The sequence below is a fragment of the Phyllobates terribilis genome, unplaced genomic scaffold (genome assembly GCF_046119375.1).
Source record: "Phyllobates terribilis strain yellow unplaced genomic scaffold, ASM4611937v1 Scaffold_9__5_contigs__length_417890890, whole genome shotgun sequence".
In the NCBI taxonomy this organism is placed as follows: domain Eukaryota; kingdom Metazoa; phylum Chordata; class Amphibia; order Anura; family Dendrobatidae; genus Phyllobates; species Phyllobates terribilis.
Genome location: NW_027362769.1, coordinates 168,884,924 through 169,029,102, shown reverse-complemented (window position 1 = coordinate 169,029,102; position 144,179 = coordinate 168,884,924). Strand labels below are relative to the sequence as shown.

Here is a 144,179-nt window from a genome sequence, read left to right as displayed (position 1 = left end):
ATATTAATAGCCCAGGAAGGGTGCCATGAATATTGGCCCCCTCCCAGGCTAGAAACACCAGCCGTCAGCCGCCCCAGAAATGGCGCATCTGATGCGCCCCCTGGGCCTGTGCTGTGGTGCAGCGTTGCGCACGCGGGGAATACCCGGAGCCGGATCTGTTGGGGGTAGTAGTCCTCGTGGCGGTGACCCGGTCCGTGCCCAGAGTGTCAAACTAAATGGCAGTCTTTAGCAGTAGATGTTAGAGTGTTCGACTACGCCACCCGTTGAATGCGGCTATGAAGCCGCCGCTGCAGGGCAGACCACTGAGGCCGGTGGTACGGATGTGCAGCGTGGATGGTATAACCCCCAACGGGAGGGGTATGGCCTCAGGGCAGCCGACGTGAATGATGGGGTTAGCAGAGTTGCACGCAGGCACCAGGAACCACTCAGAGACGGTGCGGTGTAGTTCAGGGTCTTTACTGGTGGCAAAGGTAGACCCTCCCGGAGTACTGGCTAGCGATCGGGGCCTGGTCAGTCTGTGAGCAGATAGGATCTCCCCTGGCCAGGCGGAGTTGTAGGCCTCCCCAACTAATTGTACTCTTCTGGCTACCTTGCTAGAGGCGGGTAAAAGTAGCCCACGTCCCTGAGTGTACAGTGTGGTGCTCACCCGTATGGCCGGTGACTCGGGGCCTTCTGGTAGCTTCCGCTCCACGACGGCGGTGCTGGTCCCTTGCGTGTGACCGTGCCTTCGGGTTTCTGGGCCAGAGGACCTGAAATCCCCTGCCGGTCGGTTTCTGCTGCTGGGTAAGGATTAGTCCCCACAGCCTCGGACTCCGGGTCCGGTGAGAACTCTTCAATCAGGGCGAGCTCTACAGCTTCCAGCCCCTGACTCCTTTTAGCACTGCTCCCACTGAGCTCCTGATCTTTCTTTCCTTGCTTTTGCTACACTCCAGACCAGACTGTGTCTCTGTCTGGGACTCCTCTTCTTCTCCCTAACCCTGCCTCAGCCCTAGTTTTATATAGGGGAAGTTCTTCCCCTCCCAGGACTGGGCAGGAGGTGTGGCATGCATAGGATTCCTGACCAGGAGACCTCCCACCTGCTCTCAGACGTAATATTGCTATTACTGTGGAAACCAGACCCCTGGGGTGCCACATTCCCCCCTAGTAAAATTTAGTACTCCGGGACTAAACATATTTTTGTAAACATAACAAGTTATAAACAGAAACAGTACAATAAAGAAAAACACATTAGGATGGTCACGGCGTGTCCGCAACCGGGTGCAGTTTTTGAAGAAAACAAGGGTGTCCATTTCACCAAGAAACAGGGAGCCGTAACCAGGTAGGGGTCTGTCCTACCCCGAGTCTTTAACAGTCTTAGTCCTTTCCTGGGTTACGCTCCAAACATATATACAAAGGATTCCGGATAATCCATAACTGACACCTATAAAATAACTGGAAATACATAATTATTTACAAGCAACAATAAACAGGTAAATACAAATAAAACAGTCTAAACACTTTAGATCCTCCAACGTACGGGCAACTGGCCTCTAGTGGCTCTAGTGGACCTACGGAGCTTACTGACTGGTCCTGAGCTACAAGATGTAGGAGCTGTCAAAGGTAAACTGGGCAGCTGTCTACGGGCTCTTTGGCTCACTAGGGGTACGGCAGGCTCACTATAAGCAGAGGGTTGATTCTCCTGGTCTGCTTGTGTGGGGTCTTCTGCCTCCTGGACCGGCTGCTCTTCCAGCTCTACCTGTTTCTCCGTAGGCACTCGGGATGCTGGTTGGAGGAAGGTGAGGACGGGTACCACAACGGCGCCATTTACTTGAGTCCAAGACCGAGGGAAGTCTCCGAGTACAGTACTAACCATCTCCTCCCTTTCCTCTACGGGTTGAGGGTTTTCTTGATCTTCTTCAGGGTTTCGTAGCTGCTCGGGACACTTTTTCAGGTGATCTCGGGAGACAATGGCTGTGGTTTCTCCTCCGTCCTTACTGATTGTGCAGACTTTTGGGTTCTCATGGCTTGAGGGCAGTACGGTGTACGGGTCCTTCTCCCACTGGTCGTCCAACTTGTGGAGCCGTCTCTTCCTCTTCAAGACCTGCTCTCCAGGTACCAGGGGAACAGCGGGAGCATACTGGTTGTAAGTCTTCTCCTGTCTTTCTCTAGCTTGACAGAGACTTCGCTCAATGCTCTCCTGTACTTTCCGGTACTGCTGCTGCCTCTCTGTGTCCCAGTCTGCTTCTGGTGAAGTGTCCTCGGGTGTCAGGACTCCCATATCCAGATCAACAGGCAGCTTACCAGGTCTTGCTCTCATCAGGTAAGCCGGGGTACAGTTGGTAGAACCTACCGGGATGTGGTTGTATAGGTCCACCAGATCAGGCAGTTTCTCAGGCCACAGACTGCGTTCTTCCAGGGGCAATGTTTTCAGAAGGTCTATCACCACCTGGTTCATTTTCTCACAGAGTCCATTGGTTTGCGGATGATAGGGTGTTGTTCTTATCTTACGGCAGCCATACAGAGTGCAGAACTCCTGGAAGACTTCCGCTTCAAAGGCAGGTCCTTGGTCCGTCAGCACCTGTTCTGGGTATCCGTGTGGATGGCAGAAGTGCTGCTGGAAGGCTCTAGCTGCTGTTTGAGCCGTTAAGTCCTTGACCGGGACCACCACCAGGAACCGGGAGTAATGATCTACGATTGTGAGGGCGTAGACATACCCAGATCTGCTTGGAGCCAGTTTCACATGGTCCAGGGCTACCAGTTCCAGTGGCTGTCGGGTGATGATGGGCTGCAAGGGAGTCTTCTGGCTGGCACGGTCCTTCCTTCTTAGGTGGCACGGTCCACAGTCTCTGCACCACCTCTCAATGGTTCCTCTCATGCCTACCCAGTGGAACCGCCCGCGCAGCAGGAACTCCAGCTTCTTCCATCCGAAGTGCCCAGCTCCGTCGTGGTATGCCTCCAGTACCATAGCCGCGTCTCTTCTTGGCACCACTACTTGCCAGATCAGTTCATGCGTCCGGGAGTTATCCATTCTGCGGCACAACTTCCCCTTGTAAAGGAACAGTCGACTCTTCTCAGCCCACAGTTGCTTGGTCTCCTCCGGAGCGTCTGGGTCAAGGCGGGCATCTGGCTGAGTCAGCATCTCCTTCACCAGTCGGACGGCGGGGTCACTGTCTTGCGTTTCCGCCCAGTTGTAATGAGGTAAGGGGTTGAACGTAGCGGATTGCTTACCCCTTACACGGTGGGAATACTGGATAGTCCCATGACGGTGGAACGCGGGGAGTTCAACTTCTTCCAATTCCTCTGGATCTTCCCCTACGTCCGGTAGGTTTGGCATTCTGGACAGGGCATCTGCGTTGGTATTGGAGCGTCCTGCCCGGTATTTGATCGTGAACTCATAGTTGGACAGGCGGGCCATCCATCTCTGCTCCAGGGCACCGAGTCTTGCCGTATCCAGGTGTGTCAACGGGTTGTTATCCGTGTACACAGTGAACCGGGAAGAGGCGAGGTAGTGCTTAAAGCGTTCGGTGACTGCCCACACCACTGCCAGGAATTCTAGCTTGAATGAGCTGTAATTCTCAGGGTTTCTTTCGGTGGGTCGCAGTTTTCGGCTGGCGTAAGCAATTACCCGTTCCTTCCCCTGCTGGATCTGGGACAGTACGGCTCCTAGCCCGATGTTACTTGCATCGGTGTAGAGGATAAAGGGCTGGCTGTAATCAGGGTACGCCAGGATTTCATCCCCCGTGAGGGCCATCTTCAGCTGGCGGAAGGACTCTTCTTCCAACTTCTCCCATCTGAAGAGCGGCTTCTGGTTCTTGGCCTTCCTGGACTGGCCTATCAGGAGGTCCTGCATAGGAGCTGCCTTTTTGGTGAAACCGGGAATGAACCTTCGGTAGTAGCCTACCAACCCGAGGAACTGCCGCACTTCCTTTACGCTGGAGGGTCTTGGCCATTCCTTAATCGCGGTGATCTTATCAGGGTCGGGAGCCACTCCGTCAGCACTCACCACGTGTCCCAGGTACTGCACCCTTGGTTTCAGGAGGTGACACTTGGAGGGTTTCACCTTTAGGCCGTAGTTTGCCAGGGCTTCGAACACTTCTGCCAGGTGTTTCAGGTGGTCCTCGTAGGTCTTGGAGTAGACGATGACATCGTCCAGGTATAACAGGACCATCTCGAAGTTTCGGTGTCCCAGACAGCATTCCATCAACCGTTGGAAGGTTCCTGGTGCGTTGCAGAGTCCGAACGGCATGCAGGTAAACTCGCTAAGTCCCATCGGGGTGGTGAATGCGGTCTTCTCCCGGTCCGCCTCTGCTACAGGAACCTGCCAGTACCCGCTAGTGAGATCCAAAGTAGAGAAGAAGTTAGCAGATTTTAAAGCGGCCAAAGACTCCTCTATCCTTGGTAAGGGGTACGCATCTTTGTGTGTGATACGGTTGATTTTCCGGTAATCTACACACATTCTCATGGTGTTGTCTTTTTTTTTAACCAAGACCAGTGGAGCTGCCCAGGGGCTACAGCTATCCCTGATTACCCCAGCCTCCTTCATGTCTCTAAGCATTCCCTTGGCGTGTTGGTAGTGTGCAGGGGGTACGGGTCGGTATCTCTCCTTTATGGGAGGATGGTCTCCCGTGGGGATATGATGTTCTACCCCCTTTACTCGCCCGAAGTCTAACGGGTGTTTACTAAACACTCTCTCGTACTCTTGAACCACCCGATAGACTCCCTGTTTCTGGTGTGAGGGAGTGGAGTCAGTACCCAAATGTAGTTGCTGACACCAGTCCTCTATTGTTTTCTTAGAGCCGTTACCTTCCTCTGGATGAGATGGAGGCAAGGGTTCCACGGACTGTACAGAATTTTGATTGATGGTATACAATTTGGCTAGCGTAGCATACCGGGGCAGGTACACTTCCCTTTTCCCGATGTTTATTATGCGAACGGGCACCCTCCTATGGCGTACATCAACCACCCCCCGTGCTGTCAAAATGGTGGGCCTACTGTCTGAGTAGACGGGTTCTACCATTGCTTGGTAGTCTCTACCTCTTAGACCAATAGCTGCCCGGCACCAAATCATCATTTCACTTTTTGGGGGCATGGCAATAGGGAAAGGGTCACACATTCTCACGCTTCCAATCTCACCACCGGAGAGTTCCACCTGTTGCCGCCGCATCAGTGCCCGGATCTCTTTTTGGAGCACTCGCTGTTGGCCGGAGCTGGCGTTCTTGGCAACCTGCTGTAAAATGAAAATCACCTCTGCAAGACAATTTTCAATCACATTAGTTCCTAGAGTTATCTTTGGGTGACTCTCGCGCTTGTCAATGTCTACAATGATCAGTCCCTGTGCTGCCAGTTCGACTCTACCGACTTTAATGGTCATCTCTTTGAATCCGATCTGTGGCACGGGTTGACCATTGCTGGCGATGATACTCAAGTCGTCGTCAGGGTAGCGGGTTATATCCGAGTCATTCCAGTACTGCTTAAAGAGCACGTACGGGATGGTGGTGACCTGTGACCCGGTGTCAAGTAGGGCACTCATAGGAATGCCATCCAGTACTACAGGCAAGACTGGACGTCCTCCCACGTATTTGTCACGCCAGTTCGATGGGCCTGGTGATCTTATTCCTAGGGGTTGGCCCTCTACCCTAGGTTGTGCCAGTTTAAAGGACAGTACCTTGCCATATGTCTGGGTTGATTGCAGCGGCGGCAGATGGGTTGTCCGTCCTCGTTGTATCGGTCGCTGGGTCTTCCTCTGGCCGGTGGGGTCCTCCTTGGTCGACGCCACGGGATGTCCTCCGGTCCGGATGCCAGCTGGATCTTCCCTGGAGCAGCAACCTGTAAAGACTGCACAGTTCGGGTTAGCGCAGCTACGCTTTTAGCTAGCTCTTGGACCTGATGGTGCAGGTCTGGAGCCGGGTCATTGTTCAAAGCCTGCGCATCAGCTCCCACAGGCCCTGCCGACAAGGGCGCCGCCTCCTGGTGGTAAGCGGTAGTAGGGCGCCTGTGGGCCACAACGCCACCCGGTGCCGGTTCTCGGAGCACCCGGATGGCTCTGTCCTTGAACTGTGCAAAGTCCAGATGAGGATCCTGTAAGGCCATTGCCCGCAACTGGGTTCGGTGGGCATTGCAATATAGTCCCTCTATAAATTGTTCGGTCAACAGCCTGTCCTCGTTTCCCACGCCGTCAGGGTCGGCCTGCTTAATGGCTCTCAGGGCCTCTTGTAGGTTTAGTGCATAGTCCCTTATATTCTCATGTGCTCGCTGTTTGCACCCGTAGAATCTAAGCTTAATCTCAGCTGAGGTGCGGGTATCAAAGGTGTCCTTCAGCCGGGTTAATATCCCTGCTACAGTCCTCCTCCCAGGTGGCCAGGACTTTACCTCCCTTTGGGCTGCCCCGGTTAGTTGGGCCACCAGGATGCTCACTTTTTGCTCTTCTGTGAGGGGGTACACCTGGAAGAGGCTATCCAGCTTTTCTCTAAAGTCATTCAGGGTATGTGACTCCCCTGAGTACTGGGGTAGCCAGGCTGCCCCCGGGATATAGGGCATCGTGAAAGGCATGACCGCTGCAGCGGTGGCGCTGGCGGTGGCTGTGGCAGTGAAGCTCTCCTCCGTATCCGACATCCTCCTTCCCCCTAGTGGACCGTGGCCTACCTTGCGATGATCCTCTTCCGTAGGCCGCGGCTCCGCAGTGGATCGTCAGGGTCGAGGACCTTCCGTCGCGCTCCTGTGACGTTGGCGTCTGCTGGGCTCCTTCCAGGACCTTACGCAACGTCCGGACGTGAGGCGGAGCTCCAGTTCTCGCGCGCTTTCGGAGTCCACGCCCCTCTTCTTCCCGCGCGGCGTCTTCAAGATGGCGTCCAACGGCGGGAAAACTCCACGGATGGCGGGAAGAAGGCAGAAGATGGCGTCGGATGGCGGGAATCTTCACCACAGGTAAGTTTAAAAGTCTCTTTTTCAGGCACGCAGTACCCGGTGGTTGCGGGCACGTAATCCTGCCGACTACGCCAAAAGTTGACGCGCCCCCTGGGCCTGTGCTGTGGTGCAGCGTTGCGCACGCGGGGAATACCCGGAGCCGGATCTGTTGGGGGTAGTAGTCCTCGTGGCGGTGACCCGGTCCGTGCCCAGGGTGTCAAACTAAATGGCAGTCTTTAGCAGTAGATGTTAGAGTGTTCGACTACGCCACCCGTTGAATGCGGCTATGAAGCCGCCGCTGCAGGGCAGACCGCTGAGGCCGGTGGTACGGATGTGCAGCGTGGATGGTATAACCCCCAACGGGAGGGGTATGGCCTCAGGGCAGCCGACGTGAATGATGGGGTTAGCAGAGTTGCACGCAGGCACCAGGAACCACTCAGAGACGGTGCGGTGTAGTTCAGGGTCTTTACTGGTGGCAAAGGTAGACCCTCCCGGAGTACTGGCTAGCGATCGGGGCCTGGTCAGTCTGTGAGCAGATAGGATCTCCCCTGGCCAGGCGGAGTTGTAGGCCTCCCCAACTAATTGTACTCTTCTGGCTACCTTGCTAGAGGCGGGTAAAAGTAGCCCACGTCCCTGAGTGTACCGTGTGCTGCTCACCCGTATGGCCGGTGACTCGGGGCCTTCTGGTAGCTTCCGCTCCACGACGGCGGTGCTGGTCCCTTGCGTGTGACCGTGCCTTCGGGTTTCTGGGCCAGAGGACCTGAAATCCCCTGCCGGTCGGTTTCTGCTGCTGGGTAAGGATTAGTCCCCACAGCCTCGGACTCCGGGTCCGGTGAGAACTCTTCAATCAGGGCGAGCTCTACAGCTTCCAGCCCCTGACTCCTTTTAGCACTGCTCCCACTGAGCTCCTGATCTTTCTTTCCTTGCTTTTGCTACACTCCAGACCAGACTGTGTCTCTGTCTGGGACTCCTCTTCTTCTCCCTAACCCTGCCTCAGCCCTAGTTTTATATAGGGGAAGTTCTTCCCCTCCCAGGACTGGGCAGGAGGTGTGGCATGCATAGGATTCCTGACCAGGAGACCTCCCACCTGCTCTCAGACGTAATATTGCTATTACTGTGGAAACCAGACCCCTGGGGTGCCACACATCCATAGGATGCGCCAACTCTGGCACTTAGCCTCGCTCTTCCACGCTGCCCTGGTGCGGTGGCAGGGGGTAATAGGGCTGGGGTTCATGTCAGCGCCAGCTGCCATGAAGCCCAGGTTAGTAATGATGGGCGTCTATAAGACACCCCCATTACTAACCTACAAAGTGTTAAAAAGAAAAAACACACTACACCCAGAAAAAAATAATTTATTTGAAATAAAACACACCATTTTATTTAATTCTTAGTTTACTAAAAAAAAAAAATAGTTACCTGTCCACGTTCCAGCGCTGATCTCCCATGCACAGCTGTCACATCTGGAGATGGTGACAGCTGTGCATGGCTGCTGTAAGCTCACGCTGCCGGGAACACGTCCGCTCCCGGCAGCGGGAGCCACTGACTGAGGTCACCGGAGTGCATTCAGTCAGCGCAGCTCCGGAGACCTCCTTTACGGCACTGCTGTACCGTGGGAATTTCTCACGATACAGCAGGGCCGTAAAGGAGCTAACCGGAGCAGCGCTGCCTGAACTCCGGTGAACCCGCTTATGCAATGACGGGGCTGCTTTACGGCCCCGTCATTCTAGCGGCGGCAGCGGTTCAGAGCGGTCACATTCTATGTGGCTGCTCTAAACTGGAGATCATCGTGGGACACTCGTGGACTACTACGGAGGGGTAAGGATAAGGTTGTGGTTTATTATTTTATATTTTATTACAGGAGATCGATGGCTTCGGGGAATTAGGTGTCTAGGTGAGTATAGGTGTAGTTTTTTATTTTTTACTTTATTTTAGGTGGCGATCGGCGGGGACAGGTAATGTATGAACTAATTTATTGTAGGCAACCACTGGCCACCAATGACATGTATTTAAAATTGATTGGGGACACAGTAGGGCAATTTAAATAGGATCAGGCTGATGGGAACTACTGCTCCCATCGAGCTGATCCTGCTGGCACGAGTGGACCGGGGACAGACATAGGCCGATGGGAGTAGTAGTGTCACATCGGCCTATGTCTGCCTGCACGCACACACCCGCACACACTCGCAGACATCGCACAGACACCGCGCACACCCGCAAACATCGCACAGACATCGCGCACACCCGCACACACCAATCATGACGGGCTGATGGTCTGGGAGGTGAGGCTGACCTGTGTGGCCGTGGGAAAGTTCATGTGAGTTCATGCAATGCAGTCAAGCATGAACTCACATGAACCCTCTGAGGGCACCGCGGTTACTTCAAATGAACAGCTGATCAGCATCACCTGATACCTCAGCTGTTCATTTGAAATAACCGGCGGGAAAGCGCAGCACAGAACGGGAAAGCCGGCGGTGAAGTCTTTTCACTGCCGGCTTCCCCGCCCGGGTCCTTCGCTCCCCGCTCCTTGGTGCTGTGCTCCCCGCCCGGTCCTAACTTACGATTGGGATTGGAGGTGGCGAGGGGAGCGGAGGATCGGGGTGGGAGGCTGCGGGGAAGCAGTATGGGGCCGTGTGATTGTTTAAAAGCCGGCGGCTTTTTACCGCCCGCCGGCTTTTAAACAATCAGGAGAATTCTCCCACGCTGGGATGGCATTCTGATGACAGGCTGGATCTCAGCTGAGCGCTGCCATCCAGCTTGTCATCGTTCAGAGACACTGCAGAGCGCAGGCATTATGGGAACTTCCGATTCTTGTATTCGATATTGTAAAAGTATCGGAATTAAGTATCGGAATTCCGATACCGCGAATATCGGCCGATACCCGATATTTCAGTATCGGAATGCTCAACACTACTCACGACAGATCTGGTGATGGAGATGATTTACGAACTAGAGAAAGTGTCGCTTGCAAAAAACTTTAGAAATGATACCAGCATCATAACTTATATCCAGTATATCACAAAATGAGTACATCACTTACATTTTTGTAAATATTTTGGTATATCTTCGGTGTTGTCCCTTGAAAAGATCTGACAGTTTGATACAATGTAAAGTAGTCAGTGCACGGCTTGTATAACAGTGTAAACTTGGTGTGCCCTCTAAATAACTCAACACACACCCATTAATGTCTAAACAGCTTGCAACAAAACTGAGTACACCCCTAAGTGAAAATGGCCAAATTGTGCCCAAAGTGTCAATATTTTGTGTTCCCACCATTTTTTTCTACCTTAACTATCTTGGGCAGAGAGGTCACTGGAGCGTCACCAGTGGCCACTGAAATCCTCTTCTCTCCTCCATGCCAACGTCACGGAGCTGGTGGACGTTAGAGACCTTGCCCTCATCCACCTTCCCATTCTTGGTTATAGTGATCTGGATTTCAGCTCAATCATCTCATGTTGGATCTTATTTCACCTGGGAGAGCTGTGTCCTGTCTTATATATTAATTAAAATAAAATGTAAAATATAATAAATTGTAATAAAAACATAACAAAATAAAAAAAAATATATAAAAATCTAAAAAAAGATGTGTAGCAATAAACAGGGGTTCTTGTTATAGCAATGTTATGGGTAATGCTCAGTGCTCATATTTGGCATTAGCAATCTGGATAGAGCTTTGGGGAAAAAAAAATCCCCATTAGAATGGAGCATTGAAAAGTTAAAAATTTCCCTCTGGACTTGAAGGCGCAAAATACCCCTAAGTATGAAAGGATTAACCTGTGTGACTATTCTGCTGAATGGGAAAATCTGTGGACTTTTTTATTTACATGACGTAATAAAAAAAATAATTGCTAAAGAAAAAACACGCGGGGACTTTCTGCTCCATTATCTACATAGAAAATAGATGAGACGCCAGAATAGGTAACAACTCCTGTAGACTGGACATTGTTCTTACGACTTCTGGGGCTCTTCATGATAAATGAGGATGAAAAAAGTAATGACAAAGAGGATAAAGAGAAGGAACACGAATAATCCATGTTTGTTGAGTGAAGATGAGAGAAAGCAAGCTGAGGAAGCTAAAGAACGAACCCAACGACTTTTATCTGATGCTCTGAAGAAAAAGGAAAGTCTTCTGGTGGAAGATCTCAGGGTCTTCGGAGGATTGAAGTCCATTAATCACCACAGATCTGGTGGCGGAGCTGAGCTGGGAACTAGAGAAAGTGACTTTTGCAAAAAATAAAGATCCTGACCAAGATACTGGAACTATTGCGTATGTATACCCCCGCTCAGAAGACAGAACCATCCATCTATGTGCACCATTTTTTAAAATGGATCCAGGATCGAAATCCCAAGAAGCAACAATTATCCACGAGGTTTCCCACTTTCTTGAATATGGTCATACAGTCCAGAAGAACAGTGACAGAGTGCAGAAGTCTCCACAGTCTATGTTGTGTCCTCAGACTGCTGAATCAATGGCTTTAGCCCTAACATCATCCATGGACCATCCTGGAACCTTCACAGACGGCTCCTACTCCTGCTGTGGTGAGACCTCCCGGGACACCGTGTGCCAGAAATCCTGGGTTTCAAAGTATATCAGGTAGGTGCTGCACATATTTTCAAGCTTTATAAAAAATATCTAGTAGTGACTGTAGATGTTAGAATCCTCCTGTTAGTTTTTGCTATCTTGTGTTTTGCGGTCACGTGACCAGCTGCCTATATATTCCAGCTCCGCCCTTCTGGCTTTACTGGACTTCAGTGTTTTTTGCCTGTCTCTCTAGCCAGGTGCTTCGGTGCCTATCTCTGTCTAGTTTGCTTGGTCCTCTGGGACCTCTAGTACTTTTTGTTCAGTTTGTCTTTTGCTCTGCAACAACTTCTGTTAGGAGGTGTCCCATTTTTTGTCCCAGTCCTTAGTTCTTTTAGGGACCCTTCCCTTTATTCTATAGGTCTCCGTCCAGACTAGCCGAGGACTAAGGCGGGTCTGTTCACAAGGAACAGGCTGCCCGCTACATCATAGGGATTCAGCTTAGTCTTATTGTAGGGACAGCTTTTCCCATTCTTTCCTTAGTTTATGTTGCAGATCATAACAGTAAGTCCAGCCAAAAAAAAAAACTAAAAGGAAAGAAATTTGGGGATCAGTATGGTTTCCGTTCTGGAGTTGGCTCAACGCCTGCAGGGATTGTTTCTGGAGGTGGCGGAGCTTCAGCAACACGTGAGTAGCTGTCCGGGAGCGCATTTTGTGGAACTGAAGGTAGGACTGCCTGATATTTTTTATGGTAAACAGCAAGATTTTTTTTCCTTTAAAAATGCTTGTTTGTTATATTTTCGTTTGAGACCAAAGTCCTCTGGGAATGAATCACAGCGCATTGGTTTTATTATGTCACATTTGCGCAAAGAACCACAGGGTTGGGCCTTTTCTCTCCAACCTAATGATCCGTGTTTAAGTTCTGTTGAGGAATTTTTTCTGCTATGGGGCTATTATATGACGATCCTGATCAAATCTCATCTGCTGAATCAGAACTCAGACATTTGAATCAGGGGTCAGAATGATGTTGAAATTTATTGCACACACTTTAGAAGGTGGGCTTCAGAAGTTAAGTGGAATGATTCGGCGCTGAAAAGTTTATTTCTTGCTGGTCTGAGTGAAAGGGTTAAGGATTTGCTAATTGCATTCCCTGCACCTGAAACTCTGCAGGAAGCTATGCAGTTAGCTGTTCGTGTAGACAGGAGAATAAGGTTCAGGGTCAATGATGTAAAAACTCCTGTAACTTCAGGCCCTAGTTTCCAGAAAATCTGCTCTGAGAGCGGAGAACCAATGGAGGTTGGGGCGATGTCACTCCGCTCTCAAGAAAGAGATCGGAGATTTGCCGAAGGCTTATGTCTTTATTGTGGTAAAGCTGATCATTTGATTAAGTATTGTGACCGTCGTTTAAGTAAAGAAAAAAAAAAGGTCAGTTACGCCCGTATAGCTTGTTTACGCTCTGCTCTGCAGGAGTGTTCCTTTCTGGGTGTACTACTCTGCGGGGAGATTTGATTGAATTTCAGGTATTTGTGGATTGTGGTTCAACACTTAATGTGATTGATAAAGGGTTTTTGGAAAAACTTAAATTGAAATCCAAACCTTTGTCATCTCCTATTTCTGTGGTTGCAATTGATAACACTCCTTTGAAATGTATTACTCACAAAACTGCTGCATTTTCTCTCACTATCAATGGTGTTCACCAAGAAATTTTGGATTTGGTTGTTTTGGATAATTTGCCCTCTCCAGTTGTTCTAGGATTGCCTTGGTTAAAACTGCACAATCCTTTGTTGGACTGGTCTACTAATGTGATTAAGTCTTGGAGTCCGAAGTGCTATGATAAATGTTGTAATAGTCGCATTGCGGCTGTGGAAAAAGGGGAATTACCTGTACCTATTCAAGATTTTTGGAGGGTTTTTTCGGAGGAGGAGTCGCAAGTTTTACCTCCTCATAGGGATTATGATTGCGCCATTGAGTTTGTTCCAGGTGCTACTGACTCGCCCCCTGGGCCGTGGGGCACTCGGATCCGGGCAATAGGGGAACGATGGGAGTAGTAGTGGCAACCCGGTTCTGTGCTTCAGGGTGGTCAGGCCAGTGGTAGTCCGTTATGTGCTGATGTTTATGTCCGACTACGCCACCCGTGGATTGCGGTTATTAGGAACAGCTGCTGCATGCAGACCGCTGGGGCTGATAAGGTGTGCAGCTAGGGTAGTGTGATTCCCCACAGGAAGAGTGCGGCCCCAGGGCAGTATAATGGATGGTGGGAGTGATGGTGGTGAGAGTCCCAGTACCGGTAGTGCTGGAGGCGCGAAGGAGCACACAGACAACAGGTTGCAGTCCAGGGTCTTTACTAGAACAGGTAAACTGACCCATAAACAGTCCCGGCTAGGAGGGGACCTGGATGTCTGAGAGCAATTGGGAGATTGGCCCTGGTCAGGGTGAGGGTGTAGGCCTACCGTGCTTCCTGCGCTCCTTCTGGCTATCTCCTTCTTATAGGGTAACAGCCCACGTTTCCGAGCTCTCCTTGTATTCTCGACTGTATGGCCTGCGACGTGGGTTCCTTTCTGCTCCCAGCCTTGTACGGCTTTGCTGGTCCCTTCTGTTGTGGCAGGGCCTCCAGGCTTCTTAGGCCAAGGAATATACAGTCCCCTGTGGACTGGTTATCTGCTGGGGGATGTGGAATCCTCCCAGCCTCAGACACCAAAGTCTGGTAGATTAAGTCCTCTATCTGCCAAGACAGGCTCACTTCGCCTCTTGTCTCTGGCTTGTGGCTCTCCTCTTGCCACACTTCCTCTTAGGTGCAATTCAACTTTCTGTCCCTGGTCTGCTCCGGGACACGTCTCAGTGCTGAGACAGGCCATCCAGTTCTCCCTAACCCTGCCCCCAGCACCAGCTTTTATAGGGGCAGCCTGCTCCCCCTACTGGCCTGAGACAGGAGGTACTGCATGCTAATGTTCCCCTGACTAGAGAACCTCCCCCCTGCTCTCAGACACAGCTTTATTACATTTTGTGGCATCCAGGCCAGGGTGACACATTCCCCCCTAGTAAAATTTAGTACTTCGGGACTAAACAATAAACAAAGGCAATATGCATAACCATAAAACATTAACAGACAGATGACGCACAGATTGAGTTCTTAAGGTCACAGTGTGGTCTGTGACCGGGTGTCCATATCACCAATACAACAGGGAGCCTTAACCAGGTGGGGGTCTGTCCTACCCCAAGTCCTTCACAGTTTTAGTTCATTCCTTGGTCAGGCTCCGAACGCAGTCCATACAAGGTCCCGGTTATAAAAAGTCCATAACCTTTGAGTCCTTACGGTAGCTGCAAGAAACTGAAACACAGAATTACCAAACAAGCATGTAACTTTGCAAACAATTCAACATTTGGCAACAGGGTCATTTACAATTTTAGTACACTCTATATTCTCCAGCGAGCGGGTATCTGCCCCTTTGTGCTCCTGGTTGACCTACGTAGCCCACTGTCTGGTGGTGGACCAACCTGGCTTTCCCCACTAGCGTTAGGGGTACAGCTACCAGCTGGGTGTACAGGTAGGGCAGGCAGCTGTCTGCGGGTCCTTTGGCTTACCGCAGGCATGGCAGGCTCACTGTCAGCAGAGGGTTGACTCTCCTGGGCTGCTGGTACAGGCTCTTCTGCCTCTGGAACCGCTTGCTCCTCTTCACCTTCCGGCTCTGGTGTTGGTTGTTGCTGTGCCGGTTGCAGGAAATGCAGGACAGGTACCACTATGGCATCATTTATGCGAGTCCAGGACTGAGGGAACTCTCCGAGAACGGTGCTGATCATTTCTTCCTTGTCCTCTGCGGGTTCAAGGTCACTCTGATCCTCTTCTGCACTACGGAGTTGCTCGGGGCATCTTTTGAGGTGGTCTCTGGAGACGGTGCTAGTGGTTTCTCCTCCGTCCTTGGTGATCACGCACACCTTCGGGTTGTCGTGATCAGACTGCAGTACGGTGTAGGATTCCCTTTCCCACTGGTCGTCCAACTTATGTAGCCTTCTCTTCCGCTTCAGGACTTGCTCACCAGGTTCTAGGGGACCAGCAGGGGCGTGTTGGTTGAAGAGTTTTTCTTGCCTCTCTCTCACCTTGGCCAGGCTCTTCTCCATACTCTCCTGTACCTTCTTGTACTGCAGTTGCCTTTCCGTATCCCAGTCTGCATCCGGGGAGGTGTCCTCAGGTGTTAGGACTCCCATCTCCAGGTCTACGGGCAGCTTACCTGGTCTGGCTCGCATCAGGTAAGCCGGGGTACAGTTGGTAGCATTCACCGGGATATGATTGTATAAGTCTATCAGGTCCGGCAGTTTTTCTGGCCACAGGCTGCGTTCCTCCAGGGGCAACGTCTTCAGGAGATCAATAACTATATTGTTCATCTTCTCACACATCCCGTTGGTTTGTGGGTGGTAAGGCGTTGTCCGAATCTTCTTACAGCCATAGAGGTTGCAGAACTCCTGGAAGATTTCAGCCTCGAACACTGGACCCTGGTCTGTCAGGACCTGTTCCGGATACCCGTGTGGACGGCAGAAGTATTGCTGGAAGGCTCTGGCCGCTGTTTGGGCTGTCAAGTCCTTTACCGGGACCACCACTAGAAAACGGGAATAGTGGTCCACGATTCTCAGGGCATAGATGTATCCTGACCGGCTGGGAGCCAATTTGACATGGTTCAGAGCTACCAGCTCAAGAGGCTGCGTGGTGACGATGGGCCTCAAGGGTGTCTTCTGGCTGGCACGGTCCTTCCTCCTTAGGTGACAAGGGCCACAGTCTCTGCACCATTTTTCTACAGCTCCTCTTATGCCGACCCAAAAGAACCTTCCTCTTAGCAGGAACTCCAGTTTCTTCCAACCGAAGTGTCCCGCTCTGTCATGGTAAGCCCCCAGGACCATGGCTGCATCCCGCCTTGGGACCACGACTTGCCAGGTCAGCTCGTGCGTCCGGTGGTTGACAATCCTTCTGCACAACTTGCCTTCGTAGAGGAACAGCTTGCCCTTCTCTTTCCTTAGCTGCTTGGCTTCCTCTGGAGCATCCGGATCTATGCGGGCATCTTCCTGGGTCAGCAGATATTTCACCAGGCGGATGGCAGGGTCACTATCTTGGGTCTCGGCCCAGCTGTGGTGAGGTAGGGGATTTATCATCACGGTTGTTAGATCCTCCTCCTTCACGTGGTGGGAGTATTGAGCGGCTCCATATCGGTGAAACGCGGGGAGTTCTACCTCCTCCAGCTCTTCTGGGTCTTCGTCACGTTCAGGTAAGTGAGGCATCCTCGATAGGGCGTCAGCGTTGGCATTGGTTTTGCCGGCCCGGTACTTGATCACGAAGTCATAGTTGGAGAGACGGGCCATCCACCGCTGTTCTAGGGCACCCAGTCTAGCATTGTCCAGGTGTGTCAACGGGTTGTTGTCCGTGTACACGGTGAACTTTGCGGAGGCCAGGTAATGCTTGAAGCGTTCCGTCACGGCCCACACCACCGCCAAGAATTCTAGCTTGAAGGAGCTGTAATTCTCCGGGTTCCTCTCGGTGGGCCTCAGCTTCCGGCTGGCGTACGCGATCACCCTTTCTCTGCCCTGTTGGTTTTGGGACAGCACGGCTCCCAGTCCCACATTACTGGCGTCTGTGTGGAGAATAAAAGGCCGGCCATAGTCAGGGTAGGCCAGGATCTCATCCCCCGTGAGGGCCATCTTCAACTGGCGGAAGGACTCCTCTTCCGGTTTATCCCACTTGAAGGGTGGCTTTTGACTTCGGGACTTAGACTGTCCAATCAGGAGGTCCTGCATAGGAGCTGCCATCTTAGAGAACCCGGGGATGAACCTTCGGTAGTAGCCTACCAACCCGAGGAACTGTCTCACCTCTTTGATGTTCGAGGGGCTTGGCCAGCTCTTGATTGCTGTGACCTTGTCAGGGTCGGGGGCTACTCCTTCCGCACTTACCACATGCCCTAGGTACTGGACCTTCGGTTTCAGCAGGTGACACTTCGATGGTTTCACCTTCAGGCCGTAGCCTGCCAGGGCTTCGAACACCTCGGCCAGGTGCTTTAGATGGTCCTCGTAGGTCTTTGAATAGACGATCACGTCGTCCAGGTAAAGGAGGACCGTCTCGAAGTTTTGGTGCCCTAGACAGCATTCCATCAGCCGCTGGAAGGTCCCTGGGGCATTGCAGAGCCCGAAAGGCATACAGTTGAATTCACTCAGTCCCATCGGGGTGGTGAAGGCGGTCTTCTCCTTGTCAGCCTCTGCCACAGGAACCTGCCAGTACCCGCTAGTAAGGTCCAAAGTAGAAAAGAAGTTAGCTGATTTTAGTGCGGCTAAAGACTCCTCTATTCAAGGCAGCGGATATGCGTCTTTGTGGGTGAAACGGTTGATTTGTCTATAGTCGACGCACATTCTCATGGTGCCATCTTTCTTTTTCACCAGAACCAAGGGGGCTGCCCAGGGGCTACAGCTATCTCTAATGACCCGAGCTTCCTTCATTTCTTTTAGCATGCCCTTTGCGTTCTTATAATGTGCAGGGGGTACAGGTCGGTGTCTTTCTTTTATCGGTGGGTGGCTCCCTGTGGGGATGTGGTGTTCTATCCCTTTTACTCTGCCGAAATCTAGCGGGTGCTTACTAAAGACTCTCTCGTACTCCTGTACCACCCGGTAGACTCCTTGTTTTTGGTGCAGGGGAGTGGAGTCAGCACCCACATGGAGTTTCTGGCACCAGTCCTCCTTTTGTTTCTGGGAGCCATTACCCTCCGCTTGAGGAGATGGAGGCAAGGGTTCCACGGCCCTGATAGCTTTGTGTTCGACATCAAACAGTTTGGCGAGTGTAGCGTACCTGGGTAAATGTACTTCCCTCTCCCCAATGTTTAGGATGCGGACGAGCACCCTCCCATGACGGACATCAACCACCCCCCGGGCTGTCAAAATGGTGGGCCTGCTGTCTGAGTACACGGGTTCTACCATGGCTTGGTAGTCTCTACCTCTCAACCCGAGTGCAGTCCGACACCAGATCACCATTTCACTTTTGGGAGGCATGGAAATGGGGAATGGGTCACTCAGTCTTACGCTACCGATCTCACCACCAGACAGTTCTACCTGCTGCCGTCTCATCAGGGCTTTTATCTCCTTGTTGAGGACTCTCTGTTGGCTGGAACTAGCATTCACCGCCACCTGTTGTAGAATTACAATTACCTCTGAAAGACAATTTTCAATTACGTTAGTACCCACAGTTATTTTAGGGTGACTTTCACGACGGTCAATGTCCACAATAATTACTCCCTGTGCCGGCAGTTCAACTTTACCAATCTTAATGGTCATCTCCTTGAACCCCATCTGCGGCACGGGTAAGCCATTACTGGCGATGATGCTCAAGTTACTGTCTGGATACCGTGTGATATCAGCATCAGTCCAATACTGCTTAAAAAGTACATAAGGGATAGTGGTTACTTGCGGCCCAGTATCCAGCAAGGCGCTCATGGGGATACCGTCCAGCACCACGGGTAAAACCGGGCGCCCCCCAACGTACTTATTACGCCAATTGTAAGGGCCTGGTGATCTTATGCCTGGGGGTTGGCCCTCTGCCCCAGGTTGGACCCGTTTAAATTACAGTACCTGGAAATGTGTCCGGGCTGGTTGCATCGGCGGCAAATGGGCTGTCCATCCTCTGCGTAGCGGTCTGTGAGCCTCCCTCGGAACGACGGGATCCTCCTCTGTCGACGCCACGGGACATCCTCCGGACTTGAAGCCAGCTCGATGGGTCTTGACGGGTCCACTTGTAACGCCTGGACAGTCCTGGTCAACGCCGCGACGCTCCTGGTCAGCTCCTGGACTTGGTGGTGCAGATCTTTCAACGGGGCTTGGTTCAGGGCCTGTGCATCAGCCCCCACGGAGTCCATAGAGGAGGGCGCCGCCTCCTGGTGGTAGGTGAGAGCAGGGCGCCGGGGGTTTTTAGCGCCACTTGTTGCGGGTTCACGGAGCACCCTTATGGCCCTGTCCTTGAATTGGGCAAAGGTCAGATCAGGGTTCTGAAAGAACATGAGGCGCAGCTGGGCCCTGTGGGCGCTAGACAGCAGACCTTCTATGAACTGTTCTGTTAGGAGCTTATCCGTATCCTGCATGCTGCCAGGGTCAGCTTGTTGGATGGCCCTTAGGGCTTCCTGCAAATTTAGGGCATAGTCTCTGATGCTGTCCTGTGCCCGCTGCTTACATCCATAGAACCTCATTTTAATTTCAGCGGAGGTACGTGTGTCAAAGGTACCCCGCAGCCGGGCCAGAATACCCTTCACGGTCCTTTTCTCCTCAGTGGGCCATGATTTTACCTCCCTTTGGGCTGCACCAGTTAACTGCCCTGTTAATATGCTGACCTTCTGTTCCTCTGTCAGGGGGTAGACTTAGAACAAACTGTACAGCCTTTCCTTAAAGTCAGTTAGGGCATGGGGCTCCCCTGAGTACTTGGGCAGCCAGGCCGCTCCAGGGATGTAGGGCAGGGAAAAGGGCATCACCGCTGCTGCAGCTGCGTTGGTGGTAGTGGGCGCCTCTGTGTCCGCCATCTTCCTCCCCCCTAGTTAAGCGTGGCCTACCTTCCGACGATCCTCTTCTGTAGGCCGCGGCTCCGCTGCTGCTGCTCTGGACGAGGACCTTGCGTCGCGTCCTGGTGACGTCAGCGTCGCTCTCTCTCCCTTCCAGGACCTTGCGCAGCGTCGGTGCGTGGAGCGGAGCTTCGGGTCTCGCGCGGTTTGGACGTCCACGCCCCTCTTCTTCCCGCGCGGCGTAACTCAGGATCAGTACAGGATCAGTACTATAATGTATGTACACAGTGACACCAGCAGAATAGTGAGTGCAGCTCTGGAGTATAATACAGGATGTAACTCAGGATCAGTAATGTAATGTATGTACACAGTGACTACACCAACAGAATAGTGAGTGCAGCTCTGGAGTATAATACAGGATGTAACTCAGGATCAGTAATGTAATGTGTGTACACAGTGACTATGCCAACAGAATAGTGAGTGCAGCTCTGGAGTATAATACAGGATGTAACTCAGGATCAGTGTATTATCAGTAATGTAATGTCTGTACACAGTGACTGCACCAGCAGAACAGTGAGTGCAGCTCTGGAGTATAATACAGGATGTAACTCAGGATCAGTACAGGATCAGTAATATAATGTATGTACACAGTGACACCAGCAGAATAGTGAGTGCAGCTCTGGAGTATAATACAGGATGTAACTCAGGATCAGTAATGTAATGTATGTACACAGTGACTACACCAACAGAATAGTGAGTGCAGCTCTGGAGTATAATATAGGATGTAACTCAGGATCAGTAATGTAATGTATGTACACAGTGACTGCACCAGCAGAATAGTGAGTGCAGCTCTGGGGTATAATACAGGATGTAACTCAGGATCAGTACATTATCAGTAATGTAATGTCTGTACACAGTGACTGCACCAGCAGAATAGTGAGTGCAGCTCTGGAGTATAATACAGGATGTAACTCAGGATCAGTACAGGATCAGTAATATAATGTATGTACACAGTGACACAAGCAGAATAGTGAGTGCAGCTCTGGAGTATAATACATGATGTAACTCAGGATCAGTAATGGTGTAGTCACTGTGTACATACATTACATTACTGATCCTGAGTTATATCCTGTATTATACTGCAGAGCTGCACTCACTATTCTGTTGGTGTAGTCACTGTGTACATACATTACAACAGAATAGTGAGTGCAGCTCTGCAGTATAATACAGGATATAACTCAGGGTCAGTACATTATCAGTAATGTAATGTCTGTACACAGTGACTGCACCAGCAGAATAGTGAGTGCAGCTCTGGAGTATAATACAGGATGTAACTCAGGATCAGTAATGAAATGTATGTACACAGTGACTGCACCAGCAGAATAGTGAGTGCAGCTCTGGAGTATAATACAGGATGTAACTCAGGATCAGTACAGGATCAGTAATGTAATGTATGTACACAGTGACTGCACCAGCAGAATAGTGAGTGCAGCTCTGGAGTATAATACAGGATGTAACTCAGGATCAGTACAGGATCAGTAATATAATGTATGTACACAGTGACTGCACCAGCAGAATACTGAGTGCAGCTCAGGAGTATAATGCAGGATGTAACTCAGGATCAGTAATGTAATGTCTGTACACAGTGACTGCACAAGCAGACTAGTGAGTGCAGCTCTGGAGTATAATACAGGATGTAACTCAGGATCAGTACAGGATCAGTAATATAATGTATGTACACAGTGACTAAACCAACAGAATAGTGAGTGCAGCTGTGGAGTATAATACAGGATGTAACTCAGGATCAGTAATGTAATGTATGTACACAGTGACTGCACCAGCAGAACAGTGAGTGCAGCTCTGGAGTATAATACAGGATGTAACTCAGGATCAGTAATGTAATGTATGTACACAGCGACTACACCAACAGAATAGTGAGTGCAGCTCTGGAGTATAATACAGGATGTAACTCAGGATCAGTAATGTAATGTATGTACACAGTGACTGCACCAGCAGAATAGTGAGTGCAGCTCTGGAGTATAATACAGGATGTAACTCAGGATCAGTAATGTAATGTCTGTACACAGTGACTGCACAAGCAGACTAGTGAGTGCAGCTCTGGAGTATAATACAGGATGTAACTCAGGATCAGTACAGGATCAGTAATATAATGTATGTACACAGTGACTAAACCAACAGAATAGTGAGTGCAGCTGTGGAGTATAATACAGGATGTAACTCAGGATCAGTAATGTAATGTATGTACACAGTGACTGCACCAGCAGAACAGTGAGTGCAGCTCTGGAGTATCATACAGGATGTAATTCAGGATCAGTAATGTAATGTATGTACACAGTGACTGCACCAGCAGAATAGTCAGTGCAGCTCTGGAGCATAATACAGGATGTAACTCAGGATCAGTATTGTAATGTATGTACACAGTGACTGCACCAGCAGAATACGGAGTGCAGCTCTGGAGTATAATACAGGATGTGACTCAGGATCAGTAATGTATGTACACAGTGAATGCACAAGCAGAACAGTGAGTGCAGCTCTGGAGTATAATACAGGATGTAACTCAGGATCAGTATAGTAATGTATGTACACAGTGACTGCACCAGAAGAATAGTGAGTGCAGCTCTGGAGTATAATACAGCATGTAACTCAGGATCAGTAATGTATGTACACAGTGACTGCACCAGCAGAATAGTGAGTGCAGCTCTGGAGTATAATACAGGATGTAACTCAGGATCAGTAATGTATGTACACAGTGACTGCACCAGCAGAATAGTGAGTGCAGCTCTGGGGTATAATACAGGATGTAACTCAGGATCAGTATTGTAATGTATGTACACAGTGACTGCACCAGCAGAACAGTGAGTGCAGCTCTGGAGTATCATACAGGATGTAACACAGGATCAGTAATGTAATGTATGTACACAGTGACTGCACCAGCAGAATAGTCAGTGCAGCTCTGGAGCATAATACAGGATGTAACTCAGGATCAGTATTGTAATGTATGTACACAGTGACTGCACCAGCAGAATACTGAGTGCAGCTCTGGAGTATAATACAGGATGTGACTCAGGATCAGTAATGTATGTACACAGTGAATGCACAAATAGAACAGTGAGTGCAGCTCTGGAGTATAATACAGGATGTAACTCAGGATCAGTATTGTAATGTATGTACACAGTGACTGCACCAGCAGAATAGTGAGTGCAGCTCTGGAGTATAATACAGGATGTAACTCAGGATCAGTATAGTAATGTATGTACACAGTGACTGCACCAGAAGAATAGTGAGTGCAGCTCTGGAGTATAATACAGGATGTAACTCAGGATCAGTAATGTATGTACACAGTGACTGCACCAGCAGAATAGTGAGTGCAGCTCTGGAGTATAATACAGGATGTAACTCAGGATCAGTATTGTAATGTATGTATGTGTCACCCTGGCCTGGATGCCACAAAATGTAATAAAGCTGTGTCTGAGAGCAAGGGGGAGGTTCTCTAGTCAGGGGAACATTAGCATGCAGTACCTCCTGTCTCAGGCCAGTAGGGGGAGCAGGCTGCCCCTATAAAAGCTGATGCTGGGGGCAGGGTTAGGGAGAACTGAACAACCTGTCTCAGGATTCAGGTCCCAGAGCAGAGAGGGACAGTTGTATTGCACCTAAGAGGAAGTGTGGCAGGAGGAGAGCCACAAGCCAGAGACAAGAGGCGAAGAGAGCCTGTCTTGGCAGATAAAGGACTTAATTTCCCAGACTTTGGTGTCTGAGGCTGGGAGGATTCCACATTCTCCGGCAGATAACCAGTCCGCAAGGGACTGTATATTCCTTGGCCTAAGAAGCCTGGAGGCCCTGCCACAACCGAAGGGACCAGCAAAGCCGTACAAGGCTGGGAGCAGAAAGGAACCCACGTCGCAGGCCATACAGGCGAGAATACACGGAAAGCTCGGAAACGTGGGCTGTTACCCTATAACGAGGAGATAGCCAGAAGGAGCACAGAAAGCACGGTAGGCCTACACCCTCACCCTGACCAGGGCCAATTTCCCCGTTGCTCTCAGACATCCAGGTCCCCTCCTAGCTGGGACAGTTTGTGGGTCAATTTACCTGTTCTAGTAAAGACCCTGGACTGCAACCTGTTGTCTGCGTGCTCCTTGCTCCTCCAGCACTATCAGCACTGGGACTCTCACTACCATCACTCCCAACATCCACTACACTGCCCTGGGGCCGCGCTCTTCCCGTGGGGAGTCACGCCATCCCAGCTGCATACATCATCGGCCCCAGCGGTCTGCCTTGCAGCGGCGGTTCCTAATGACCGCAAATCCACGGGTGGCGTAGTCGGACATAATCATCAGCACATAACGGACTACCACTGGCCTGACCACCCTGACCACGGAACCGGGTTGCCACTACTACTCCCATCGTTCCCCTATTGCCCGGATCTGAGTATCCCACGGCCCAGGGGGCGAGTCAGCTTTGGCGTAGTCGGCAGGATTGCAACCAACCCGCCACAAACGGGTATTGCGCGCCTGAAAAAGACTTTGCACTTACCTGAAAAGAGGTTTCCCGCCATCCGGAGCCGTTTCCCGCCATTTCGAGCCGTTTCCCGCCATCTTCAGTCGGTTCCCGCCATCTTCAGCTGTTTTCCCGCCATCCGAAGTAATTTTCCCGCCGTCGGACGCCATCTTCAGGACGCCACGTGGGAAGAAGAGGGGCGTGGACGCCGAAAGCACGCGAGACCTGAAGCTCCGCCCCACGCACCGACGCTGCGCAAGGTCCTGGAAGGGAGAGAGAGCGACGCTGACGTCATCAGAGCGCGACACCAGGTCCTCTACCCCGACGATTGACTGCGGAGCCGCGGCCTACGGAAGAAGAGCATCGCAAGGTAGGCCACGGTCCACTAGGGGGGTAGAAAGATGTCGGACACAGAGGCGCCCACTACCACCAACGCAGCTGCAGCAGCGGTGATGCCATTTTCCCTGCCCTACATCCCTGGAGCGGCCTGGCTGCCCAAGTACTCAGGGGAGCCCCATGCCCTAACTGACTTTAAGGAAAGGCTATACAGTTTGTTCCAGGTTTACCCCCTGACAGAGGAGCAGAAGGTCAGCATATTGACAGGGCAGTTAACTGGCGCTGCCCAAAGGGAGGTAAAATCATGGCCCACTGAGGAGAAAAGGACTGTGAAGGGTATTCTGGCCCGGCTGCGGGGTACCTTTGACACACGTACCTCCGCTGAGATTAAAATGAGGTTCTATGGATGTAAGCAGCGGGCACAGGACAGCATCAGAGACTATGCCCTAAATCTGCAGGAAGCCTTGAGGGCTATTCAACAAACTGACCCTGGCAGTGTGCAGGAAACCGATAAGCTGCTAACAGAGCAATTCATAGAAGGTCTGCTGTCTAGCGCCCACAGAGCCCAACTGCGCCTCATGTTCTTTCAGAACCCCGACCTGACCTTTGCCCAAATTAAGGACAGGGCCATAAGGGTGCTCCGTGAACCCGCAACAAGTTACATACATAGTTTATAAGGCCGAAAAAAGACAAGCGTCCATCCAGTTCAGCCTATTTCTTGTGCACTGCAGCTATTCCGCAGCGTTGATCCAGGGGAAGGCAACAAAAAACCATGCGGTATAGGCCAATTTACATCATTGAAGAAAAACTCACTTCCCGACACCAATCTGGCAGTCAGATTAAATCCCTGGATTAATTAACTAAGCATAAGATGTAATTTTATTGTTCTCAAGAAAGGCGTCCAGGCCTCTCTTGAACTCTTTAAGTGAGTTGGACATCACCACTTCCTCTCCCAGAGAGTTCCAGAGTCTCACGGCTCTGACCGTAAAGAATCCCCTTCTATGCTGGTGCAGGAACCTCCTTTCCTCCAGACGCATAGTGTGCCCCCTCGTCTTTGTCACCATCCTTGGTATAAACAGGTCATGGGAGAGATCTCTGTACTGCCCCCTGATGTATTTATACATGTTTATGAGGTCTCCCCTAAGCCTTCTCTTTTCCAACGTAAATAGGCCTAATTTTGACAACCTCTCTGGGTATTCTAGTCCCTCCATTCCCTTTATTACCTTAGTCGCCCTCCTTTGTACCCTCTCTAGCTCCAATATGTCTTTCCTGAGCACCGGAGCCCAGAACTGTGCACAATATTCTAAGTGCGGCCTTACCAGCGCTTTATGCAGAGGAAGAACAATGTTCTCATCATATGCCCCTATTCCTCTTCTGATGCATGCCATGACTCTATTTGCCTTCGCAGCTGCTGCCTGACACTGGGCACTCCAATTTAATTTGCTGTTAACCAAGACTCCATGTCAGATTTCCCCAACGGTTTCCCATTTAATATGTATGGGTGACTGCTGTTTTTCTTTCCCATGTGCATGACCTTACATTTATCGGCATTGAACCCCATTTGCCATTTTTTGGCCCAACTCCCTAATTTATCTAAATCCTCCTGTAGCTGTGCCCTATCCTCATCTGTATTAACTACTTTACAAAGTTTGGTATAATCTGCAAATATTGCTATTTTACTATGCAACCCTTCCACTAGATCATTAATAAATATATTAAATAATATAGGGCCCAAGACAGACCCTTGAGGCCCCCCGCTAGTAACCCTGACACACCCTGAGCTTACCCCATTGATAACCACCCTCTGCTTTCTATCACTCAGCCAGCTATTTACCCACTTGCACACATTATCCCCCAGACCAAGCATTCTCATTTTATATACCAACCTTTTGTGTGGCACGGTATCAAACGCTTTGGAGAAGTCAAGGTATACAACATCCACTGACTCTCCCCGGTCCAGCTGTGAGCTCACCTCCTCGTAGAAGGCCATCAGGAGCGATCCCTCATGAATCCATGTTGATATGGAGTTAGACAGTTATTATCATTAAGATATTCTACAATAGCATCTCTAAGAAATCCTTCAAACAATTTACCCACAACAGACGTTAAGCTGACTGGTCTATAGTTCCCAGGGTCACTTTTAGACCCCTTTTTGAATATTGGTACCACATTTGCTTAGCGCCAGTCTAGTGGGACAGTCCCTGTCCATAAAGAGTGCTTGAATATAAGATACAGCAGCCTGTCTATCACCCCCGGCGCCCTGCTCTCACCTACCACCAGGAGGCGGCACCCTCCTCTATGGACCCCGTGGGGGCTGATGCACAGGCCCTGAACCAAGCCCCGTCGAAAGACCTGCTCCACCAAGTCCAGGAGCTGACCAGGAGCGTCGCGGCGTTGACCAGGACCGTCCAGGCGTTGCAAGTGGACCCGTCAAGACCCATCGAGCTGGCTTCAAGTCCGGAGGATGTCCCGTGGCGTCAACAGAGGAGGATCCCGTCATTCCGAGGGAGGCCCACAGACCGCTACGCAGAGGATGGACAGCCCATTTGCCGCCGATGCAACCAGCCCGGACACATTTCCAGGTACTGTAATTTAAACGGGTCCAACCTGGGGCAGAGGGCCAACCCCCAGGCATAAGATCACCAGGCCCTTACAATTGGCGTAATAAGTACGTTGGGTGCTGGACGGTATCCCCATGAGCGCCTTGCTGGATACTGGGTCACAAGTAACCACTATCCCTTATGTACTTTTTAAGCAGTATTGGACTGATGCTGATATCACACGGTATCCAGACAGTAACTTGAGCATCATCGCCAGTAATGGCTTACCCGTGCCGCAGATGGGGTTCAAGGAGATGACCATTAAGATTGGTAAAGTTGAACTGCCGGCACAGGGAGTGATTATTGTGGACATTGACCGTCGTGAAAGTCACCCTAAAATAACTGTGGGTACTAATGTAATTGAAAATTGTCTTTCAGAGGTAATTGTAATTCTACAACAGGTGGCGGTGAATGCTAGTTCCAGCCAACAGAGAGTCCTCAACAAGGAGATAAAAGCCCTGATGAGACGGCAGCAGGTAGAACTGTCTGGTGGTGAGATCGGTAGCGTAAGACTGAGTGACCCATTCCCCATTTCCATGCCTCCCAAAAGTGAAATGATGATCTGGTGTCGGACTGCAATTGGGTTGAGAGGTAGAGACTACCAAGCCATGGTAGAACCCGTGTACTCAGACAGCAGGCCCACCATTTTGACAGCCAGGGGGGTGGTTGATGTCCGTCATGGGAGGGTGCCCGTTCGCATTCTCAACATTGGGGAGAGAGAGGTACACTTACCCAGGTACGCTACACTTGCCAAACTGTTTGTAGTCGAACACAAAGCTATCAGGGCCCTGGAACCCTTGCCTCCATCTCCCCAGGTGGAGGGTAATGGTTCCCAGAAACAAAAGGAGGACTGGTGCCAGAAACTCCATGTGGGTGCTGACTCCACTCCCCTGCACCAAAAACAAGGAGTCTACCGGGTGGTACAGGAGTACGAGAGAGTCTTTAGTAAGCACCCGCTAGACTTCGGCAGAGTAAAGGGGATAGAACACCACATCCCCACAGGGAGCCACCCACCAATAAAAGAGAGACACAGGCCTGAACCCCCTGCACATTATCAGAATGCCAAGGGTATGCTGCGGGAAATGAAAGAAGCTGGGGTCATTAGAGATAGCTGTAGCCCCTGGGCAGCCCCCTTGGTTCTGGTGAAAAAGAAAGACGGCACCATGAGAATGTGCGTGGACTATAGACAAATCAACCGTATCACCCACAAAGACGCATATCCGCTGCCTAGAATAGAGGAGTCTTTAGCCGCACTAAAATCAGCTAACTTCTTTTCTACTTTGGACCTTACTAGCGGGTACTGGCAGGTTCCTGTGGCAGAGGCTGACAAGGAGAAGACCGCCTTCACCACCCCGATGGGACTGAGCGAATTCAACTGTATGCCTTTCGGGCTCTGCAACGCACCAGGGACCTTCCAGCGGCTGATGGAATGCTGTCTAGGGCACCGAAACTTCGAGACGGTCCTCCTTTACCTGGACGACGTGATCGTCTATTCCAAGACCTACGAGGATCATCTCAAGCACCTGGCCGAGGTGTTCGAAGCCCTGGCAGGCTATGGCCTGAAGGTGAAACCATCGAAGTGTCACCTGCTGAAACCAAAGGTCCAGTACCTAGGGCACGTGGTAAGTGCGGAAGGAGTAGCCCCCGACCCTGACAAGGTCACGGCAATCAAGAGCTGGCCAAGCCCCTCGAACATCAAAGAGGTGAGACAGTTTCTCGGGTTGGTAGGCTACTACCGAAGGTTCATCCCCGGGTTCACTAGGATGGCAGCTCCTATGCAGGACCTCCTAATCGGACAGTCTAAGTCCAGGAGCCAAAAGCCGCCCTTCAAGTGGGATAAACCGGAAGAGGAGTCCTTCCGCCAGTTGAAGATGGCCCTCACGGGGGATGAGATCCTGGCCTACCCTGATTATGGTCAGCCTTTTATTCTCCACACGGACGCCAGTAATGTGGGACTGGGAGCCGTACTGTCCCAAAACCAACAGGGCAGAGAAAGGGTGATCGCGTACGCCAGCCGGAAGCTGAGGCCCACCGAGAGGAACCCGGAGAATTACAGCTCCTTCAAGCTAGAATTCTTGGCAGTGGTGTTGGCCGTAACGGAACGCTTCAAGCATTACCTGGCCTCCGCAAAGTTCACCGTGTACACGGACAACTACCCGTTGACACACCTGGACAATGCGAGACTGGGTGCCCTGGAACAGCGGTGGATGGCCCGTCTCTCCAACTATGACTTCGTGATCAAGTACCGGGCAGGCAAAACCAATGCCAACGCTGACGCCCTATCGAGGATGCCTCACTTACCTGAAGGTGACGAAGACCCAGAAGAGCTGGAGGAGGTAGAACTCCCCGCGTTTCACCGGTATGAAGCCGCTCAATACTCCCACCGCGTGAAGGAGGAGGATCTAACAACCGTGATGATCAATCCCCTACCTCACCACAGCTGGGCCGAGACCCAAGATAGTGACCCTGCCATCCGCCTAGTGAAAGATCTGCTGACCCAGGAAGACGCCCGCATGGATCCGGATGCTCCAGAGGAAGCCAAGCAGCTATGGAAGGAGAAGAGCAAGCTGTTCCTCTACGAAGGCAAGCTGTGTAGACGGATTGTCAACCACCGGACCCATGAGCTGACCTGGGAAGTCGTGGTCCCAAGGCGGGATGCAGCTATGGTCCTGAGGGCTTACCATGACAGAGCGGGACACTTCGGTTGGAAGAAACTGGAGTTCCTACTAAGAGGAAGGTTCTTTTGGGTCGGCATGAGAGGAGCTGTAGAAAAATGGTGCAGAGACTGTGGCCCTTGTCACCTAAGGAGGAAGGACCGTGCCAGCCAGAAGACACCCTTGAGGCCCATCGTCACCACGCAGCCTCTTGAGCTGGTAGCTCTAGACCACGTCAAGTTGGCTCCAAGCCGGTCAGGGTACATTTACGCCCTGACAATCGTGGACCACTATTCCCGTTTTCTAGTGATGGTCCCGGTGAAAGATTTGACAGCCCAAACGGCGGCCAGAGCCTTCCAGCAATACTTCTGCCGTCCACACGGGTATCCGGAACAGGTCTTGACGGACCAGGGTCCAGCGTTCGAAGCTGAAATCTTCCAGGAGTTCTGCAACCTCTATGGCTGTAAGAAGATTCGTACAACGCCTTACCACCCACAAACCAACGGGATGTGTGAGAAAATGAACAACATAGTCATTGATCTCCTAAAGACGTTGCCCCTGGAGGAACGCAGCCTGTGGCCAGAAAAACTGCCGGATCTGATAGACTTATACAATCATATCCCGGTGAATGCTACCAACTGCACCCCGGCTTACCTGATGCGAGCCAGACCAGGTAAGCTGCCCGTAGACCTGGAGATGGGAGTCCTAACACCTGAGGACACCTCCCCGGATGCAGACTGGGATACGGAAAGGCAACTGCAGTACAAGAAGGTACAGGAGAGTGTGGAGAGGAGCCTGGCCCAGGTGAGAGAGAGGCAAGAAAAACTCTTCAACCAACACGCCCCTGCTGGTCCCCTAGAACCTGGTGAGCAAGTCCTGAAGCGGAAGAGAAGGCTACATAAGTTGGACGACCAGTGGGAAAGGGAACCCTACACAGTACTGCAGTCTGATCACGACAACCCGAAGGTGTGCGTGATCACCAAGGACGGAGGAGAAACCACTAGCACCGTCTCCAGAGACCACCTCAAAAGGTGCCCCGAGCAACTCCATAGTGCAGAAGAGGATCAGAGTGACCTTGAACCCGCAGAGGACAAGGAAGAAATGATCAGCACCGTTCTCGGAGAGTTCCCTCCGTCCTGGACTTGCATAAATGATGCCATAGTGGTACCCGTCCTGCATTTCCTGCAACCGGCACAACAACAACCAACACCAGAGCCGGAAGGTGAAGAGGAGCGAGCGGTTCCAGAGGCAGAAGAGCCTGTATCAGCAGCCCAGGAGAGTCAACCCTCTGCTGACAGTGAGCCTGGCATGCCTGCGGTAAGCCAAAGAACCCACAGACAGCTGCCTGCCCTACCTGTACACCCAGCTGGAAGCTGTACCCCTAACGCTAGTGGGGAAAGCCAGGTCAGTCCACCACCAGACAGTGGGTTAAGGAGATCAACCAGGAGCACAAAGGGGCAGATACCCCCTCGCTGGAAAATATAGGGTGCACTAATTGTAAATAACCCTGTTGCCAAATGTTGAAATGTTTGCCAAGTTACATGCATGTTTGGTAATTCTGTGTTTCAGTTTCTTGCAGCCACCGTAAGGACTCACAGGTTATGGACTTTTTATAACCGGAATCTTGTATGGACTGCGTTCGGAGCCTAACCAAGTAATGAACTAAGACTGTAAAGGACTTGGGGTAGGACAGACCCCCACCTGGTTAAGGCTCCCCGTTGTATTGGTGATATGGACACCCGGTCACAGACCACACTGTGACCTTAAGAACTCAATTTGTGCGTCACTTTCCTGATAATGTTTTATGGTTATGCATGTTATTCTTTATTTACTGTTTAGTCCCGGAGTACTAAATTTTACTAGGGGGGAATGTGTCACCCTGGCCTGGATGCCACAAAATGTAATAAAGCTGTGTCTGAGAGCAAGGGGGAGGTTCTCTAGTCAGGGGAACATTAGCATGCAGTACCTCCTGTCTCAGGCCAGTAGGGGGAGCAGGCTGCCCCTATAAAAGCTGGTGCTGGGGGCAGGGTTAGGGAGAACTTGAAGGCCTGTCTCAGGACTGAGACTTGTCCCAGAGCAGAGCAGGGACAGACAGTTGTATTGCTCCTAAGAGGAAGTGTGGCAGGAGGAGAGCCACAATCCAGAGACAAGAGGCGAAGAGAGCCTGTTTTGGCAGATAAAAGACTTACTTTACCAGACTTTGGTGTCTGAGGCTGGGAGGATTCCACATCCCCCAGCAGATAACCAGTCCGCAGGGGACTGTATATTCCTTGGCCTAAGAAGCCTGGAGGCCCTGCCACAACCGAAGGGACCAGCAAAGCCGTACAAGGCTGGGAGCAGAAAGGAACCCACGTCGCAGGCCATACAGGCGAGAATACACGGAAAGCTCGGAAACGTGGGCTGTTACCCTATAAGGAGGAGATAGCCAGAAGGAGCACAGAAAGCACGGTAGGCCTACACCCTCACCCTGACCAGGGCCAATTTCCCCGTTGCTCTCAGACATCCAGGTCCCCTCCTAGCTGGGACTGTTTGTGGGTCAATTTACCTGTTCTAGTAAAGACCCTGGACTGCAACCTGTTGTCTGCGTGCTCCTTGCTCCTCCAGCACTATCAGCACTGGGACTCTCACTACCATCACTCCCAACATCCACTACACTGCCCTGGGGCCGCGCTCTTCCCGTGGGGAGTCACGCCATCCCAGCTGCATACATCATCGGCCCCAGCGGTCTGCCTTGCAGCGGCCGTTCCTAATGACCGCAAATCCATGGGTGGCGTAGTCGGACATAATCATCAGCACATAACGGACTACCACTGGCCTGACCACCCTGAGCCACGGAACCGGGTTGCCACTACTACTCCCATCGTTCCCCTATTGCCCGGATCCGAGTGCCCCACGGCCCAGGGGGCGAGTCATGTACACAGTGACTGCACCAGCAGAATAGTGAGTGCAGCTCTGGAGTATAATACAGGATGTAACTCAGGATCAGTATTGTAATGTATGTACACAGTGACTGCACCAGCAGAACAGTGAGTGCAGCTCTGGAGTATAATACAGGATGTAACTCAGGATCAGTATTGTAATGTATGTACACAGTGACTGCACCAGCAGAATAGTGGGTGCAGCTCTGGTGTATAATACAGGAGGTAACTCAGGATCAGTATTGTAATGTATATACACAGTGACTGCACCAGCAGAATAGTGAGTGCAGCTCTGGAGTATAATACAGGATGTAACTCAGGATCAGTAATGTAATGTATGTACACAGTGACTGCACCAGCAGAATAGTGAATGCAGCTCTGGAGTATAATACAGGATGTAACTCAGGATCAGTAATGTAATGTATGTACACAGTGACTGCACCAGCAGAATAGTGAGCGCAGCTCTGGAGTATAATACAGGAGGTAACTCAGGATCAGTAATGTAATGTATGTACACAGTGGCTGCACCAGCAGAATAGTGAGTGCAGCTCTGGAGTATAATACAGGATGTAACTCAGGATCAGTATTGTATGTACACAGTGACTGCACCAGCAGAACAGTGAGTGCAGCTCTGGAGTATAATACAGGATGTATCTCATGATCAGTAATGTAATGTATGTACACAGTGGCTGCACCAGCAGAATAGTGAGTGCAGCTCTGGAGTATAATACAGGATGTAACTCAGGATCAGTAATGTAATGTAATGTACACAGTGACTGCACCAGCAGAATAGTGAGTGCAGCTCTGGAGTATAATGCAGGATGTAACTCAGGATCAGTATTGTAATTTATGTACACAGTGACTGCACCAGCAGAATAGTGAGTGCAGCTCTGGAGTATAATACAGGAGGTAACTCAGGATCAGTAATGTAATGTATGTACACAGTGACTGCACCAGCAGAGTAGAGAGTGCAGCTCTGGAGTATAATACAGGATGTAACTCAGGATCAGTATTGTAATGTATGTACACAGTGACTGCACCAGCAGAACAGTGAGTACAGCTCTGGAGTATAATACAGGATGTAACTCAGGATCAGTAATGTAATGTATGTACACAGTGACTGCACCAGCAGAATAGAGTGCAGCTCTGGAGTATAATACAGGATGTAACTCAGGATCAGTAATGTAATGTATGTACACAGTGACTGCACCAGCAGAATGGTGAGTGCAGCTCTGGAGTATAATACAGAATGTAACTCAGGATCAGTACAAGATCAGTAATGTAATGTATGTACACAGTGACTGCACCAGCAGAATAGTGAGTGCAGCTCTGGAGTATAATACAGGAGGTAACTCAGGATCAGTAATGTAATGTACGTGCACAGTGTCTGCACCAGCAGAGTAGTGAGTGCAGCTCTGGAGTATAATACAGGATGTAACTCAGGATCAGTAATGTAATGTATGTACACAGTGACTGCACCAGCAGAATAGTGAGTGCAGCTCTGGAGTATAATACAGGATGCAACTCAGGATCAGTACAAGATCAGTAATGTAATGTATGTACACAGTGACTGCACCAGCAGAATAGTGAGTGCAGCTCTGGAGTATAATACAGGATGTAACTCAGGATCAGTAATGTATGTACACAGTGACTCACACATTTTTATGTAGATTGATTCTATATATAAACTATAGACAGTCTTAGAAATGATTGCTTTAAGAGAACAGAAACTTTATAACATTGTAGGAGGCGTTCGTGTCTTTTCTCTCTTTCCTCTCACACCCGGTGATAACTGAGAATGGAAAGTGAAACCTCGGAGGGTTTAAAAGACGAGGTCGCAGGCCACGATTGACTTCTTCTTCTCTGACTTGGAGACATGTGTGATTACTTTGAGCTGGGGCCGATGGCGGAGGATGAGGACCGGATGGCGGTGGAGGCGCTAATCATTACTCTGAATATTCTGAGTGACGCACTGATCAAGAAGGGGTGGCTGCTGGCAGAGCCAGGGAGAGACTATGGCCAGCGGTCAGCAGAGGCTCCTCTGATCTGTCCGCAGCTCGTAGAAGACCTTATCCAGACTCTGCAGCGGATCCAGCTGCTCAAACACTATACAACCGAGTCTGACATTGGTGGCATCTACCCAATACCAGGTGCACCAGTCATTGGCTTATGCCAGGAATTTTGGCATAAACATGAAAATCTGAGACTTTGCTCCCGCCCGGGGGCATTAATCGCAGCTGCTGCCTATATTCTGGGGTATGATGATGATGATGATAAGAGCTGGATAAAGGCCAGGATGAGAGAAGACCAGAGACCGGTCCTAGGGGGCCGTCGTATCCGTGACGGCTTCGAATTCTGGATGAGACACAAAGGAAATTACATCAATGGTTCTTATACTTGTTGTGGGGAGACGTCCGAATACTCCGTCTGTGAGGACTCGGATATGAGGTAAATGGGGGGACATACATAGGGGGCGCAGGGGTAGCATTCGCATCCCTGCGGGAGGAAGCTTGAAGCCCCTCCGTCACCTAACCACATAAGATACCATAAGTGGCACATGGTGGGGGGGTGTCGGCGCAAATGTTTTGCATGGGATTAGGAATTGAACTGCACCACAATCTGATTTACATGCAGCTATTTACTACAGCTAATTTGCATACTTTTTCCCATGAAGCATTGCCTGCAACGAGGTGTCAATGCACAGGTTTGGATCTCCTTAGAGAGAACCAGCACCGCCGCACAGCTTCTGTCTCACCATCAAATATTTTTGGGCAAAGAAAGGAAATTATTTCTTTAGATCTTTTCACGTCTCGAGACGCGGCTGTTCTTTTTTTTTTTTTTTATATATATATATATATAATGTTGCTTCCTCCTTTCTATCTTTGGCCTTAAAGACATTAATAACTACTGTAAGTAACAGAAATGAATTGTTACATTGTGTGGAATCATCTGAATACAAATGTAAGGGCAACTTGTGTACATGAAAAACTTCGGTTGTCACCGTCACAAAAAAAAAAAAACTACTCAAAAACTGAAAACTTGTAAACTGGGTAATAAGGTGAAGTCCCCGACAACTTATTTTGAATAAAAACTATGATTAAAACTGGAGATGAGTGAATTTAAATAATTTGTTTTGGGTTTGATTTGTTTCAAAAAGTTTGATTCAACCTGAATAAAAAATGCTTCAACTCATCCAATTACCCTGAAAAGCCGCATGTAACACTCTGAGGTTTCCTAAGGCTGCGGTCATACGAGTATATATTCTCTCATCCAATTATGTTATTCACATTCTGATCAGCGTGTAATCATAGTGTGCTCCGATTTTCTCAGATGAGGAAATGAAGGAGAGAAAAATGTCTCCATCCTGTCAGTCTGTGGAAATTGGACTGCACTTAGATGTCATCCGAATGCAGTCCAATGTTTCCCATGGACTCATTGATTTGCATAGCAGAGCATGATCCGAATATTTGATCAAACTTAGCATGTAGCGATTTTTTTTTCGGTTCACGAAAAAATTCTGCCAAGTGCATGGCCCCATAGAATAACATTGGTCCGAGTGCGACCCGGTGTTTTGTTGGAACACACTGGGACCAAAAATACAGTCTTCTGCAGGAGCCCTAAGACTGTATCCAACCCCAACTGCAAACACAGTGACCCCCACCATATATAACGATGAGTAAACAGATGGTGACCAGTGGTGACCCACAGTCTGGTTAATAATACACTGGACTGTTGGACATTTTACATTTAAAAATAGAATTTTTTTTTTTTTTTTTTTTAAATAATTTTTTTAACAATATAATATTCCGAACTGAACACTTTGGCCTGGATCTGCTACCACTGACCGGACAGCTGGTGCCAATAGTGCTGCAACTACTTCTGCTACAGCCTCCCAAACTCTTACAGGCAGATATTGAGACCCGGGTGTTTCCCTATTTATTCCCCCTACCTTTGGTACGCAGCCTGCACCGATTAAGGCTATGTTCACACATCATGGTTTTTTTTCTGCAGCAAAACCTGATCTCTTGCTAGGAGGTTATTCAGGATTTTTGTTGCTGTTTTCTTGATTTTTTTTTTTTTTTTGCAGCGTTTTTTTCTCTGTCCTTTTGTCTCTGTTATGCATGTACATAAAGTTCAGTGAAAAAAAAAACACTGAAAACTTGACACCTGCTTTTTTGCAGCAATTTTTTTTACCACCCATTACTTCCAATGGGTGAAAAAACGCTGAAAGAAGCGACGTGCTATATTTTGCAAAAAAACATGCAAAGCACAAAATTCTGAACAACAAAAAACCATGATGTGTGCAGGAGATTTCTGGAATCTCATAGACTTTGCTGGTACTGTAAAACGCAGCTGAATTTTTTTTTTTAGCAAGATAGTTAAAATATAACATTTATTAGATATGTATAAAAATTATCTTTCAAATAAAAAACCCCAATAAGGGCCAAATAGTGAACCCTGGGTCTTCTGAAATTACCAACAATAATTTATGATGGCTTGATTCATCCTGGTGAAATGTCATCCTAAAATTCATTATCAAAACATACTGGAGGTGTCCTGCTCCCAACACGTTTCCTCCTAAAGTAGATTCATCAGGGGAGACTGAAAAAGGGGGCTGAGGGTCTCCACCATTTCAATCAGCCCTTATCCTCCTTTCAAAAGACCCAGGGTTCCACCTGTCACTTCCTACACCGTGTCTCCTTTTAAATGCCGCGCCGAGCGACACGCCGCTGCGTCACTTCCGGTCACGTGGGCTGGTATATCCGGTATCTGAAAAGCAAACCATCGGGTGGAACGCATATGGAGTCCCGCCGACGTCACATCTGGTGACGTCCTTCCTGTTTCCGGTAAATGGAACGCATGCATATATAGATGAAGCGCATCTCAGGCACACCAGCGCTTCAGACCAACCGCAACCGCTGATCCAAACAGCGGTGTTTGGGGGGGGGGGGGAGAGAGACAATATAATAAACCGCTCTCACAGACATATAGACTGGGAGGTGTAAAACCCCTCTTCTCCTACAATTACACATATATTCTCCACTACAGTCCTGCAGCAGCATATCTGACAATGGGACCAGATAATTCATTCAACTTTTTGAAAAAAAGGAAGCATCCATAGTCCCACCCCATAGGGGTTAAGCATGGCCTCCCACCATAGGGCTCATCTTAACCAGACAGCCAGGCAGGCATCAATAGAAGGCTAAAACCAAAAATGCATTTGTCCGCAAAAATCCGTTTGGAACATAGTCTGGATCAGCGGTTGCGGTTGGTCTGAAGCGCTGGTGTGCCTGAGATGCGCTTCATCTATATATGCATGCGTTCCATTTACCGGAAACAGGAAGGACGTCACCAGATGTGACGTCGGCGGGACTCCATATGCGTTCCACCCGATGGTTTGCTTTTCAGATACCGGATATACCAGCCCACGTGACCGGAAGTGACGCAGCGGCGTGTCGCTCGGCGCGGCATTTAAAAGGAGACACGGTGTAGAAAGTGACAGGTGGAACCCTGGGTCTTTTGAAAGGAGGATAAGGGCTGATTGAAATGGTGGAGACCCTCAGCCTCCTTTTTCAGTCTCCCCTGATGAATCTATTTTTTAGGAGGAAACGCGTTGGGAGCAGGATACCTCCAGTATGTTTTGATCATGAATTTTAGGATGACATTTCACCAGGATGAATCAAGCCATGATGCACTTTAGGATTGGGTGAGATTGTTTCATTTTGTTTGATATAACAATAACCCATAGGAATCTTTCAGTGGGGCTTTGTTGATTTTCCCTGACATAATCCACGGTACCTTTTTGAATCGAGGTCATGTGGGATTCTATTGTATAATCCATGGTACCTTCTGTGTTTAAAGGGTATATGGGAGGTTCTTTTGTACACCTAGTTGTTTTGAGCGCATATATGGTGCCCCCTTTATATTGTTATTACTAAAAATGCCAATTGATACTAGTAAAGGTAGTGTTTAACTCAATGCTCTGGATGAATGGAGGTTGATTTTTTCTAAACCCTACACATTTGGCTTTTGACATGTTGGGGTGTGATTCGCATGTATACAACATCATAAATTATTGTTGGTAATTTCAGAAGACCCAGGGTTCACTATTTGGCCCTTATTGGGGTTTTTTATTTGAAAGATAATTTTTCTACATATCTAATAAATGTTATATTTTAACTATCTTGCTAAAAAAAATTTAATAATCTGGTGGTTACCCCGATAGCTTGTTATATAGCAGCTGAAATTTTGCATAAAAAAACGCATCAAAAAACTCTGAATAAAACATGATGTGTGCAGGAGATTTCTGGAATCTCATAGACTTTGCTGGTACTGTAAAACGCATGATGTGTGCCATGATGTGTGAACACAGCCTTAGGAGAGCTCTGCCTCACTAAATTGTCACTAACTGAACTGGAATAGACAGTGGTGCGGTATGTAAACGTTGGTAATTTGATGCAGAAAATTGGTGAATATTGGGTGCGGCAAAAGCAGTCGCTGCACAGGTGCAAAAAAGGAGAACCCCGGCTCACCAAGTTGTCACAGTGTGAACTAGAACTAACAATGGTATCTGCTGTGTGTAATGGTTGTAGTTTGATGCAGAAAATAAAGCAATATTGGATGCGGCAAAAAGCAGATACTGCCCAGGTGCAGACTGATAGCAAAGGGCAGCACTGACAGCAGCAGGTTATCATCTAACACAGACTTGGGCAAAGTGCGGCCCGCGGGCCACATTCGGCCCTCTGGCTGTTCCAGTCCGGCCCGTGGACCAAGACTGCCAAGGGGCTGATAACAGTGGCCCACGGGCCGCACTATGCCCTTCCCAGCTCACACACATGCCGTCACTGCCCGCCCACACGCCGTCACCGCTGTCTCAATCCGCGGTCTCAATCCGCTGTGAATGCATTGGTGGAGGAGGGGCCGCTACCTCGCTCTTCCATCAATCAGCATTAGAAACAGCTGACGCGATGGCGTCAGCCTGTGCACTGCGGAGAGTCAGTGCTTCTCAGACAGGAGCGCCAGGGGAACAGGGAGTGAGGTAAGTATATGCTGGACATAGGGGGGGCTTTAATGATGGACACAGGGGGGGCACTCTCATGCTGGACGAAGGGGGGGCTTTAATGCTGGACACAGGGGGGGTACTCTCAGGCTGAACACAGGGGGGCTCTCATGCTGGACACAGGGAGGCTCTCATGCTGGACACAGGGGGGGGGGGGCTCATGCTGGACACAGAGGGGCTCTCTCATGCTGAACACAGAGGGGCTCTCATGCTGGACACAGGAGGGGCTGTCATGCTGGACACAGGGGGGGCTGTCATGCTGGACACTGGGGAGGGCTGTCATGCTGGAGACACTGGGGGGCTCTCATGCTGGACAATAAGGAGGGCTGTCATGCTGGACACAGGGGTGCTCTCATACTGGAAACTGGGGGGCTTTAATGCTGGACACTAAGGAGGGCTGTCATACTGGAAACTAGGGAGGGCTGTCATGCTGGACACTGGGGAGGGCTGTCATGCTGGACACTGGGGAGGCTCTTGGGCTCTCATACTGGACATGAGGGGGCTGTGTGAGGCTCATGCTGGACATGAGGGGGCTGTGTGAGGCTCATGCTGGACACGGGAGGGATGTCTGGGGCTCATGCTGGCCACGGGGGGGCTGTGTGGGGCTCATGCTGAACATGGGGGGGCTGTGTGGGGCTCATGCTGGCCTTGTGGGGCTGTGTGGGACTCATAATGGACATGGGGGGCTGTGTAGGGCTCATAATGGACATGGGGGGCTGTGTAGGGCTCATGCTGTATATAGAGAGGCTGTGTGGGGGCTCAAGCTGTATATAGGGGGATGTCAGCACACTTAATTCTGCTCAATATTAAGTTACACAATTCATATTTATGTAATCATTAATAATAATAATTAGAATTAATATGTTAATATTAATATTGAGCAGAATTAATTTCAGCCTATTGGTTCGGCCCTCCCCAACAGTCACAGTCTCTCATGTGGCCCCTCGGGAAAATTAATTGCCCACCCCTGATCTAACATGTCTAATATAATCTCTATCAATTTCTTGTAATTAAACCTATCTATTCTCTTCTCCTCACACTAACACACAATGTGTACTACGTCTCTCTGACTGAGCTCTGAGATCCTCTCTCCGATCCACATTCTCCATAAAAGAGCAGCTGCATCTTCTGCTTGAGCTTTTATTCTGGCTTTCAGTTATCAGTGACAAAGAACTATAGTCTCTCATGATTGGCTGTGCTATAGGGGGGGGGGGGGGGGGGGGAGTTATGGAGAAGCCCGCCTATCCTGCCACCCGAGGTCATGTGATTCTTCTTCTCTGTTGTAACATGACCAAATAAATTGGAAACTTATGCGGATTGCGAACTTCCGAAAATTTAGTTCCAAACTCACTTTGTATAGAATTAACTCACGGTATCTTTAGTTGTCACCATTACAAATAATTGTTACATGGGTGTCGGTCTCATGAATGCCTGGTAGGAATTGAAAATATCTGCACAGGGAAACGAGTTAATGGTGGTATGCTCTACACTGGCTGAAGTTCCTCTTTAAGTCTTATGCTCTCTACTTCTCCTTTAGGTTTTTTCTACATAGTGAAATGGATGAAGAGCAGAAGACGGTGGCAGAAACTTCTAGAATGGCAACTCTGAATGTCCTTAATGACGTCCAGAAAAAGAATCTCTTTGTGGATAATTCACACCTTCTGCATCCCACCTTACCGTTCCCTCTAATCACCGTCACCCGGACCCTTCTCGAAGACCTAATAGAGAAACTGCAGAAGGTGACGTTCAAGTGTGACAAAAAGCCGAGAAACGGACTGCTCTTCGCCTACCCTGCCCCCCGGGACGTCGTATATCTCTGCCCCCTCTTCTGGAATCAAAGGCCCCGGCTGCACCTCGGATCTCAAATCGGAACATTAATTCTCTGCGCGGCACAAATGTTGGGCTACAGCCACATCCTGGATGGAACAAGTAACGCTGAAGACCCCTTGGGGGTCCGGGAAGGGAACTTATTGAGGGCCGATGACATTTGTGCTGTATTCGAAGTTTGGATGATCCACCGGAAACCGTACATGGAGGGTTCCTACTCCTGCTGCGGGGAGAAGGTCCGGGACTCTGTGTGCGCAGAATCCATCATGGGGTTAGAGTTGAGGGAAAGTCTACAATATGAGAAGGGGACAGTGACAAACTCCCCGAGGACTGATAGAGATTAAAGGACATTGGTAAATCAGGACCCCTACAAGATATGGGCGCACATGGGCGGATTTCATGGTCCATTTACAAACTCCTAACCCAAACTCATAGCCCCATAGACACATATAGGTTGCAAGCGGGGGTTGGTAGATCCGCGGTCAGTCCAGGGATCGCAGTCCGTATACTGACCGTGAAATATGCTCATCTGAACCCGGCCTAATACTGAGCTGGACGAGCCGTCCTTACTACAAACGATCCCTGGAATGTGGAAGTGCGGATATGGGGGTCCAAAACGTAGTGGTCACTTGTCAATGAGCCCATTCATGGGGAGCATAGAATCAAGAAAAATGGACAAACCCTTAAAGGGGCATTCTCCATAGGAGATGATATCATTGACTAGTGGGGGGATGGGTCAGCCACCGCTGCAGCCTCTTCAGTTTGCCGACGCTCCGCACTCAGACTTGCAGCATATTCCAGCTCTAGTGACCGGTACCGGATGGTGCTACCGGCACAGCACTGGAAATAGGTTTTGGGGCTTTTCTGAGCCTCAGGTTCCTTTAATGGAGGCTTTGGTGGTAATCGGTAACAGCATCTTATATTGCGAGTGTCATCTCTTCACACGGAATGTATCATCAGAAAATGAAGAAGACAACGAGCTTCAATCAAATCCTTACGCGAAATGTAGCTTTTATCATAAAAATGTGTATTATATTTAATTTTTCATATCATGATGTATATATTAAAACAAAATCGAATATTTTTCATGTTGGCCACTAGACCCAATATTAGGCACATTGACATAAGAAGCAATAGCCAGACTCAGACTCTACAGAATTAGTATTTATTGAGCATGTTCTCATTATGATTAAAAGATTGTTTATGACGTGAGGAAGTGAGCTGTGACATCACCTATTGTGAATGGTGGATCCTGTGTTATCTACTGTATATAGAGGTGTTATCAGTCATTGTACAGGAGGAGGAGGTGAGCTGTGACATCACCTATTGTGAATGGTGGATCCTGTGTTATCTACTGTATATAGAGGTTTTATCAGTCATTACACAGGAGGAGGAGGTGAGCTGTGACATCTTCTATTGTGGTTAATGGATCCTGTGTTATCAGCTGTATATAGAGGTGTTCTCAGTCATTGTACGGGAGGAGGAGGTGAGCTGTGACATCACCTATTCTGAACGATGGATCCTGTGTTATATGGAACAGCAGGCATACCCCCAGAATTGCTTTTTTTTTATCAACCACAACCATTCTCCTCCCTTGGTTCATGCCTCCTAATATTGCTATTTTACAGATTTTTTTAGTGGGACCAAGAGATTTGACAACTCCTAGAGAATACGGCCTTAAAGGGAATTTGTCATCAGATTTTTGCTACCATATAATGTAGGGGCAGAGACCCAGATTCCAAAGAAGTGTCACTTACTGAGCTGCTTGCTGTAGTTTTCATAAAATCAGTGTTTTATCAGCAGGAGATTATCACTACAGGACTAGTAAACCTGCTGAAAGGTCATCCAACCCATCTCCAACCACCACGGATTGGCAGCTTTCTGCCTATGCACAGTGTACACAGGAAGCAGCCAATCAGTGATGTAGGGGGCGGAGTTATACAGACCACAGCATTCACAGATCTGGCCGATCTAAAGCAGATAATGTTGATTTTAATCAAAATTGCTGGATACAGCCCAGTAAGTGACATATCACTGGAATCAGGCTCTCTGCCCCTAGACCCTGGCTGCTTTTGGTTGGGGAAGCAAAAATCTGGAAACAGATTTCCTTTAAATCTCCGTGCATTCTTATTTCTGTAAGTCTCTTGGTATGAACTCGGCTTTCTCCACAGTCCCCATAGAGAAAATATGGGACGACAGCTGCTCTGGTCACCCTAGAGCCCCCCGTCCTCCTGCACCATTGATGGGGGTCCCTGCAGCTTGGCCAGTGGATAATATCGTTATACTGGAGCCAAGAAGTTATTTTCTGAAATCGTGACGTCTCCGGTATAATAGTGCAGATAATGTGACTTGTACAATAAAAGGTTTGTAAAAAGCAGAACTGGTGAATATCACAATGGTGTCTGGGCAGATGGTATTGATTTCTGTATCTACATGATAGGTATCAATAACACCGATCAGCTGCTTTTTGCTCCGACATCAGCCGGACGTAAACACTTTGAATGAAGCTGCTGAGTATAGCTTTCATCAAAGTGTAGCAGCCGCTGCCGGGTACTGCAGAACAGCTTTCATACACAAGAACAGGAGCTTTGCTGCTGTAACTGGCAGCAGCTGCTACACTTTGATTGACACTACACATTCAGAGTTTTAACATACAGACGGCACAAAAACAGCTAATCAGCGGGGGCAGCGGGTGTCGGCTATTGATGGCCTATCACATAGATAAATAAATCAATACCATATGACAACCCCTTTAATTAGATGTCAGCCTGTCAAAAAGAAATTGCTTGTAGGTTCCTTTTTTAATCGCAATTTTTTTCATTTTTTAAATATTCCCTGCGGCGGCCATATTGGAGGCACAGACTGCCTTCCTGCATTGCCTGTACAGTCAGTAAGGCACAATATGGGATTTATGGCAGCTGCAATGTATATAGGAGTCAATGGTGAGAAGCTGACAGTAGAGGTGATGGGGTAGTCCGTCCCCCAGAGACCATGGCGTGGCAGGGGAGCTGCGTACAGAGGCTTATGTGTCCGCATAGTATAAGGGTCTGACAGTGACCCCCATACAGCAGGTTGGGACCTTCTTACCAATAGTCATCACTGATCTCATAGTAGTAAAATTATTTTATAACCAAATGCCGCCAAATACAATTCCCAGAGATCTGCTATCCAGCTGCTGTATGACTACTACTCTCAGCATCAACAGTCAGAACATATTCAGAGAGTAGTAATTTCTTGATAGCAGCAGCGACACCGGACTCAGTCCAAGTCTGTGTCATATTGTAAGATCTTTCCCGTCATTCGCAAAACATTTTCTCCCCTTCCCGGAATAAAACATCATCAACCAGCTGAGCAGGAACTAAGCGGAATATTCTCATACAAAGAAATTACCTGGAGGAAACAAGAGCTGGAAAACCCCCGAGAAAAATTCTACTAAACTATGAGCACAGCCGACTGCACTGATCTCCAGCCCTTCTGTGTCATACCAAAGCAGAAGCGCAGAGAAAGAGACTCAGACACACAGATTTGTCCTGCTGCTTTCTAATAAGTAGGTTTTACATCAACTCTGGATTCACAGCTACACTGCTCAGTGCTGCTTTAGAAAATACTTCATGCTGCTTGTTTTCTAGAAACTGTTTCTCACCCCCAGTGATGAATTCACAGCTACACTGCTCAGTACTGCTTTATAATGTGCTCCATGCTGCTGTTTTATAGAAACTTTCTCACCCATCGCTAGATTCACAATAATGCTTCTCAATGCAGCAGTACAATGTCCTACATGATGCAGCCTTCCGGTCTTTATGTTACACCAGCACTTTATAAAGAAGTAGTGAGCAGTGAAGCCGTGAATAATGTGATCCATGCTGCTATTTTCTAGTAAGGGTTTAACTTACCCCAGTGCTGGAGTCACAGCTACACTGCTCAGTACTGCTATATAATGTTCTCATGCTGCTGTTTTCTAGAAACTGCTTCTCACCCAGTGCTGGATTCACAGCTATGCTACAGTATAATGTCCTACATGATGCAACTTTTTGGTGTATATCTTACCCCAAAGCTGGTTTCACAACTACACTGCTCAGTATTGCTTTATAATGTGATGCATGGTACTGTTTTCTAGTAAGTGTATAGCTTACCCCAGCGTGGGATTCACACTGTTCATATTGATCTATAAATGTCCTCCATGCTGCTGCTGCCGCCGCCTCAGAACTTGGGCTCCATACACACACGAGAGCAGGAAACCCTCATGTCTGTGTGTGCTGCTCTGTATGTGAGACCTCATAGAGTCATAATCCACTAGCTCAGAGACAACAAAAATTACAGGTAGAGTCTGCAGAGGAAAACTGATGAAAAATGCAGGAAACTAATCGAATAACGGGCAGAAATAGTATTATTCCTCATGTGCACACAGGACAGATTACTCTGAAAAGTGGCCTGAACGGACAGACATACTTATAGCTCCAACCTGAGAAACATTCAAGAACACCCCAGATTGACTATTTGGGGCATTATTTGGCCAAGCTTTGTGCCTTTTGCAGGACACTTTCAGTAAAATCAGGACTTTTTAGATAGTCTGCAGCGGGCACCTGAAGAGGCAAACAAGTCACCAAGACGACTCTTGAGTTCCCCATTCGGTATATTTCTTCCTCCATCCTTTAACAAATCACAGTGAGCGATCACCATGATCTGAGAGATAAAAACAGAGAACAACTTCATAACAAAGGAAATAGTTACATAGGTTGAAAAAAAAAGACCTAGGTCCATCAAGTTCAAGCGTTCTCCACTAATTATAAGTTTTAAAAAAAGTAAATAAAAAAAACTCTTAAAAATACAGTGCAAATACATAGATACCCGACAGTCTGAAGGGTGACCTAAAGCAAAAAAAAAAATACAGGGGAGCAAACCCCCCCAATAAAGGGGTGTGATGGGCAGATTTAGCAGTGAACTTTCCTTGGGGAAGAAAGTTCAGCCGAGCGTCAATTCTGAGTGCAGTAACACCCAGGAACGGGGGCAAAGCTTAGGGGGCTACTGGGCACCCAGGAACGAGGCCACCAGCCAGTCACTGTGCCTCAGCCTTGTAGCGAAATATTTTGGCCAAGGTCAAACTGAACATTTACCCCAGGAGAGAGAATCCGAGCTACAGGAGTCTAGGAAACAAACTGTACCACACACACCACACACACACACACACACACACACACACCACACACACACACCACACACACACCACACACACACCACACACACACCACACACACACCACACACACACCACACACACACCACACACACACCACACACACACCACACACACACCACACACACACCACACACACCACACACACACACACACACACACCACACACACACCACACACACACCACACACACACCACACACACACCACACACACACCACACACACACCACACACACACCACACACACCACACACACCACACACACCACACACACCACACACACCACACACACCACACACACACCACACACACCACACACAATGCGGACCCCTAAATTTATTCAAAGCCCAGACAAGCTTGTAAGTGGTTAAATACTGCCCCCAGATCAGAGGTCAGAATTTATTCTGAGACCCCCGTTCTCCCACCCAAAGGAAAAAAAAAAAAAATTTAGACTCCTGTACTTACCGTTCCCTGGCGCCACTGTGCACAGGATCCCACCGCTGAGTAGTGTCAGGACCCTCTATGCATCAATCCACACACAGCCTCAATCCTGACCTGTATCACGAGCTTGTATGATGGACCCTGAAGGACTTGATGTGGCAGAAGTTCCAGTTACAACTTAATCACTATGTTATCCTGGTGCTAAACCATTTCGCTTGAATAAGGGATAGTTTTGTCTTGAGCTTTCACTGGGGATGGGGGGGGGATTACAAAAGTTCAATAGTAATGAATGAATTATAATATATGATCTAAAAATAAACATTACAATCAAGAAGAGCAAAAAATAAAAATTAATTCCAAATGTTCCAAAAATATGAGCTTCCCTCTAGTGGTCATATGTTAGTATTACACCCTGCAATGTTTGAGCTGTTTGGACTATCTACATGTACATCAGGGTTAGCAATTGTCCAGAAATCCCAGGACTTTCCATTAAAACATAGCACTTTTTTTGCCCTGTTCGGGAAAAAAAAAAAATTAAGGCATCCATTTTTTTTTTTTTTGAAGCTGAAGAAAAACTTGTATAGATTATTTTGACTGTAATTAATGTTCCCTTTAAAAATGTACAAGGAAAGGGGATCCCTAACCCTGATGCCCAACCTCCCTCCAAATCACTATAGGAAATACCAAAAGATCACGTCTAGATCAGCTCTCCATGCACTTATCTTCTGTTTAGCTGCTGTGTGGAGGCACAAGCTCATCTGAAAAGCAATGCTGCAGTGTAAAGCATGGAGATGTGGCAGAGCAGCAGTTTTGAGATTCTGAGGGAGGTGGATTTCAGACTACCTTATCCTCCAGCAGACAATGCAGCTATGATGGAGCCCCATTGGAGCAGGGAAACTGAACTCAGCTGAAATAAAAGTGGAAATAATAAAAATCTGCTTTAAAGCCAGTTGCACATTTCGGGTCACAGTGAACGGCTAATAAGGATCAGATACGAATAATCCAGCGGGATCGGGCTAAATCAGTTCATTTACAGAGAGGAAGATTTAGCAGAACGTCTTTGCCTGGAAGCGACAAGCAGATGTCCGAAAAGGCAGAGAAGATCCCATCGTATCCACCGTCCTGACTGCTCGGAGCACAAAGCTTCTAGAACCGAGCAGTCAGATATTGGATTAGTAATGGGTGGTGGGAGCAGTGACTTAGGCCTCGTTCACACTTCAGTATTTGGGCAGTATTTTGCATCTGTGTTTATTTGCCAAAATCAGGAGTGGAAGTTAGGGAGGAAAAAAGAACAGGTGTCCATCTTTCAATTATATGTGCTCTGGAGACGCTCCTGGTTTTGACACAATACAAATACTGATCAAAAATACTAATGTGCGAATAAAGCCTCGTTCAGTATTTGGTCAGTATTTTACATCAGTATTTGTAAGCCAAAACCAGGAGAGGAACAATCAGAGGAAAAGTATAATAGAAACACATCACCACTTCTGCATTTATCACCCACTCCTGGTTTGGTCTTACAAATACTGATGTAAAATACTGACCAAATACTGAACGTGTGAACGTAGCCTTAGACAAAGAAAGCCAATTCCACTTCACCTGTGGGGAAAAAAAGGGGCAGAAATGAGTAAGTGGTAACTGTCCACACCCTGCAATCACTCTACATTGTTTACGATAAAGGCCACTGGGGGAATGACACAAACGGACCGAGCATTAGAAAGCGCAGCTTCTTTTCCTGCCTTTAGACTAACTTTTCATAAAACTCCTCAGCCCTCCAGTTTGTCTAGATTTATTCAGTATTCAGGTGGGGAGGAGGGGGGTGTGGTTGCAGTTTCTGTCTCCTCGAATTTGGTGAGGGAAAGCAGGAGATATCTGATAAGTCACGAGAGGTAAGATAGCGAGCGAGCGTGCCCGAAAGAGAAAAGCGAGCCAGCGTGCCCGAAAGAGAAAAGCGAGCCAGCGTGCCCGAAAGAGAAAAGCGAGCCAGCGTGCCCGAAAGAGAAAAGCGAGCGAGCGTGCTTCACCAAGGGACCAAGTTAAGTGTGACATAACAAGCATGAAAGGGTGAGTAATCGTGAAAGAGCCAGCGTGTACACAGTAGATCGGCTTTGCCAAAAAACGCTCCATTAATAGGGGTTGTCCAATAGTAACTGTTTTTAGTACAAGTGGTGATGTTATAACAAGTAAAGCAGCTCTGCAATGTATGCTATGCGTGGCCTGGACACATCTGCCGTCTCTGTGGCTCTCCGCACCGCGTTACTCTGTGACCTTCTCAGCTGGCAGTAGAAATAACGTTCTACTCATCAGGGAAGCTGCAGAGACTTTGCAACAGCACAGCCGCATAGAGAAGGTTCCTCCTGTTTCACTTTGATGGGCCAGAGTTGCAATACCACACACAGTCCATATTTAGGGGTGGCGCTGTTTCTGAAGTTAAGCAGCCACGCGTTTCTAATCCTGTATAACCCCTGGAATTTTCATAGTACTCGTTCATGTAATGCCTTACCTCATTCACATGCTAAAGTGAATACTTTGTGAGGATCAGATGCCTGGAGATCATGGATCTGTCGGATTGCTGGAGAAATAAGACCCAAGGCAAGCTCGTAATGAGAATGGAGATGATGTTACTATATACAGTAGATATTGAGGAGGTTCAGTGTAATGAAGACTCTTCCCGACTGTATTTCCAAAAGTAACAAATAAAAAAGGGAGACTCCAGGGATTATTTGTTGCATTTTTATTAAAAGTATTATATTGAAAATCAATGACAAAAACAAACAAAAACAAAAAAAAACAAAAAACATTAAATAGATTTAGAATACAAAAATGATTGTTTTAAAGACGAGGAGCCTGCGGTGTTTAAAATTAACAGAGAATGATGGCTGCCCGCTGTTCAATCTGTACCCAGCGAGCCTCCGTTTTAGATTTCCCTCATTGCCACAAGAACTTGCACAAGTTTCCTCCACAGACGGCGCCAACCTGCCGGACGGCGAGGTCTGCAGCTAGAGGCGCTTCCATTGTATTGGGCAGGTGGGTACACAGCAGAGCTGCAGTTCACTGTATGGATGCTACCAATGAAAGCGTTGCAGTAATTTGCAAACCGCACCGATCGGTAAGTCAGTGCAGTTTGTGGCTGCACCATGTGAACACAGCCTGATGTAGAGGGAAGATAAAAAAGGAGCAATAGAGAATAGAAAAGACATTGCAAGATTCAAGTTCTATGGAAATCACAGAGGGGCAGTCACCGTTCTTGAAAGGGACACTAGTTTGTAACTTGATCAACTATATAAAAAAGGACTCCAAAACCAGAGATTCACTTCGTACGATTTCCAGTTTGATGGAAATGAAGCAGAATTGTTGTATAAAGCAGAGTCTGCAACTTTGTGCTTCAATTGTCAGATTGTGAGATCACTGCTTGTAATCAGTAAGGGATACAATCAATGATCAAAGCCGCTCGCTACATGTCAGCAAGCAGGATAATCGTCATAGAATGAAAAGTGACACAATGTTTCAATGGCTTTTCTACATCAGTTCCTGCGTTTTTATGATCTCCGCTTGCTGTGGCACCGGATCCTTACATTATCAGGGTCCTGTACCTGCGTCCAACCTATGACTGGGGACAGCTTCTTTTATTCCCTGGAAACATGCGATGAATAAGTTCCTATTAACCCCTTCCACTGCAGCCAAACTTTGCTTTTTACTCCCTATGTTTTTAGGTTTCTGTTAACACAATTGTATCAGGGTTTGTTTTTTTTTGTTTTTTTTATAGGATGAATTGTAGTTTTGAATGATTACATTTAATACACAAAAAACAAGGGTTGAAATAGTGGTTTACAACACAACAACGACCCCGCCAAACTTTGTAGAATTTTGTATTAATTTTAGTGGATTTTTGCGTCGCCATTCTTTGACGCCCATTACCTTTTTCGGCTTGAGATTCTCAATGCTGTGGCAATTGGAAAATGAAAAATTCTAACATTTCAATTTGTTTTTTTTTTTTCCCAATTTTATATTTTCATAGAAGTAACAATATGGCGGCAATCCGTCACCACCTTGTAGTCAGGTTGACCAATGGACGCCTCCATGGATGTGCCACTGATACCAATGACTTAAATGACACTTTAATAGTGGCATTGATGGGGTTAATCAGCAATTGGGAAGGCCTACATTCGTGGCAGATATCGGTGGTATAACAGCTCCATTATCACATACTACACTACATCATTTAGCGGGTAAGCAGCGGGCGCAGGATCCTCGTTATACAACCGGTATCTGGAGTGAAAACCCAATACTGGGTTCCTAGTGAATGACAGCAAGCAGAGGTCTGGAAAACTGAGGAATAGTTATAGAAAGTATTTTACAATACATCGATACCCTAGAGGACGGGCTTTAGTCTCCAAATGTAATTAATAGAGTTATCACTCACTGACAGCAAACAGAGATCTTAAAAACGCTGATAATAATACAAGTTACTAGAGCCTATTATTATTAGATGAGGTTTCTGTGAATTGGGGGGGGGGGGGGGGGTGTTTGCATTTTATAAAAATAAAACTTCATTTGTCCCAGTAGGAGCGGAGTGTATAAAACCTATAAAAAGCCTTTAGATGGCGCCGTACCAATTTCCAGCCCTTTCTACACAGACCTATCCCCTTTCCGGCCGACCGAGTGGACCCACGAATAGGAGGTGGACTGGAAAACCAAACGGTAGAGAGTGGATCCTGCACGACGGATGGGCCTGGGGAGAACAAACCAACGCAAATTATCAAAAAGGAAAGGGGGCGTCCAGAATTTTTTCAAAATTGGGTTACAAACTATAAATTAATAGACTAACTATGACATCATAAGACTCACATGACTGCTGCGGCCAATTACTGGTCCCATGGTGAATATCATATGGGCACTTAGGCAAATGACTGGCTGCAGCGGTCACGTAAATAAAAAGACATTATGTGGTCACTGCTGGAATGGCAGGTACCACAGGAGTGCAGAGGATTAGATAAGAGATTGTTTTTTACATTATGTTGTGACCTTAGCCCAATTTTGAAACATTTACGGACACCCCCTTTAAGCTTCCTTTTTCTATTGTACAGGACATCAAACGTCCCACAGCTGATTGGTGATTTTAGAACCGTCGATAACCCACAAAAAAAAAAAAAAAAAAAAGATGGCCACAGTCTTGGTGAGTCACAGATTACACAGCACAAGGAGATGACGACAGGAAGTAAAAAGGTTATAAAACCAAAAATGACCACAGAGATAAATTAAAGGGTTCACAAAGATTTGACAAATTTTGTAAGGGTTTTCCCGTTCCCAGAGTGTTCTTTTTTGGAAAATTAAACAAAAAACGCGGGAGCCCGATGGGCACCAGCAACGCGTCCTTCAGTTTGTGAGCAAGTAGTAGAAGCAGCAATGGTGGCGGAGTGCGTGCGGAAAGCACAAATCACGAGGCTGCTGGTGGTCCATTATTGAAGGGGGAGGTCCCCTCGCGTCCAACCACACGTCAGTTTGTTTGCCAAGGCCGTAGACCTTTTACAGTAATTGGGAGTTTACGGGAGGTGCCACGATGACTTTGTACCTGGCACCTGCTGCAGTGTCCGGGTAAAGCAGTCTGAAAGTCTCTGAGGTCCCATGACCACGCGTGGCCTTACGATTATGGTCAGGTGCTATTTCCTTGTTCCTGCTCAAATAACAGCATGGCCAGCTGCGATCGAGAACCCAGTCCTTCCAGATTACTTTGCACGCACCGGTGATAGATTTCCTCGCTGAGGCGCGGGTTACAAGCCCGCGTGCGGTAGGACTGGAGGAGTGCCGGCTCCACAGCCCGGAAAACATGGAGCCCAGAATATCGAATAAACATCTCGTAGATGTCTAGCATCTCCAAGATCTCCTCGTTCTCTTGAGCGTCAGCCGCCATTTTTGTTCTGGCCGCCATGTAGTCAGCGTTGTAGAAACAAGCTTCGTCGAAAACATCTCTGTCAAAGCGGCCAGCGTCCCGGATGAGTTCTAGAGTCCCCGATGGAGACTGCTGCCCGTGCTCCGACACCTCAGGGTTATAACCTTGGAAGTGAATGGGGAAGAAGACTTGCCAGTTGTTGATGGTGTTCATCCGGCAGCGGTTGAGGAACTCTGTGCCAACGCGGCTGCCGACACCTGCGAGGAAGAAGAGGGTGTCCACCGGGTGTTTCTTGGAGATGATGTCCATGAGCCGGATCTGAGAAGGAGCGTCGGTCTTCACACTGATCCAGGGGATCTTGACATCGTGGTTCTTGCGTTCATACTCCGCGATTTGGCTCTTGACTTGGCTGAAGATGTCGTTTTGGCTGACCTGCTGAGCTTGAAAGGGGTCGTAGATGAAGAGCAGAGTGAGAAGAGAGTTCTCGTTGCCTTGAATGTCCACGAAGGTCTGGAGGAAGCGCACCGCATGGTCCTTGTCCTGTGCCGTCAGAGGAAGGATGATGTTGATGCGGCTGGCTTCCGTCACATACGGCATCGGGATGATCTCCACCTCACTGAGCGGACGGACCAGATGGACCCTCTTGGTTATGGAGCGGCTATGACCCTTTTGAGTCACCAGCTCCAACTGGAGATCCAACGTGTATTCCATGCCTCGTGTCGGATCAAAGCGGCGGTAGCCATTCAGAAGCTGCTGCTTGCGCACGTGCAGCACCGGTTGGTATTTACGGTTTAACTCGTCGACGGCTGTGCTGATGACATCGGTCACATCGGCGAGGTCGGCCCCGATGAGCTCACACTTCGGAGAGTCATCGATGCAAGAGAAGGTCTGGTCCTCGGTGAAGTAATCCCACTTCAAGACTTCAAAGCGTGTCCGGGGCTGGAAAGGACGATTGATTCCGAGGGGCCACGTGGCCGACTGCTCGCCCTCCACAGTCAGGCTGCTCGTGTTCTGGATCTCACGCTGCAAACAGAACAAGAGGCACAGAATCAATACAGGAGTCTAAACTGCTCACAAATCAAGAAAATCACATCTAGCACGGTGCATGTACAATACAGGGGTACAAAATGGGACCCATGATGTAAAAATATCAAGATTTTGTATTTGTAGTACCCACAGTCTGACACAAGGGGGCACTACTGTATATTTAATGAGAATTTAACACAAAAAAGGGGGGGAGGGAGGGAGTTATAAGAAATAGTCACGTTGATCTGTGGGGTAATTAATTTTTCTATAACCACATTGTATAACGGAGGCAGAAGAAGCAGTAAATGCTTTCAGGAGTTACATGGAACAATTTTTTGGGCTGTGTGGAGAGAGTAATTTACAAACTTTAAAAAAAATACATAAGTAAATAATAGGTTTAGATTGTGTAATGTGGATTGAGCCAAGATCGAAAGGGGAAAGGTACACGTGGTACAATCCTCAGGGCCTCGAAACAAAAGGGACAACTACTAACTCAGCAGGAAATAACATTCTGCCACCTGGAGCCACCACTAGGGGGCATTTACTGCAGGCAGAGAGAGGGGCTAGTGCATAAGTGTCAAACTCCAGCCCGTAGGCCAAATCTGGCCCGCAGGGTGATTATATTTGCCCCACGACACCAGAACTGCCACCCCTATGTGGGGCCCATTATCCTGTACGGAGGACCTGTGCGGGGTCCATTATGCTGTATGGAGGACCTGTGCGGGGCCCCATTATCCTGTATGGAGGACCTGTGCGAGGCCCCATTATCCTGTATGGAGGATTTGTGCGAGGCCCCATTATCCTGTATACTGGTTGGCCCGTGATTTTATCCAGGTTTTTCATTTTTGACGTGTGTGTGTTAAGAGTTTGACATCCCTGCTCTAGTGTAATGGGAGCTGTATGAATTTGCATGGAGTGAGCTCCCTCTAGTGGTGGCTTCCAGCAAACGGAAATCAGAAAACACATTAATCCCTGCCTCCCCAGCAGCGAGGCTTACAATCTAATTTTTATATATCCCAATTTCTCAGAGGCCAGGTGACATGGAATGGCCGCTGACGATTTTATTGCACGATGCACAGACGTTCTGGCGGCGGGCAGGATCCCTGGTAAGCTGCACAATTACCAAGCCGATTTAAGAGCGAGAAGTGCTTGAATCCATCATCGCCGGCTCTGCATTCCATACATGGTGACTGCTGCAAAAACCGGTCGTACGGGTTGTTCTGGGTCAGAGGGTTCGGTATTGTATGGCAGCGCACTGGAGAGGAGATCTGGGCTTTACAGAACGGCGCGGTATGTTCAGTTTACTTTGCCAGTTAACCCTTTAAAATGACATATCCATCACAGGCGGATGACATTTCTGCCATTCCTCGTTCCATGACAATGGGCTCCTGGGAGCTGCCCTTATACTCCAGATTACGGAAGAAGAACAACTGTAATACACACATTGGCTCCTGCTGCCACTGCAGGGATCTGAGATCTCTCTGATCCTGGCAGTTTACTGGGTTATTCACACAAAGCACAGTAAATGCATACATATTGTTATTATACAGACTAAGCTCAACATGAGTACAGGAAAGAAACTGTCTTTTTTCAACTCGATCTGCACCTCTGTGTAGCCAGCTCCATACAGCCCAACGTGAAATCCTATTTTTACCTGCTAAAACCACATTTCAGAAGCACCCGGCTTCTCCTCGGTGCTGCAGAGCTCTCCCTCGCTCTCCTGTGCTCATTACCAGCCCTAACTGAGTTATCATAAAGCATATTTAAGTGAAGAATTCACCTTGTTTTTCTGTGCACTTTGCCGGTGTGGTTTTACATTGTTAGCCGGCTTCCGTCAGAGCTCAACTCTCCTGCAGTCTTTCCACAAAAGGAGCTTGTAATTACCAAGCAGTGCTAAGCTTAGACACAAGCAAAGATGGGTTTTATTTTGCTTGCTGCTGACAATCGGGGTTTGTAAACTGCAAATGCTGCTCTACTGATGCATACAGCAGAAAATCTTCTGTCATATGCATCAACAGATGAAGAATATGAAGTTTCAAATCAATTATCTCTTAGCAGCAGAAAAACGCAACAACTCTCAATCTCATCCTGTAGTATTTCACTCCTCTCAGCCCCTGTGTATAAAGCCCCATCCTGCAGTACATCACTCCTCTCTCAGCCCCCCTGTATACAGCCCATTTTGTGGTACAAGTCTCCTCTCAACCTCTGTACATAGCCGCACCCTGCAGTACATCCCTCTTCTTAGCCCCCTTTTACACAGCCCCATCCTACAGTACATCACCTCTATATACAGTCCATCTCTCCTCTGTTACCAGCACACACACAGACCGCGGCTTTCAGTTACATCAGTCCCCACAGGGGCAGCAAGCAGCTGAGAGACTGCACAGGATCGAACAGGAGCGAGTAATAGAATATAATATAGTTATTTTAAGCCAGCCATATTGCAATTTTGGAAATGATCCTTTAACCCCCTTAGATGTTGGAGTCAATAACACAGGAATGCAAAATTTGAGTTTATGAAAAATTGTTTACAATATAAAAATGATTTGATTCTCATGTTTGCTTATGCCGGGATTTAAAAAAAAAAAAAAAAAAAAAACACTTCTATTTTTAACCATCACGTATGGATTCTGCAAAAAAACACGTGAAATTACGTACAAGAAAAACCTTTATTGTAGCTAAAAATGTACATAATATTATCAATAAAAATGTATTGAACATTCATTCTGCAACTTTATCGGAAATTAATTCTTGCGCCTTTTCCTTTGATCCCTTTTCTCTTATAGAAAGTCTACGGATCTTCTCTGTGAAGCTTCCAGCAGTCGTCCCCCCATCACGTTCCATCTACCTTGGCATAATCTGCTTGATATCCTGATGAAACCTTTCTCCTTGCTCTTCGCTAACAGCACCAAAAAGGTTTTCAGGAAAGTCCAAAAAAAAAAAAAAAAAAATGTAACTTCAAATTCCTCAGAGCACCCAAAGCTTTACAACATTTCAGCATGTTCTCCCCGGTGGACTTAAATTTTGTATCTTTGTTATCATCTAGAAATTTCTTCATGACTTCTTTAAAAAAAAAAAAAAAAAAAGAGTCCAAAGCCCTTTTCTCAGCTCTCATTTTTGTTTCGAACACGTTCGTCCTTCATGAGTTTCCAAATATCCAAACCCACAAAAATTCTTTCAGTTTTGCTTCGGACAGTCCCTGAAACTTGATACACAAGTACTTAAAAAAAAAAAAAAAGTTTCTCCTTCTTTCGGTAGAGCTTCATCAGTCCAAGCTTAAATGTGAAGTGGTGACAGGAGAAATTTAGTGGGATCAATTGAACTTTAAGCAACTATGTTCTTGACTCCAGATTGCAAAGATGTTCTTGTTGGCCAACTTTTCTTTTGACGAGTCCTATCCCGGCTGTCTCATTCACACAAAAAGCATGGGCACTTTGTGTATCCTCCTTGCTGCCCAAGGAGAAAAGAACTTTCAGATCACCACATATTGACCATTCTTGATCCTCATTGTTAAAGTTTCTTGAGAATAAAGTCTCATAGCTTTCATAGTGCACAGAATGGCCCACAGGCACCGAAGCGTACGCGCTGCCATTGTGCAGTAGCACAGCTTTCAGACTTTTTTTTTGGATGAATCAATAAAGTCTCCACTTGCTCCCATTGTACTCAATGTTACACCGTCTTGAGAAAAGTATGTAACAAATTACTTTTCTCTGCTTCTGTACCATGAAAAACCAAAGATCACCTCTTACGTTTCAAAAAGGTTACCCTTACAGATCTGTGTAATTAAGGCATTCAAGACGTATAAGCCAGCTCATTATGCTGATGGGTTATCATGATATAAGGGGCTTAAAAAGACCTCCAGGTGTTACTCACAGGCAGTAATATTTTGAAAACATCCCTGGTTATTAAGGGGGAATAAATACCTGATATTTTAACAATTGATCACTGTAGAGATGAGCAGATATTGTGTAAACAGCACCAGCGATTCTGCTCTCTAGTACAGAGCTCAAAATCCCCTGCACAGACAAAGCAAATAAAATGCTACCTTACTGTAGTCACCACTAGGGGGAGCACACTGCAAAGAGGATATAATCAAAATAGTTTGCTCCTTAGCACCACCTAGTGGAGACTGTAGGCAGCCCATATCTTTACAATTTCCCTTCATGCAGAATCAGTCTCAGAGGAGCCCTACTGATGCCGGTGCTCACCTGCAGCTGCTCTATTTCTTGGTACGTCTTCTCCAGTTCCAATTGAGCAAAGTGTTTATGCAGGCGATACATCTGCACCGGGTCCAGGACTGGGTGGGCTGTGAAGGCGAGCTTGAGTCGGGGGTCACTCTCTTTTTCAGGGTCCATGTTCTTCCCCAGTTCAAAGTAACGATAGTGGATTTCCTGCAAAGAAAGCCAATGCAGGTCATTAAGAGGAGCAGCATATAATGCTACAACACAAGATTCCCAGTTTGAAGTATTATAATAGTTATATTCTTGTACATAGGGAGCAGTGTTATACTAGTTATATTCTTGTACATAGGGGGCAGTGTTATACTAGTTATATTCTTGTACATAGGGGGCAGTGTTATACTAGTTATATTCTTGTACATAGGGGGCAGTATTATACTAGTTATATTCTTGTACATAGGGGGCAGTGTTATACTAGTTATATTCTTGTACATAGGGGGCAGTATTATAGTAGCTATATTCTTGTACATAGGGGGCAGTATTATAATAGTTATATTCTTGTACATAGGAGCAGTATTATAGTAGTTATATTCTTGTACATAGGGGCAGTATTATAGTAGTTATATTCTTGTACATAGGAGGCAGTATTATAGTAGTTATATTCTTGTACATAGGAGGCAGTATTATAGTAGTTCTATTCTTGTACATAGGGAGCAGTATTATAGTAGTTATATTCTTGTACATAGGGGGCAGTATTATAGTAGTTATATTCTTGTACATAGGAGCAGTATTATAGTAGTTATATTCTTGTACATAGGAGCAGTATTATAGTAGTTATATTCTTGTACATAGGGGGCAGTATTATAGTAGTTATATTCTTGTACATAGGAGCAGTATTATAGTAGTTATATTCTTGTACATAGGGGGCAGTATTATAGTAGTTATATTCTTGTACATAGGGGGCAGTAGTACAGTAGCTATATTCTTGTACATAGGGGGCAGTATTATACTAGTTATATTCTTGTACATAGGGGGCAGTGTTATACTAGTTATATTCTTGTACATAGGGGGCAGTATTATAGTAGCTATATTCTTGTACATAGGGGGCAGTATTATAGTAGTTATATTCTTGTACATAGGAGCAGTATTATAGTAGTTATATTCTTGTACATAGGAGCAGTATTATAGTAGTTATATTCTTGTACATAGGGGGCAGTAGTACAGTAGCTATATTCTTGTACATAGGGGGCAGTATTATACTAGTTATATTCTTGTACATAGGGGGCAGTGTTATACTAGTTATATTCTTGTACATAGGGGGCAGTATTATAGTAGCTATATTCTTGTACATAGGGGGCAGTATTATAATAGTTATATTCTTGTACATAGGAGCAGTATTATAGTAGTTATATTCTTGTACATAGGGGCAGTATTATAGTAGTTATATTCTTGTATATAGGAGCAGTATTATAGTAGTTATATTCTTGTACAGAGGAGCAGTATTATAGTAGTTATATTCTTGTACATAGGATCAGTATTATAGTAGTTATATTCTTGTACATAGGGGGCTGTATTATAGTAGTTATATTCTTGTACATAGGGGCAGTATTATAGTAGTTATATTCTTGTACATAGGAGGCAGTATTATAGTAGTTATATTCTTGTACATAGGAGTAGTATTATAGTAGTTATATTCTTGTACATAGGAGCAGTATTATAGTAGTTATATTCTTGTACATAGGGGGCAGTAGTATAGTAGTTATATTCTTGCTCATAGGGGGCAGTATTATAGTAGCTATATTCTTGTACATAGGGGGCAGTATTATAGTAGTTATATTCTTGTACATAGGAGCAGTATTATAGTAGTTATATTCTTGTACATAGGAGCAGTATTATAGTAGTTATATTCTTGTACATAGGGGGCAGTAGTATAGTAGTTATATTCGTGTACATAGGGGGCAGTATTAAAGTGCATTTTCTTTTACATTATAACTAAGGACCATATTTTTTGCAATCCTGGAGGGAATTGACCATTAATGAGCTACATGTCCCTGCATGCAAAAAAAAAAAAAAAAGTTTGAACTAAAATAAAAAAAAAAAAACACAACTCCAGTAAAGCCGATGTTTCTGTGCATAAATCTGCTCACAGCCTGAGCTTACTATTACTGATAGGACTTGCTCAGTTGTGATAAGTGCGGCTCTTACTCTTCCCCCTCGTACAGCCGTCCCAATGTATGTGCTGCTGACTGTCCGTCCGTCTTACAAAGCCGCCTTATAAGCCTCGTACGGTGCAGGATCCAAGGCTGAGCTCTGAGGAAACAGCAGCTTTCTTCTCCTGCTATACACACAGTGAGGCGCACGTACCTATAGTTCACTGACGCATGCAGCGCCGCACACAGACAGTTACTTTATCTAAGTCCATTCACACTATGTTAAATATTAACCGTGTGATTACCAGGGCTCAGGCAATACGGGTTCTTGTGCAGCCCGGACTAATCATGGTGACGTCAGTGGTGCAGCCTTGGACCGTGTTTTATGCACTTTTTGAGAGACTTTGTTTATTACGTTTGAAGAGGAGACTTCAGAAAGTTTTGGTAAAGTTCATCCTTCAAGGTCTTACCTCATACTCCTCCAAGCAGTTGACGTGGGTGTAATCGATGATGCATCTCCCCAGCCACTCGTCAGGTCGGGCACTTAGGATATCATTGCGGCAGCTTTCCAAATGCGGCTGCAGCTTTTTCAGGAGACTTCTGGAGAGAAGATACCCGAATCCACCATAGCAGTACCTCCCCTCGGTGTCACCGCCGATGAATTCCTCGGGCCGACCCAGGTACAAGTCCGCGTCGATGCTTAAATGAGCGGCAAGCTTGGCGATCCGGTGAGCCTCGGTGTAAGTGTCGTCCTGCACCAGGAAGAACCAGTCGTACTCCTGGACGTAATGGTCCAGAAGATGCTTCACCGTCTGGTACATGTTCCAGATGGGCCGGTCATCTCCATGGGTCACCACCGTCATGCCGTGAGGGAGTTTTCGGCCACGCATGCCCGTGAAGTAGACGAGCTTCTCCAGCCGGTGGCCTAGGGTCCGGTTGACCGCTACCGCTAGGGTGTTCAGGGTGGTCTTGGAAGTCAAGACGCCAACAAATAGTTGCTCTCGGATGCCAAGTTCTGTGCTGATGTAGCGAGACCTAGAACCGAGGGAAATACCAAAAAGTTAATATGGTTGTCAAAAGTTTTGGAAATTATTTAAATAATTTTACATAAGCTAAACTTCCACTAGCGACTCCTGAATTACTTCCACTAATCCAGACAGCTAATAAGTAGGTTCATCCTCCCAATTAGCTTCCCTGGTAAATGCTTCTCCTCCTGCCAAGTACACAGGTCCCGAGGCTGTGACAATAGCGAGCATCATCCCTCTGATCTACTCGCATAAAGAGTACACAATATTCAGAAGTTTCGCATGAACTTCTTCCCTTCGCCTGCGGAGGCACTGTTGCAAAATTAATCACTTCCAGCCACTGGTCACAGACGATCACTGGTGATCCCAGCGATTTTCTCCCAAGGGATCCAAAGTGGTCAACCCCGTTAAAAAGACAAAGCTCTGAAGTTTTGAAGATGTATTCCAACCCTCCTCCTAAGTGATTGACAAGCGCAATAGAAGAAGCCGCTTACTCCGAGTGAACTTACAAGCCCCGAGAGTGGATTACAGGCTCTTCAGTCCACGCTGTCAATCACGAAGCCTAATTATTTTAAGTGCCTGAATTTTTTTTTTTTTTTTTTTAGCAAATGTTCATTCTATTTGTTGAGGGTCTCGACCTCGGTGCCGGACGTAGCAGAATTCAGAACCTTGCAGAAGAGCCGGACTCGCGGTAAAGTCCTGACGACAGGAGCCTCAGATGCGGAATTGACAAGGTCGCCCCCCTGTAGTAATTAGTTTACCCTCTAATCTCCGCTCGTTAATAGCTGGGGGAAGGGGAGCAGCTATAAAAAGTAAAAAAAACCAATATGGTTATCTGTCCTGGAAGTAAAGCTTCCAAGGTGTAAGGAATATGGTCACCGTTCTCTACACATGAGTCATCACCGGGAGAACAGCTGTCGGAAGAATCAGAAAAGAAAAAAGTAAAAAAAAAAAAGAAAACACCTTTTTATCATCCTTAAATTGGGACCCCATAACCACTGACCCAGTTAACCGGGCAGGGACACACGGGGCATCTTTAGGCTTCATACACATGGTAAAGTTATTACACCGCCACATCAGAGACCCCATAATACGGTGTTCTGAAAAATAATATCAGCTAAAAGTCAATAGGGGTCCAACAAATACAGAACGCTTCCATTACCAGGCGAAACCTTTGCAAAATAGGGTGGTCCTCAGCTGGGAACAACCCATCTGTGAGCCCTTACATACGGGATGCAATACATTTCTGATGGGCCACATCAAGATCAGGGGGTGTATTCCGGTAAGATATAACCCCTTTAATGGGATGCAAAGAATAAACATGATAAATAGCGCCTCTCTTGTCTACAGGCTGTGTGTGGTATTGCAGATCAGCTCCATTCACTTCAACTGAGATGTACTACCAGACACAACCTGTAGATAAGGGTGGCGCTGGTTTGTTTTTGGGTTTTTTTGGAAGAAGGCAGCCATGTTTTTTTCTAATCCTGGACAAACCCTTAGGGATACTTATTAATGCTGCAAAATTCTCCAAATTCTCCCACAGTTGTACCCAAGATTGTTAAAAAACTGCAAATGGCTGAAAAGACAGACTGAAGTGTGGTTCAGTCCGGTTCTGCCGCAAATAACCCCGTCGAGTGGATTTTGCTAAATCGTTCCCCTTTGTCGGCGCGGTGCAGTTTTTGGCTCACGTCTGCATCCTGTCCGTCTTGTTGTACTTGTGCTTATAATGTCTTTTTGTTCCACGGCCGCAGCACGGACCCCAGAGAGAGGGAGGAGGAGACGGGATTAGACCCTGCAGAGACAGGAGCCGGAGTGTAAGATACCAGGAGGTATCCGCGCCGCCCTCCTCCCAGAACAATCACCTGTCTGTAATGGAGAGCACCTTGAGTAAACCCCACAGTTATATATAGACGCCGCTCGTGGGCCGGGAGATGGGAAATACTGAGCCGTCCAATCATACCCCAAATATATGGCATTATGGACTATCCCTTTAAAAAATGATTGACCCTTTAGTTACGCTGTTCAGACTACTCAGCCCTTTCTGGGTGATATCAGTATACCGCCAATACTATAGAAGCTGCAATACTTCACTTCTCCTGTGGGGGTGCTGCAGGGACATTCCCCTACAGATTACAGCTGATGGGTGGGGGTCGGCAGTGGATTATTCATTGATCCCTTGAAATCCTAAGAACAAAAGGGGCCACAATGCTGCTCCCCTCATTGCACCGGGGTGGGGGTGGGACGCCGCTTCCCCTTCATTCTTAGGGTCAGCGGAGGTCCAAGATGTCTATGATCGTAAAGTACAGTATGTGCGGCAGAGACGGACAATACTACAGAACCTAAAATAACATGCTGGGAGTTGTAGTTCTGAAATAGCGGGGAGATCCATTACTAGATCACTTTCCAGTTATAAAGTTCCCATTACCCAAAGTGTAGATTCCCTTTTATCTACTTTCATAAATTCAGACAATTGCTTACATTGCAATTCCTCCGATGTGGAGACGGAGAAATCTCAGCAAACATCTGGCGAAAGTGGCCACAATTTTGTTGGACTGGTCCTAACAAGCGGGAGCTGCTGCGGATTTGCTCATGGATCAGGAGTCTGCAGGGATTCGGTCATCTCTATTTTAAGCGATTGCAACTTCAGCAATTGTCCAATATTTATGAAAGAAGATAAAAAGTAAAGTGATCTAGTCATGTAAGCCAGTGGATCTCCTGCTATTGCAAATCTACAACTGCCAGCATGCCTCCTATAACCTGCGGCTGTGAGGGCATGCTGAGATTTGTAGTTCTGCTGCAGCTGGAAAGTCAGTGTGTGGAGATGGCTGATGCCTCTGGGCGCGCTCCACTCCACCAGTGTTAATACGCGGCCCGGTGTGGGCTCCTGGGCTCCGTGCTCGCCCGCCATTCACTAAGTGGCACAGCTGCACAGTTATTTATAGGCATTAAAACAGCTCACGGCGACGTACGAGAAGGTCATATCTGACAGAAGGGATCTGGCCCCCGCCGCTGATCGCCGCCGCTACATCACAACAATTGGACGGCGCAGATCATGGAGAGATTAGATCCACGACACATCTAGATCTGCGCCGACGGCCGAAATTAAAGGGCCAGCGTACGAAAAGCTGACAACTGATTAATGCACATTAGTGTTCTAAAAGAAGCTGCTCATATCCCATCAAATGTATCTTTACACTGAAGATCTCATCCCACTGAAGAACAGTGAAATGGCTGATAACAGGGAGCAATAGCTTTGTTTCATCTGCCTGCATAATAGACAGAAGATTGCCATGAGGGTGGAGGGGAATGAAGATATTAGAGAAGGTAGATTCTTAAGTTAAGTGTCACCCCCGGCTTATCTGTTGGCCGCTTATCCCTCCATGGTTTTGTGCACAATATTGGAGCAGCGGGCGTCATTCAGCAGGAAGCTTTGTTACCTCTGTGCTCATGTTAAAGGGATTGTACAGGACTAGGAAAAGATGGCAGATTTTTTTTTGGAGGTTCGCCATTTAGGAGCAACAATGTAACGAAGGGCATTAATTATCATCCAGCTTTCTCTTTCAGAACCATCTTTTGCTGCCGAGGCATGCTGGGAGTTGTAGTTTTGTAGCTGGAGAGCCACATGTTGGAAGCCATTAGTCCTGCCATATTAATACTCTTGTAAAGCGATCGGTGGAGCCCTTCATGCATCGCTCAGAGTCTCCTCCTCGTGTACGATAAGTGCATCAGCGTCTCGTGAAGAATTTTCTTCCTCCGAGAAGAGAAAATTTCTATCATAAATCTGGACAAGAAGTAAAACCCGAGGGCTCTGGAGCAAAAAATCACCATGTTTGATCTTCAGGTTAACAGTTTATTGTTCCAATTAGCTGCAGGCGAAACAAGAAGCATCTGCCGGACAACCAGAAAACGTGCAGCCGACCGAATGTGGAAACCTCTGCACAGCAATATCCTCAAGGGTTAATGGGAGAAATACATACGGGAAGGGGTTAATATGAGTCAGTCAATGTCTACATTACTGATCCTGAGTTATCTCCTGTATTATACTCCAGAGCTGCACTCACTATTCTGCTGGTGCAGTCACTGTGTACATACATTACATTACTGATCCTGAGTTACATCCTGTATTATACTCCAGAGCTGCACTCACTATTCTGCTGGTGCAGTCACTGTGTACATACATTACATTACTGATCCTGAGTTACATCCTGTATTATACTCCAGAGCTGCACTCACTATTCTACAAAAAAAAAAAAAAAAAAAACAGAAAAAGTAGTATGCAGAAACAATTTGGGATCAGCTAATAATTTTATTAACTACGTATAGACACTTGCAATCAATTGAAAACCTTTAAAACCAAAAGGGTTACAATTCTCATGAAGGTGTGAAAAAGTAATGGCAATCACCTTTCCTCATCTGCTCCACAATATATAAAAATAAGGACTATAAATAAATGGAGTATTGTAATAATAAAGTATATCTATTGTTACAATACTCCATTTATTTATAGTCCTTATTTTTATATATTGTGGAGCAGATGAGGAAAGGTGATTGCCATTACTTTTTCACACCTTCATGAGAATTGTAACCCTTTTGGTTTTAAAGGTTTTCAATTGATTGCAAGTGTCTATACGTAGTTAATAAAATTATTAGCTGATCCCAAATTGTTTCTGCATACTACTTTTCGGGGGTTTTTTAACGGACTTTCTCATGGTTTGCCTTTTGGTAGATCCCATGTATATTTGGTGGTGCCCTCAGATACAATCTTTCCTATATTGCTTATTGATGCCCCACTTGTTGGTAGGAGTCGCAGCGCAGGTGTCCCATCAGGATTCTGAAGAATGAACGAGACAACATTAGCCAAGAACTGACGTCTTCCCCTAAAGTCAGCGACACTTGACCTTTTCTGAAGCACGTCATTATGCCCTGTGTGTTGCACAATGGGTCCCAACTCCCAAGATCGGGCAGATTTCCCTGAAGTCGAATCTAGTGTTTTCAGAGAGTGAAGGCAATTCCTAGTGCATGCCAGAAAAGTAAATTGTGGCACTATCCCTTTACACTCATCAGTCCTGGCTGAGAGTTACTGCCAGCAGTTAGGGCCCAGTACAGATCGAAAGATTTCTCCCAATCAGCCCATTCAGCATTGTTTTACTCAGAGGGCAGACGATGACACCTCCACAACATGATCCCACCCAGCAGATGGGAAGCCACTGGCAGCTTCAACCAAGCAAAACTACGGAGAAATTCAGCTCAGCAGCGCGCTCCATGCTGCGCAGTGTCAGCCGGAGCCACGAGCTGCTCAGCGGACTTTTCTTACCGAGAACAGAGGACACGACCAATCCACCATTTAAATAGTCCATCACCTTTCAACCTACGCTTCCTGATTCATGACTAGAATTCCAGAATGACAGTATAGACCGACACCAGTGCATGTAACTTCATAACAATTCAGATCCACATTAAGAAAGATATCAGATACGGGAGATACCGGACGGCCTTGTATCCAGCTCCATGATAACTGGCGGCTTAGTGAAGATTCCTGGGGATATGTCTATGTATGTGGTTTATGGCCGGAGGTTCATAGATCACAAACGACTTCTCAAAAACCAAAATCGATGATGCAAGAGGACAGATTACGGCACCTGGAGAGTCTCTCTCTCTGGAGGAGCCGGCATGTCAATGGTCGGTCTGCAATTACACCGAAGTGATGTAATGCCTCATTCCTCCTGCAGGGGTGCTGCTGGGAAACTGAACACTTGCTCTCAGCCTTCCACCTTGGGATTGTATTGAAAGCTGAAGAGGATAATATAGACCTTGAATTACATTGTATCTTGTACTCCAGTCACCACTGGAGCAGCATGGAGCAAATTCTGTGCAGGCATTAATAGGATGCTCCAGACTGGTACTTCTAAGTACTATGTGATGTGATCAATCTAGTGCCCACATGCAGGTACATTAGGGTCAAATGGACCCCCAACTACCATCCCATAATGCACAGAAAGACATGAAGCCAATGCCAAATCAGCTTACTCCCTACATCTCCCAGGATGCAGTGCAGCACAGACCCAGGAGGTTTGGGGTTAACATTACTGTAGACTTCAGTGGTTCTCTGCATTTCACCTGTTGTTCCCGGTGCCCAGTGGGCAGACTGGCAGGGGCAGCACGCTAACAACAGGGGGCTGAGATTTCAGAGATGAGGTCAATGGCAGGTTAATCCTGGAGGTAAAAAAAATAAAAATAAAAAGTGAAATTACAGACTAGAGTGCTGCGGTGGTCACATAGAATGGGTTTAAGAGTGGCTTCTGGAGCGCTGCGGCCCCCGTATAAAGTGGGAACAGAGGTGGTTAAGTGACCCCGATAGGTGCCAGGCTGTGTACTAGAAGGGGGAGCAGCACCTTGTACAGGGGAAAGAGGCTCCGCTTTATCACATAATTACTATCGAGGCTGATAACAAATCTAAGAGGAGCCACATCAATGACAAGGGTTCAGGTGTAGGCGACGCCCAGGAGTAAAATTTGGGCACAATAAATGGGGGGGGGGGGGGGGACGGGGACGGGACTAGTTTGTGGGTGCACTTGCGCCCAATAATTTATATCACATAGGGCATCATCCTAAATCAAGAGGGATCCACACTGGTCTAGTACAATGAAAAGCTCTGCAGATCTAATAAAAGTTATGATTCAAGTTCTGCTTGCTGTCAGTGAACGAGAACAAAACACTAAAAAGATTCATAAAATGATCTTATGTCCTCCTGAAAAGTTTGCAACAATGTATCAGTCAGTGCAAGTAACAGCCCAACCTATCAGTAGAAATGTTGGAAACTGTAGGGATGCAGTAAGGTCATCGACAATCACAGGGAACTGAAATCCTTGTCACAAATGTATCAGCCCAGATTCCAAATATTCCAACTAGACTGGATACAAAAGTTACAAAAGCTCAGCTGTGAAAAAGTATTTGGCTCTGTTCACATTTCATATTAGGAACAGTCAAACTGAATAAGTGATTTGCTGCATCAGCTATGCAAACAGAATAGGAAGCAAAAAAAGGACCCCATAATAAGTGGACCCCGTTGTATCACTTCTTCTGTTTGACTGTCCCTAAACTAAGTGTCCAAATGGACATTTGAGCGGAGCCTTATATCTGAAAAGGTTTTCAGCCTCTGGAAACAAATCACTCACTGACAACAAGCAGAGCGTTTATCAATAGTGAAAAATAGACAAAGTATTAATAAGTTGCAGAATGCGTCATTATACGAGTCAGTAAATGCCGAGGACTGCCATCAGCCAATAATAAATCCGCTACAATAAAAGTTCAGCGAGAAAAGGATTTTGACTGCGGGAATCCAGCACATTGCTCCCCGCGGATCCCCCGTCCCTCGGTTGCAGGAAGGTTTCCTGGAATTACCTGGTAATGGCTCAGACACGTGTTCTCACTTAGACGCAAGCCCCTGACTAGCTGCTGGTAACAGATGACTGAGGGGCCATTGCTAATGATCAGCCCTCCATATGTAACCCATCATGTGCTGACTGTGAACCCGACCCCCAGAAGTGAGAGTCAAGGTCACTGCCAACCTGTACAATGGGAATAGACAAGTACGGGGCGAGAGAAAACCCTAATGGTCCCTATACCCATCATTACGGCTTCACCTACAACCTGTGACAGATTTCCAGAGTCAACTCCCCACAGACCGATAACCAAATAGTTTTGGGAGGCCAGGCTGGATTGGTTTGCCTGCTTGCTGACAGTTTCTAGATAAACCTGTTTGGAGGAGGCCCATAAACAAACAGTCTGTATTCTAAACTGGATCTTTGCAGAATCTGCTGCCATGTATTGCAAATGCAGAGTTCAGTTGCCTTCCACTAATGAAAAAGTTCTTCAACTTTCTGATACAAGTCGGTTTCATTTCCTTACAACTTTTAAGGCCTTTGTTTCCGGTCAGTGAATAAGAGCAGCCTTTATACTATGAAGAGGTTAAATCATGTCCTTACAGAACGCTTATCAGAGCTGAGGGTTTCTTACAGTTCCATCCAGTTTGACCAGCCAATTGTGATCTAAACAAATCTTTTAGAAAGTTGCAGAAGTTTTCATTCTTCAAGGATAAAAGACATTCTCATCTTGTAACGTGATGGTATAGCACTACAATACGCCATCACTTTCAGATTGTTAGGGTCTTAACCAGAGATTGGGGCCCTGTAGGCTCCCAACTTGGGGGCTGCATTCGGCTTTCTCCAGCAGCCCCATGGAAAATAACTGGCAGCGAGAAGCCCCATTCTCAGGATCACTGGGGGTCTCGACAGCCAGACCCCAATGATCAGCAATTTTTCTCCCATCCTAAGGATAGTGGATGACTTGCTACTTCTAGACCCCAATCAATCTGAACAGTGATGAATATGGATTTGCGGCACTCCTTCCACCAGGGAAACTGACGAGGATGCAGCAGTTCCACTAATGCAGGGCCCCTTTACTCTCTGGTTGAAGGTGGGGGTGGGTTTCTCAGAAGTTAAGACCCCCTCCGATTATAGGAAAATGGTGTACGCCTTTACTTTATGGAAGTGGGAATACCCATTTAAGGCCTGCCAGGTCAGGACCTGGACCTATGTGGTTCCTTTGCTGCTGTAGGTAAAGGGGCTCTAAGAAAGGTTTCAGTTTAGATGGACGGTCGGAGCCCCTACTGTACACTAAGGAAACCGCCAGCGGGAAGTCATTAAAGCTAATAGGAAACATCTTCATTGTAGCAGAAGTTTCTGTGTAAATGAGGCCCCCGACGATGAAGACACGTTGTTCCCATTTACTAACAGTACATATGCCCACCCTCACTTTACAGCTGCACATGCGAGCATGGAAAGAGTTAACGCCAACACGGAGCAATTACAAGGAAACGTATCCACAAATGGCCGAAGTGCTAAATATGTCAGAGGCGCTGAAAGGGAGACGTTATAGTGCACCCATCTCCCTGAGAATCTGCCTCCAGAGTTTAACTACATGAAAGGTGGCATTAACAGGGTGAGACATGTATATCAGGAGAGCAGACCGTCAGTCATTACATATCTCACATTGGGAATGCCACCTTTCATGTAATAAGCTCTGGAGGCAGATTCTCAGGGAGATCTATGTCCGGCCCATAGATCTGAACAGCTCATTTGCATAGAAAAAAAAAATGAGGATTTCTTGGAATAAGACATTGGATTGCAAATATCAAGGTATTGTTTTATTCAATTTTTTTTTTTTTTTTACCGGCTTAGGAGGGTTGAAAGGTAAAATATCAACTTTGCAATTGGGTTTCATTAATCATTTAGCCCCTTTTGGTTTTTACAGGATCTTTCTTTTCCTGCACAGTGGACTTCAATGTGGTAACAAACCAGCTGAGATAAAGGAAGACCGGGGTTAGCAAGTTGGTACTAAAGTTTCTTACAACAGCTAATATCAATGCAACTCCTGTCCCTACTATGTTTTAGAATCCAACAAATACGATCTCTTTTAATCTGCAATATTTTGTATTTGATTTTTATATATTTTTATTTTGTTTTTAGAGATATATACACACACTCATACATACATATGCGTGTCTGCTCAAAAAAATAAAGGGAACACTTAAATAACACATCCTAGACCTGAATGATGAAATATTCTCATTGAATACTTTGTTCTGTACAAAGTTGAATGTGCTGACAACAAAATCACACAAAAATCATCAATGGAAATCACATTTATTAACCAATGGAGGCCGGGATTTGGAGTCACCCCCAAAATTAAAGTGGAAAAACACTACAGGCTGATCCAACTTTGATGTAATGTCCTTAAAACAAGTCAAAATGAGGCTGAGTATTGTGTGTGGCCTCCACATGCCTGTATGACCTCCCTACAACGCCTGGGCATGCTCCTGATGAGGCTGAGTATTGTGTGTGGCCTCCACGTGCCTGTATGACCTCCCTACAACGCCTGGGCATGCTCCTGATGAGGCTGAGTATTGTGTGTGGCCTCCACGTGCCTGTATGACCTCCCTACAACGCCTGGGCATGCTCCTGATGAGGCTGAGTATTGTGTGTGGCCTCCACGTGCCTGTATGACCTCCCTACAACGCCTGGGCATGCTCCTGATGAGGCTGAGTATTGTGTGTGGCCTCCACGTGCCTGTATGACCTCCCTACAACGCCTGGGCATGCTCCTGACGAGGTTGAGTATTGTGTGTGGCCTCCACGTGCCTGTATGACCTCCCTACAACGCCTGGGCATGCTCCTGACGAGGCTGAGTATTGTGTGTGGCCTACACGTGCCTGTATGACCTCCCTACAACGCCTGGGCATGCTCCTGATGAGGCTCAGTATTGTGTGTGGCCTCCACGTGCCTGTATGACCTCCCTACAACACCTGGGCATGCTCCTGATGAGGTTGCGGATGGGCTCCAGTGGGATCTCCTCCCAGACCTGGACTAAAGCATCCGCCAACTCCTGGACAGTCTGTGGTGCAACGTGACGTTGGTGGATGGAGCGAGACATGATGTCCCAGATGTGCTCAATCGGATTCAGGTCTGGGGATCGGGTGGGCCAGTCCATAGCTTCAATGCCTTCATCTTGCAGGAACTGCTGACACACTCCAGCCACATGAGGTCTGGCATTGTCCTGCATTAGGAGGAACCCAGGGCCATCCGCACCAGCATATGGTCTCACAAGGGGTCTGAGGATCTCATCTCGGTACCTAATGGCAGTCAGGCTACCTCTGACTAGCACATGGAGGGCTGTGCAGCCCTCCAAAGAAATGCCACCCCACACCATTACTGACCCACTGCCAAAGCGGTCATGCTGAAGGATGTTGCAGGCAGCAGATCGCTCTCCACGGCGTCTCCAGACTCTGTCACGTCTGTCACATGTGCTCAGTGTGAACCTGCTTTCATCTGTGAAGAGCACAGGGCGCCAGTGGCGACTTTGCCAATCCTGGTGTTCTGTGGCAAATGCCAAGCGTCCTGCACGGTGTTGGGCTGTGAGCACAACCCCCATATGTGGACCCTCATACCACCCTCATGGAGTCGGTTTCTAACCGTTTGTGCAGACACATGCACATTTGTGGCCTGCTGGAGGTCATTTTGCAGGGCTCTGGCAGTGCTCCTCCTGCTCCTACTTGCACAAAGGAGGAGGCAACGGTCCTGCTGCTGGGTTGTTGCCCTCCTACGGCCCCCTCCACGTCTCCTGGTATCTGCTCCATGCTCTGGACACTGTGCTGACAGACACAGCTACACTTCTTGCCACAGCTCGCACTGATGTGCCAACCTGGATGAACTGCACTACCTGAGCAACTTCTGTGGGCTGTACTGTAGACACCGCCTCATGCTACTGTACCTCTAGGGGTGAGAGCAATGGCAAAATGAAAAAGTGACCAAAACAACAGCCAAAAAGGATGAGAACAGAGAAATGGTCTGGGGTCACCACCTGCAGATCCGCTCCTTTATAGAGGGTATCTTGCTAATTGCCGATCATTTCTACCAGTTGTCTGTTCCATTTGCACAACAGCAGGAGGAATTGATTCACAATCAGTGTTGCTTCATAACTGGACAGGATGATGTCACAGAAGTGTTATTGACGTGGAGTTACATTGTGTTTAAGTGTTCCCTTTATTTTTTTTGAGATGTATGTATGTATGTATACACACACATACATACACAGGCCAAAAGTTTGGACACGCCTTCTCATTTAAAGATTTCTGTATTTTCATGACTATGAAAATTGTACATTCACACTGAAGGCATCAAAACTATGAATTAACACATGTGGAATTATATACTTAACAAAAAAGTGTGAAACAACTGAAAATATGTCTTATATTCTAGGTTCTGCAAAGTAGCCACCTTTTGCTTTGATGACTGCTTTGCACACTCTTGGCATTCTCTTTATGAGATTCAAGAGGTAGTCACCAGAAATGGTTTTCACTTCACAGGTGTGCCCTGTCAGGTTTAATAAGTGGGATTTCTTGCCTTATAAATGGGGTTGGGACCATCAGTTGTGTTGTGCAGAAGTCAGGTGGATACACAGCTGATAGTCCTACTGAATAGACTGTTAGAATTTGTATTATGGCAAGAAAAAAGCAGCTAAGTAAAGAAAAACGAGTGGCCATCATTACTTTAAGAAATGAAGGTCAGTCAGTCCGAAAAATTGGGCAAACTTTGAAAGTGTCTCCAAGTGCAGTTGCAAAAACCATCAAGTGCTACAAAGAAACTGGCTCACATGAGGACCGCCCCAGGAAAGGAAGACCAAGAGTCACCTCTGCTTCTGAGGATAAGTTTATCCGAGTCACCAGCCTCAGAAATCGCAGGTTAACAGCAGCTCAGATTAGAGACCAGGTCAATGCCACACAGAGTTCTAGCAGCAGACACATCTCTACAACAACTGCTAAGAGGAGACTTTCTGCAGCAGGCCTTCATGGTAAAATAGCTGGACAGGCAACAAGCAGAAGAGACTTGTTTGGGCTAAAGAACACAAGGAATGGACATTAGACCAGTGGAAATCTGTGCTTTGGTCTGAGGAGTCCAAATTTGAGATCTTTGGTTCCAACCACCGTGTCTTTGTGCGACGCAGAAAAGGTGAACGGATGGACTCTACATGCCTGGTTCCCACCGTGAAGCATGGAGGAGGAGGTGTGATGGTGTGGGGGTGCTTTACTAGTGACACTGTTGGGGATTTATTCAAAATTGAAGGCATACTGAACCAGCATGGCTACCACAGCATCTTGCAGCGGCATGCTATTCCATCCGGTTTGCGTTTAGTTGGACCATCATTTATTTTTCAACAGGACAATGACCCCAAACACAACTCCAGGCTGTGTAAGGGCTATTTGACCAAGAAGGAGAGTGATGGGGTGCTACGCCAGATGACCTGGCCTCCACAGTCACCAGACCTGAACCCAATCGAGATGGTTTGGGGTGAGCTGGACCGCAGAGTGAAGGCAAAAGGGCCAACAAGTGCTAAGCATCTCTGGGAACTCCTTCAAGATTGTTGAAAGACCCTTTCCGGTGACTACCTCTTGAAGCTCATCAAGAGAATGCCAAGAGTGTGCAAAGCAGTCATCAAAGCAAAAGGTGGCTACTTTGAAGAACCTAGAATATAAGACATATTTTCAGTTGTTTCACACTTTTTTGTTAAGTATATAATTCCACATGTGATAATTCATAGTTTTGATGCCTTCAGTGTGAATGTACAATTTTCATAGTCATGAAAATACAGAAAAATCTTTAAATGAGAAGGTGTGTCCAAACTTTTGGTCTGTACTGATACACACAATATAATAAAGATATCCAAGTTTAGTCTAGAGAATTTATGCAGGATACTATGTATGGGTTAGTATAATTTGATGTACTCCTGTCTTCTCCCTATCTTTTTAGCTTTATAGGGGTATTCTTTTTTTCTGCCCTATCTTCTTAGGGTTTTTGTTATTGTTTGATTTTTTTTCTGTTTTCTCCCTTTTTCCTCTCATTTTGTTTTAGTCTGTACATACCTCTCGTTTTCAAATTTTCATTCTAATTATTCCCTTTTTCCAGATTCCCTATTAAAGTATACCTTCCCTTCTCCCTCTTTACCCTTAACCTCCTCCCCTTATTTTACTTTTATCCCGTTAAATATTATTAAAAATTCTATAAAAACTATTGGAAAACAAACCAGCTGAGAGAAGCTCAGAAACAAAAAGGAGATAAAAGTTGGAAACGGTCAGATTCTCATAGTGTATTCTGCAGCCAGCAACATAGTGCAACACACCGAGACTATAGAAGGCAAACTGTGCCAAATTTTATATAAAATCCAATAGCAAAAAATGATTATTTTAGACCAAAACATGTGCATACAGTATACAGGAAGACAAAGTCCCCAAAGTTAGGGCTCATTCACAAGTCCGATTTTTCCACATCCAAGAAAAATGGACTGATGAGCTGCAGTTTGAAGCATTTTTCGTGTATGTGGAAAAATGAAAAAGTTTCTCCGTCTTCTCCATTGTGTCAGTCCATGAAAATTGGACTGCACTCGGATCATCCAAGTGCGGACCATTTTTTTTTTTTTTTTTTTTTTAAAACATGGATCCACTGACTTGCATTGCAGATTTTGATCCAACTCTCGCATCAAAATCTGATTCACTATCCATTGACCCCTCGGTCTATGGAAAAATAAATAAATAAATAATAAAAAAAAATGGATGGCTCTCGTATGGAAAAAAATTGCATGTGTGACTGTGTCCCTTAACCTGTGGATAGAAGCACGTGTGCACCACCGCTCCATTCATACAGGGAATTTTGTTCCCCACTTCTAATGTTCAGTGGAGTCTCAACATCATACGTTTATCCCCATCCATATTTTTTTAGTTGGAGACCCCTTTATGCTGGGATATGCCATCACTTGATGATCTGTGGCAACCCACTGAGCCTGGGAATGAAGGGGTGGCATCTCTGCTGCAGCATAGTGTTCTGCCTACAGCTGTGCTCCGGCCACCGCTGTGCAGGGAGCTTCAGCTGGTAAGACACCCTTGAGTGGTGGCGGAGCTGCAGTTTCCTGATTAGCAGGGTCCAGGGGCTCCACTGTTCATGGAAAGACAGTGAAGAGGACACAGACCCTAGACCCTCTCTCAGGATCCATGGGGGTCCTCAAAGTTGTATACCTATCAAAGTGATGGCTTGTTCTACCAATAGCTCATCACTGTAATAGATGGAAATATCCCTTTAAAAGGTTATTCCCATAATAGAAAGTTTTTCTCTACATCAGTGATAACTTGCTAATCACTGGGGGTCTGATTTCTGGGACGTGAAGAGATCCTGAGACCAGAGCTCCGTAGCTGCATTCAGCTTTCTCCAGCAGGACCATAGACAATAAATGGCACAGAAGCCCTGTGCCAGGATAGCTGGGGGTCTCAGCAAGTTTTCCCCCATCCTATGGATAGTGAATTTGTGAACAAAGCACTGTAGACCAGATCTGAACATTTAGCTTGTACCCAGGATCTAGGTCCCCACCAAATATTAATCTATGAGGTCCTTCATGATTGCAGGGGGGCTTGGAGATACAGAACTAGAGGGGGGGGGGGGGTATCTGAAATTTTCTCAAGAAGCCATTTTAGCCCTGTTGGAGCAGCTATTCCTGTGGTCACTCAGCTTTCCCAGAAGCAGATAACTGATTTGTTAAATGCAGATTTACTTTTAGATTAAAGAGAAACTCTCTACACAATGTGAATAATTGACCGCCTTTGTTCATTGGGGGTTCACATACATTATGCACAGGAAGCAGAGTGTTTACACTGTACACAGGGGCAAATTGCAAACACTGCAGGAAAGTAGATAATGTTACTAGGCCTGGTCAAAAGGTCAAACCTATATATTGTATGAGTTTGACCTTAAAGGTCAATCCAGGTTTCTGAGAAAACTTATCTTAAAAAAGGAAAAGACCCGATCAGACAACTCTATGCCCCAAGACCCCCATCTCTGTGCCTGGGACCCCAGACCTGCAGATGATGCCTTTGGCACATACGACATAACAGGTATTCTTAAGGCCAGTCCAGACATTTGTATATCACTGTCCGAATACAGACTGCAGAGGACGGACAACCTCATAGGCATATACCAGGCAGTCAAATCCAAGGCAAGAGACCTCCAGTTAGTCTGTGCATCTTAATCCATACACTGATGTGAGAATTTAGTCTATAAAGGGGAGGGGAGGCGGGGGAATAAAATTACAACAGGTTGTTGGATACGAAATATTTAGTTTTCACCCAGCATCTCCATAAATAGCAGTTGTGTCCAATCTATGGGGCTCTCTATTAAAGAGGCTGTTCAGCCTAGTAATTACGTATTAATCATTAATATGTTCAGTGGGGGTCTAACACCTAGCCCGCCCTTCCACCCCCATATAGCATCAATATGATATTAGTGGAGGTCTGACACCCCCCCCCCCCCCCCCATTCAATTCACAATATGATATCACTGGGGGTCTCACACCTAGCCCCCAGCTTCCCCACAGACGGGAGATAAGTACTGTATTGGGCAGCGGCCACTAAGCATTGTACGGCGCTGCTATGTTTCACCCTGTAAGCCACTTATATCCAGCCTCTGTTAATAAAGTTTTCAGTTGATCAGTGGGCTCGCCCTGGTGTCTAACCCTCACCGATAGTTCATCAATAGGTCAGTCCTGGACAAGCTCAGTAAACACTACAAGTCACAGGTTGGTAACCATTGATCTAGAAAACACTAAAAAGGTCAAATAAAATGGAACAGAATAAAAAATAAATAAATAAAAAAAAAATGAAAATGTAACAGTTTGACAGAATCATTTTCATTGTTTCTTTCCTTCTTAGAAGGGAAATATGCAATTAGCAAACTAAAAAAATAAAACTTATGCTACAACTCCAATGTCACTCAAATTAGTTATCAAATTCTATCAAGACTGGAGGAAATTTCCAAAACCTATTGGACATATCTTTACTGGTGGGACCAATCATCCCAATAACGTCTAACTGGTCGTCTACTGGCCACAAGGCCAAGAAATAGGATTAAACATAATAAAGTGTCTCAAATAACACAAAAGGAGAAGACGACAGATTCAACAGCTCCGTCCACCCAACTAGGGAGGAAAGAGACCGTCACACGTGTAGAAATCCGAAAGCCAAGAAAAGTCTTTCAACTTCCCAAGCTTTCAAATCAGATAATGGGTCTGGCATCGGCCCGGCACATGGCCAGTCTGTGCCCGGAGCCTAATAACATGGCACAGAGTGAGTCATCTCCAACCAACACTCTCAAGGCCATTACAGACAATTTGACTTTCCTTATGTAGAAAGTTACAAAGACTCTGAGACAATGAAGGACGTCCTGGGAGTAATTGTACCGATTACACAAGCCCTCCAGGCCAGACGGAGGTGGAGACAGAGCGCTACTCACCGGACGGGTTTCTTCTGCACCTTTTGGGGATCAGGCGGAGTGTAGGGGATGATTTTGGGTTCGAAGTTCTCATTATTCTCCAGACCAGCAGGGAAGGAGTTCGGCTTCCTCACTACGCTCACATCGTGCACAGAATCTGTAAGCCCTCCAGGTAGTCTTGGGCCGCTTCCACAAGGTTCTTCCACCCAGGTGACACTAAGCAAACTGAGCGTGAAGCCCAGAGAGATGCCAATGACCACGGGGCCAACAGGCCGAAGCAAGGATAGGACCATGGATAGTCTCATTGCCACCTGGGTGCCAGGAAAAGTCAACTGGCACCAGTGGGGCAGAAGCTGGGCGATGGGAATGGCCTTAGTGAGCCCAGGGCAACTCCAGCTCCAAGATGGTCCTCAGGATGGTGGGAGTAGGGGGAAAGAAGATTGAGGGGGGGGGGGGGTAGCAGGAGGAAATGGGGGTGATTTACAGGGCAGGATGGTAAGAGGGGGTAGAGGGGTAAATATAGTAAAGGAGCAGAATGCAGAGTATATACAGTATCCAGGAGAGTGAGGAGACCCCAGATGAGGGTATAATGGGGAGGAGGACGCTATGGCCGCTGGGTCCAGTCACTTTCAAGGGAGGTCTCCGCACAGCAAGGTCTGCCCCCAGAAAGGCTCCTTCTTCCAGATAATGTCTCCCTCAGCACAGCTCGAAGCCCAAATCTCATTCACTCCTCTTCCTCCTCCTCTAATAGCAGCTCCCAGCAGCCCCCTTACGTGTCACCTTCTCAGCACCGCCCCTTCCCGCCGTCGTCACGCCGACCTGGTGACGTCATCACCTTTTCCTCGCCTACTGCCTCATTCATAGAGAGACTTGGACCGCAAATGCAGGAAGCGCAGAGAGATGGATACTGTAATGTGATTGGTTGGGAGATAGGGGGGCGTGGCGAGAGGCAGAAAAGTAATGTGACTAATCCTCTGTATACCTTACAATGGGCGTGGCTGAAGCAGCAAGGTAGGGTGGCCGGTACAGACACATGTTGATATTGATACATTGTATCAGGGTTTGGAACGTTCTAATTTCGAATCTCCCAGTAACAGCAGGAGGAGATCTCAGCCCCTGGGAACAACAGACGTTTCTACTTATTTATTTAAACATAATGTGACCTGTTATGGGCACTGATGATCCAGGAATTATTATTATTATTTATTATTATAGCGCCATTTATTCCATCGCGCTTTACATGAGAAAAAGGGGGTATACATAGCAAAAAAAAAATTACAAAATCCTTGAACAAAAACGCAAGGGCAACTGGCACAGGAGGAGAGAGGACCCTGCCCGCGAGGGATGACAATCTACAAGACACAATAGTCACAAATATTAGGTCCCACTCTACATCCCAGACAACAATGCAGGGAGTGTGCGACTTGTCTGCAGTTTGGCTTTTCTTCACATTTCTAAAATAATGGCGCAATAGCAAGAAGCACCCCCCACCACCACCATCATCTTCTTACTCCACCTTGTGAAGGCTGCAGAATTTTCGATGGATGTCAGACTTTTGCCTTGATAGTATAACTTCTTCATCCAATCTCCAAGTTGTAAGGAGTCGCACATCATCTATTGAAGTGTATCAGGTCATAAACTAAAAAAAGGCATAAATAGTACAAATAATTTATAGAAAAAAACTGAATTGTACTTTCTAAAAATATTCTTTATTGTGTATATTGAAAAAAAAAAAAAAATTATACGAAAAAGACAATAACAGTAATAGGCCTCCCTAGGGAAGCACCTGGGAGTTCCAATACAAATGGAACATGTACAATCAAAGTGAGGGGCAGCAGGAAAATGATTTGTTAATTGCCCTGTTCTGTCCCTGAAAAAGGCCTGTCTTACCGTAGAGGTTGGCAGTAGTGATGAGCGAGCACTAAAATGCTCGGGTACTCGTTGCTCGGGTCGAGCAAATTGGAATACTCGGGTGCTCGGCCCGAGCAACGAGCCCAATGTAAGTCTATGGCAAACTCAAGCATTTTTCAGGCGGCTCCCCCCGGCGGTCTGCAGAGGGCCTAAAAATTGCCCAAATCGATCAGAACAGTGCTCAAAAGACATGGGAACAGCATGGGGGAAGACCCCTGGAAGCATCTCTGACTTCCAGGTCACTGCTGTCAACAACGTTGTCAGAGTATTAGGCCACTTTTACGGACTCATAATAAAACATACAAAAACAAAACCAAAATGGATTTTCCTGGGAAATATATTAAGGAACATCCTTTCCAGGGCCATGACTTGTATATAAGGCAAAATAAATAACCAAAACCAAAAATACTCCTCCACACCTTGGGCTATGTTCAAACGTAGCGTTTTTTATGCGTTTTTGCACTTTTGCATTGCTTTCAACAAAGACAAATGCATTCACCGGGAAATGTCATTTTAACATTTTACAACCTTATCTGGCCATGTGGTGTGTGACACATCATCAGGCACATGCATACAGTGCTGAAAAGACATGGGAACAGCATGGGGAAGACCTCTGGAAGCATCTCTGACGCCCAGGTCACTGCCTAAAAGTGTGCCCATCATAAGTGATCCTTGGCGCATGCGAAGATGCCTCCCGCCATGCACCTGTCATTGCAGACTTGCAACAATCACCGTCCACGTCCTTTTCCCACTGCAGCGTTCATTTGTTCCTACCCCATTCCTTGGAATGCAAGCGCAAGTATGCAGCCAGTCACCCACCCACCCACAGGCTTCAATACTATACTGCCAAATTTTTGACAGCTGCTTGTACTTGAAATGTGGCCTTTTAGGCTTGTGGAGGCGGAAGCTTTTCATAACCTCATGCCGGCGGCGGCTGGGTGTCCATATTCGGTCCCCAGCCGCCACTGTTTCTCCCGGTGTTGTCTCCGCCTTCCACAAGCACGGGTCCCACAACATTACCCATGCCCTCCCCAGTGCACTTACTGGGAAGGACCGCCTAACCACAAACACGTGGACAGGTGAATGTGGCCAGGGACGGTACGCTACTGTTAGAGAGCCATCAGCCGGCTATGCTTTGTTGTTCCCATTATTAACAGGTGAGTCTCCTATACTGTTATTGCGTATCCAGTGACTGCAAGAGCTGCCAAAAATTTGGACGCAACCCAATACCCCTTTGAAGAGACATAGAGGAGGGTCTCAGTAAAAAAAATTTTCCCATTATAGAGGAGCGGGTCTCCTATAGTGGTAATGCCCATGCTGTGACTGCAAGGGCTGCCAAAATTTGGGAAAAACCCCACTAAGAATTTAAAGACACATAGAGCAGGGCCACAGTCAGGGCCGTATTTGGAGTTTCTGCTGCCCTAGGCACTGTCAGTGGTCGCCCCCCCCCGGTCACGCCCACCCTCACCCCCCGTCACGTCCCCCCCACGTCGTGCCCCCCTCGCATCCAATATCTTCCCCCCCGTCGCGGCCGTTTCCCCAAGTTTCATGTAGCTTCCCCCCCCCATTCCATGTAGCACATATAAAAGGTTTGTAGGGGTAAATTCCTGCAGACAAACTGCCTTGAAATAAGACCACAGGGCTGCAGCAGGCACTGCAGCATTGCATATGGGAGTGGGGGGATGGGAGCGGCCCACACAGACCACAGGGCTGCAGCATTGCATATGGGGGGGGGGATGGGAGCGGCCCACACAGACCACAGGGCTGCAGCATTGTATATGGGGGTGGGGGGGGGATGGGAGCGGCCCACACAGACCACAGGGCTGCAGCATTGCATATGGGGGTGTGGGGGGGGGGAGCGGCCCACACAGAACTGGGCTGCAGCAGGCACTGCAGCATTGCATATGGCCCATATGCAATGCTGCAGTGCCTGATGCAGCCCATGTCTGGGATTCAGACCCCACTGTGTCCCTCCCTGCTGCTGCCTGCCATCATGTCTGACCAGTGACAACAGTCACAGACTAGTCAGACTCCTCAGAGTCTGAGACTAGTCAGAGACTCAGGCAGTCTGGGCTCTGTCAGGCTGGCACTGCTGCCCGCTGGCTGTACTGTCTGTGCACAGCACAGAACACAGTACCGGCGGCAGCTGCTGACTGCGCCTAAACTATGATCCCGCCTGCCGCCCGCCATCATCAATTATGCTGCAGTCTAGAGCAGACTGTCTGCAGAAGCGGCAGCTCCTCAGCCAGCATCATGCACCGGCACCACGGCCCGGGTGGCAGTGTCGGCGCAATGGCACATCACAACAGGACACAATTACTGGCGCTGCCTGCTGAGATGAGCCGCCGCCAGCGATGTGCTGCCCGGGCCTCCGTGGGAACTTCAAGTGCCCGGCAGGGGCGTACATAGAAATCATGGGGCCCCATAGCAGAAGTTCCAATTGCCCCCCCCCCCCCCCTCCGAAAAAAGAAAAAAAAAATTAAATAATTGTCGGGGTCACAGAAGAGCAAATCTCACAACTTTCCAGGCTTTACATAGTAATTTTCCTCCTGCTGAAGTCCTAGATTCCTCTTTCATTGCCCCCATAAAAGTATGATGCCAACAAGGGGCCCCCATAGTGAATTCCTCCATATGCACAGTATAATGACCCTACTGTACCCCACCTCAACTCCCAAGGCAAAGTATGGTGACCCCAACACAGTATGATCCCCCTGACTGTGACTCCCACACAGCCCTCCATGCACATTAAAGGGCCTACGTACATTGCAATGGTCCGCACTAGCCCTCCAAACAGTAAGATGGCCCCCACACAAACCTTCATACTGTATAATTCCTTTCACACAGTATAATGGTCCCGCATAACCCTCCAAATATTACAATGGCCCCACATAGCGTTCCATGTAGTATAATGCGCCCCCATAATCCTCCATATAGTATAATGTGCCCACCATAATCCTCCATGCAATAAAATACACTCCCCATGGTCCTCCATGCAATGAAATGCACCCCATGGTCCTCCATATAGTATATTGCACTTCTCATAGTCTTCCACACAATATATTGCAGCCCCCATGGTCCTCCATACAGTATAATGCGGCCCCATAGGGCATAGTGTGGCCACAGTCCTCCAGTAATATGGGCACCACATTTAAATAAATACACACTCACCGCTCCTCGTTCCCCCGCTGCTTCAGTCTCTCAGCTCCACTGTCTGACCCGCAGTGAAGTGACGTCATCGCGCCGCTGCGTCAAACGCAGAGGGGGAATGATGGGAAAGGCAGGGCCGATTTTAGATAAAGTGGGGCCCTAGGCAAAAGTTTAAAGTGGGGCCACAAATGCTCACATATTGCACCATCACACTCAAAGATTTTGGTTGTATTTACATGCTCTGATCACAGGCCATTAAATGAGCGTGATTGACAACACTGAAGTCGTTCTACAGTTTTTCCCCGGCCTCTTTACACCGGCTGAGGAAGAATGATGGAGACAGAATGATCAATCTGTCCCCATACAGTATCATATTATCAGCAGCAGATCTGCAGGTTACACCTGGCGATGTGCTGCTGAGAACAATGATGTTTGTTCTTCCATAAACAATCCAATCTCCCGATGAATGAACAGAATTTTGCTCATTCGTTGGATGATTGCCAATATGTTTACACCTATGAGCTCTCATCTGTGCAGTCAGGATTTAGAAGTGTGGAAGCTACACACACGCTGTGTGTCACATAATGCCACTGTGTCTATATCTGGCCATCTACATATACAAGTTAGAATAATGCAATAAAATATATAAACATACATATTTAAACACGTACGTACAAGGCACACACACACAAGTACAAGGCACACATGGCACACAAGTATAAGGCACACATGGCACACAAGTATAAGGCACACATGACACACAAGTATAAGGCACACATGACACACAAGTACAAGGCACACATGGCACACACACACGGACAATGCACAAAAAACATACAAGGCACACACACACACGTACAAGGCACACACACATACAAGGCACACACACACATGTACAAGGCACACACACGGCATACACGTACAAGGCACACACAAGTACACAATGCACACACACGTACAAGGCACATACACGTACAATGCACACACACGGCACACACGTACAAGGTACACATGCACAATGCACACACACAAGGCACACATGTACAATGCACACACACGGCATACACACACGCACTGAACAACTAATGCTCAGTAGATACACACATTAGACATAGTACATGTATGCAGGACAACATATGTTCATATAAACACATACAGATATCTCTCAGACAGCACACACTGCACACACCTCACATACACACACACACTGCTTTACACTGCAGGAGCAGCACAGCACACAGGTGGACACAGACTTATCTGGCAGCTCAGGTTGGTAGATGCCAGTCTCTGGCTCCCCCTCCCCCTCTGTGCAGGAGGACAGGAGCACGCTCCTCTTTCAATGCAAGGCCCTCATCAAAGGTCCTGAAGCTCTCCAGACTGCAAGACCTGAGGTGACATCACGGTCACATTACAAGTCGCATGATCGTGATGTCACTACAGGTCCTGAACCAGTCTCTACATCAGAAGCTTCACTCACAATGCTATTATCAGTGAAGCTCCTGCTGTAGACAGTGGGGGCCCGATGTGGGGGTGTGGCTCCGATGCGGACGCTGGGGGGGCGGAGCCACCCGGCCAGCTCGGGGCACGAACCACAAAAAAAAAAACACGCTCAGGCGCCGCTCTCCCCGAATTCCGGCGCCCTAGGCACGTGCCTACAAGTGCCTAAGGGCTAATACGGCTCTGGCCACAGTAACAATTACAACATGTTCCCATTAGAAAGGAGAGGGTCTGCTATACAGTTATAGGGTATGCAGTGAGTCCAACGGCTGACCAATTTTAGGAAAAACCCCACTAAGAATTTAAAGACACATAGAGCAGGGCCACAGTGACGACAAATTCGCATTAGAAAGGAGAGAGTCTCCCATAGTGTTGGCCTATGCTGTGAATGCAAGGGCTGCCAAAAATTTGGAGGTACTTCAATGCCCCTTGGAAGAGACGTGGAGGAGGGCCTCATAAAAAAATGTTCCCATTAGAAAGGAGCGGGCCTCCTATACTTGTAATGCCCATGCACTAAGTGTATGGGCTGACAAACATTTACCCCTGGGGGGTATACATGAACATACTGTAAAAAAAAATTTTTTTACGGGCATCATAAACACCCTTTAAAAAAATTATGTGGGTGTTGCATCACGGACCACGGTCACCCTGGTGATATGGTGGTGGAGGATGAGGAGAAGGAGGAGGACAAGAGCAAATAGCCAAAATCAGGAAGCGTATACCCATGTGTGGGTGTGAAAAGGTGCATGGGAATACACCTCCCAAGAAAAGACACTGGATTTGAGTTTATGTTACGCTACGATCATTCGGTGGTGTTGAGAAGTCTGGCCCAATCCAGCCCTTGTTAATTTTTATTAGAGTCAGCCTGTCAGCATTTTCAGTTGACAGGCGGATGCGCTTATCAGTTATAATTCCACCAGCGGCACTAAAAACCCACTCTGATAAAACGCTGGCGGCAGGGCAGGCCAGGCCCTCCAAGGCGTAGAGAGCCAGTTCATTCCACGTATCCAGCTTGGATACCCAATAATTATAAGGCACAGAGGAATCACGGAGGACGTTGGTACGGTCGGCAAGGTACTCCCTCAGCATCTTCCCAAACTTTGCACTCCTTGTGAGAGTACCCCGCACCTCCGGGCCTGTGCGATGAGAGGGTCTGAGAAAACTCTCCCAGAACTTTTACAGTGTTCCCCTGCTTCTGCTGGATTGAAGTTGTGTCTCTCTCGCCTGTACTCCTTGGTTGTCCAACGAAGTGTGCCCTCTGCCACCAGCGTTTTCAGATGAGAATTTTTTTAATAGTTCCGCAACAAGGGCCTTCTAGTATAGCCCCATTTTTGTAGACCTGTCCGCCTCAGGAATAAGAGATATAAAGTTTTCCTTGTAGCGTGGGTCTAGAAGTGTCACCAACCAGTAATGACTGTCACCCAAAATTTTGAGAACGCGAGGGTCATGGGAAAGGCAGCGTAACATAAACTCAGCCATGCGTGCCAGACTACTAACAGGCAAGACTTCCGTGTCCTCACCAAGAGGATGACTGACCATGCTCTCCTCCTCCTCCTCTCTGTCCTCTGGCCATCCACGCTGAACAGACGGTATGACAGCTGTGCAGGTAGTACCATCTATAGTGCAAGAAACTATCTCCTGTCCTTCCTCCTCTTCCTCATTGTCCCCCAATCCACGTTGGGATGAGATGAGGCTTGAGTGTGTGTAATCACCCTGTATGGTTCCTTGCTCCATCTCATCGTGCTCCGCCTGCAATGCATCCTCTTTGATTGTGAGCAGAGAGCGTTTCAGAAGACAGAGAAGCGGCATGGTGATGCTAAATATGGCGTCATCGCCGCTCACCATCTTGGTGGAGCCCTCAAAGTTTTGGAGGATGGTACATATGTCTGACATCCATGTCCACTCCTGAGGTCTTATGTGTGGAGTCTGAATTGAATACCGATGGCCTTGTTGATGCTTGTACTCAACAACTGCCCTCTTCTGCTCACAAATCCTTCCTAACATCTGCAGTGTAGAGTTCCAACGCGTGGGGACATCACACGCCAGTCTGTGAGCCGGAAGCTGCAAACGCTGCTGAAATACGGCAAGGGCGGCGGAAGCTGTAGCTGACTTTCTAAAATGGGCACACAGGCGGCGTAATTTAACAAGCAAATCCGGCAGGATTTGAGAAACTGCTGAACCACGAGGTTAAGCACATGGGCCAGGCATGGTACGTGTGTGAGCTCGCCTCGCCTCAGAGCCGCCACCAGGTTCCGGCCATTGTCTCACACGACCATGCCTGGCTGTAGGTTCAACGGTGTGAGCCACAGATCTGCCTGCTCTTTCAGAGCTGTCCACAACTCTTCAGCATTGTGCGGTTTGTCACCTAAGCATATTAGCTTCAGCACAGCCTGTTGCCGCTTGGCCGAGGCAGTGCTGCAGTGCTTCCAGCTTGTGACTGATGTGGTCATTTCGGAGATGGAGGCTGAAGAGGAGGAGGATGAGGTGCAGGAGCTGTAGACCGTGGGGCCAACTCTGATTGACCTAGGGCCCGCAATCCTTGGCGTCGGGAGGACGTGTTCCGTCCCAAGGTCCGACTGGGTCCCGGCTTCCACTATGTTAACCCAGTGTGCTGTCAGCGAGATGTACCATCCCTGCCCACAAGCACTTGTCCACGTATCCGTGGTTAGGTGGACTTTCCCGGTAACTGCGTTATTGAGGGCACGGCTAATGTTTTGGGACACGTGCTTGTGTAATGCGGGGACGGCACACCGGGAGAAATAGTGGCGGTTGGGAACCGAGTATCGAGGGACGGCCGCCGCCATCAGGTTGCGGAATGCTTCCATCTCCACAAGCCTAAAAGGCTACATTTCGAGCGCAAGCAGTCATGAAATGTGAGAGTTTAGTAGTGTGGCCTGTGGGGCGTTGGCTGCATATTTGCGCTTTCGTTCCAAGGACTGGGGTATGGACAACTGAACGCTGCGCTGGGACAAGGACATGGACATGCTTCCTGATGCTGATACTTGAGAGTGCGCAATGACAGGTGCAGGGCAGGAGGCATCTTCGCATGCACCATGGACAGGGGTTTGGCTTGCATGCACAACAGCGGAAGAAGCAATGGTGCCACCTGCAGACACTGTTCCTGGATCCTGGGGTTCGGCCCACAAAGTCGGGTGCTTTGCTGCCATGTGCCTGATCATGCTGGTGGTGGTCAGGCTGCTAGTTTTGCCACCCCTGCTGATGCTGGCCTGGCAGGTGGTGCAAATGGCCTTTTTGGGGTTATCGGCAGAGTCTTTAAAAAACAACCAGACTCAGGAAGACCTAACAGTTGTACTGGCAACTTCCTTTGTGTTGGTGTTACGGGGAACGGTTGCCTGACTTCTGTCTGCGGCCACCACACTGCTTCTTCCTGCCTGTTGGGGTGCTCTGCCTCGGGTCAGTTACTATATCATCCACTACCTCGTCTTCTACTTCCACACTCTGGTCCTCCTGACTTTCTGGCATTTGTGTCTCGTCATCGTCCACCTGTTGTGACACTTTCCCACCGTCGCCTTCGTGTGACCGTGGCTGCTCAAATATTTGGGCATCGCTACACGCGATCTCCTCTTGCTCCGCTTCAAGTGGACCGGGCGAGAGGCCCGAATCTATAAATGGAAAAGTGAACAGCTCTTCAGAGTGTCCAAGTGTGGGATCAGTTGTCTCCGATAACTCGGCATGGTGGGAGGAAGGAGGATCAGGGTGAGGAATATGCGGTCCAGACTCACGGCTACTGAGACTTGACTGTGTGGAAGACAGGGTGGTGATGGTGGCTAAGTGACTGGAAGCATTATCCGCTATCCAACCAACAACCTTTTCACACTGCTCTGGGTTCAATAGTGGTGTGCTGTGGTCCCCTAGGAATTGAGACAGGAAGGTCAGACGAGAAGATGTGGGTGTTTGTTGTGGCACAATTTCAGCTTGCCCACGGCCTTGTCCTCGGCCTCTGCATGCACCATCACCATCACGTCCAGCTCCCCGTTCCTTGCCACGTGCCTTGCCCATTTTAAATGGAGGACAGTATCTTCCACGCTCACTACAAATGAGTTTGGAGCAAACTTATATGTGATCTGTGTGACGGAGAAAACACAGTTTTAAATACCTGGCCTGTAGGTAAGTAGTTTGAACAGCAAACTGCTGTGAATTGCTTCACTGACACATTGAAAGAAATTTTTAATGGAGGCCAGAAATGGCAGTATTTTCAGCGAAATTATATGTGATCCGTTTGACGGAGAAAACACAATTTTAAATAGCTGGATTTCTAGAGCTGTAATATGGAAAGGACCTGGCTGTATTCTGCAGTGCCAACAAGCAAATGGCGCAGAAAAACGGTGTTCTTTGGATTGCTTTTTAAGCAAATAATGAGGATTAAGATGCAAAAAAAGTATTCCTGGCCCCTGAGACCTGGGCCTTTGTATAGAAATATCTAACAGCAGCAGAAGGCAGAATTGGAATGGAGCCTCTTGTGCTATGTGCACTGCAGTCTGCTATATACCCTGCCTGCCTGCCTGCCTGCCTATATACACTGCCTGCCTATATACACTGCCTGCCTGATATCTCTGCAGATGGATTAGTTAGTTCTCAAAAGGACTGTTTGTTGAGATGAATATGTGTAATATACGTTTTTTCTCCCTACACTACCTAATACACAAGCAAATCTCTCCCTGACGCAGCAGCACCTCTCCCTACACTGTCTGATCCGGAGTGACTATATATGACGGCGCCCGGACTGATATAGACCTGATGATGCTATGCGGCCAGCCAATCACTGTAATGCCACAACCACCATGGCTGCGACATTACAATGAGTGTCTGGCAATCCCTGCATGTTCATTGGCTCTGTAAAGAGCGCCAAACATGCAGGGAGGGGACCCGAGCTCCCGCCGAGCAACCCCGGAAATACTCGGCGAGCGTCAAGCATCTCGAGCAGTGAGATGCTCGGGCGAGCACCGAGCAGTTGTGAGCATGCTCACTCATCACTAGTTGGCACCCTAAAATATACAACTGGCTCACCGACTCACCAAAGGCTTGCCCTATAGTGCCCCAATAGGCCCTACTGAATAGGATCCTGCCAGAAAGACCACAAAATATATCCCAGTCTTATGGTAATGTAGATACAATCATGAATTGACATGTAAAGTGTATTAATAGCCAAAAATCAGGATAGAAGATGCATGAATGCGTTATGAATATACAGGAGCAAGCAACTGATATAAATATAGGTATATAGTATAATTATTGACATATAGATAATAGACCTATTATCCTATAGAATCTCCAAGTTTTCGGCCTACAAGGAGTTATGAAAATTCTCCAAGTTGCCCTAGTGGTCAATATCACCTAGTAAATGAGCAAACTGGCGATATGCCTAATAGTAGATAGCCCATTCACAAAAGCCATAAAACATGTCAATCACCTACCGCCAGCGCTAAATATCACCAAACCATTGATCATGCACCTGAAGATGTTAACATCCCATCCTATAAAATATAGTGTCATATCAGCAACTCAGCATGACAGTGACCAAGCAACATTTTAAACCCGACGCATTTCCCCTTAAATAGGTTCATCAGGAGTAATATACTAGATAGTACTTACATGATGGCAACCGTGCCAGCTAGGCAGATGTCCCTGGGCAAGCAGGGAAGGAATGACCAATTAATAGCATCTTTTGAAGTGTATCAGCCGGACAGTAAAAGATTGTGGGGAGTGCTACTATTTCTTCCGGGGGATTTATGTGACCATTCATGTCACTAAACACACCAAAAACAGGGACAACAGTGTTTACCTGCCCAGATCCAAAACACTGCTCATGTCACTAGTAGCATTAAGCCGAGTTCAGACGTCGATACTAAAACTCGGGTCAGTCACATGCTCTTTAATGTGATTTTTTTTGTCCCTCTTTGCATCTTCCCGGTTTTCCCATCTGTGTTTCCAGGTGTGTAAACGCCGGGGAAATTCCGACCCCACAGGACAAAAGTGTTTTTGTCAGCGCTGCCGGATTTTGCATGTAAAATCTGTGGCCTTCCCATCATTGTGGACATGTGTTTAGGGTTACTTACAAAGTCGCATTCAGTTTGGAAGATAAATTGCAAGTGCAACTTTCTGCAAATCCTGTGAGCTAAGTATATCAGCAGCAAAAATCGGCAGCACACAGATGTAATAAAGAAGGTCCGTAGGAAACACAGACCCTATTATTTAATAAGCAAGTTTAATCAAACTTGGACATGTATAATTTTTTTTGCAGAGAATTTGAGTACTAGATCTATCTGCAAATAAAATGGACTGAGCATTTACGCGAGCATCGAACATATGAATGAGGCTTTATGGTTTCCTACAATGTATCTGTCCACATTCCCAGGCTGATTCATTTACAGAGGATTGTCTGAACTCGTTATACTTGTAGAAAACCTTAAGAAATGAAACGCGAAGGTTCCAGCTTAGTGAAAATACCTACAGTTGAATGTAAAAGTTTGGGCTCCTCTGGTCAAAATTACTGTTTTTGTGAACAGTTAAGCAAGTAGATGAAATGATCTCTAAAAGGCTTAAAGTTAAGATGACACATTTCCTTTGTATGTTAGGCAAAAAAAAAATATATTGTCATTTTTTATGTTTTAAAAATTTAAAAAAGGAAAACAGGCCAATGTAAAAGTTTGGGCCCCCTGCATGGTTAGTACTTATATAAAGAATATACCACAGAAACGCCCGCATAATCATATCAATCAATCATGGAATACTAGTATGCAGACATAGGAATATAATAATATAGGTATAAGGGGCATCGCAAAGAAACATGAAAAAATGAGAGAAAAAGAAAAGCGACAACAAGGCCCCAAATGAGAATAGAAAAAATATATAATTTTATTAAATACACAAGTCAAAAAAGTAATACATGAAAGAGCTTAAAGGCACAAAGTGCCACATATGTGATTAAAAAACCAAGGACACCAAGAGACACCCCCTCCCTCTCTCCCCCTCCCTCCCCCCCGGGGGGGGGACACAATAACCCAATATTAACAGCAATCAGAGGTATGTATTAGTAGCACCACAAAGGCATATATAGATAATAGCATCAATAAGGGACAATTCCCAGATACCTAAGAGTATGCAAAAAGAAGGAGAGAGCAAGTAGAGCATATGGGAAGTAAAAGGCAAAATATCAAAAATGAATAGCCAATAATTACCCAAATTTGCAAATACCAGTGGTGCAACAGATGGAGGAAAAAAGAAGGGGGAATCCATCTGTTGCACCACTGGTATTTGCAAATTTGGGTAATTATTGGCTATTCATTTTTGATATTTTGCCTTTTACTTCCCATATGCTCTACTTGCTCTCTCCTTCTTTTTGCATACTCTTAGGTATCTGGGAATTGTCCCTTATTGATGCTATTATCTATATATGCCTTTGTGGTGCTACTAATACATACCTCTGATTGCTGTTAATATTGGGTTATTGTGTCCCCCCCCCGGGGGGGAGGGAGGGGGAGAGAGGGAGGGGGTGTCTCTTGGTGTCCTTGGTTTTTTAATCACATATGTGGCACTTTGTGCCTTTAAGCTCTTTCATGTATTACTTTTTTGACTTGTGTATTTAATAAAATTATATATTTTTTCTATTCTCATTTGGGGCCTTGTTGTCGCTTTTCTTTTTCTCTCATTTTTTCATGGTTAGTACTTAGTAGCGCCCCCTTTTGAAAGTATCACAGCTTGTAAACGCTTTTTGTAGCCAGACAAGAGTCTTTCAATTCTTGTGTGATTGATTTTCATTCATTCTTCCTTGGAGAATTCTTCCAGTTCTGTGAGATTCCTGGGGCGTCTTGCATGTACTGTTATTTGGAGATCTAGCCACAGATTTTCAATGATGTTTTGATCAGGGGACTGTGAGGGCCATTGTAAAATCTTCAGCTTGCACCTTCTGATGTCTATTGTGGATTTTGACGGGTGTTTAGTATCATTATCCACTTGTAGAAGCCATCGTTTTCAACTTCAGCTTTTTTTACAGATGGTGTTATGTTTGCATCTAGAATTTGTTGAAATATCATTGAATCCATTCTTCCCCCTTCCCATGAAATGTTCCCCGTGCCATTGGCAACACAACCGCAAAGCATGATTGGTTTACCCCCCATGTTTAATGGTTGGTGAGATGTTCTTTTCCTGAAATTCTGTGCCCTTTTTTCTCCACACTTACCTTTAATCATTGTGGCCAAAGAGTTCTGTTTTACAACATCGGTCCACAGGACTTGTTTCCAAAATGCATTAGGCTTGTTTAGATGTTTTTGGACTTCTGCAGCTGAATTTTATGATGAGGACGCTGGAGAGGTTTCCTTATGATGACTCTTCCATGAAGGCCATATTTGTGCAGGTGTCTCTAAACAGTAGAACAATGTACCACAACTCTAGAGTCTGCCAAATCTTTCTGAAGGTCTTTTACCGTCAAGCGGGGGTTTTGATTTGCTTCTCTAGCAAGCCTATGAGTAGCTCACTGAAATTTTGCTTGGTCTTCCAGACCTTATCTTGACCTCCAATATTCCTGGTAACTACCATTTTTTAATTAAATTTCAAACTGAGGAAAGGGCAACTTGAAAACGCTTTGCTATCTTCTTATAGCCTTCTCCCGTGTTGTGGGCCTCCACTATTTTCATTTTCAGAGTGCTCGGCAGCTGCTGAGAAGAACCCATGGCTGCTGTGTTTTGGCACAAGGTTAGAGGAGGTTTTTATAAAGCTGGGAAATATTCATCACCTGGCCTTTCCTAACAATGACAGTGAACAAGCCATAACCCTAACAGGCTAATTAAGGTCTGAAACCTTGGTTAAAGTTATCTGAGCACACAAATTTCCAAGGGTGCTCAAACTTTTGCATCAGTCCACTTTCCTTTTTATAGTTTAAAAAATGGTTTCTTTTGCCTAAAATACAAAGGAAATGTGTCATCTTTAACTTTAGGCCTTTTAGAGATCATTTCATCTTCATCTTGCTTAACTGTTCACAATAACATATGAAAAAAAGAAAAAGAGAGGGTGTAGAGTCGGGCACCAGACTTTCTAAATAATTCGATAAATATCAAAGGACAACAATATAGAAAAAATAGAAAAACTTTATTAATGCTATCCACAATACCAGTACATTAAAAGCATTTAAAAAAACTTCACACTTGTAAGTATTCCTATATACACTGCTCAAAAAAATAAAGGGAACACTTAACAACAGAATATAACTCCAAGTAAATCAAACTTCTGTGAAATCAAACTGTCCACTCAGGAAGCAACACTGATTGACAATCAATTTCACATGCTGTTGTGCAAATGGAATAGACAATAGATGGAAATTATTGGCAATTATCAAGACACCCTCAATAAAGGAGTGTTTCTGCAGGTGGAGACCACAGACCACATCTCAGTACCAATGCTTTCTGGCTGATGTTTTGGTCACTTTTGAATGTTGGTTGTGCTTTCACACTCGTGGTAGCATGAGACAACCCACAGAAGTTGCTCAGGTAGTGCAGCTCATCCAGGATGGTACATCAATGCGAGCTGTGGCAAGAAGGTTTACTGTGTCTGTCAGCGTAGTGTCCAGAGGCTGGAGGCACTACCAGGAGACAGGCCAGTACACCAGGAGACGTGGAGGGGGCCGTAGGAGGGCAACAACCCAGCAGCAGGACCGCTATCTCTGCCTTTGTGCAAGGAGGAACAGGAGGAGCAGGGCCAGAGCCCTGCAAAATGACCTCCAGCAGGCCACAAATGTGCATGTGTCTGCACAAACGGTTAGAAACCGACTCTACGAGGGTGGTATGAGGGCCCGACGTCCACAGATTGGGGTTGTGCTCACAGCCCAACACCGTGCAGGATACTGAATGTGTCCTAATTTAGAGGTGCATGCTCTTTAATGTGACTTATTGTCCCTCTTTGCATCTTCCTGGTTTCCCCATCTGTGTTTCCAGGTGTCCAGACGCCGGGGAAATTCCGACCCCACAGGACAAAAGTGTTTTTGTCAGCGCTGCCGGATTATGCACCATTGATCTGTATCTATTACCTTATTCTAATGTCGGCTTTTACATGCTATAAGACCATCTTGCAAATGCGGAGGAGCCGTCACCTGCAGGTACTGTCTGTCTGCCATCATCTATAAACTTGCCCACCTGTCTCTTCCTGCTAAGTTTACTCAACCTCAGATTTTGCATTATTATTGTCTCCAGGGAATGAAATTGGGCAGTGAAGGGGTTAATCCCATTTGCATTGAGATAATTGTATTTTAAGTACAATAACCATTTTATGTGGCTTTTTGTTAATGTAGTTAGGACACAAAAGAGACCCCCCTCCCCGGAGTGTGGGGGGCTTCTAGGAGGACAATGGGTATGCTAACTGGATATATTATCTGCTGGCTGAGGACTTTAGACGTGCTGTCTCCTAGCGACACGTAGCTGAGATATTGTGCTTAGATACAATAATAAAGCCTATAATTTAAAGGGATTTTTTTAGAAATATGCATCAATGTCTTATCCAATGTATTATTGGTTGGGGGGTGAACCTTCGACCCATACGGATCAGCTGTAGGAAGTGGCCACCGCTCTTGCTGGACTGTTGCAGCCCCTCCACTGCAGAGTCAGACTCATGAACTCATCATTCTGTTGCTTGGACCTCCACCAATCAGACATTGATCATCCACCCTAAAGACTCAGTCAAGGGAAATTAGCATGCAGCCAACAGTTATCTTAAAGGAGTTGTCAATTGAATGGGAGGTGGATGTGCAGTAACCTGCTGCGGTCACTACAACTTGACGGCCAAACACCGCAGGTAAGGACTTCCAGCCGGCGGCTGCCCCCGGCACCGATAACAGCTGATCGGCGGGGGTGCCGCGTGCGGGTCCCCGGCCGATCATACATTGATTCCCTATCCTACGGATAGGGCATCAGTGTGAAAGTAGTGGACAACTCCTTTAAGTGTATTGGTGCAATACAATTATGCCATTAAAAGGGTTGTCCAGGATTAGAAAAAAAATGTCTGCCTTACTCTAACAACAGTGCCATCCTTGTCTACAGGTAGAGTCTGGTATTGCAGCTCAACTCCATTAAAGTGATTGGTACAGAGAATACCACACACAACCTGTAAACAGGGGAGGTGCTGTTTATGCCAGGAGGCATCCATGTTTTTCTAATTCTGGACAACCCCTTTACTACAACTTTTGGGAAATCACTTTTAATAATAGGTGATATATGTTAGCCCAGTGATCTATAATGTCTGGAACACATTCACTGAAACAGTGAGGGGGAAGGTTAATGATTAACTGTAGATATGATGTGAAAACAACACATACCTAAGGGTTCATTTACATCAGGGGTGGGGAACCTTGTTTCTGCCTGAATGCTAATTGAATATATACACCATCATTGGCAGCCGTATAAGGCTTTGTGCACACGGTCGGTATGGGCAGCGCTTTGAACGCAGGATACTTTATGCAGCGTCCAACGTGCTGCACGCAGGTGAATCCGCATGTGTTCATTGAACCATTCACCGCATCCAATACATTGTAGTGATCTAATTTATCTTGCGGAGACTAGCGACTCCCCAAGAGAAATTGACATTCTGCGGTCTGGAAAGACGCGCCGCATGTCCGTGTCCGCGGGTGATCAGCGGGAGCACGGATACGCATAGTGGACATGGGATTTCTTGAAATCTCATCCACAATGCTGTAACATCTGGACGCTGCGGTTTGCACGCAGCGCAAGTGTGCTGCGTCCAATCCGCAGCGATTACTGATCATGTGCACGTACCCTAAAGTTTTTAACGTGAAAATTACCCTGCTATCTTTGGTCAAAGAATTAATTAAAGAGATTGTCCGCTACTAGCACAACCCCTTCTTAAACTAAATGTTCGGCCCCGATAAAATAATAAAACCTATATTCACCTTCCGTCTGGCTCTGTTCCAGCGGTGTCGGCACTCACGGTCCCGGGGCTTTCGTGCGGTTGTTATGACACGTAACCCTGGCGCCCAATCAGCGCTGGTGTCACTGTCTCCGCCTTCATACGAACTGAAGATGAAGAGGAAGCCAGGGCTATAGCTGATCCCAGACTTCCTCTTCATGTTCAGTTGGTCCGAAGGCGGAGACAGTGACACCAGCGCTGATTGGGCGCCAGGGTTACGTGTCATAACAACCGCACGAAAGCCCCGGGACCGTGAGTGCCGACACCGCTGGAACAGAGCCAGACGGAAGGTGAATATAGGTTTTATTATTTTATTGGGGCCGAACATTTAGTTTAAGAAGAGATTATTCTAGTAGTGGAGAACCCCTTTAAATCCCCTCTAACGTGATGGTGGTGTTGCGTTTTTTTGCTGCAGCTGTGATGTTGGGTGGTGTTGATGATAGACCTTTACTGGCCAGCCACGCAGTGGAGTAGTTGGATGCATGTGATGGCGCTTTGTCCTGCATGAAAATCATGTTTTTCTTGAACGATACCGACTTCTTCCTGTACCACTGCTTGAAGAAGTTGTCTTCCAGAAACTGGCAGTAGGTCTGGGAGTTGAGCTTCACTCCATCCTCAACCCGAAAAGGTCCCACAAGTTCATCTTTGATGATACCAGCCCATACCAGTGCCCCACCTCCACCTTGCTGGCGTCTGAGTCAGAGTGGAGCTCTCTGCCCTTTACTGATCCAGCCTCTGGCCCATCCATCTGGCCCATCAAGAGTCACTCTCATTTCATCAGTTCATAAAACCTTTGAAAAATCAGTCTTAAGATATTTCTTGGCCCATTCTTGACGTTTTATCTTATGTTTCTTGTTCATAGGTGGTGGTTTTTCAGCCTTCCTTACCTTGGCCATGTCCCTGAGTATCGCACACCTTGTGATTTTTGATACTCCAGTAATGTTGCAGCCCTGAAATATGGCAAAACTGGTGGTGAATGGCATCTTGGCAGCTTCACGCTTGATTTTCCTCAATTCATGGGCAGTTATTTTGCGCTTTTTTTGGCCAACACGCTTCTTGCGACCCTGTTGGCTATTTGCCATGAAACGCTTGATTGTTTGGCGATTGCGCTTCAAAAGTTTGGAAATTTCAAGACTGCTGCATCCCTCTGCAAGACATCTCACAATTTTGGACCTTTCAGAGCCCGTCAATTCTCTCTTCTGATCCATTTTGCCAAAGGAAAAGAAGTTGCCTAATAATTAAGCACACCTTATATAGGATATTGATGTCATTAGACAACACCCCTCCTCATTACAGAGATGCACATCACCAGATTTACTTAATTGGTAGTTGGCTCTCAAGCCTATGCAGCTTGGAGTAGGACGACATGTATAAAAAGTATCATGTGAGCAAAATACACATTTGCCTAATAATTCTGCACACAGTGTATATGCATATAATGGGTCTATTATAAGAAAATATATTTACATCACTGACTTTCCATCATTCTACTTATTTATCTAAAAAAAGTTATAAAAAGTTCACAGCTTTCCAATAAACTTTGTTTTCAAATTTCTCACTGTTTTCAAAATCTCTGTTTGCTGTCGGTCAATAGAAACATTCTTGTTTTTGATAAACCTGTCCTCACCCAATACAATTCTCTGTGAGCTAAATCTATGAGAAGCACAAATCTCTCTCCAATCCTAGTAGCTTGTATGGCCATGTGCCTACATAGCGTTTTTTGTAGCATTTTTGCGGCGTTTTTACAGCCTCGAAAACGCTTGTAAAACTGTCTGCCATGCAAAGCAATGTGAATTCGGATGTGCTGTGCACATGATGCGCAAATTAGCGCGCCGAATTCGCATTGCGTTGCAAAACGCAGCATGACCATTTCTACCGCGATTACGCTGCAAATTCGCGGCCATTGAGGAACATTGAAAAGCAGTAAACCCGCAGGTACATTTAGGTCCATATATATTTGGATAGAGACAACATTTTTCTAATTTTGGTTCTAGACATTACCACAATGAATTTTAAACAAAACAATTCAGATGCAGTTGAAGTTCAGACTTTCAGCTTTCATTTGAGGGTATCCACATTAAAATTGGATGAAGGGTTTAGGAGTCTCAGCTCCTTAACATGTGCCACCCTGTTTTTAAAGGGACCAAAAGTAATTGGACAATTGACTCCAAGGCTATTTCATGGACAGGTGTGGGCAATCCCTTCGTTATGTTATTCTCAATTAGGCAGATAAAAGGACTGGAGTTGATTTGAGGTGTGGTGCTTGCATTTGGAAGGTTTTGCTGTGAAGTAAACATGCTGTCAAAGGAGCTCTCCATGCAGGTGAAACAAGCCATCCTTAAGCTGCAAAAACAGAAAAAACCCATCCGAGAAATTTCTACAATATTAGGAGTGGCAAAATCTACAGTTTGGTACATCCTGAGAAAGAAAGAAAGCACTGGTGAACTCATCAATGCAAAAAGACCTGGGCGCCCACGGAAGACAACAGTGGTGGATGATCGCAGAATAATCTCCATGGTGAAGAGAAACCCCTTTACAACAGCCAACCAAGTGAACAACACTCTCCAGGAGGTAGGCGTATCAATATCCAAATCTACCATAAAGAGAAGACTGCATGAAAGTAAATACAGAGGGTTCACTGCACGGTGCAAGCCACTCATAAGCATCAAGAATAAAAAGGCTAGACTGGACTCTGCTAAAAAACATCTAAAAAAGCCAGCACAGTTCTGGAAGAACATTCTTTGGACAGATGAAACCAAGATCAACCTCTACCAGAATGATGGAAAGAAAAAAGTATGGCGAAGGCGTGGTACAGCTCATGATCCAAAGCATACCACATCATCTGTAAAACACGGCGGAGGCAGTGTGATGGCGTGGGCATGCATGGCTGCCAGTGGCACTGGGTCACTAGTGTTTATTGATGATGTGACACAGGACAGAAGCAGCCGAATGAATTCTGATGTCTTCAGAGCCATACTGTGTGCTCAGATCCAGCCAAATGCAGCCAAACTGATTGGTCGTCGTTTCATACTACAGATGGACAATGACCCAAAACATAAAGCCAAAGCAACCCAGGAGTTTATTAAAGCAAAGAAGTGGAATATTCTTGAATGGCCAAGTCAGTCACCTTATCTCAACCCAATTGAGCATGCATTTCACTTGTTAAAGACTAAACTTCAGACAGAAAGGCCCACAAACAAACAGCAACTGAAAACCACCGCAGTGAAGGCCCGGCAGAGCATCAAAAAGGAGGAAACACAGCGTCTGGTGATGTCCATGAGTTCAAGACTTCAGGCAGTCATTGCCAACAAAGGGTTTTCAACCAAGTACTAGAAATGAACATTTTATTTACAATTATTTAATCTGTCCAATTACTTTTGGTCCCTTTAAAAACAGGGTGGCACATGTTAAGGAGCTGAAACTCCTAAACCCTTCATCCAATTTTAATGTGGATACCCTCAAATGAAAGCTGAAAGTCTGAACTTCAACTGCATCTGAATTGTTTTGTTTAAAATTCATTGTGGTAATGTCTAGAACCAAAATTAGAAAAATGTTGTCTCTGTCCAAATATATATGGACCTAAATGTATATGTGGATTTGCTGCGTTTCAATTAAATTCAATGGCCACGAATTTGCAGCGTAATCGCGGTACGTGTGGTACCCAGGATGAAGAGGAGACTACAACTCCTCTTCATCACGGCTCACACGCGGTGAAAAAAATAAATAAAAAAGTTAGAAATAAAAAAAACCTGTATATTCACCTCTCCGGCAGCCCCCGGTCTGCTCCTGGCGGCGTCCTCTCTCCTCGGCGTCCCGCAGTGTACTGTCAGGACCTGCGATGACGTCATTTAGTCAGCTGATGGTCACGCAACCATCACATTAACAGTTCAGGTAAAATGTATCAGTCCAGACTGTTTAGATTTCAGGAGATTGGTATATTGGTAACACTGTATACTATTGTATCCATCTCTCTGTAATGTAAGCAGGGCTAATGGCCCTTTACACACCCTGATAATCGTTGAAAAAGCATTTGTAGGAATCCTGTTGCTAATTATCCTAAAGGTCCCCTACAGATTAAAGTCAGCCAAACCTGGCAATATTGGCAGGATCGGGGCACCATACACAATAGATAGCAGCCAGATGCCAGCTGTCTCAATTTTTTTTTGTCCCAACCCTTTTCTTCTACGGGAGATAAGCGTCTGCCAAATATACCTGATGCCACTTATCTCGGGGGGAAAAAAGAGGATTAACCATTCACTAGCCTACCATTCATGGAGGGAGTGGTGGCCTAGTATTATAAATGGATAAGGCTTGCATAGGGCAGCAGTCACACAGATACGTGTCCTGCACTATTCATCACGCCTGTACTATTGCATGGATGTTCTCTACATGGAGTTGTCACTATAGAAGATCTATGCCGGACTTACAATTGTCCATGTGTCTGGCTCACACTGGAGGCTTTATCTGCCCATTGTCAGCCCATTGTCCTTCATCAGTAGCCACTTTAGGCTCTCTATTGAGACCTACATTGCCCAGATGCCAAGATGTCTGGCCCTCAGAGGGGAGGTGAAGACCCCCCTCCTGTGATCAAAGCCTCAGCCACTGTATTGATATAGATTAGTCCAATGACCAGAAGTGGGAGATAAAGACAAGATAGTTTCTAAGTCACAGCTTTGATGTCTTCCTGTACTATGGCCCTTGGCTGCCATCCAGGACATCCCCTGTGGCACGTATGTGTGTAACGCCTTCCTACTACGTAACCTACGCTGTGTGCCAACCACTAATGGCAGCCATGAGCAATTGATATTTATCCACCAATGTGGCAGGCTTTATTGTTGTACTTGAGCTGTGTTTATGAACCAGGGTGATCAGGCTGAACAGAGGAGATAGAGGAGCCTGAGGGTGTATGCTGCCAGGCATGGAATTGTGGCAGCAGCAGTTATGACTGTAGTCCATGGGGGAAGTCACTTTTCGAAAATGGGTTTAAAGCGGGTGAAAGGATACAATTCTGAGATTATTGTTGCGTGTGATACTAGATGTCCTGTATCTAATCTCATGCTGGTAAAGCATGCTGACGGGGCGAACACTGATACCGGCGGGTGATACATTGACCTTGCATGAAATATTAACTCAGAGCAATAATCTCGGGATTATATTTCAGTAATCAGCACCAATTAAAAAGGACTCCTGGTTGTAAATCTGTTATTAATGTACAATTAAGACCTTAGCAGGTACTCTGCAGCTACAGAGAGTTTGATTAAAATATTATTTAACAAGATGGACGAGGCCTTTTAAAATGACCTGTTGGGGCGCTGTGACTTACAGGGATTCTCTCAAGAGAGAAATTCATGGCATGTACAGTACATGTCTGATAAATAAGGACCCCACCCTGAGACCTGCACGTACCTCCAGAATGGAGGCCCCTGATCCCCCGTTCTTGTTGGCATCCAATCACCAGTTAGTGGAGAGGTGACGGCACATGCGTCTGCTCTGTCCACTCATGATTATGGGAGTTCTGACTACAGCCGAGCAATGAGTGGAGATAACCAGTGCATGCGCCACCTCTCCACTCACTAGTGATCGGACAACAGCTGGAACGAGGGATCACGGGACCCCCCCATTTTGGAGATAAATGAGGGTCCCGCAACTGGGACCTGCTTCTATCAGACATTAAGGCACATCCTCCATTTATGGATATGCTATAAATGTCTCACGAGACAACCATTTTAATTTCCAGAGCTGTCTGTTACAATCAATGGATGGTAATTAACTTGGCACTCGACTAATGGGGTCCCAGTGGCAAAAAAAACCCAAACCCAGATAACTCATAACTAGAATTACTTCATTTATTTCCACTAGGATTTCGGCAGAGTGGGAGTCCAGTAGCAAGATCAGTGGAACCCCGGGGTGAACAATCAAAGGCATAGGCGGATTATAATGAGGGCTATCTGGGCTACCGCCCGGGGCCCCGGGGCTCCGGGGGGTCCATGGCCAGATTGCCCTCATTATAATATGTGCGGCGCCGTGGCACATACCGGCAGTCAGAGGCTGGAGGCCCCCAGACCGCTCCCCCAGCAGTGGCGCACTGCCGCTGCTTCTTCTTTGGCCGGGCCAGCACTGCACCTGTTAACTTCCCTGTGTGCTGGCCCGGCCGTGTCACAGCTTGGAGACACGGCCCTGTGTGCAGCTGTGTCTGCTAGTGTGACGTCACGCAGTGCGCGCCCTGCACTGCTACTTACCAACAGAGAGGAGCTGGACGACGGGAGCCAGGGGATGATGAGTGTGTGTGTGTGTGTGTGTGTGTGTGTGCAGATATCATTGTGTGATGTCTGTTTATATGTATTTTTGTGTTTCAAATGTGTTTATGCATGTATGTATATGTCTGTATATGTTTGTGTGTGCGCGTGACTGCGTGCGGCCTCCCGCGGTCTCTGGGGGGGCGCCGTGCGGCCTCCCGCTGTGTATAGATGGCGCCATGCGGCCCCCTGCTGTGTATAGATGGCGCCATGCGGCCCCCTGCTGTGTCTAGATGGCGCCATGCGGCCCCCTGCTGTGTATAGATGGTGCCGTGCGGCCTCCTGCTGTGTATAGATGGCGCCGTGCGGCCCCCTGCTGTGTATAGATGGTGCAGTGCGGCCTCCTGCTGTGTATACATGGCGCCATGCGGTCCCTGCTGTGTATAGATGGCACCATGCAGCCCCCTGCTGTGTATAGATGGTGCCGTGCGGCCTCCTGCTGTGTTTAGATGGTGCCATGCGGCCCCCTGCTGTGTATAGATGGCTACGTGTGGCCTCCTGCTGTGTATAGATGGCTACGTGCGGCCTCCCGCTGTGTATAGATGGCTACGTGGGGCCTCCCGCTGTGTATAGATGGCTACGTGCGGCCTCCCGCTGTGTATAGATGGCTACGTGCGGTCTCCCGCTTTGTATAGATGGCTACGTGCGGCCTCCCGCTGTGTATAGATGGCTACGTGCGGCCTCCCGCTGTGTATAGATGGCTACGTGCGGTCTCCCGCTGTGTATAGATGGCTACGTGCGGCCTCCCGCTGTGTATAGATGGCTACGTGTGGCCTCCCGCTGTGTATAGATGGATATGTTCGGCCTCCCGCTGTGTATAGATGGCTACTTGTGGCCTCCCGCTGTGTATAGATGGCTACGTGCGGCCTTCCGCTGTGTATAGATGGCTACGTGCGCCCTCCTGCTGTGTATAGATGGCTACGTGTGGCCTCCTGCTGTGTATAGATGGCTATGTGCGGCCTCCTGCTGTGTATAGATGGCTACGTGCGGCCCCTGCTATGCATAGATGGCACAGTGCGGCCTCCTGCTGTGTATAGATGGCTACTTGTGGCCTCCTGCTGTGTATAGATGGCTACGTGCGGCCTCCTGCTGTGTATGGATGGCTACGTGCGGGCTCCTGCTGTGTATGGGAGCATTGTGGCAGCTCATATTGTGTGTAGGGTCTCATACTGTATATAGGGGATGTCAGCATACTTAATTGTGCTCAATATTAAGTCATACAATTATTGTAAAAACAAATTATTGTAGCATCGGCGTCCCTGCCTCCTGCTAGGCAGAGACGCCGTTCCTCTCACCTCCCTGCTCTGTCCTCGGCGTCCTCTTCCCGTGCTGCTGGCAGCGCTTGCCGCTTCCCGGGCACTGTGCTTAGGGCGCGCGCGCGCTCCCTCTCTCTTAAAGGGGCCGCGCGCGCCGTCCTAAGGAGTCCCCGGCCAATTGCCGGGGGAGCTCCCATATATAAGGCACCTCCTTCAAAATGGAGGTGCCCGAGCAAAGTTGTTGCAAAGCCTTTCACCTCTGTTTCAACCCTCAGGTCCCGTTGCCAGTCTGTTTTCCAGCTCTGTCTACCTGCTTGCATTCCCTGCGGTCCGACAGTCTGTCTACCAGCATCTGCCAGTCTGTCTATGGACCAGTCCGCCTGCGGATCAGGAAGCACCTGCCTGGTACCTGCCTGATACCTGCCTGATACCTGCCTGAGACCACCTGCCAGCCAGCTGAGAGACTCTTATCCGCTCACCTGGGAGCGCTCACCTGCTACCCACCAGCTAGCCTACCTGGAGGCTCTGCCGTCACTTGCCGTGACCACCTGCCAGCCAGCCGAGAGACCCTTATCCGCTCACCTGGGAGCGCTCACGTGCTACCCGCCAGCTAGCCTACCTGGAGGCTCTGCCGTCACTTGCCGTGACCACCTGCCAGCCAGCCGAGAGACTCTTACCCTGCTGTCACTTGCCGTGACCACCTGCCTGTCTAGAGACTCCTACCCTGCTGTCACTAGCCGTGACCACCTGCCTGTCTAGAGACTCCTACCCTGCTGTCACTTGCCGTGACCACCTGCCTGTCAAGAGACTGTCCCTGTCACTTGCTGTGGCTACCTGCCCGCCTTCCCTGGGAGCCACCCGCTTCCGTACAAGGACTGCCCCTTTGTATAGTAGCTCAGAGGTTCCACCTCCGAGACCCGTTACAATTATTATAATTAATATATTAATATTGTGCCAAATTAATTTCACGTGAACTATCACATGATCTATCACAGGGGATCATGTGACATGTCACGTGATACATCAGGTGTGTGTGTGTGGGGGGGCGCGCCTTCTAAACTGCCCGGGGCGCTTGCTACTCTTAATCCACCCCTGATCGGAGGGGTGGAGGGGTAATGCCTTTTTATTTGAAGGAAAGAAATAGAGAGTAATACTTTCCTAAAAGCAGCTATGGAACCTAACTATACAGAGCTCCTATAGTACTTCCATCGAACACATACAGGTAGGTCCAGAAATATTTAGACTTTGACACAAATTTTGGCATTTTTGCTGTTTACCAAAACATATTCAAGATACAGTTATATAATCAATCTGGGCTTAAAGTGCTGACTCTCAGCTTTAATTTGAGGTTATTCACATGCTAATTGGAGTACAGCTCTTTAATATGGAGCTGCAACTTTAAAAAGGGACCAAAGGTAATTGGACAGTTATCTCACAAGCTCTTTAATGGACTTTATGGGCTATTCCCTCGTTAATCCATCATCAACTAAGCAGATAAAAGGTCTCGAGCTTATTCCAGATGTGGCATTTGCATTTGGAAGCTGTTGCTGTGAACCCACAACATGTGGTCAAAGGATCTCTCAATGGAAGAGAAACAGACCATCATTAGGCTGAAAAAAAGAGAAATCCATCAGAGAGAGCAGAAATGTTAGAGGTGGCCAAATCAACAGTTTGGTACATTCTGTAAAAACAAAAAATCGCACAGGTGAGATTGGGAACTCAAAGGCCTGGACGTCCACGGAAGACAACAATGGTGGATGATCACAGAATACTTCCCATGGTGAAGAAAAACCCCTTCAAAACATCCACTTAAGTGTAGAACACTATCCAGCAAGTTGGTGTCTCAGTATCTAAGACTACCATAAAGAGAAGACTTCATGAGAGCAAATACAGAGGGCTCACCACAAGGTGCAAACCATTCATCAGCATTAAAATCGAAAGGCCAGATTAGACTTTATAAAAAAATCATCTAAAAAAGCCACCATGTTCAGGAAAAGCAAAACCTCAACCTGTACCAGAATGATGAGAAGAAGAAAGTTTGGAGAAGGCTTGGAACGGCTCATGATCCAAAGCACAGCACATCCTCTGTAACACATGGTGGAGGCGGTGTGATGGCCGGGCATGCATGGCTTCCAATGGTTCCGGGTCACTAGTTTTTTTTTTTCCGTGATGTGACTGAAGACAGAAGCAGTCGGATGAATCCTGTGTGTACAGGGCCATACTTTCTGCTCAGATTCACCCAAATGCAGCAAGGTTGATTGGGCGACGATTCACAGGACAAATGGACAATGACCCAAAACATCCAGCGAAAGCAAAGAAGTGGAATATTCTGCAAAGGCCGAGTCATCACCAGTTGTCGGCCCCATCAAGTCGCATTTGACAGGCCGAAGACACTATGACTGCAGAAAAAGCCACATGTAAGAAACAACGGAAGTTTCTGCAGAAAAGGCGGCAAAGCATCACAGAGGAGGAAACCAGCGATGGTGACGTCCATGGCCTCCAGATGTCAGGCGGTCATTGCTGCAAAGGATTCTCTACAAAGGGTTAAAAATGAAGATTTTATTTACGGTAAAGTTAATTTATCCAATTACTTTTGAGCCTCTGACATAAGGAGGCTTTGTAGAAAAATGGCTGCAATTTCTGAACGTTTCATATTCTTGTTCAACACCTTTAATTAAACCCGAAAGTCACCTCTTCTGTCACAGGTGTGTCAGGTGTGACAGACAGTCGCTCTGGAGCCAGCTGCAGAAGGTCACTGCGCTTGGTATTGCAGACGCCTTCCTGATCCTTTCATCTCTTTAGTATTGTTATATCCTTCTTCCTTTAGGACCCAGCAGTAGTTAAAAACGCTCAGTTTCTCCAGAGAGGTGCCGGTGATAGGTCTATGCACCTCTCTGCAGGTTTGGAGCACTAGCAGTTGGCTAGTTTCTTCTCTGGTACCCTTGGAGGACAGTTGGCGTTATCTTTCTGGTGTCTTTAAGTGTATCCCCTTTGTTTGTCTATCTTGTTGTCTTTAGTTTGTAGTGGGGCCTGACTAGTGCTCACCCTGTCCCCTCCCTATCTAGGGCCAAGCTCTAGGGACATTCGGGGCTTAGGTTCCTGCTCGGCGATAGGTGTGGAACCTATATAGGGATGGTAGGGTAGGCAGGGTGATATTAGATCTGACTAGGGGTCTCCACTCCTCCTTTCCCTAGTGTTTGGGCTTTCTTATCCTCTTCCCTTCGTGTTGCATTTAGTCTTTCCCTCACCTTGCGTGGCAACTTCAATTGTATCTCAGCTTTTTCATTTTAAATAAAAAATAGTGGTCTGCAGAGCTGAAATCATGAAGATTTGGTCACTGTCCAACTATTCCTGGACCTGACTGCGTGTAATAGTGCCATATAGTGAAGATGTAATCTTACTGTCATAACATTCACTATGTAGTGTCTGATTATAATACTACTATACGTGACATAATACTGCCATGCAGTGAGCACATTACCAGGGCCGCCATCAGGGCATTACTGCCCTTACTGGCGTATGGGGCCTGGTGAGCAGAGGGGCCCCGGCCCGGTCGAGGCCCCGTTTTTATGCTCACCGGGCCCTCAGTGGCTCCCTGCCGGTCCAGTTACTGTGAACCTGTGTCCTCGGACACAGGTTCACTTAAAATCTACTGCGATGCGGGAAGCTTCCCGCACGGCAATAGTTAACAGCCGCCAGCAATTGGCCGGCGGCTGACGTCAGTGCGCATGTTGCTGGCGTATGACGTCACTGTCATGCTCCAGCAATCGTGCTTTCAGTGATGAGAGAGAGACCGGCGCTGGAATGCCGAAAGGTAAGAAGAAACTTTTTTTAACTTTTTTTTTTTTAAAGCCGCACCGTGGGGAGAGACATGGGAGAGACATTGGAGGCTGCAGAATGGAAATACATGAGGGTCAGCAGAATGGAGAGACACGAGGGACAGCAGAATGGAGAGACGTGGGGAGCAGCAGAATGGAAAGACATGGGGGAGCAGCAGAATGGAGAGACATGGGGGAGCAGCAGAATGGAGAGACATGGGGGGCAGCAGAATGGAGAGACATGGTGGGGCAGCAGAATGGAGAGACATGGGGGGCAGCAGAATGGGGAGACATGGGGGAGCAGCAGAATGGAGAGACATGGGGGAGCAGCAGAATGGAGAGACATGGGGGAGCAGCAGAATGGAGAGACATGGGGAATCAGCAGAATGGAGAGACATGAGGGGCAGCAGAATGGAGAGACATGGTGGGGCAGCAGGATGGAGAGACATGGGGGGCAGCAGAATTGAGAGACATGGGGGAGCAGCAGAATGGAGAGACATGGGGGATCAGCAGAATGTAGAGACATGAGGGGCAGCAGAATGGAGAGACATGGTGGGGCAGCAGGATGGAGAGACATGGGGGAGCAGCAGAATGGAGAGACATGGGGGAGCAGCAGAATGGAGAGACATGGGGAGCTGCAGAATGGAGAGACATAGGGGGAGCAGCAGAATGGAGAAACATGGGGGGGCAGCAGAATGGAGAGACATGAGGGGCAGCAGAATGGAGAGACATGGGGGATCAGCAGAATGGAGAGACATGGGGGGCAGCAGAATGGTGAGACATGGGGGGCAGCAGAATGGAGAGACATGGGGGATCAGCAGAATGGAGAGACATGGGGGAGCAGCAGAATGGAGAGACATGGGGGGCAGCAGAGTGGAGAGACATGGGGGGCAGCAGAATGGAGAGACATGAGGGGCAGCAGACTAGAGAGACATGGGGGAGCAGCAGAATGGAGAGACATGGGGGAGCAGCAGAATGGAGAGACATGGGGGAGCAGCAGAATGGAGAGACATGGGGGAGCAGCAGAATGGAGAGACATGGGGGGCAGCAGAGTGGAGAGACATGGGGGGCAGCAGAATGGAGAGACATGAGGGGCAGCAGAATAGAGAGACATGGGGGAGCAGCAGAATGGAGAGACATGGGGGAGCAGCAGAATGGAGAGACATGGGGGGCAGCAGAGTGGAGAGACATGGTGGGGCAGCAGAATGGAGAGACATGGGGGGCAGCAGAATGGAGAGACATGGGGGAGCAGCAGAATGGAGAGACATGGGGGAGCAGCAGAATGGAGAGACATGAGGGAGCAGCAGAATGGAGACATGGGGGGCAGCAGAATGGAGAGACATGGGGGGCAGCAGAATGGAGAGACTTGGGGGCAGCAGAATGGAGAGACTTGGGGGCAGCAGAATGGAGAGACATGGGGGCAGAATGGAGAGACATGGGGGCAGCAGAATGGAGAGACATGAGGGGCAGCAGAATAGAGAGACATGGGGGAGCAGCAGAATGGAGAGACATGGGGGGCAGCAGAGTGGAGAGACATGGTGGGGCAGCAGAATGGAGAGACATGAGGGGCAGCAGAATGGAGAGACATGGGGGGCAGCAGAATGGAGAGACATGGGGGGTAGCAGAATGGAGGCACAAGGGGGAGCGGCAGAATGGAGAGACATGAGGGGCAGCAGAATGGAGACATGTAGGGCAGCAGAATGGAGAGACGGGTGGCAGCAGAATGGAGAGGCATGGGGGCAGAATGGAGACAAATGGAGACATTGGGGGCAGGATGGAGACATTATTACTGTAGGGGCTAATAAAAAATATTATTACTGCTGTGGTGTATTTTATTTTTGAGGATACTGTTTTCAGTGGTGGGGGGAGGGTCCTGCTACTGTGCAGGGCGACACTGTCAGTTTTCTTCTTTCATCTGGTGTAGTGTAGAAGTTGGAGAAAATTGGGGAATGTGCTCTGTAAGCTGCTTTAGATAACTGTTATTTTTTGCAGACACGAGTCCTTGCTGGAAGAAGTGATGGCGGTCTATGCTGGATGAAGAGGAAAAGCGAAGATAGAGGACTTCAACTAGAGATGTCACTGGTGAGTCAGTGTAATACCTGTACACTGACACTATATACTACACAATATACACAGGTGTCCTGTGTATAATGGCACTTATGGTAATATTAGTATTCTGTTTTTTTATTAGTGTTCTTTATTGTAGTATTCGGTCACTATGTGGTGGTAATATGTGGTCTGGTCATGGTGTGATGGTATTTGTCCCTTGTATGTGGTATTATTCGGTCACTATGTGGTGGTAATATGTGGTCTGGTCACGTTGTGGCGGTATTTGTCCCTTGTATGTGGTATTATTGGTCATTTTTAAAAATGTATGTGACACATTCCCTTAAATAAAAATATACCTAAAAAGAATATTGGGTATTATAAGAAATGTTTAATAGGTTAGAGTACAGTAGGACTCAGCCAGTAGAGTCTCCTTGTCGTGGGGACAGCTTAAAAAAATCTTTTGGCCAAAACAAAAGTTGATAGCTATGTATGTGATATAGTGTTAGATGGGAACTGTTTATGTGTGATTGGTGAAGATGTGGTGTTTTTCCAAGAGTAGGCGGTGGGATTGTAGAAAGTTCGAGGGATGGAGGCGGAGCTGGGGTGGAGGCTGGGTGGAGTCTCAAGGGGGCCCGAAAATTTTGCCAGTATGGGGCCCCGAAATTCCTGGTGGCAGCCCAGCACATAACAATCAGTACATTGCTATGTAATGCTCTAATGCTAACACTAAACACATTATGTCGAAGGTCAGACTACAGTGAGGGGCCACGGCCAAGCCAGGCTGACTTGTTGCACCTAGCACCCAGACACAGGGCATATGCCCGAAGGTCTCTCCCACATCTATTCCATCATATCTACTGTAGCTGATCCAGACCTTGAGAAAACAACAAAAACATCATGTATATAAAGAAATGAATGAGATGCTGGGTGAAACATTGTATCTTCTGTTCTGTGCATTCTCACCAGAATTACAGGAGACTCTCTTAAAGAGATATTCCCATTTTATTATGTGATGTCATATCCCTATGATATGGAAACACTTCAGCCCCTTCATTTTCAGGATCAGTAAAGTTCCTAGAGGTCAGAGACCCCCACTGATTATGAAGTGATTCAATATGATTGGAATACACCATTGACAATATTCAATGAGGCATATTTATTAAACTAAATGTGTCTGAATTGTGGCTTAATTTACACCAAACAATTGTATTTCATGACTTGCATCATATTTCTGATGTGTTTTAGAATTATTATTTTTTTTCATTACTTGTCTGACTAAGGGGCCTACCTCACGGAAAAGGGGTCACTATAAATATGCCCACTATGGGCAGGATTCACTATAAATATGCCCCCAATGGGCAGGATTCACTATAAATATGCCCACTATGGGCAGGATTCACTATAAATATGCCCACTATGGGCAGGATTCACTACAAATATGCCCACTATAGGCAGGATTCACTATAAATATGCCCACTATGGGCAGGATTCACTATAAATATGCCCACTATGGGCAGGATTCACTATAAATATGCCCACTATGGGCAGGATTCACTATAAATATGCCCACTATGGGCAGGATTCACTATAAATATGCCCACTATGGGCAGGATTCACTATAAATATGCCCACTATGGGCAGGATTCACTATAAATATGCCCACTATGGGCAGGATTCACTATAAATATGCCCCCTATGGGCAGGATCCACCATAAATATGCCCCCTATGGGCAGGATCGACCATAAATATGCCACCTATGGGCAGGATTCACTATAAATATGCCCCCTATGGGCAGGATTCACTATAAATATGCCCCCTATGGGCAGGATTCACTATCAATATGCTCCCTATGGGCAGGATTCACCATAAATAGGCCCCCTATGGGCAGGATTCGCTATAAATAGGCCCCCTATGGGCAGGATTCACTATAAATATGCCCCCTATGGGCAGGATTCACTATAAATATGCCCACTATGGGCAGGATTCACTATAAATATGCCCCCTATGGGCAGGATTCACTATAAATATGCCCCTTATGGGCAGGATTCACTATAAATATGCCCCCTATGGGCAAGATTCACTATACATATGCCCACTATGGGCAGGATTCACTATAAATATGCCCCCTATGGGCAGGATTCACTATAAATATGCCCCCTATGGGCAGGATTCACTATAAATATGCCCACTATGGGCAGGATTCACTATAAATATGCCCCCTATGGGCAGGTTTCACTATAAATATGCCCCCTATGGTCAGGATTCACTATAAATATGCCCACTATGGGCAGGATTCACTATAGATATGCCCACTATGGGCAGGATTCACTATAAATATGCCCACTATGGGCAGGATTCACTATAAATATGCCCCCTATGGGCAGGATTCACTATAAATAAGCTTCCAATGGGCAGGATTCACTATAAATATGCCCCCTATGGGCAGGATTCACTATAAATATGCCCACTATGGGCAGGATTCACCATAAATATGCCCCCTATGGGCAGGATCCACTATAAATATGCCCCTTATGGGCAGGATTCACTATAAATATGCCCCCTATGGGCAGGATTCACTATAAATATGCCCACTATGGGCAGGATTCACCATAAATATGCCCCCTATGGGCAGGATTCACTATAAATATGCCCACTATGGGCAGGATTCACTATACATATGCCCACTATGAGCTGGATTCACCATAAATATGCTACTATGGGCAGGATTGACTATAAATATGCCCACTATGGACAGGATTCACTATAAATATGCCCACTATGGGCAGGATTCACTATAAATATGCCCACTATGGGCAGGATTCACCATAAATATGCCCCCTATGGGCAGGATCCACTATAAATATGCCCCCTATGGGCAGGATTCACTATAAATATGCCCACTATGGGCAGGATTCACCATAAATATGCCACTATGGGCAGGATTGACTATAAATATGCCCACTATGGACAGGATTCACTATAAATATGCCCCCTATGGGCAGGATTCACTATAAATATGCCCACTATGGGCAGGATTCACTATAAATATGCCCACTATGGGCAGGATTCACCATAAATATGCCCCCTATGGGCAGGATCCACTATAAATATGCCCCCTATGGGCAGGATTCACTATAAATATGCCCCCTATGGGCAGGATTCACTATACATATGCCCACTATGGGCAGGATTCACTATAAATATGCCCCCTATGGGCAGGTTTCACTATAAATATGCCCCCTATGGGCAGGATTCACTATAAATATGCCCACTATGGGCAGGATTCACTATAAATATGCCCACTATGGGCAGGATTCACTATAAATATGCTTTCAATGGGCAGGATTCACTATAAATATGCCCCCTATGGGCAGGATTCACTATAAATATGCCCACTATGGGCAGGATTCACTATAAATATGCCCACTATGGGCAGGATTCACCATAAATATGCCCCCTATGGGCAGGATCCACTATAAATATGCCCACTATGGGCAGGATTCACTATACATATGCCCACTATGAGCAGGATTCACCATAAATATGCCACTATGGGCAGGATTGACTATAAATATGCCCACTATGGGCAGGATTCACTATAAATATGCCCACTATGGGCAGGATTCACTATATATATGCCCACTATGGGCAGGATTCACTATAAATATGCCCACTATGGGCAGGATTCACTATAAATATGCTTCCAATGGGCAGGATTCACTATAAATATGCCCCCTATGGGCAGGATTCACTATAAATATGCCCACTATGGGCAGGATTCACTATAAATATGCCCACTATGGGCAGGATTCACCATAAATATGCCCCCTATGGGCAGGATCCACTATAAATATGCCCCCTATGGGCAGGATTCACTATAAATATGCCCCCTATGGGCAGGATTCACTATAAATATGCCCACTATGGGCAGGATTCACCATAAATATGCCCCCTATGGGCAGGATTCACTATAAATATGCCCACTATGGGCAGGATTCACTATACATATGCCCACTTTGAGCAGGATTCACCATAAATATGCCACTATGGGCAGGATTGACTATAAATATGCCCACTATGGACAGGATTCACTATAAATATGCCCCCTATGGGCAGGATTCACTATAAATATGCCCCCTATGGGCAGGATTCACTATAAATATGCCCACTATGGGCAGGATTCACTATAAATATGCCCCCTATGGGCAGGATCCACTATAAATATGCCCCCTATGGGCAGGATTCACTATAAATATGCCCACTATGGGCAAGATTCGCCATAAATATGCCCCCTATGGGCAGGATTTACTATAAATATGCCCACTATGGGCAGGATTCACTATACATATGCCCACTATGAGCAGGATTCACCATAAATATGCCACTATGGGCAGGATTGACTATAAATATGCCCACTATGGACAGGATTCACCATAAATATGCCTCCTATGGGCAGGATTGACTATAAATATGCTCACTATGAGCAGGATTCACTATAAATATGCCTACTATGGGCAGGATTCACTATAAATACGCCCACTATGGGCAGGATTCACTATAAATATGCCCCCTATGGGCAGGATTCACTATAAATATGCCCACTATGGGCAGGATTCACTATAAATATGTCCACTATGGGCAGGATTCACTATAAATACGCCCACTATGGGCAGGATTCACTATAAATATGCCCACTATGGGCAGGATTCACTATAAATATGCCCCCTATGGGCAGGATTCACCATATATATGCCCCCTATGGGCAGGATTCACTATAAATATGCTCATTATGAGCAGGATTCACTATAAATATGCCTACTATGGGCAGGATTCACTATAAATACGCCCACTATGGGCAGGATTCACTATAAATATGCCCACTATGGGCAGGATTCACTATAAATATGCCCACTATGGGCAGGATTCACCATAAATATGCCCCCTATGGGCAGGATCCACTATAAATATGCCCCCTATGGGCAGGATTCACTATAAATATGCCCACTATGGGCAGGATTCACCATAAATATGCCCCCTATGGGCAGGATTCACTATAAATATGCCCACTATGGGCAGGATCCACTATAAATATGCCCACTATGGGCAGGATTCACTATAAATATGCCCCCTATGGGCAGGATTCACTATAAATATGCCCACTATGGGCAGGATCCACTATAAATATGCCCACTATGGGCAGGATTCACTATAAATATGCCCCCTATGGGCAGGATCCACTATAAATATGCCCCCTATGGGCAGGATCCACTATAAATATGCCCCCTATGGGCAGGATTCACTATAAATATGCCCACTATGGGCAGGATTCACCATAAATATGCCCACTATGGGCAGGATTCACCATAAATATGCCTCCTATGGGCAGGATTGACTATAAATATGCTCACTATGAGCAAGATTCACCATAAATATGCTCATTATGAGCAGGATTCACTATAAATATGCCTACTATGGGCAGGATTCACTATAAATACGCCCACTATGGGCAGGATTCACTATAAATATGCCCCCTATGGGCAGGATTCACTATAAATATGCCCACTATGGGCAGGATTCACTATAAATATGCCCACTATGGGCAGAATTCACTATAAATATGCCCCCTATGGGCAGGATCCACTATAAATATGCCCCCTATGGGCAGGATTCACTATAAATATGCCCACTATGGGCAGGATTCACCATAAATATGCCACTATGGGCAGGATTGACTATAAATATGCCCACTATGGACAGGATTCACCATAAATATGCCTCCTATGGGCAGGATTGACTATAAATATGCTCACTATGAGCAGGATTCACTATAAATATGCCTACTATGGGCAGGATTCACTATAAATACGCCCACTATGGGCAGGATTCACTATAAATATGCCCACTATGGGCAGGATTCACTATAAATATGCCCACTATGGGCAGGATTCACTATAAATATGCCCACTATGGGCAGGATTCACTATAAATATGCCCACTATGGGCAGGATTCACTATAAATATGCCCCCTATGGGCAGGATTCACCATAAATATGCCCCCTATGGGCTGGATTCACTATAAATATGCTCATTATGAGCAGGATTCACTATAAATATGCCTACTATGGGCAGGATTCACTATAAATACGCCCACTATGGGCAGGATTCACTATAAATATGCCTCCTATGGGCAGGATTCACTATAAATATGCCCCCTATGGGCAGGATTCACTATAAATATGCCCCCTATGGGCAGGATTCACTATAAATATGCCCACTATGGGCAGGATTCACTATAAATATGCCCCCTATGGGCAGGATCCACTATAAATATGCCCCCTATGGGCAGGATTCACTATAAATATGCCCACTATGGGCAGGATTCACCATAAATATGCCCCCTATGGGCAGGATTCACTATAAATATGCCCACTATGGGCAGGATCCACTATAAATATGCCCACTATGGGCAGGATTCACTATAAATATGCCCCCTATGGGCAGGATTCACTATAAATATGCCCACTATGGGCAGGATCCACTATAAATATGCCCACTATGGGCAGGATTCACTATAAATATGCCCCCTATGGGCAGGATCCACTATAAATATGCCCACTATGGGCAGGATTCACCATAAATATGCCACTATGGGCAGGATTGACTATAAATATGCCCACTATGGACAGGATTCACCATAAATATGCCTCCTATGGGCAGGATTGACTATAAATATGCTCACTATGAGCAAGATTCACCATAAATATGCTCATTATGAGCAGGATTCACTATAAATATGCCTACTATGGGCAGGATTCACTATAAATACGCCCACTATGGGCAGGATTCACTATAAATATGCCCCCTATGGGCAGGATTCACTATAAATATGCCTCCTATGGGCAGGATTGACTATAAATATGCTCACTATGAGCAGGATTCACTATAAATATGCCTACTATGGGCAGGATTCACTATAAATACGCCCACTATGGGCAGGATTCACTATAAATATGCCCACTATGGGCAGGATTCACTATAAATATGCCCACTATGGGCAGGATTCACTATAAATATGCCCACTATGGGCAGGATTCACTATAAATATGCCACTATGGGCAGGATTGACTATAAATATGCCCACTATGGACAGGATTCACCATAAATATGCCTCCTATGGGCAGGATTGACTATAAATATGCTCACTATGAGCAGGATTCACTATAAATATGCCTACTATGGGCAGGATTCACTATAAATACGCCCACTATGGGCAGGATTCACTATAAATATGCCCACTATGGGCAGGATTCACTATAAATATGCCCACTATGGGCAGGATTCACTATAAATATGCCCACTATGGGCAGGATTCACTATAAATATGCCCACTATGGGCAGGATTCACTATAAATATGCCCCCTATGGGCAGGATTCACCATAAATATGCCCCCTATGGGCTGGATTCACTATAAATATGCTCATTATGAGCAGGATTCACTATAAATATGCCTACTATGGGCAGGATTCACTATAAATACGCCCACTATGGGCAGGATTCACTATAAATATGCCTCCTATGGGCAGGATTCACTATAAATATGCCCCCTATGGGCAGGATTCACTATAAATATGCCTCCTATGGGCAGGATTCACTATAAATACGCCCACTATGGGCAGGATTCACTATAAATATGCCCCCTATGGGCAGGATTCACTATAACATTTGCAGGATCTTTAATGTATAGCTCAGAGGAGCATAGAGCCACCTGCCGGGATACAAGAGGGCAGCATGTCCCGGTCATCAGTCCTTCGAGCTTCCCCACATGACTTGAAGGTCTTATTGGCAGAGATGTGGAGCTCCTGAAACCCAATGTAAATTCTGTCTCAGGTCTTATTTATAATACTGGTGTCTTCCTTTGGACTCCTTCTGCCATAAGGCTCAGGTGTGACTGCTACGTCTGCATCCCCGAAACTATAGGGGGTGTCACTATGGACATCATCTTCATGGGGCATATACTGAAAAATACTTGCAAGGGTCAGAATAATTGTTCTTGAGGAGAATCGTTCAGATTTTTTCATGTAAGGGCTCCTTTAATTAAATTGAACCTGAAGTTGAATTGAGGTAAATATTTACAATATTCTTCCGCAGCGATTACCTGATATGTTTTTATTACAGGAATTTCTACATTTAGCAGCATGGACTCCACCTATTATTCAACTGTATTTTTTTTTTTTTTTTTATGATCAAAGGTCTCCGGATGAATCTGCAGGACGAGAACAAGAGGAATATGGACTTGTTCTCGATGTTTTTTTTTATGATCAAAGGTCTCCGGATGAATCTGCAGGACGAGAACAAGAGGAATATGGACTTGTTCTCGATGTTTTCAGCCTGTACTGAACACGACCTCTTTGGACTGAACGGGGCAAAGGTCTGCGGATAAAGCTGCGCACAACCTGCAGTGGCCGCACAACGATCCTCACTGGTTGGGAATCAGCAGTGGGTTGTATCACATGGGATGATTCTCGTCTAAGCCACGACTCGCTTCAGATTCTGTCATCGCGGGTGTTTGTCCAGGACCTCGGGACTTTCAGATTGCTTTCGGTGAGTACAGGCCTAAGGTAAGCAGTTAATTAAACAGTAACTCCGTTTATGAACATTATTTTACTATTTAACTCTATATATAATTTAAATAACTTTCATACTGTAAAAAAAAATCAATAAAAAGTAGCAGCGCTTTTACAAATATCCTAAGAAAGCTGCAGCTGGTGGGAGTGTATCTGCAAACTCAATAAACTATCCCTGAATGATCAGTGCCGTGCACCCACGCTAACTTTATCAATGCAATAAAATCAGTAATTCATCACTAATGAACTGTAGCAACCTGACCATATAAGCTATATGTTGTGGCAGCACAAGGCTGTGTATCTGGATAAAATGTATGTCAGTATATAAATATCAGTAGTAAAAGTATAATAATGTACTGATATACAGTACAGACCAAAAGTTTGGACACACCTTCTCATTTAAAGATTTTTCTGTATTTTCATGACTATTAAAAATTGTACAGTCACACTGAAGGCATCAAAACTATGAATTAACACATGTGGAATTATATACTTAACAAAAAAGTGTGAAACAACTGAAAATATGTCTCATATTCTAGGTTCTTCAAAGTAGCCACCTTTTGCTTTGATGACTGCTTTGCACACTCTTGGCATTCTCTTGATGAGCTTCAAGAGGTAGTCACCTCAATGGTTTTCACTTCACAGGTGTGCCCTGTCAGGTTTAATAAGTGGGATTTCTTGCCTTATAAATGGGGTTGGGACCATCAGTTGTGTTGTGCAGAAGTCAGGTGGATACACAGCTGATAGTCCTACTGAATAGACTGTTAGAATTTGTATTATGGCAAGAAAAAAGCAGCTAAGTAAAGAAAAATGAGTGGCCATCATTACTTTAAGAAATGAATGTCAGTCAGTGCGAAAAATTGGGAAAACTTTGAAAGTGTCCCCAAGTGCAGTTGCAAAAACCATCAAGCGCTACAAAGAAACTGTCTCACATGAGGACCTTTCCCCAGGAAAGGAAGACCAAAAATCACCTCTGCTTCTGAGGATAAGTTTATCCAAGTCACCAGCCTCAGAAATCGCAGGTTAACAGCAGCTCAGATTAGAGACCAGGTCAATGCCACACAGCAGACACATCTCTACAACAACTGTTAAGAGGAGACTTTGTGCAGCAGGCCTTCATGGTAAAATAGCTGCTAGGAAACCACTGCTAAGGACAGGCAACAAGCAGAAGAGACTTGTTTGGGCTAAAGAACACAAGGAATGGACATTAGACCAGTGGAAATCTGTGCTTTGGTCTGATGAGTCCAAATTTGAGATCTTTGGTTCCAACCACCGTGTCTTTGTGCGACGCAGAAAAGGTGAACGGATGGACTCTACACGCCTGGTTCCCACCGTGAAGCATGGAGGAGGAGGTGTGATGGTGTGGGGGTGCTTTGCTGGTGCCACTGTTGGGGATTTATTCAAAGTTGAAGGCATACTGAACCAGCATGGCTACCACAGCATCTTGCAGCGGCATGCTATTCCATCCGGTTTGCGTTTAGTTGGACCATCATTTATTTTTCAACAGGACAATGACCCCAAACACACCTCCAGGCTGTGTAAGGGCAATTGTTAGAACCCTCCTGTTAGCTTTTCTATCTTGTGTTTTGCGGTCACTTGACCATCTTCCTATATATTCCAGCTCCGCCCTTCTGGCTTTGCTGGACTTCAGTGTTGTTTGACTGTCTTGCTAACCTGGTGCTTCGGTGCCTATCTCTGTCAGTTCGCTTGGTCGTCTGGGACCTCTAGTACTTTTTGTCAGTTTGTCTTTTGTGTTCTACAACTACTTCTGTTTAGGAGGTGTCCCATTTTTGTCCCAGTCCTTTGTTCTTTTAGGGACCCCTCCCTTAATTCTATAGGTCTTCGTTCAGACTAGCTGAGGACGAAGGCGGGTCTGTTCACTAGGAACAGGCAGCCCGCTGCATCGTAGGGATTCAGCTTAGTCTTACTGTAGGGACAGCTTTCCCCTATCTTTCCTTAGTTCTTGTTGCAGATCATAACAGCTATTTGACCAAGGAGGAGAGTGATGGGGTGCTACGCAAGATGACCTGGCCTCCACAGTCACCAGACCTGAACCCAATCGAGATGGTTTGGGGTGAGCTGGACCGCAGAGTGAAGGCAAAAGGGCCAACAAGTGCTAAGCATCTCTGGGAACTCCTTCAAGATTGTTGGAAGACCATTTCCGGTGACTACCTCTTGAAGCTCATCAAGAGAATGCCAAGAGTGTGCAAAGCAGTCATCAAAGCAAAAGGTGGCTACTTTGAAGAACCTAGAATATAAGACATATTTTCAGTTGTTTCACACTTTTTTGTTAAGTATATAATTCCACATGTGTTAATTCATAGTTTTGATGCCTTCAGTGTGAATGTACAATTTTCATAGTCATGAAAATACAGAAAAATCTTTAAATGAGAAGGTGTGTCCAAACTTTTGGTCTGTACTGTACATCGGTGAGAAGTCAGTGAATGGTAAGATCCTTACTGGTGGCATATACAATTCAGATAGCCAGTGATCCAAGGGCAAAGCACTTCACATCCGAGGGGGATAGTAGTCTGTGAATATAGTAATCTGGATAGTTTAATCCGGCCAGTCAAGTCTCTCCTATTCAGAACAGAATAGTTCACACTATCCCATAACTATTTTATGTACAAGATCGATTATTTTTTCCAAACATGAGGAACAGAAATGGGGACCAGGTTCACCCCAAGCTACGCCAATTTATATGTAGGCAATTGGGAGACATCCACCATATAATCTAATGGCGAATATGGTCCTCTGGAGATGCTTCATCAGCAATGTAATTTTTATCTGGTGAAGAGGGGCATCGACACTAGAGGTATTCCTAAATGAGATCAGTGAAAATGATACATAGTAATAAATAATAATTTTTTTTTTGAATATTTAAATTTAATATTTTTCTAGACATCAATATATATGTAGAAGACAGGAAATTACAAACTAAAACCTATTCTAAACCGACAAATAGCAATAGACTTTCATATGACTAGCTGCCATCTTCCCAATTGTTTGTTAGACATTAATAAAAGTCAATTTCCAATAGCAGCAATATAACGATAAGGAAGCTACCAGAACAGAAAAGGATACACAGAGAATTAATAGAAAAAAAAGTTAAATCATTGTCACAATCAATCAAGAGTTTGCAGCAGGCTCATTATCATCAGAGGCAGGATTATAATGACAAGTAACATCTCTATACACAGCTGATAACAAAGAATCCACCATTCACAATAGGCAATGACCTTAGCTCATGCTTATTAGAAGCTTTAATACCAAAGATAGGGTTGGGATCTGACCATTGCCGTTAATGAACTTGTATTGTTTCCTGAAACAAAAGGAAGTTGGAGTCTAAAAAGCCCTAGTGGATTTCTATTTTTTTATTAGTAATACAGATTGTGATGTGTAAAAAGGACATAGGGGACTTAGTTGACACTATTTTCATCAAAAACAGCTTTATTTTTTTGTTGTTCTTTGTACACACAGGGTGCGGCTTCCCCTTTTATTGGGCTGTTCATTTAGACTATATAGCTTTCCATGGACAGGTGTTTAAACAGTCAGGTCTGGGTCCTGCTCTGCCCCCATGTATTGAGGCCGGCTGGCACTTAGAGAGGTTTAATACTAGACATAGGACCTTCCCGATAGAGTCCACCTTGTCGCGATTTGATGGCTTTTACGCTTATTTGATCAAAATGTTGTTAACGACGCACAATATGTTATTTACATGTACTGTTACTATTTACTTACTGCAGGGTATTTGCTCATTTTGTTTTTATCCTAGGTTGTAAAGGCTGTAAGGGTTGGCACCGGCAAACCAGGGCTGACAATTTGGGTCCAGCTGTTACAATTCTCTATGTTTGTCAAGGACCTATTGTGACTCAAGGATTAATATACATTTGGGTATTGCCAATGTGCGGGGATCTAAATGGTCGTGATCAGTCGGTGAGAATTAGATCCCCTTTTCCCTGGGGTATTCCCATAAGCAACATTTATCACCAATCCACAGGATAGAAGATGAATGTATGATTTCTCGCTGCTGACGAAACTCCGATCTCAAAAATCGGGGTCCCAAATTCACCTGTGTGAATCAAGAAGTAGTAGTGAGCATGTGCGACCATCGCCTTTATAGACAATGAAAGCAGTACTGGTCGCACATGCTCATACTAAACCAATCACAGAGGGGACTTTGGGACCCCTGCTCTTATATTCAGATAATGTCCCTGCGAAGGGAATCCCTACTAATAACACATATATTGCCTATCCTGCGGACTGGCGATATACGTTCATGGGACAACTCCTTTAAGTATCTACAGATGGCCAAAGATGGGATGGAAGGATTGGGCTGCTGGATTTAGACATGTCCAATCCTCTTGTTATAAAGGGAGATAAGTCTTTCCACAGGTTACTGGCAGCAGAGAACACATCTATATTCATTCAAGCCATATATATGAGAAGACCAGGAGGAATAGCTGGGGGAGGGGTCTGGAGCACCTGCCTGGGTTGTTCCTGACTTTTGAATCCTTAAGTATAATCAATTCCCATGTAATATGATTGCATAAAAGTGTTAACTTACTGTAAACTTTATTGTCTTAGGTCCCCCCATAACTTCTGATACATCAATGGACTCTAGCGACTACCAGCCCAGAGTGGTTATCATTGGTGCCGGCTTTGCAGGACTTGGTGCTGCCACCACCTTGGTGAAACATGGAGTGAAGAATATTGTCATCCTGGAAGCCTTAGATCGGGCAGGGGGAAGAGTATGGACACACAAACCTTTCGGAACTGCTGCACTAGAGTTAGGTGCCACCTGGGTCCATGGCCAGAAAGACAATCCACTCTACCAAATGGCGAAAGAGGGAGGACTACTTGCCGATGATGGGTTCAATATGGTGTCTTGCCAGCCAGTATCTGTAACCCCCCAGGATTATTTTTTTAATGAACAAGGAAAGCTGCTGCCTCCGACTCAGGTGGAAGAGGTAACTTGTTTTTTTGGTAGGTTAATGTCTCAAATCAACCAGAAAGACTATAAAGCAGAATGTGAATTGTGGTCAGTCGGGGAGTATCTCGATCGTGAATTCTCCTTGTCTAATCTTTCAAAGGCCAAGGGTCTGGAAGGAGTTTATGAGTGGTGTAAGCGAGCAGAGTGCGTGGATGAAGCTTGTAACTCCATGTATGAGTTCTCATTGAGTCAGCTTGGCTTATACACCGCTCTTGAGGGACCATTTTTCAACTCCTTGGGCAGTAAGGGTTACCAGGCTCTTCTAGACTGCCTACTAGACCAACTGCCTTCTAATTCTCTTCGTTGCCGTAAACCAGTTCAGTGTATCCAATGGGAAGGATCCTCACCACCCATTTCGAAGGTATCAAAACAAGCAGTCAACGTGGTTTGTGAAGATGGTGAGCAGTTTCCAGCCGATCATGTCATTGTCACTGTGTCTCTTGGATGCATGAAGGAACGGGCTACCACTTTATTTGATCCTCCACTACCAGAGGGAAAGATGGAGGCCATCCAGCGATTAGGATTCGGCACAGTGGCCAAGATCTTCTTGGAGTTCAAAAAGCCCTTCTGGCCAGATGACTGTGCTGGGATACAGCTGGTTTGGGAGGAAGGCCCGGAGAGCCCACAGGGATATTCTGATGGGTGTAAACGACAATCATGGCGTTCAGAGTGGTTTAAGAAGATTGGTGGCTTTGACTGTGTTCCAATGCATAGAAGCACCCTCTGTGGATGGATCACAGGATTGGCTGCGGAGCATATGGAGACCCTCCCTGAAAGTGAAGTTGGCGAGGTCTGCGTCCGGTAAGAAACCAGTTCTATATATAAGCTTCATGGCTAAAAGAATATAAAAGAAAACATCAGAACTTCCACTGTGGGTAAAAGTCCATAAAACACATGGACAGGTTCATTCCACCAAACTGGAAGCCTCTCCTACTGACCATGGGAGCGGCTATCAACAGTGGTCAAAAAGATCAAAATCGACATTTATGAATACACCAACTGGGTATGTTCATACCACGTATCCACTAATTTATTTGGAAAGCTTGAAGGGTATGAATACTTTTGCAGCCATTCTGTGATTGCTCCATTGCATTTAAGAAGAAAACTGAAGCAACTGTGCAAATAGGAGATCTAGAATCAAGGCTATCATGGTGTATACCGCTCCGCTCCTATGCAGTGCTAGGGGTCTCCATTGTTACAGACCCTCTGTGGCATCTGATCCTGCAGTCGTGGGTTAATCTCTTCTCGTTTTCTAACCTACAGACAGTAGAAAATGAGGCAGATGTAAGGTATTAATAAATGCCTGCAGCATCAGGCTACAAGGAGTTTGCTTGACGTCTTAAACTGTGAAGACACATAAGTCAGCATAGGAGCTGCATACGCAAAACAGTAGGAATTTTTGGCAAAGATTATTTGCCAAACTTCTTAATTTTCTATTTTAGCTGTATTGGAGCAATTACAAAATGGTTCATACCCTTTCATAAGTCATCCCAATTTTTCTAGTAATACTTTTAGTATACAGTTATATGAAAAAGTTTGGGCACCCCTATTAATCTTAAGCTTAATGTTTTATAAAAATTGGTGGTTTTGCAACAGCTATTTCAGTTTGATATATGTAATAACTGTTGGACACAGTAATGTTTCTGCCTTGAAATGAGGTTTATTGTACTAACAGAAAATGTGCAATCTGCATTCAAACAAAATTTGACAGGTGCATAAGTATGGGCACCCTTATCATTTTCTTGTTTTAAATACTCCTACCTACTTTTTACTGACTTACTAAAGCACTTTTTTTGGTTTTGTAACCTCATTGAGCTTTGAACTTCATAGCCAGGTGTATGCAGTCATGAGAAAAGCTACTTAAAGTGGCCACTTGCAAGTTGTTCTCCTGTTTGAATCTCCTCTGAAGAGTGGCATCATGGACTCCTCAAAACAACTGTCAAATGATCTGAAAACAAAGATTATTCAACACAGTTGTTCAGGGGAAGGATACAAAAAGCTGTCTCAGAGATTTAACCTGTCAGTTTCCACTGTGAGGAACATAGTAAGGAAATGGAAGAACACAGGGACAGTTCTTGTTAAGGCCAGAAGTGTCAGGCCAAGAAAAACATCAGAAAGGCAGAGAAGAAGAATGGTGAGATCAGTCAAGGACAATCCTCAGACCACCTCCAGAGAGCTGCAGCATCAACTTGCTGCAGATGGTGTCACTGTGCATCGGTCAACTATACAACGCACTTTGCACAAGGAGAAGCTGTATGGGAGAGTGATGCAAGCACGCCACAAGCAGAGTCGGCTGAGGTATGCAAAAGCACATTTGGAGAAGCCAATTTCTTTTTGGAAGAAGGTCCTGTGGACTGATGAAACCAAGATTGAGTTGTTTGGTCATACAAAAAGGCGTTATGCATGGCGGCAAAAAAACACAGCATTCCAAGAAAAACACTTGCTACCCACAGTAAAATTTGGTGGAGGTTCCATCATGCTTTGGGGCTGTGTGGCCAATGCCGGCACCGGGAATCTTGTTAAAGTTGAGGGACGCATGGATTCCACTCAGTATCAGCAGATTCTTGACAATAATGTTCAAGAATCAGTGACAAAGTTGAAGTTACACAGGGGATGGATCTTTCAGCAAGACAATGATCCAAAACACTGCTCCAAATCTACTCAGGCATTCATGCAGAGGAACAATTACAATGTTCTGGAATGGCCATCCCAGTCCCCAGACCTGAATATCATTGAACATCTGTGGGATCATTTGAAGAGGGCTGTCCATGCTCGGCGACCATCAAACTTAACTGAACTGGAATTGTTTTGTAAAGAGGAATGGTCAAAAATACCTTCATCCAGGATCCAGGAACTCATTAAAAGCTACAGGAAGCGACTAGAGGCTGTTATTTTTGCAAAAGGAGGATCTACTAAATATTAATGTCACTTTTCTGGTGAGGTGCCCATACTTATGCACCTGTCAAATTTTGTTTGAATGCAGATTGCACATTTTCTGTTAGTACAATAAACCTCATTTCAAGGCAGAAACATTACTGTGTATAACAGTTATTACATAGATCAAACTGAAATAGCTGTTGCAAAAACACCAATTTTTATAAAACATTAAGCTTAAGATTAATAGGGGTGCCCAAACTTTTTCATATAACTGTATGATGATTTTTTTTTTCTTTTTCATACTAATTTTGAGATCCACTTTGTGCTTATTCTCTACTCATCTCTAAGGGCTTTTAGCTGAAATATTCTTTTGTGTCAATTGTGTTGCAATTTAAAAAGGGAACGTGTCATGAGAAAATGAGCCGTTGTTTAAATCCTGTTTTTGTGTTACGCTTTTTTGGCAATGTTTTGTTTTCATGTCATAATCTTTATTAAGAAATAAAGTTACCATAGTAATCTTGCAGTTTTCACACCATCCACTGGGGCTTTTTCAGACTCTTTAAGCTACATTTACACTGACAGATAATTGTGAAGGAGCGTTCTTAAGAACTGTCATTTCTCGATAACGTTGCAGTGTAAACAGGCCGCCGGTCTTCCGATGAACAAAGAAAAAGCTCATCATGGCGTGAAATGACCCTTTGTGCAGCGCAAAAATCATCGTTCTTGTCCCGTGTAAACTGTAAACCATGGCAGCCCACGAGCACTAAACGGACTGTTAACAGATCGCTCGGTGCACATAGTTTACTGGAGTCTGCCTGTGTAAACAAACTATTAATCAACTGCGCATAGATAAAGTCTTACTGATCGGCGGTCGTTTAGTCCCGCCAGTCAGTCCATTTAGTCAGACCCTTACTTCATGTCCATTGTGGAAGAGTTTACAGCAGTTTCCTTATCATCGGAGACAGGATTACACTGACTGGTGTAAGGTTTGGTACTAACTCAGCCGCGTTAGAGGTAGGCACAGAAGCGGTTTCTTAAAAAATGTCCAAGGCAGGTTTATTGTACCTTCGTAAACCGCACTTTTAGAAGTAAACAAAACACAGCTTTGTCCGGCACAGAGTAACAAAAACAGAAAATAAACAGTCCATACAATATGGCAGATTCGCCCGCTCACGGTCAGTGTCCTTTAGCACAAAACACTCAGGAGGTCTCCACACCTCCAGCCACAGACACTGAATGAGACACTCGGTCTCTCTTTTATGTACACGCCCTGGGGTGGGGATATGTGAGCAGCCAATCCCTCCTATCTCTTATGACTGCTCGTAAAAAAAACGGCCCTGGTACTCCCTATTAACCCTATCAGCACTACGTGTGCTTGAGCATGCTTTTCCCGGGTTTACATCACCGAAGCTACTAACCTCGGTGATACATATCTCCCCTCAAGGACATGTCCAGCGGCCATCTTATACTGGTAAAACCTCTATACAAAGGTGTGAAAATACAGGATCCACCAATAACAATAGGATATGTCACAGCTGACCCTGCCCCCCTACATTTTAATACCCTCAGTCACTCATACACAGTATGATGGCCCCCATAGTTCCCCACACACAATAATTTTTATACATGCTCAATAGATGCTTCAATACGACAGCAAATGTACAATATTTTCTGAAACAATAGGAAGTTAGAGTCTAAAAAAAGCCCCAGTGTGAGAATTGCCAGATTGATTTACCTTTTAAATACAGATTGTGATATAGATTAAAAAACACTGGCAAACAAATACATTTATATAAAAACCTGATTTAAACGAGGTCCTTTTCTGATGACACATCCCATTGTAAAGCATAGCTGTCATTTAATGTGCATTTTCAGAATAAGCTGTTGTGTGCAGATTATGATTATATGATTCCCCTCTGCAGTCTCCATCCCTAATTTTTATCTATTATGGAGACTTGGTGCTATGATGTCTCCCATACACAGCACACACAAAGACATGAGGGATTCCTGCTCTCCTGTCTTTATGTGGCACATGTCTAGAAGCAGCAGCATGAATACATTTTACAGCAGTACTGAGCAGTGTAACTGTGACTCCTGCAATGGGGGTGAGATGAACACTTATAAGAAAGCATCAGTAGGAGGACATTATACAACAGTAATGGACAGTGTAGATCTGAATCCTGCAATGGGAAAGATAAAGACTTACTAGAAAGCATCAGGAGGAGGACATTACAAAGCAAGTACTGGGCAGTGTAACTGTGAATCCACCACTGGGGTGATATAAACACTAACTTGAAAACCCGCAGCCCATCTGATTCTCACTCTACTCTTCCTTCTCCCCTCGGCATCTATAAACCTCACTATACAGCTGTAATCTGATCCACCAGTGAACCAGCAGTCATCTTATTTAGATGGATTTTAGCAGTATTTCAGAGTGAATGACAAGATCAGAAGGCGGAGGGAGGAAAAGTGTCCAAGAAGTGGAGAAAGTAACATATTTCTCTGATTAGATACATTACAAAGTTTCTTATGTTTGCCTGTGCTATTTAATTATGCAAAGTTAATTGAAAGAACAGTGATCATTTCGGTTATTGTAGTTTCTTTGTGTATCTCCATTACTAACACGTCGCCTCTCCTCCAGTCTAAACACCTTTATTAGCTAATCCGTATTCAAATCCGGTGGTTTGGGCAATCAAATCATGTTGTGCTGATCGCAGATTCATTTGCATTTGTGGGATTTCCATAATATATTGTTCTGTGAGAAAACAAAACAAAGCAAAAACTACCCCGCATCCATGCACAGCTGCCGAGAAATCAGTTGCTTCGTAGTTGTATCCCGTCCTGAGAAAGCTGGGTGCCATGTAATATTGCTTCCACCCAGCTTTCCTAGACGCAGTGGTAAATGGCCTGGAGGAATAAAGGGAATTCCAGACATGTTATTTTGTTTTACTTAAAAAAAAAAATAAGTTTTACTCACTTTACTAACTCCTGTTCCAACACTTCCCGGCCCAACCAAGCAAAGACGTTCAGATACAGACTGGCTGGTGGCTGGACAATCCCTTTAATCCACTCTGTACATTTCTGGCTTATAGATGGGGGTCCCAAGCAGTGTGCCCACTTAAAGATATCCTTATACTCTAATAGACACCCCTTTTAAAGGGCCAGTAAATCTATGCTTATAATTTACACCTAATAATGTAAATGTCTCTAGGACATGGTGAGGTGATTATGGGACTTGAAGAGAATTTTTTAGACTTCTGTCAATCATCTCATTGAAAATAAGATTTAGATGGACTACCCCTTTAAGAGTTTACATGCTTTAAGAGCTATTTCTGAACTGTGGAACAACAAGAACCACTCAGCGTTTCCCGGACCCTAGAAATGATTCCTGCTTTTCACCTGATTAGTCTCGCCTTTCTCTTAGGCACTTAGCTGCAAGCCGCAGGTTGTATCACGTATCCGGCGCTTTTCTATACAGCGGTTATTGTAAATGTTTCCAGCCGCTATCTGGGGAACGCCGAGCGAGGGAATCTCTGCGATCACCTATTAATAGCGACACTTCCATTGAATTCGCCGCCTCTCTCGAATAAGCAGTTCACAGAATTTCCATCTTGGCACTTGCTGAATCATTAAGGCTCTTACCTTATATAATTTACATTGTATTCATCATTCTATGAACTTTTTGCAATTCATTTCTTTTTTTTTTCCCCAGACTATTGAAGAAATTTACAGGCTGGCCAGTGACAGAACTACAAGGCGTTCTGCGCTCCACGTGGCACAGTAACCCTTATATACGGGGGTCTTACACTAATGTCCCTGTAGGAGTAGATGCTGTGAAGGAGCAGATGGCCCTTGCCGAGCCACTACCATCTACGTATCATAGGAAGACTCTACTGGTATGCAATAGTATTAATAATTATAAATTGCATCAACCCTTTAATAATGCTCTATGTGTTACAGGATAGTACTGTTATAATACTTCCCCCAATGTACATAAATAGTACAATTATTATACTGCCCCTATATAAGCAGACATGCACACATATACAGTACGCCTACACGTGCGCACACACACAGTGCGCAGCCACACACACAGTGCGCAGCCACACGCACAGCCACGCGCACACACACAGTGCACAGCCACACGCACGCACACAGTGCGCAGCCACACGCACACACAGTGCACAGCCACACGCGCACACACACAGTGCACAGCCACACGCGCACACACACAGTGCACAGCCACGTGCACACACACAGTGCACAGACATGTACACATACACACACATGCACATGGTACACAGACACACACATGCACAGATACATACACATACAGGCATACGTACATTTTGAACAGAAATTCTTAAGAATAACTTAACAGACATAAATATATATATACACTCTGACATACACAGACATTCACATAATAATTGCACACACACACACAGACACATTAGAAATATTTTTAGTATGGGAATTGGGTAAGCCGACAACAAGCCTAATTCACCTGCCCCCACCCTGTCTCTGGCCCAGCTGCTCAGGCATGTGGCTGTGCAGGGCCGCCAGCGTGTGTTTGATGGCGATCACTTACTGCTCCTATGTACAAGAATATAACTACTATAATACTGCTCCCTATGTACAAGAATATAACTGCTATAATACTGCCCCCTATGTACAAGAATATAACTACTATAATACTGCTCCCTATGTACAAGAATATAACTACTATAATACTGCCCCCTATGTACAAGAATATAACTACTATAATACTGCTCCTATGTACAAGAATATAACTACTATAATACTGCTCCTATGTACAAGAACATAACTACTATAATACTGCTCCCTATGTACAAGAATATAACTACTATAATACTGCTCCTATGTACAAGAATATAACTACTATAATACTGCTCCTATGTACAAGAACATAACTACTATAATACTGCTCCCTATGTACAAGAATATAACTACTATAATACTGCCTCCTATGTACAAGAATATAACTACTATAATACTACCCCCTATGTACAAGAATATAACTACTATAATACTGCTCCTATGTACAAGAACATAACTACTATAATACTGCTCCCTATGTACAAGAATATAACTACTATAATACTGCCCCTATGTACAAGAATATAACTACTATAATACTGCTCCTATGTACAAGAATATAACTACTATAATACTGCTCCTATGTATAAGAATATAACTACTATAATACTGCTCCTATGTACAAGAATATAACTACTATAATACTGTTCCTATGTACAAGAATATAACTACTATAATACTGCTCCCCTATGTACAAGAATATAACTACTATAATACTGCCCCTATGTACAAGAATATAACTACTATAATACTGCTCCTATGTACAAGAATATGACTACTATAATACTGCCCCCTACGTACAAGAATATAACTACTATAATACTGGCCCCTATGTTCAAGAATATAACTACTATAATACTGCCCCCCCATGTACAAGAATATAACTACTATAATACTGCTCCTATGTACAAGAATATAACTACCATAATACTGGCCCCTATGTTCAAGAATATAACTACTATAATACTGCTCCTACGTACAAGAATATAACTACTATAATAATGCCCCCTATGTACAGGAATATAATAATTGCTATAATACTGCTCCTACGTACAAGAATATAACTACTATAATACTGCTCCTATGTTCAAGAATATAACTACTATAATACTGCTCCTATGTACAGGAATATAACTACTATAATACTGCTCCCTATGTACAAGAATATAACTACTATAATACTGCTCCCTATGTACAAGAATATAACTGCTATAATACTGCCCCCTATGTACAAGAATATAACTACTATAATACTGCTCCCTATGTACAAGAATATAACTACTATAATACTGCCTCCTATGTACAAGAATATAACTACTATAATACTACCCCCTATGTACAAGAATATAACTACTATAATACTGCCCTCTATGTACAAGAATATAACTACTATAATACTGCTCCTATGTACAAGAACATAACTACTATAATACTGCTCCCTATGTACAAGAATATAACTACTATAATACTGCCCCTATGTACAAGAATATAACTACTATAATACTGCCCCTATGTACAAGAATATAACTACTATAATACTGCCTCCTATGTACAAGAATATAACTACTATAATACTGCCCCTATGTACAAGAATATAACTACTATAATACTGCCACTATGTACAAGAATATAACTGCTATAATACTGCTCCTATGTACAAGAATATAACTACTATAATACTGCTCCTATGTATAAGAATATAACTACTATAATACTGCTCCTATGTACAAGAATATAACTACTATAATACTGTTCCTATGTACAAGAATATAACTACTATAATACTGCTCCCCTACGTACAAGAATATAACTACTATAATACTGCCCCTATGTACAAGAATATAACTACTATAATACTGCTCCTATGTACAAGAATATAACTACTATAATACTGCCCCCTACGTACAAGAATATAACTACTATAATACTGGCCCCTATGTTCAAGAATATAACTACTATAATACTGCCCCCCATGTACAGGAATATAACTACTATAATACTACCCCCTATGTACAAGAATATAACTACTATAATACTGCTCCTATGTACAAGAACATAACTACTATAATACTGCTCCCTATGTACAAGAATATAACTACTATAATACTGCCCCTATGTACAAGAATATAACTACTATAATACTGCTCCTATGTACAAGAATATAACTACTATAATACTGCTCCTATGTATAAGAATATAACTACTATAATACTGCTCCTATGTACAAGAATATAACTACTATAATACTGTTCCTATGTACAAGAATATAACTACTATAATACTGCTCCCCTATGTACAAGAATATAACTACTATAATACTGCCCCTATGTACAAGAATATAACTACTATAATACTGCTCCTATGTACAAGAATATGACTACTATAATACTGCCCCCTACGTACAAGAATATAACTACTATAATACTGGCCCCTATGTTCAAGAATATAACTACTATAATACTGCCCCCCCATGTACAAGAATATAACTACTATAATACTGCTCCTATGTACAAGAATATAACTACCATAATACTGGCCCCTATGTTCAAGAATATAACTACTATAATACTGCTCCTACGTACAAGAATATAACTACTATAATAATGCCCCCTAGGTACAGGAATATAATAATTGCTATAATACTGCTCCTACGTACAAGAATATAACTACTATAATACTGCTCCTATGTTCAAGAATATAACTACTATAATACTGCTCCTATGTACAGGAATATAACTACTATAATACTGCTCCCTATGTACAAGAATATAACTACTATAATACTGCTCCCTATGTACAAGAATATAACTGCTATAATACTGCCCCCTATGTACAAGAATATAACTACTATAATATTGCTCCCTATGTACAAGAATATAACTACTATAATACTGCCTCCTATGTACAAGAATATAACTACTATAATACTACCCCCTATGTACAAGAATATAACTACTATAATACTGCCCTCTATGTACAAGAATATAACTACTATAATACTGCTCCTATGTACAAGAACATAACTACTATAATACTGCTCCCTATGTACAAGAATATAACTACTATAATACTGCCCCTATGTACAAGAATATAACTACTATAATACTGCCCCTATGTACAAGAATATAACTACTATAATACTGCCTCCTATGTACAAGAATATAACTACTATAATACTGCCCCTATGTACAAGAATATAACTACTATAATACTGCCACTATGTACAAGAATATAACTGCTATAATACTGCTCCTATGTACAAGAATATAACTACTATAATACTGCTCCTATGTATAAGAATATAACTACTATAATACTGCTCCTATGTACAAGAATATAACTACTATAATACTGTTCCTATGTACAAGAATATAACTACTATAATACTGCTCCCCTACGTACAAGAATATAACTACTATAATACTGCCCCTATGTACAAGAATATAACTACTATAATACTGCTCCTATGTACAAGAATATAACTACTATAATACTGCCCCCTACGTACAAGAATATAACTACTATAATACTGGCCCCTATGTTCAAGAATATAACTACTATAATACTGCCCCCCATGTACAGGAATATAACTACTATAATACTGCTCCTATGTACAAGAATATAACTACCATAATACTGGCCCCTATGTTCAAGAATATAACTACTATAATACTGCTCCTACGTACAAGAATATAACTACTATAATAATGCCCCCTATGTACAGGAATATAATAATTGCTATAATACTGCTCCTACGTACAAGAATATAACTACTATAATACTGCTCCTATGTTCAAGAATATAACTACTATAATACTGCTCCTATGTACAGGAATATAACTACTATAATACTGCTCCCTATGTACAAGAATATAACTACTATAATACTGACCATATGTACAAGAATATAACTACTATAATACTGCTCTCTATAGACAAGAATATAACTGCTATAATACTGCTCTCTATATACAAGAATATAACTACTATAATACTGCCCCTACGTACAAGAATATAACTACTATAATACTGCTCCTATGTACAAGAATATAACTGCTATAATACTGCCCCTATGTACAAGAATATAACTACTATAATACTGCTCCTATGTACAAGAATATAGCTACTATAATACTGCCCCTATGTACAAGAATATAACTGTTATAATACTGCTCCTATATACAAGAATATAACTACTATAATACTGTCCCTATGTACAAGAATATAACTACTATAATACTGTCCCTGTGTACAAGACTATAACTACTATAATACTGCTCCTATGTACAAGAATATAACTACTATAATACTGTCCCTATGTACAAGACTATAACTACTATGATACTGCTCCTATGTACAAGAATATAACTACTATAATACTGTCCCTATGTACAAGAATATAACTACTATAATACTGCTCCCTATGTACAAGAATATAACTACTATAATACTGTCCCTATGTACAAGAATATAACTATAATACTGCTCCCTATGTACAAGAATATAACTACTATAATGCTGTCCCTGTGTACAAGACTATAACTACTATAATACTGCTCCCTATGTACAAGAATATAACTACTATAATACTGCCCCCTATGTACAAGAATATAACTACTATAATACTGTCCCTATATACAAGAATATAACTACTATAATACTGTCCCTGTGTACAAGACTATAACTACTATAATACTGCTCCTATGTACAAGAATATAACTACTATAATACTGTCCCTATGTACAAGACTATAACTACTATGATACTGCTCCTATGTACAAGAATATAACTACTATAATACTGTCCCTATGTACAAGAATATAACTACTATAATACTGCCCCTATGTACAAGAATATAACTACTATAATACTGCTCCTATGTACAAGAATATGACTACTATAATACTGCCCCTATGTACAAGAATATAACTACTATAATACTGTCCCTGTGTACAAGACTATAACTACTATAATACTGCTCCCTATGTACAAGAATATAACTACTATAATACTGCCCCCTATGTACAAGACTATAACTACTATAATACTGCTACTATGTACAAGAATATAACTACTATAATACTGTCCCTATGTACAAGAATATAACTACTATAATACTGCTCCTATGTACAAGAATATAACTATTATAATACAGCCCCTATATACAAGAATATAACTACTATAATACTGCTCCTATGTACAAGAATATAACTACTATAATACTGCCCCCTATATACTAGAATATAACTACTATAATACTGCTCCTATGTACAAGAATATAACTACTATAATACTGCCCCTATATACATGAATATAACTACTATAATACTGCTCCTATGTACAAGAATATAACTACTATAATACTGCCCCCTATGTACAAGAATATAACTACTATAATACTGCCCCCTATGTACAAGAATATAACTACTATAATACTGCTCCTATGTACAAGAATATAACTACTATAATACTGCCCCTATATACATGAATATAACTACTATAATACTGCTCCTATGTACAAGAATATAACTACTATAATACTGCCCCCTATGTACAAGAATATAACTACTATAATACTGCCCCCTATGTACAAGAATATAACTACTATAATACTTCCCCTATGTACAAGAATATAACTACTATAATACTGCCTCCTATGTACAAGAATATAACTACTATAATACTGCCCCTATGTACAAGAATATAACTACTCTAATACTGCTCCCTATGTACAAAAATATAACTACTATAATACTGCCCCTATGTACAAGAATATAACTACTATAATACTGTCCCTATGTACAAGAATATAACTACTATAATACCGCCCCCTATGTACAAGAATATAACTACCATAATACTGCTCCTATGTACAAGAATATAACTACTATAATACTGCTCCCTATGTACAAGAATATAACTACTATAATACTGCTCCTATGTACAAGAATATAACTACTATAATACTGCCCCCTATATACTAGAATATAACTACTATAATACTGCCCCCTATATACTAGAATATAACTACTATAATACTGCTCCTATGTACAAGAATATAACTACTATAATACTGCCCCCTATATACAAGAAGATAACTACTATAATACTGCACCTATGTACAAGAATATAACTACTATAATACTGCCCCCTATATACTAGAATATAACTACTATAATACTGCTCCTATGTACAAGAATATAACTACTATAATACTGCCCCCTATATACAAGAAGATAACTACTATAATACTGCTCCTATGTACAAGAATATAACTACTATAATACTGTCCCTATGTACAAGAATATAACTACTATAATACTGCTCCTTTGTATATGTACACAAGAATGTAATATATTGATGATTATAATTCCTATTGATGAGTGTTTTTCCTGAATGCAGCCTTTGCAGGTTCTTTTCGCGGGAGAAGCTACACACCCCAATTTCTACACGACTACACATGGTGCCTATATGAGTGGAGTACGGGAGGCAGAGAGGCTCATAAAGCTGTATGAGTGCAAAGTGAACCCACGCCTCTAATGCAGCCACCGATCATGTTTACCGTAGAACCAGTTGTGGCTCTTGCGTCTCCCGTGACCTCGGATTCGGCATAGTTACACATTCTCAGATCCTACCATATAAAACATGTCACTGACTTCTGCCTAATTCAGGGGTCTTGATTTTTGGATCTGTGGTTCTCCAGCTTTTGCAAAACTACAATTCTCATCATTCTGCAACTATCAAGATATGCTGGGAGTTGTTGTTTGAGCCCCCAAGGTCCATGTTCACTTTGTATGTGGCTCCTGTTCAAGTCCTTAAGGGGCAGCATCCCAAATAAATTTGAAGAGCACCACAATGAGGAGGAAGCAGAATTACACAGATTCTGGTTTCGGGCCACTGGTGGTATTCGTAGGGGCAGAGCATTGATGCCCATGGAGGTATATTGGTATATTGAAGTCTTAGGCTGTGTGCCCACGTAGCATTTTTCAAGCGTATATGCTGCGGAAATTCCGCAGCGTAAACGCTTGAAAAACGCATGTATATCCGCACCCCATGGTCCCCAATGGGATTCCGCAAGTTCTATGCACATGCTGCGGATTTTTCCGTAGCGTTTATGCCGCGTTCAAAAATCCGCAGCATGTCATTTAATTTTGCGTTTCCGCAAGCGGAATTGCCTTTGTCCAATGCATAAAAAACGCAAGGCAATTCCGCATGTGGAAAATGGGTGATAAACGCGCGATAAACGCGTGCGGAATTCCGCATGCGTTTTTCCGGGAGAGGACTTGCATTTATGCAGCAGAAATTTTCTGCTTCATAAATGCAACGTGGGCACATAGCCTTACTCAGCAAATGTGAATTCCAATTAACTTTAGAAATCTCCCAAAGCTTGAGGGGGATTATGTGAATACTGATTATTAGTAGATTTAGTATTACACTGATGCTCCCTAAGTAAGTATCTATTATTTTATGATTGATATTGTATTCAGTTCCTAAAATATTAATAAAGATTTAAAAAATATATTTGTTTTGAAGTAAAAAAGAACTTCTATTTTATACGTGTGGTTCCAATATTATATTATATGTCTTATGATTTTGGACTTGTTTTTATATGTGGTAAATAAAATAACAAGTTTATGAAAGAAAAATTGTAAAATACTAACCGAACCTGGAAAAAAATGTTGACTTTCCCTATCAGAAATATTAAGAAAGTAACAATAAGTGTTTTGACCACTCTAGCACTTTTTCATCATACTTTCATGCTACACTTGATGAGAAAAAATATCAAAATTTTAATACTGCTCCTATGTACAAGAATATAACTACTATAATACTGCTCCTATGTACATGAATATAACTACTATAATACTGTCCCCTATGTACAAGAATATAACTACTATAATACAGCTCCTATGTACAAGAATATAACTACTATAATACTGCTCCTATGTCCAAGAATATAACTACTATAATACTGCTCCTATGTACAAGAATATAACTACTATAATACTGCTCCTATGTACAAGAATATAACTACTATAATACTGTCCCCTATGTACAAGAATATAACTACTATAATACTGCTCCTATGCACAAGAATATAACTACTATAATACTGCCCCCTATGTGCAAGAATATACAGTGGGTACGGAAAGTATTCAGACCCCTTTACATTTCTCACTCTTTGTTTCATTGCAGCCATTTGGTAAATTCTAAAAAGTTCATTTTTTTTCTCATTAAAGTCCACTCTGCACCCCATCTTGACTGAAAAAAAAACAGAAATGTAGAAATTTTTGCAAATTTTTTAAAAAGAAAAGCTGAAACATCACATGGTCATAAGTTTTCAGACCCTTTGCTCAGTATTGAGTAGAAGCCCCCTTTTGAGCTAGTACAGCCATGAGTCTTCTTGGGAATGATGAAACAAGTTTTTCACACCTGGATTTGGGGATCCTCTGCCATTCTTCCTTGCAGATCCTCTCCAGTTCCCTCGGGTTGGATGGTGAACGTTGGTGGACAGCCATTTTCAGGTCTCTCCAGAGATGCTCAATTGGGTTTAAGTCAGGGCTCTGGCTGGGCCGGTCAAGAATGGTCACAGAGTTGTTCTGAAGCCACTCCTTTGTTATTTTAGCTGTGTGCTTAGGGTCATTGTCTTGTTGGAAGGTAAACCTTCGGCCAAGTCTGAGGTCCAGAGCACTCTGGAAGAGAATTTCATCCAGGATATCTCTGTACTTGGCTGCATTCATGCTTCCTTCAATTGTAACCAGTCATCCTGTCCCTGAAGCTGAAAAACACCCCCATAGCATGATGCTGCCACCACCATGCTTCACTGTTGGGATTGTATTGGGCAGGTGATGAGCAGTGCCTGGTTTTCTCCACGCATACCGCTTAGAGTTATCACCAAAAAGTTCTATCTTCATCTCATCAGACCAGAGAATCTTATTTCTCATAGTCTGGGAGTCCTTCATGTGTTTTTGAGCAAACTCTACGCGGGCTTTCATATGTCTTGCACTGAGGAGAGGCTTCCGTCGGGCCACTCTGCCATAAAGTCCCGACTGGTGGAGGGCTGCAGTGATAGTTGACTTTGTGGAACTTTCTCCCATCTCCCTACTGCATCTCTGGAGCTCAGCCACAGTGATCTTGGGGTTTTTCTTTACCTCTCTCACCAATGTTCTTCTCCCACGATTGCTCTGTTTGGCTGGACGGCCAGGTTTAGGAAGACTTCTGGTGTTCCCAATCTTCTTCCATTTAAGGATTATCGAGGCCACTGTGCTCTTAGGAACCTTGAGTAATGCAGAAATTCTTTTGTAACCTTGGCCAGATCAGTGCCTTGCCACAATTCTGTCTCTGAGCTCCTTGGGCAGTTCCTTTGAGCTCATGATTCTCATTTGGTCTGACATGCACTGTGAGCTGTGAGGTCTTATATAGACAGGTGTGTGCCTTTCCAAATCAAGTCCTATCAGTATAATTAAACACAGCTGGACTCCAATGAAGGAGTAGAACCATCTCAAGGAGGATCAGAAGGAAATGGACAGCATGTGACTTAAATATGACTTTCTGAGCAAAGGGTCTGAATACTTATGACCATGTGATAGTTCAGTTTTTCTTTTTTAATAAATTTGCAAAAATTTCTACATTTCAGTTTTTTTTCAGTCAAGATGGGGTGCAGAGTGTACTTTAATGAGAAAAAAATGAACTTTTTAGAATTTACCAAATGGCTGCAATGAAACAAAGAGTGAAAAATTTAAAGGGGTCTGAATACTTTCCGTACCCTCTGCAATCATTATATTATACTGCTCCAATGTACAAGAATATAGCTATAGCTCCCTTTAAGTGAGAATATGGATCTGAGACGCATATACATTTGAGTGGAATTTCTCTCTAGGACATAATTATAGACTTGCAGGAGGAATACAATATATCAGTAAGTATATGTTACTTGAATTGTAAGAGCTGTATATCGGGAGAATGGCAGTATTATGTGATCAAATATAAAATATATTAAAGAGCTGCTGACTTATGATCATTCTAATCAATACTTGTAAACCATTGTATTGCAGTATGCTGGCGCCAAGGCCTAACAATCAATCTTTTTATGGCTTAAAGTCAATGTAGTTCATGACGTGATAATTGGATATAGGAGATCTTATTCAGGAATTAATAGAGTTTTCAATTATAATTCATATAATTATTGTATATCATAAGGATCAGGCTGAATTCAAAATTGCATATATTCATGATAAACTGACTGTGAATATGGCAAATATTCCTACTTTTCAAAAATCGAAAAAATTCCCTGCTTAAATTACCATTTAAATTTCCGAGAGGAAATATGATCCCGCTATACAGAAGAGCAAGATAAGCAACATTATTCAGACAACTACTATAATACTGCCTCCTATGTACAAGAATATAACTACTATAATACTGCCCACTATGTACAAGAATATAACTGCTATAATACTGCTCCTATGTACAAGAATATAACTACTATAATACTGCTCCTATGTACAAGAATATAACTACTATAATACTGCCCACTATGTACAAGAATATAACTACTATAATACTGCTCCTATGTACAAGAATATAACTACTATAATACACTCCCTATGTGCAAGAATATAACTACTATAATACTGCTCCTATGTACAAGAATATAACTACTATAATACTGCTTCTATGTACAAGAATATAACTACTATAATAATGCTCTTATATACAAGAATATAACTACTATAATACTGCCCCCTATGTACAAGAATATAACTACTATAATACTGCCCCCTATGTACAAGAATATAACTACTATAATACTGCCCCCTATGTACAAGAATATAACTACTATAATACTGCTCCTATGTACTAGAATATAACTACTATAATACTGCTCCTATGTACAAGAATATAACTACTATAATACTGCTCCTATGTACAAGAATATAACTACTATAATACTGCCCCTATATACAAGAATATAACTACTATAATACTGCTCCTATGTACAAGAATATAACTACTATAATACTGCTTCTATGTACAAGAATATAACTACTATAATACTGCCCCTATGTACAAGAATATAACTACTATAATACTGCCCCCTATGTACAAGAATATAACTACTATAATACTGTCCCTTATGTACAAGAATATAACTACTATAATACTGCCCCTATATACAAGAATATAACTACTATAATACTGCTCCTATGTACAAGAATATAACTACTATAATACTGCCCCCTATGTACAAGACTATAACTACTGTAATACTGCTCCTATGTACAAGAATATAACTACTATAATACTGCCCCCTATGTACTAGACTATAAATACTATAATACTGCCCCCTAAGTACAAGAATATAACTATTATAATACTGCTCCCTATGTACAAGAATATAACTACTATAATACTGCTCCTATGTACAAGAATATAACTACTATAATACTGCCCCTATGTACAAGAATATAACTACTATAATACTGCTCCTATGTACAAGAATATAACTACTATAATACTGCTTCTATGTACAAGAATATAACTACTATAATACTGCCCCTATGTACAAGAATATAACTACTATAATACTGCCCCCTATGTACAAGAATATAGCTACTATAATACTGTCCCTTATGTACAAGAATATAACTACTATAATACTGCCCCCTATGTACAAGACTATAACTACTGTAATACTGCTCCTATGTACAAGAATATAACTACTATAATACTGCCCCCTATGTACTAGACTATAAATACTATAATACTGCCCCCTAAGTACAAGAATATAACTATTATAATACTGCTCCCTATGTACAAGAATATAACTACTATAATACTGCTCCTATGTACAAGAATATAACTACTATAATACTGCCCCTATGTACAAGAATATAACTACTATAATACTGCCCCTATGTACAAGAATATAACTACTATAATACTGCCCCCTATGTACAAGAATATAACTACTATAATACTGCCTCTATGTACAAGAATATAACTACTATAATACTGCTCCTATGTACAAGAATATAACTACTATAATACTGCCCCTGTATACAAGAATATAACTACTATAATACTGCCCCTATGTACAAGAATATAACTACTATAATACTGCCCCCTATGTACAAGAACATAACTACTATAATACTGCCCCCTATGTACAAGAATATAACTACTATAATACTGCCCCTATGTACAAGAATATAACTACTATAATACTACCCCGTATGTACAAGAATATAACTACTATAATACTGCCCCCTATGTACAAGAATATAACTACTATAATACTGCCCCTATGTGCAAAAATATAACTACTATAATGCTGCCCCCTATGTACAAGAATATAACTACTATAATACTACACCGTATGTACAAGAATATAACTACTATAATACTGCCCCCTATGTATAAGAATATAACTACTATAATACTGCCCCCTATGTACAAGAATATAACTACTATAATATTACCCCTATGTACAAGAATATAACTACTATAATACTGCTCCCTATGTACAAGAATATAACTACTATAATACTGCCCCTTTGTACAAGAATATA

The 144,179-nt window shown here is 45.4% G+C and overlaps 3 protein-coding genes and 1 long non-coding RNA gene across 6 annotated transcripts; 3 read left to right on the top strand and 1 right to left on the bottom strand.

Annotated features, from left to right (window-relative positions):
- Positions 1 to 34,657: 34,657 nt before the first annotated feature.
- LOC141161855 (uncharacterized) lies at positions 34,658 to 43,665 on the top strand. Its single transcript, XM_073647321.1, has 2 exons — positions 34,658 to 35,382; positions 41,532 to 43,665. The coding sequence occupies exons 1-2, from the start codon at positions 34,811 to 34,813 to the stop codon at positions 42,163 to 42,165; spliced, it is 1,206 nt and encodes a 401-aa protein (XP_073503422.1). The 5' UTR covers positions 34,658 to 34,810; the 3' UTR covers positions 42,166 to 43,665.
- Positions 43,666 to 50,175: 6,510 nt separating this feature from the next.
- On the bottom strand, positions 50,176 to 79,407 carry CHPF (chondroitin polymerizing factor). The gene is made up of 4 exons (XM_073647315.1): positions 78,611 to 79,407; positions 61,171 to 61,735; positions 58,581 to 58,763; positions 50,176 to 54,369 (listed from the first exon to the last, which is right to left on the bottom strand). The coding sequence occupies exons 1-4, from the start codon at positions 78,892 to 78,894 to the stop codon at positions 53,110 to 53,112; spliced, it is 2,292 nt and encodes a 763-aa protein (XP_073503416.1). The 5' UTR covers positions 78,895 to 79,407; the 3' UTR covers positions 50,176 to 53,109.
- A 106-nt stretch (positions 79,408 to 79,513) lies between these two features.
- Positions 79,514 to 98,569, top strand: LOC141161860 (uncharacterized). Its single transcript, XR_012250698.1, has 3 exons — positions 79,514 to 79,600; positions 95,092 to 95,252; positions 97,935 to 98,569. It is a non-coding gene; the product is annotated as an uncharacterized lncRNA (long non-coding RNA).
- Positions 98,570 to 118,742: 20,173 nt separating this feature from the next.
- LOC141161852 (peroxisomal N(1)-acetyl-spermine/spermidine oxidase-like) lies at positions 118,743 to 139,126 on the top strand. Of its 3 annotated transcripts, XM_073647318.1 has the most exons (5): positions 118,743 to 119,111; positions 122,893 to 123,053; positions 123,705 to 124,911; positions 130,700 to 130,883; positions 138,010 to 139,126. In XM_073647318.1, the coding sequence occupies exons 3-5, from the start codon at positions 123,731 to 123,733 to the stop codon at positions 138,145 to 138,147; spliced, it is 1,503 nt and encodes a 500-aa protein (XP_073503419.1). In that variant the 5' UTR covers positions 118,743 to 119,111; positions 122,893 to 123,053; positions 123,705 to 123,730; the 3' UTR covers positions 138,148 to 139,126. The 3 variants fall into 3 exon arrangements, with proteins under 3 accessions (XP_073503419.1, XP_073503418.1, XP_073503417.1); XM_073647317.1 differs by lacking the exon at positions 122,893 to 123,053 and having other exon boundaries at positions 118,743 to 119,094; XM_073647316.1 differs by lacking the exon at positions 122,893 to 123,053.
- The last annotated feature ends 5,053 nt before the right edge of the window (positions 139,127 to 144,179 follow it).

Coding starts and splice junctions, on each gene's coding strand:
- LOC141161855 (XM_073647321.1), top strand. CDS start 34,811: ATGTGTGATTACTTTGAGCTGGGGCCGATGGCGGAGGATGAGGACCGG. Junction 35,383..41,531: donor TGTGAGGACTCGGATATGAG/GTAAATGGGGGG, acceptor CTTCTCCTTTAG/GTTTTTTCTACATAGTGAAA.
- CHPF (XM_073647315.1), bottom strand. CDS start 78,894: ATGAGACTATCCATGGTCCTATCCTTGCTTCGGCCTGTTGGCCCCGTG. Junction 58,764..61,170: donor ACTGCTTGGAGGAGTATGAG/GTAAGACCTTGA, acceptor CTTTCTTTGCAG/GAAATCCACTATCGTTACTT. Junction 54,370..58,580: donor AAGAAATAGAGCAGCTGCAG/GTGAGCACCGGC, acceptor TTCTGTTTGCAG/CGTGAGATCCAGAACACGAG.
- LOC141161852 (XM_073647317.1), top strand. CDS start 123,731: ATGGACTCTAGCGACTACCAGCCCAGAGTGGTTATCATTGGTGCCGGC. Junction 124,912..130,699: donor GTTGGCGAGGTCTGCGTCCG/GTAAGAAACCAG, acceptor TTTTTTCCCCAG/ACTATTGAAGAAATTTACAG. Junction 130,884..138,009: donor ATCATAGGAAGACTCTACTG/GTATGCAATAGT, acceptor TCCTGAATGCAG/CCTTTGCAGGTTCTTTTCGC.